The sequence below is a fragment of the Phyllobates terribilis genome, unplaced genomic scaffold, assembly GCF_046119375.1.
Source record: "Phyllobates terribilis strain yellow unplaced genomic scaffold, ASM4611937v1 Scaffold_13__5_contigs__length_258822181, whole genome shotgun sequence".
Lineage (NCBI taxonomy): Eukaryota > Metazoa > Chordata > Amphibia > Anura > Dendrobatidae > Phyllobates > Phyllobates terribilis.
In genome coordinates, this window is record NW_027362773.1 from 186,033,891 (window position 1) to 186,178,069 (window position 144,179).

The 144,179-nt window shown below is 46.3% G+C and overlaps 1 protein-coding gene across 1 annotated transcript; it reads left to right on the forward strand.

The window, feature by feature from the left end:
* The first annotated feature begins 44,957 nt into the window (after positions 1-44,957).
* LOC141174245 (5-hydroxytryptamine receptor 3A-like) lies at positions 44,958-88,306 on the forward strand. The gene is made up of 9 exons (XM_073659081.1): positions 44,958-45,003; positions 46,206-46,351; positions 47,776-47,820; positions 57,284-57,393; positions 59,213-59,385; positions 62,156-62,316; positions 64,029-64,236; positions 87,752-87,958; positions 88,035-88,306. Exons 1-9 carry the CDS (start codon positions 44,958-44,960, stop codon positions 88,304-88,306), a joined length of 1,368 nt encoding a protein of 455 aa, XP_073515182.1.
* Positions 88,307-144,179: the final 55,873 nt, after the last annotated feature.

Below are 144,179 nucleotides of genomic sequence, written 5' to 3' on the forward strand. Positions count from 1 at the left end.
TGCATGAGGACAGAATACCCTCCCAGAGCTGTTGCTTAGATGTGAACTGCCTCCCGCCATCATAGACACTCCTTTTAATGATGCTCCAAAGGTTCTGAATGGGGTAGAGGTCAGGGGAGCATGGGGGTCACACCATAAGTTTGTCCCCTTTTATGCCCATATCAGCCAGAGATGCAGATGTTTTATGTGCAGCATGAGATGGTGCATTATCATGCAGAAAAATGATCTTGCTGTGAAATACACGGTTCTTCTTTGTTATGCACACGCCCGGGCTGAGCGGCGTGTGCGTGTTATTGTAGTGATTCCACTGGACCATGAACCGGAGAGTGCCTGGAGGGGCGTGACTAAGTATCTGGCCGATCCGACCAAGATGGCACGACGGCATACGACGCCAGTGCACCAGGGAGAAACCGGGCAGAGGGACCAGGTGCTACTCCAGGTCAAACTCCGGACACGGGGGTTGACCCACACAGGGATTACTGGATCAGGCTGGTTAGGCTGGCGCACAGACTGGAGGGTATAGGCAGGCACGACTGGTATGCAGGCAGGCGGGTAAAGGCAAGCGCAGCTAGAGTGCAGACAGGGAGGCACTAGCAGGTAGGAACACAGGCGGGATAGGACCCAGTACACACTGGGACTCAGGAACAATACAGGTAGAGGGGTACAGGCAAGCACAGCTAGAGTGCAGACAGGGAGGCACTAGCAGGTAGGAACACAGGCGGGATAGGACCCAGTACACACTGGGACTCAGGAACAGGCAGGTTAGGCTGGCACAGACTGGTGGATATAAGCAAACACGGCAGGTATGCAGATGGGTGGATACAGGCGAGTATGCAGGCAGGGAGGTACTGGCCGAAAGGACGGGCTGGAGCACAGAAAGGTTAAGACCCAGTACAGACTGGGTCACAGAACCGCAGATGCGGTAGACAACCACAGCAGAGAGGGAACGCCCGAAGCAGTGGGCAAGAACAGAGCAGGACGGGGCTGCAGGAGCAGCGAGCACAAGCAGGGCAGAACAGGACTGCCGGAGCAGCGGGCAGAAGCAGGGCAGGACAGGACTGCCGGAGCAGCGGGCAGAAGCAGGGCAGGACAGGACTGCCGGAGCAGCGGGCAGAAGCAGGGCAGGACAGGACTGCCGGAGCAGCGGGCAGAAGCAGGGCAGGACAGGACTGCCGGAGCAGCGGGCAGAAGCAGGGCAGGACAGGACTGCCGGAGCAGCGGGCAGAAGCAGGGCAGGACAGGACTGCCGGAGCAGTGGGCAGAAGCAGGGCAGGCTAGAACCGCCGGAGCGGTAAGCAAAGGAGTCAGAGCAGACTAGAACCGCCGGAGCGGTGAGCAAAGGAGTCAGAGCAGGCTAGAACCACCGGAGCGGTGAGCAAAGGAGTCAGAGCAGGCTAGGCTGAGTAGGGGGGACAGGGCTCTGTTCACACGGAACAGACAGGAAGGGAAAGGCAGAGCCAGACACCCACAGGGTACTAGCAGAGAAGTAGCGAGTGGACCACAAACTCACAAACAGGAGTACAGAGACAACAAGCAGGAGTTAGGTACGAGTTCAGACTCTGCAGAAAAAGGAAGGGAACGGACATAGAGGCAAAACAGGTAAAGGATAGGAGAGAGTTCAGACTGGAACTGAGTATACGGAGGAGACCGACACTGCAGCGGAATACAGGAGCGGGTCTGGGAATACAGCCCCCAGAGAGGCAGGACGAACAGGCAAGGTGCGTGTTCAGACAGGACAGACAAGATACAGGAGCAGGTCTAGGTAATCGGCCCCTAGAAGGCAGGAGGAACAGGCTAGGAGCGTGTTCAGACAGGTCAGACAAGATACAGGAACGGGTCTAGGTAATCGGCCCCTAGAAGGCAGGAGGAACAGGCTAGGAGCGTGTTCAGACAGGCCTGGAAATACAGCCTCCAGGATAGGCAGACAAGAGAACACAGAACGGGACCTGGCACCTTCAGAGTGAAAGCACACACTGAATGAAACACTATGCTCAGGCAGGGATAGATGGGAGCAGCTGAGCTATATACCAGGTGACAGACAGCAATAGGCTGAGGACGCACAAGGGGTGTGACCCACAGCAGGTACAAAAAGCAGGAAGTGATCGGGCGCCGCCCTTAAGCAGCAGAAACAGACACAAACAGACAGCATGGAGGGAAGCCAGAGAGACATTCTGGACAGGAGATCAAGTGCGTGCTCTTGCACAGTGGGAGATGGACCACTATGCAAGGACGCCGCCAGGTATGTTACAGTACCCCCCCCCTTACGCCCCCTCTTCTTCAGGCCTGCCAGAATCTTCCGCAGGGAATTCGAGGGCCAATTCTTCACTTCGAAGAGATCACTTCCCCTGTCCACCGGAAAAACTGGTCTCCTCTGGGTAGCTAGGATGCTACCTCCCATCCAGCCACCCTTAGCAACAGACGAAACGGGTGGAGTACCAGGAACAGCACACAAGGAAGTCTCTCTCCACATATTTTCAGGTGGCACCCCAGAGGGTACAGGAGACAACTGGAAGTCCTCCACCGGGTTAGAAGAGTGCAGAGGCTCAGAGAAAACATCTGCTTCAGAGTACACTATGTCGGACTCACTGGACGAAGCAGGCGAGGTATCGGGTACCGAGTATAGGAAAGTCTCTGTCCATTCTCCACCAGGTGGCACCCCGAAGGGTTCTGGAGACAACTGGCGGTCCTCCGCCTGGTCAGAGGGGTGTAGAGACTCACGGGTAACCTCTGCTTGAGAGTACACTAGGTTGGACTCACTGGACGAAGCGAGCGAGGTATCAGGTACAGAGTATAGGAGAGTCTCTGTCCTTTCGCTACCAGGTAGCACCCCGAAGGGTTCAGGAGACAACTGGAGGTCCTCCGCCTGGTCGGAGGGGTGTAGAGACTCGGGGGTAACTACCACTTTGGGGTACCCATTGTCAGGCTCACAGGACGAAGCGGACAAAGTATCGAGTACCGGGTGTAGAGAATTCTCTCTCCATTTGTCATCGAGTGGTATCCCGGAGGATTCAGGAGGCAACAGGGGGTCCTCCGCCAGGTAGTAGAGGTGCACAGACTGAGGTAACCACAGCTTTGGAGCATCCTTGGACATGCACACCGGTTAAAGTGGGTGAAGCATCTGATGCCGGGTGCAGGAAGTTCTCCTGTGTGGAGTCTGGATGGGCAGAAGTCTCTTCGGGCAGGAGAACTGGTGCACTACCCACGCACATTACCCGTTGGGGCTTCTCCGGGATACAGGGAGATGAAGCTTCAGTAGGGACTTCAAGGTTGGGGTCAGGAGGTCTCAGGGAGGACAGACCCTGGCGTGACGGCTTGCCTCTACGTCTAGCACGTCTGGACTGCCTCTTGAGGTTGGGAGAAGAATTCCGGAAAGCGTAGTCACCCTGTGAGGATTCTGGGTGGGCAGTAGTCTCATTGGGCTGGAGGACTATTGCGCTACCCACACACATTACCCATTGGGGCTGCTCCGGGATATTGGGAAGTGAAGCTTCAGCAGGAGCCTCCGGGTTAGGATCATCGAAGACCATTAGAAAGGCCACCAGGAAGGCCATTAGGTCCAGGAGGATCGGATCCTGTGTTTCATATAGGGGGTTGATCCATTCCAAGGCATCACCCGCCAGGTAAGACATAATGAATGCCACCTTAACCCGATCGGTGGGAAAACATAGAGGGTAGAACTTGAAGTGTAGCATGCATTGCTCCACAAATGCACGACTTTGTCTAGGATCCCCATAATAACGTAGCGGATCCGCGGGAACGAGAGCAGATAGATCTATCTGGACGGGTGCGTAATTCGCCTGGAACTCAGCTAAAGGAAAAAAAAATATATATTTATTTATTTATTTTAATGCATGTATTCGCTGGAAAACTTCTCAGAGAGCGAAGGCCGTGGGGCTCAACGGGAACCATGGCCTGAGCATGCTGTTATGCACACGCCCGGGCTGAGCGGCGTGTGCGTGTTATTGTAGTGATTCCACTGGACCATGAACCGGAGAGTGCCTGGAGGGGCGTGACTAAGTATCTGGCCGATCCGACCAAGATGGCACGACGGCATACGACGCCAGTGCACCAGGGAGAAACCGGGCAGAGGGACCAGGTGCTACTCCAGGTCAAACTCCGGACACGGGGGTTGACCCACACAGGGATTACTGGATCAGGCTGGTTAGGCTGGCGCACAGACTGGAGGGTATAGGCAGGCACGACTGGTATGCAGGCAGGCGGGTAAAGGCAAGCGCAGCTAGAGTGCAGACAGGGAGGCACTAGCAGGTAGGAACACAGGCGGGATAGGACCCAGTACACACTGGGACTCAGGAACAATACAGGTAGAGGGGTACAGGCAAGCACAGCTAGAGTGCAGACAGGGAGGCACTAGCAGGTAGGAACACAGGCGGGATAGGACCCAGTACACACTGGGACTCAGGAACAGGCAGGTTAGGCTGGCACAGACTGGTGGATATAAGCAAACACGGCAGGTATGCAGATGGGTGGATACAGGCGAGTATGCAGGCAGGGAGGTACTGGCCGAAAGGACGGGCTGGAGCACAGAAAGGTTAAGACCCAGTACAGACTGGGTCACAGAACCGCAGATGCGGTAGACAACCACAGCAGAGAGGGAACGCCCGAAGCAGTGGGCAAGAACATAGCAGGACGGGGCTGCAGGAGCAGCGAGCACAAGCAGGGCAGAACAGGACTGCCGGAGCAGCGGGCAGAAGCAGGGCAGGACAGGACTGCCGGAGCAGCGGGCAGAAGCAGGGCAGGACAGGACTGCCGGAGCAGCGGGCAGAAGCAGGGCAGGACAGGACTGCCGGAGCAGCGGGCAGAAGCAGGGCAGGACAGGACTGCCGGAGCAGCGGGCAGAAGCAGGGCAGGACAGGACTGCCGGAGCAGCGGGCAGAAGCAGGGCAGGACAGGACTGCCGGAGCAGTGGGCAGAAGCAGGGCAGGCTAGAACCGCCGGAGCGGTAAGCAAAGGAGTCAGAGCAGACTAGAACCGCCGGAGCGGTGAGCAAAGGAGTCAGAGCAGGCTAGAACCACCGGAGCGGTGAGCAAAGGAGTCAGAGCAGGCTAGGCTGAGTAGGGGGGACAGGGCTCTGTTCACACGGAACAGACAGGAAGGGAAAGGCAGAGCCAGACACCCACAGGGTACTAGCAGAGAAGTAGCGAGTGGACCACAAACTCACAAACAGGAGTACAGAGACAACAAGCAGGAGTTAGGTACGAGTTCAGACTCTGCAGAAAAAGGAAGGGAACGGACATAGAGGCAAAACAGGTAAAGGATAGGAGAGAGTTCAGACTGGAACTGAGTATACGGAGGAGACCGACACTGCAGCGGAATACAGGAGCGGGTCTGGGAATACAGCCCCCAGAGAGGCAGGACGAACAGGCAAGGTGCGTGTTCAGACAGGACAGACAAGATACAGGAGCAGGTCTAGGTAATCGGCCCCTAGAAGGCAGGAGGAACAGGCTAGGAGCGTGTTCAGACAGGTCAGACAAGATACAGGAACGGGTCTAGGTAATCGGCCCCTAGAAGGCAGGAGGAACAGGCTAGGAGCGTGTTCAGACAGGCCTGGAAATACAGCCTCCAGGATAGGCAGACAAGAGAACACAGAACGGGACCTGGCACCTTCAGAGTGAAAGCACACACTGAATGAAACACTATGCTCAGGCAGGGATAGATGGGAGCAGCTGAGCTATATACCAGGTGACAGACAGCAATAGGCTGAGGACGCACAAGGGGTGTGACCCACAGCAGGTACAAAAAGCAGGAAGTGATCGGGCGCCGCCCTTAAGCAGCAGAAACAGACACAAACAGACAGCATGGAGGGAAGCCAGAGAGACATTCTGGACAGGAGATCAAGTGCGTGCTCTTGCACAGTGGGAGATGGACCACTATGCAAGGACGCCGCCAGGTATGTTACATTCTTCTTGAACCATGGCAGGAAGTGCTGTTTGAGAAAATCCACATACATTATGGAGTTCATCTTTAGCGCCTTCAGGGATCCTAAAGGGGCCGACAATCTCTCTCCCCATGATTCCAGCCCAAAACATTACTCCACCTCCTCCTTGTTGGCGCTGTAGCCGTGTTTGCGTGGGGTGTCCATCAACCAGCCATCCTCCACTCCATCCATCTGGACCATCGAGCGCTGCACGGCACTCATCCGTGAACAAAACAGTTTTGAAATCAGTCTTCATGTAATGTTTGGCCCACTGGAGCCGTTTCTGCTTGTGTGAAGTGGATAGAGGAGGTCGACAGGATGGCGTATGCACAGCTGCAAACCTCTGAAGGACCCTGCATCTTGTTGTTCGGGGGACGTTGGAGGCACAAGCAGCTTCAAAAACTTGTCTGCTGCTATGACAAGGCTTTTTTGCCGCTGCTCTTTCAACCTGACGTAATTGCCTGTAGGAAAGAGTCCTCAATTTGCCCTTATCAGCACGCACACGTGTGTACTGTGAATCAGCTACATACTTCTTGATTGCCAAGACACTTCATCCTGATCATCGCACAATGTTGATTGTAGTCATGCCTTGACCTAAACACTCCACAATTTGTTGCTTCTCAGCAGCCGACACATCCTTTTTCTTTCCCATTTTGGCAGAAAATGTAGGCTGCTTAATAATGTGAGAGAGCCTTCTTAAGTAGTCTTGCCTTTCATTGGATACACCTGCCAAACTAATTAGCACAGGTGTCTGCAATTGCTTACAGTGATATAAAGAGCCCTGACACACATCACCATCAATGAGTTTAACTGACAAACAAACAAATTCTTCCCTTATCACTCCTAAACACTTTTTGCATAATAATTTGGAACGCAGTGTACATGTGCTTTTCCACAAAACACCAGTGGTTCACGTAGTGAATCTTACAGTTCTAACTTGCCAACCGTGGTCTGTATGGAATTGTTCAATAAAGGGCCCAAAATTAAGATAACATAGATGGGAGAGGTCTCTATGAATAGGAATTCCTAAGTATTTGATACCCTGTGAGGGCCAGGCAAAGGGAAAGTTGGACTGGATGGAATCCTATATGGATTTGGGGAGGGAGACATCGAGGGCCTCAGACTTCGCTGCATTGATTTTAAAATTTTACCATGTAACAAAGTGATCTATTTCAGCCATAACAGCAGGGATGGATATATGTGATTGAGTGATATATACTAGGACATCATCAGCAAATAGAGAGCACTTGTACTCGGTGCCTCCCACCTCAATCCACCTAATATTGGGGTTATGGCGAATTGATGAGAGCAGGTGCTCCGTCACTAGGATGTATAAGAGAGGGGACAGAGGACATCCCTGCCTTGTCCCATTGGTGATTGTGAAAGGTGATGAAAATGTTCTGACGCACCCCCTGGGCCTTGGGACACCCGGAGCCGGACCCTTTTTGGTGGATGCTGGTGGTTGTAGTCTTCGTGGCGGCGACCCGGTTCCGTGGCTCAGGGCGGTCAAACCAGTGGCGGAACTATTTATGTGGTTTTGATGTTTAAATGTCTGACTACGCCACCCGTGGATTGCGGTCAGAGTGAACCGCCGCTACAGGGCAGACCGCTGAGGCTGGTGTTGTGGGTGCAGCAGAGCGTAGCATAACTCCCCACGGGAGGAGTATAGCCTCAGGGCAGTGTATGCGGAGGATGGGGGTGATGGTGCAGGGCAGCAGCAGTAACGACACGGAGTCAGTGATGCAGTCCAGGGCCTTTACTCACAGTTCTTATTATCCAGACCACGTCTGCAGGTAACGGCTGCCCACGTCGTACTGTGCTCACCAGGTGAGGGGCTCAGACAACTCCCAGATAACTTTGGAGCACTTCACAGGACCCCCTTTGTGTGTCCTTTGTCTGGCCTTTCTTACCAACACTTCTGTCCGGCTGCCTCGGGCCTCCTCTTGGTAAACTTGGCGCCAGTTTCCCTGACCCTATGTGGTGCCTTCCTAGCGGGTGTAGCGAGGGGCTGCGCCACATAAAATGTCAGAGCCTCCGGTTTCTAGCTGAGGGTCGTTTCCTGCCTCCACTAGTTCGGGGACCGGTCTCCCCCTTTGGCCTGACCCCTCCACGCAGGTGGATTCGGGCGTGCGGTGGCGACTCGCCCGTCCGCACCCCTGGGATCCCTTCATTCCTCGATCCTGGAGCCTTCTCCGCTCCTCTTCCTTCCTTCTCCCTCTTCCAGGCCTGGGCCTCTGTTACTAGGCCCGCCTCCGGAGCAGAGCTCATGCAGAGCCCCTGCTCCCTGCCACTTCTGCTCAGACTTCTCTGCACTGAACTAAGATGGTGCCCACCTTTTATACTCCCTTCTCAATGCACCCAGGAACTGCTTCCTCCCTGCTCCTGCACTACAGAGTTCCCCTTCCTCAGTGTTCCCTCCCCCCACTCCAGCCAGGGACAGGGACTGTCGTGCCCATCTCAGGGGCATATTGGTCGCCCTGCCCCACGGCAATGTGGTGTAATGCATGCAGGTGTCGGGTCCTGATCCACACTCCATCCTTACCTGAGAGTGAGATATCACACCTCTGGGTGAGGTGCAATACGTCTGTAGCAACCGAGCCCTCAGGGTGCTACAGTTCCATTTATCTTCAGCCTAGGTGACGTATTGCGATACAGGGCCGTGATTTTGGCTATAAAAGGGTCCCCTAGACCCCTACCCCAAGCTTTTTAAGAGAATCATATATGGCGTGCCAGGAGACTCTATGGAATGCTTTCTCAGCATCCAACGAGAGTATCTAATTACAAATTTTTAACTGCATCTAGCCCAGGAAATACTTTGTGCCTAGTAGCAGTGTCTGCTAGTCAGCGGATTATCCCGGCTGTTAAGCAAGCTACACCACCTGTAGTTTAGACACTTAATTTTTTCAAAGGAAATGCTTCGGGACCATGGGATACTTAGTGAAGAGCATCAGGAGGCACCCCAAGGCATAGGGGCTGGGACTGGCAGTAGGATGCCTTGCGGTGGACAGCCGAGCTCGATCCTTATAAAAGCTTTTTAACTGCAGCAGCTTTAGTGGAAGCTACTGGAGCTGGAATTACCGCGGCTGCTGGCATGAGACTTGCCCTCCAATAGATCCTTGTAAATGGATTTAAAGTGTATTCATTCAAATTAGAGAGACAATTTAAATTAAAAAGCTTAGAGCTGCCTCCACCACAGGGGGGCTCGCTCGACCCACCAGCGGACAGGCACCAGTATTGGGAGAGGGGGGCTGGCTGTCAGGGTTCACCGCGGCTCTGGCACAAACCCGGCGACACGGAGGTGGCACGGGCAGGAGCGGACTGGCCGTGTCGGCTTCTCACTTTTTGGATTTTAGAAGGGCATGACATGCCTATATCTGTGTCTCCCCCTCCTTTTACTCCTCCACCTCTTTTCTTTTCGCATGACTATATGTACTTGTCACTTTTCCATGTGTTAGTTATGTCTTCTGAGCAGTTTGTCAGCTTTTGGACACCTTTGAAGGTGTTTTCTATGTGTTTCTATGTGTTTTTGTTTGCCTGCCATTGGTTTTAACGGTGTTCGAAGGTGTTCGACGAACAGTTCGATGAACAGTTCGGCGAACACACGGGTGTTCGACGAACCGAACCGAACTCGAACACTACGGGGGTGGCTCAACACTACTAGGAACCACTCAGAGACGGTGCGGTGTCATTCAGGGTCTTTACTGGTGGCAAAGGTAGACCCTCCCGGGAGTACTGGCTAGCGATCGGGGCCTGGTCAGTCTGTGAGCAGATAGGATCTCCCCTGGCCAGGCAGAGTTGTAGGCCTCCCCAACTATTGTACTCTTCCTGGCTACCTTGCTAGAAGCGGGTAGAAGTAGCCCACGTCCCTGAGTGTACCGTGTGGTGCTCACCCGTATGGCCGGTGACTCGGGGCCTTCTGGTAGCCTCCGCTCCACGCCGGCGGTGCTGGTCCCTTGCGTGTGACCGTGCCTTCGGGTTTCTTGGCCAGAGGACCTGAAATCACCTGCCGGTCGGTTTCTGCTGCTGGGTATGGATCAGTCCCCACTGCCTCGGACTCCGTGTCCGTGAGATCTCTTCAGTCAGGACGAGCTCTATAGCTTCCAGTCTCTGACCCCTTTTATCACTGCTCCCACATAGCTCCTGATCTTGCTCTCCCTGTATCTGCTCCACTCCAGACCAGACTGTGTCTCTGTCTGGGACTCCTCTTCTTCTCCTCTAACCCCGCCTCAGCCCCAGTTTATATAGGGGAAGTTCTTCCCCTCCCAGGACTGGGCAGGAAGTGTTGCATGCTTAGGGTTCCTGACCAGGAGACCTCCCACCTGCTCTCAGACGTAATATTGCTATTACTGTGGTAACCAGACCCCTGGGGTGCCACATATGCGTCACTCAGGATTCTCTCCTGTGTGAACTGAGACTTACTGAATCTCTGCCAGCATGTTACAGTGCCTACAAGTAGTATTCAACCCCCTGCAGATTTAGCTGGTTTGATAAGATGCAAATAAGTTAGAGCCTTCAAACTGCAAACGAGAGTAGGTTTTATGAACAGAAGCATAAATCTTACAAACCAAAAAGTTATGTTGCTCAGTTGAATTTTATTAAATTTTAAACATAAAAATGTGGGTCAATTATTATACAACCCCTATGTTTAATATTTTGTGGAATAACCCTTGTTTGCAATTACAGCTAATAATCGTCTTTTATAAGACCTGATCAGGCCGGCACAGGTCTGTGGAGTTATCTTGGCCCACTCCTCCATGCAGATCTTCTCCAAGTTATCTAGGTTCTTTGGGTGTCTCATGTGGACTTTATTCTTGAGCTCCTTCCACAAGTTTTCAATTGGGTTAAGGTCAGGAGACTGACTAGGCCACTCCAACACCTTGACTTTTTCCCTCTTGAACCAGGCCTTGGTTTTCTTGGCTGTGTGCTTTGGGTCATTGTCTTGTTGGAAGATGAAATTACGACCCATCTTAAGATCCTTGATGGAGGAGCGGAGGTTCTTGGCCAAAATCTCCAGGTAGGCCATGCTATCCATCTTCCCATGGATGCGGACCAGATGGCCAGGCCCCTTGGCAGAGAAACAGCCCCACAGCATGATGCTGCCACCACCATGCTTGACTGTAGGGATGGTATTCTTGGGGTCGTATGCAGTGCCATCCAGTCTCCAAACGTCACGTGTGTGGTTGGCACCAAAGATCTCGATCTTGGTCTCATCAGACCATAGAACCTTGAACCAGTCTGTCTCAGAGTCCTCCAAGTGATCATGAGCAAACTGTAGACGATCCTTGACATGACGCTTTGAAAGTAAAAGAACCTTACGGGCTCGTCTGGAACGGAGACCATTGCGGTGGAGTACGTTACTTATGGTATTGACTGAAACCAATGTCCCCACTGCCATGAGATCTTCCCGGAGCTCCTTCCTTGTTGTCCTTGAGTTAGCCTTGACTCTTCGGACAAGCCTGGCCTCGGCACGGGAGGACACTTTCAAAGGCTGTCCTGGCCGTGGAAGGCTAACAGTAGTTCCATAAGCCTTCCACTTACGGATGATGCTCCCAACAGTTGAGACAGGTAGGCCCAACTCCTTGGAAAGGGTTTTGTACCCCTTGCCAGCCTTGTGACCCTCCACGATCTTGTCTCTGATGGCCTTGGAATGCTCCTTTGTCTTTCCCATGTTGACCATGTCTGAGTGCTGTTCACAAGTTTGGGGAGGGTCTTAAATAGTCAGAAAAGGCTGGCAAAAGAGATCTTTAATCCACACATGTGAAGCTCATTATTCTTGGTGCCTGAACTACTTCTTAATACTTTTGGGGGACCAAACAGAATTCTTGTGGTTTGAGGGGTTGAATAATAAATGACACTCTGAATTAACTTTTATCGTTTTTAAAAAAAAAAAAAAAAAAAAAAAATTTGCTGCAGTGCATTTCCCACTTCCAGGCTGATCTACAGTACAAATGTCACAATGCCAAGTTAATTCCGCATGTGTCAACCAGCTAAATCTGCAGGGGGTTGAATACTACTTGTAGGCACTGTATATGCTGTGGGTTACCTCTTTTAAAGGGTGTGGTTTTATGGGAATGACGTAGAGATGGGAGGGAAGTCATTCCCCATACCTCCACCTCAGGGTGTGGCTGAGCAAGCTTTAAATGTTCAGTCCTGTTTTCTTTTCTTTGTGTTGTGTTTGGAGAGGCAAGGTCTCCAGACTGGACAGCCATAGCTCAGGACAGAGCTGAAGGGTGGACATAACCTGTGTGGGCGAACGGCACATACACATATGGACCGTGCTATTGTTTATCTTTTGTTATGTTGTTTTGCTAGCAAGGCTGTGTTTATCTTTGCTGGAGTTGTAGAGCTTTTGTCACGGGTGTGTCAGAGGTGACAGACAGTCGCCCGGCAGTGGGTTGCAGGAGATCTCTATGTTTGGCATTGCAGACAGCTTCTTAGATAAGAGGCTGTCTTTAGGACCGAGTGGCTACCTCTCTCTTGCTAATTAGCTCTCTGGCCTGGGTATATATATACCTGGTGTGTCTGAGAGGGAGTCGCCGGCTATATTCATTTCTACTTGTGAGGCTTATCAGGAGCAGCACGTCATCCTTTCTGGAGCTTGAGGCCGTGTGTATATTTGAAATCATCTAAAGCTAAGCAATTTCCCCCTGTTTTGTCTTCCCTTGTTGTCTATAGTGTTTAGTGGAGGTTGACTAATTCTCATCTCCTTCCATCCCTAGCCGTATCCTTACGCCAGGGAAAGTAGGGCGAGGCACGCATGCGGTGATTGCTGAAGAGGCAATATAGGTACGGTAGTTAAGACATGGTGACTTTAGACCAGATTAGGAGGTCTCCACTTCCCCCTTTCCCTTTTCCCTTTGTGTTGCACTAACTCCTGGAGTGACATTATAGCCGGCCAAGCACGTTTTGAAAAGAAAAAAAAAAAAACTGTCATTTTTTTCCCCCTGTTTTGTCTTATACTGTATGGAGCAATATGTGGGGCCATTATAATGTATGGAGCAATATATGGGGTCCAGTATATACTGTATGGAGCACTATATGGGGCCATTATACTGTATGGAGCAATATGTTGGGCCCATTATATTCTCTAAGGAGCTATTATACTGTATGGAGCAATATATTTGGCCCATTATATACTATATGGAGCCATTATACTATATGAAGCAATATATGGGGCCATTATACTGTATTGAGCAATTTATGGTTCCCAGTATATACAGTATGGAGCAAAATATGTGGCCCATTATATACTATATGGGGCCATTATACTGTATGGAGCAATATATGGGGCCTATTATATGCTATACTAGATGGTGGCCCGATTCTAACGTATCGGGTATTCTAGAATATGTATGCGGCTGACCGGGAGCAATCAGCAGAGTGTTGTTTAAATTTGGCGCCAATATCGCTGATTGGTCGCGGCCGGCGGTCGCGACCAATCAGCAGAGCGGTCTTTAAATTTGGCGCCAATATCGGTGATTGGTCGCGGCCAGCGGCCGCGACCAATCAGCGAATCGTATTAGTGAGGATCGGGGAGCGGCGCTGCGGGAGATGACCGGCTGCTCACAGCAGAAGTATTCTGACTGGCGGCGCTGCTCCCCGATCCTCCCTTCTCACTTGCCGCTGAGAAGCAGGTCAGGGTACTTCTGCAGCGAGCAGCTGGGAGATGACCGGCTAGCGCTGGTCATCTCCCGGCTGCATCGCCGATGACCTCTGTGCAGAGCGAGGTTTAAATTTGGCGGCAATAATGCTGATTGGTCGCGGCCGGCGACCGCGACCAATCAGCCAAGCGGTGTTCAAATTTGGTGGCAATATCGCTGATTGGTCGCGGCCATTGGCAGGGAAAAATCAACGACCGTGTTCGTGAGGACCAGAAAGCATGTTTAAATTTGGCGCCAAAATCGCTGATTAGTCGCGGCTGGCGACCAATCAGCAAAGCAGTGTTTAAATTTGGTGCCAATATCGCTGATTGGTCGCGGCCGGCGGCTGCGACCAATCAGCGAACCGTGTTAGTGAGGACCGGACAGCGTGTTTAAATTTGGCTCCTAAGCCGCTGATTGGTCGTGGCCAGCGGCCGCGACCGATTAGCACAGCGGTGTTTAAATTTGGCGACAAGATCGCTGATTGGTGAGGACCGGGGAGCGGCGCTGCGTGTGCGGGTACTTCCGGTGCGAGTAGCCGGGAGATGACCGGCTGCTCGCAGCAGAAGTAACATAGTAACATAGTTTTTAAGGTTGAAGGAAGACTAAGTCCATCTAGCTCAACCCATAGCCTAACTTGTTGATCCAGAGGAAGGCAAAAAAAAACTCATGTGGCAAACACTAAGCTCCACATTGGGGAAAAAAATTCCTTCCCGACTCCATACGACAATCAGACTAGTTCCCTGGATCAACGCCCTATCAAGGAATCTAGTATTTATAACCTGTAATATTATACTTTTCAAGAAAGGCATCCATGCCCTTCTTAAATTTTAACAGTGAATCACTCATTACAACATCATGGGGCAGAGAGTTCCATAGTCTCACTGCTCTTATAGTAAAGAATCCCCGTCTGTGATTATGATTAAACCTTCTTTCCTCCAGACGTAGAAGATGCCCCCTTGTCCCCGTCTCAGGCCTCAGAATAAAAAGATCAGTAGAAAGGTCTTTGTACTGTCCCCTCATATACTTGTACATAGTAATAAGATCACCCCTAAGCCTTCTTTTTTCCACAGTAAATAACCCCAAGTGTAATAACCTGTCTTGGTATTGCAGACCCCCCAGTCCTCTAATAACCTTGGTCGCTCTTCTCTGCACCCGCTCTAGTTCAGCTATGTCTTTCTTATACACCGGAGACCAGAACTGTACACAGTATTCTAAGTGTGGTTGCACTAATGACTTGTATAGAGGTAAAATTATGTTCTCCTCTTGAGCATCTATGCCTCTTTTAATTCATCCCATTATTTTATTTGCCTTTGCAGCAGCTGCCTGACACTGGCCACTAAACGTGAGTTTGTCGTCCATCAATACACCCAGGTCTTTTTCAGTTACAGTTTTGCCCAGTGTTTTACAATTAAGCATATAATTATACATTTTATTTCCTCTGCCCAAGTGCATTACCTTACATTTATCCCCATTAAAGCTCATTTGCCATTTATCAGCCCAAGCTTCTAGTTTACATAGATCCTCCTGTAATATAAAATTGTCCTCCTCTGTATTGATTACCCTGCAGAGTTTAGTGTCATCTGCAAATATTGAAATATTACTCTGCGGGCCGCTGATCTTCCGACGGTAGCCGCATGGAGGTCAGCGGCGCCGCCGGTCTGGGTCTTTCTGCTGCGAGCACCCGGCTGCATCGCCGCTGACCTCCGTGCGGCAGATGAGCCGCTAACGGCGGCCGGACCAATCAGCGACGCGGGATTTCCTGGACAGAAGGACAGACAGACAGGATAAGACGATTATATATATTAGATATGTAGCCATTATACTGTATGTAGCAATATATGGGGCCCAGTATGTACTGTATGGAGCAATATATGGGGCCCAGTATATATAGTATGGAGCAAAAAAATGGCCATTATACTGTGCAGCAATATATGGGGCCCAGTATATACTGTATGGAGCGATATATTGGGTCTGTTATATACAATATGGGGCCATTATACTTTATGAAGCAATATATGTGGCTAATTATATACTATATGGGGCCATTATACTGTATGAAGCAATATATGGGGCCCATTATATACTACATGGAGCCATTATACTGTATGAAGCAATATATTGGGCCCATTATACTGTATGGAGCACTATATGGGGTCATTATACTGTATTGAGCAATTAATGGTGCCCAGTATAAACAGTATTGAGCCAAATATGTGGCCCATTATACACTATATGGGGCCATTATACTGTATGGAGCAATATATGGGGCCTATTATATGCTATATAGTGCCATTATACTGTATGGAGCAATATATGGGGCCCAGTATATACTGTATGGAGCAATATATTGGGCCCATTATATACTGTATGTGGCCATTATACTGTATGGAGCAATATATGGGGTCCAATATATACTGTATGGAGCAATATATGGGGCCCATTATTTACTCTATGGAGCAATATATGGGGCCTATTATATACTATATGGGGCCATTATACTGTATGGAACAATTTATGGGGCCCAGTATATACTGTATTGAGCAATATATGGGGCCCATTATACTGTATGGAGAACTATATGGGGCCTATTGTATACTATATGCAGTCATTATACTGTATGGAGCAATATATGGGGCCATTATACTGTATGGAGCAATATATGTGGCCTATTATATACTGTATGAGGCAATTATACTGTATGGAAAAATTTATGGGGCCCAGTATATACTGTAAGGAGCAATATATGGGGCCCAGTATATACTGTATGGCGTAATATATGGGGCCTATTATATAATATATGGAGCCATTATGCTGTATGGAGCAATATATGGGGCCCATTATATATTATATAGGGCCATTATACTGCATTTAGCAATTTATGGAGCCCATTATATACTATATGGGGCCATTATACTGTGCAGTAATATATGGAGCCCAGTATATACTGTATGGAGCAATATATGGGGCCCATTATATACTATATGTGGCCATTATACTGTATGGAGTAACATATGGGGCCTATTATATACTATATCTGGCCATTATACCGTTTGGAGCAATATATGTGGTCAACTATATACTGTATGGAGCAATATATTGGGCCCATTATATACTATATGTGTCCATTATACTGTCTGGAGCAATATATGGGCCCAGTATATACTGTATGGAGCAATATATGGGGCCCAGTATATACAGTATGAAGCAAAAAAATGTGGCCCTTTATATATTATAAGGGGCCATTATACTGTGAAGCAATATATGGGCCTCAGTATATACTGTATGGAGCAATATATGGGGCCCATTATATACTGTTTGGAGCAATATATGAGGCCTATTATATACTATATTGGGCCATTATTCTGTATGAAGCAATATATGAGGCCTATTATATACTATATGGGGCCATTAGACTGTATGAAGCAATATATGAGGCCCATTATATACTATATGGGGCCATTATGCTGTGGATCAATAAATGGGGCCCAGTATATACTGTATGGAACAATATATGGGGCCCATTATATAATATATGGGGCCATTATACTGTATGGAGCAATATATGGGGCCCAGTATATACTATATGCAGCCATTATACTGTATGGAGCAATATATGGGGCCCATTATATACTATACGGGTCAATTATACTGTATGGGTCATTTTATGGGGCCCAGTATATACTGTATGGAGCAATATATGGGGCCTGATATACTGTATGGAGCACTATATGGGGACTATGATATACTATATGTGATCATTATACGGTATGAATCACTGTATGGGACCATTATATTGTTTGGAGCAATATATGGGGCCCATTATATATTATATATGGGGCCATTATACTGTATGGAGCAATTTTTGGAGCCCATTTTAAACTATATGGGGCCACTATACTGTGCAGCAATATATGGGGCCCAGCATATACTGTATGGAGAAATATATGGGGCACATCATACACTATATGTGACCACTATACTGTATGGATCAATTTATGGGGCCCAGTATATACTGTATGGAGCTATATATTGGGCCTGTTATATAATATATGTGGCCATTATACCGTATGGAGCAATATATGGGGCCTATTATATACTATATGTGACCATTATACTGTGCAGCAATATATGGGGCCCATTATATACTATATGTGGCCATTACACTGTATGGAGCAATATATGGGGCCTATTATATACTATATGTGGCCATTATACTGTATGGAGCAATATATGGGGCCCAGTATATACTGTATGGAGCAATATATTATTGGGCCTGTTATATAATATATGTGGCCATTATACTGTATGGAGCAATATATGGGACCCAGTATATACTGTATGGAGCAATATATGAGGCCTATAATATACTATATGGGGCCATTATACTGTATGGAGCAACATATGGGACCTATCATAAACTATATGGAGCCATTATACTGTATGGAGCAATATATGGGCCCATTATATACTGTATGTAGCAATATATGAGGCCTATAATATACTATATGGAGCCATTATACTGTATGGACCAATATATGGGCCCATTATATACTGTATGTAGAAATATATGGGGCCTATTATACTGTATGGAGCAATATATGTGGCTAATTATATACTATATGGGGCCATTATACTGTATGGAGCAATATATGGGACCCATTATATAATATATGGGGCCCAGTATATACTGTATGGAGCCATTATACTGTATGGAGCAATATATGGGGCCCATTATATACTATATGGAGAAATTATACTGTATGGAACAATTTATGGGGCCCAGTATATACAGTATGGACCAATACATGGAGCCCATTATATACTATATGAGGCAATTATACTGTATGGAACAATTTATGGGGCCCAGTATATACTGTATGAAGCAATACATGGGGCCTATGTTATACTATATGGGGCCATTATACTGTATGGAGCAATATATGGGGCCCAGTATATACTGTATGGAGCAATATATGGGGCCTATTATATACTATTTGGGGCCATAATACTATATGGAGCAATATATGGGGCCCATTATATACTGTATGGAGCAATATATGGGGCCTATTATATACTATATGGGGCTATTATGCTGTAAGGAGCAATATATGGGGCCCATTATATACTATATGGAGCCACTATGCTGTATGGAGCAATAAATGGGGCCCATTATATACTGTATGGAGCAATATATGGGGTCCATTATATACTTTATGGAGCAATATATGGTGCCATTATACTGTATGGAGCAATATATGTGGCCATTATACTGTATGGAACAATATATGGGGCTCATTATATACTATATGGGGCCATTATACTTTATGGAGCAATGTATGGGGTCCAGTATATACTGTATGGAGCAATATATGGGGCCCAGTATATACTGTATGGAGCAATATATGGGGCCTATCATATACTATATGGGGCCATTATACTGTTTGGAGCAACATATGGGACCTATCATAAACTATATGGAGCCATTATACTGTATGGAGCAATATATGGGCCCATTATATACTGTATGTAGCAATATATGGGGCCTATTATATACAATATGGGGCCATTATACTGTATGGAGCAATATATGTGGCTAATTATATACTATATGGGGCCATTATACTGTATGGACCAATATATAGGCCCATTATATACTGTATGTAGAAATATATGGGGCCTATTATATACAATATGGGGCCATTATACTGTATGGAGCAATACATGGGACCAATTATATACTATATGGGGCCATTATACTGTATGGAGCAATATATGGGGCTCAGTATATACTGTATGGAGCAATATATGGGGCCTATTATATACTATTTGGGGCCATAATATTTTATGGAGCAATATAAGGGGCCCATTATATACTGTATGGAGCAATATATGGGGCCCATTATGTACTGTATGGAGCAATATATGGGACCCAATATATAATATATGGGGCCCAGTATATACTGTATGGAGCCATTATACTGTATGGAGCAATATATGGGGCCCATTAAATACTATATGGAGAAATTATACTGTATGGAACAATTTATGGGGCCCAGTATATACAGTATGAAGCAATACATGGGGCCCATGTTATACTATATGGGGCCATTATACTGTGTGGAGCAATACATGGGACCAATTATATACTATATGGGGCCATTATACTGTATGGAGCAATATATGGGGCCCAGTATATACTGTATGGAGCAATAAATGGGGCCTATTATATACTATTTGGGGCCATAATATTTTATGGAGCAATATAAGGGGCCCATTATATACTGTATGGAGCAATATATGGGGCCTATTATATACTATATGGGGCTATTATACTGTAAGGAGCGATATATGGGGCCCATTATATACTATATGGGGCCATTATGCTGTATGGAGCAATAAACGAGGCCCATTATATACCATATGGAGCAATATATGGGGCCCATTATATACTGTATGGAGCAATATATGGTGCAATTATACTGTATGGAGCAATATATGTGTCCATTATACTGTATGGAACAATATATGGGGCTCATTATACTGCATGGAGCTAAAAATTTGGCCCTTTATATATAATAAGGGGCCATTAAACTGTGCAGCAATATATGGGGCCCAGTATATACTGTATGGAGCAATATATGGGGCCCAATATATACTGTATGGAGCAATATATGGGGTCATTATACTGCATGGAGCTAAAAATTTGGCCCTTTATATATAATAAGGGGCCATTATACTGTGGAGCAATGTATGGGGCTCAGTATAAACTGTATGGAGCAATATATGGGGCCTATTATATAGTATATGGGGCCATTATACTGTATGGAGCAATACATGGGGCCCATTATATACTATATGGGACCATTATACTGTGCAGCAATATATGGGGCCCATTATATACTATATGTGACCATTATACTGTATGGAGCAATATATTGGGCGCACTATATACAGTATGGAGCAATTAATGGGGCCTATTATATACTATATGAGGCCATTATACTGTATGGAGCAATATATGGGGCCTATTATATACTATATGAGGCCATTATACTGTATGGAGCAATATATGGGGCCTATTATATACTATATGAGGTCATTATACTGTATGGAGCAATATATGGGGCCTATTATATACTATATGGGACCATTATGCTGTATGGAGCAATCTATGGGGCCCATTATATACTATATGTGACCATTATACTGTATGGAGCAATATATTGGGCCCATTATATATAGTATGGAGCAATTTATGGGGCCTATTATCTACTATATAATTGTCTTATCCCGTCTGTCTGTCTGTCTGTCTATCTGTCTGTCTGTCCTGGAAATCCCGCGTCGCTCATTGGTCCGGCAGCGGCCAATCAGCGCCGTGGGATTTCTGAAAAAAGATGGCGGCCGTTAGCGGCTCATTTGGCGGACGGAGGTCAGCGGCGATGCAGCGGGGAGATGAGCGGCGCTAGCAGCACAACTACCCCGACCGGCGCCGCTGACCTCCATGCGGCTAACGTCGGAAGATCAGCGGCTTGGCCCGCTGATCTCCCGACAGCAAGTGTGAACGGAGGACCGGGGAGTGGCGCCGCCGGTCAGGATGCTTCTGCTGCGAGCAGCCGCTCATCTCCCGGCTTCTCGCAGCAGAAGGAGCCGCACAGGCAGCGACGCTCCCCGCTAATAAGGAGCTGCACAAGCAGCGCCGCTCCCGGGCCCACACTAATACGACGCTGATTGGTCGCGGTTGCCGGCCGCGACCAATCAGCGAGATGGGCGGCAAATTTAAACACCGCTCTGCTGATTGGTCGCGGTGGCCGGCCGACCGCGACCAATCAGCGAGATGGGCGGCAAATTTAAACACCGCTCTGCTGATTGGTCGCGATGGCCACCGCGACCAATGAGCGAGATGGGCGGCAAATTTAAATGCAGCTCTGCTGATTCGTCGCGGTGGCCGGCCGACCGCGACCAATCAGCGAGATGGGCGGCAAATGTAAACGCCGCTAGGCTGATTGGTCGCGATGGCCGGCCGTGACCAATCAGCGAGATGGGCGGCAAATTTAAACGCCGCTCTGCTGATTGGTCGCGGTGGCCGGCTGCGACCAATCAGTGAGATGGGCGGCAAATTTAATCGCCGCTGTGCTGATTGGTCGCGGTGGCCGGCCGCGACTAATCAGCGAGATGGGCGGCAAATGTAAACGCCACTGTGCTGATTGGTTGCGGTGGCCGGCCGCGATCAATCAGCGAGATGGGCGGCAAATTTAAACGCCGCTCTGCTGATTGGTCGCGGTGGCCGGCTACCGCAACCAATCAGCGAGATGGGCGGCAAATTTAAACGCCGCTCTGCTGATTGGTCGCGGCCGGCTACCGCGACCAATCAGCGAGATGGGCGGCAAATTTAAACGCCGCTCTGCTGATTGGTCGCAGCCGGCCACCGCGACCAATCAGCGAGATGGCCGGCAAATTTAAACGCCGCTCTGCTGATTGGTCGCGGCCGGCTACCGCGACCAATCAGCGAGATGGGCGGCAAATTTAAACGCCGCTCTGCTGATTGGTCACAGCTGGCCACCGCGACCAATCAGCGAGATGGCCGGTAAATTTAAACGCTGCTCTGCTGATTGGTCGCGGCGGCCGACCGCGACCAATGATCGAGATGGGCGGCAAATTTAAACGCCGCTCTGCTGATTAATCGCGGCCGGACACCGCGACCAATCAGCGAGATGGGCGGCAAATTTAAACGCCGCTCTGCTGATTGGTCGCGGTTGCCGGCCGCGATCAATCAGCGAAATAGGCTGCAAATTTAAACGCCGCTCTGCTCATTGGTCGCGGTGGCCGGCCGCGACCAATCAGCGAGATGGGCGGTAAATCTAAACGCCGCTCTGCTGATTGGTCGCGGCCGCCGGCCGACCGCGACCAATTAGCGAGATTGGCGCCTAATGTAAACACCGCTGTGCTGATTGGTCGCGGCCGCCAGCCGCGACCAATCAGCGATTTTGGTGCCAATTTGAAACACCGCTCTGCTGATTGGTCGCGGTCGCAGGCCGCGACCAATAAGCAGTATTGGCGCCAAATTTAAACCCCGCTCTGCTGATTAGTCGCGATCTCCGGCCGCGACCAATCAGCAATATTGGCGCCAAATTTAAACACCGCTCTGCTGATTAGTCGCGGTCGCCGGCCGCGACCAATCAGCATTATTGGCGCCAAATTTAAACCTCGCTCTGCTGATTAGTCGCAACCACCGGCCGTGACCAATCAGCGATATTGGCGCCAAATTTAAACACCGCTTCGCTGATTGGTCGTGGTGGCCGGCCGCGACCAATCAGCGATATTGGCGCCATATTTAAACACCGCTCTGCTCATTGGTCACGGTTACCGGTCACGAATAACCAGCATTATTGACGCCAAATTTAAACACCGCTCTGCTGATTAGTCGCGGCCGTGGCCAATCACCATTATTGGCGCCAAATTTAAATAATGATCTGCTGATTGGTCGCGACCGCCGGCCGCAACTAATCAGCATTATTGCCGCCAAATTTAAACCCCGCTCTGCTGATTGGTCGCGTTTGCTGGCCGCGACCAATCAGCATTATTGGCGCCAAATTTAAACCCCGCTCTGCTGATTAGTCGCGACCGCCGGCCGTGACCAATCTGCGATATAGGCGCCAAATTTTAACACCGCTTTGCTAATTGGTCGCGGTTGCCGGCCTCGACCAATCAGCAATTTTGGCGCCAAATTTAAATACCGCTCTGCTGATTGCGCCCGGTCGGCCGCATACCTATTCTAGAATACCCGATGCGTTAGAATCGGGCCAACATCTAGTATACTATATGAGGCCATTATACTGTATGGAGCAATATATGGGGCCTATTATATGCTATATGGGGCCATTATACTGTATGGAGCAATATATGGGACCCAGTATATACTGTATGGAGCAATATATGGGGCCCATAGGCGGATTATAATGAGAGCAATTTGGGCTACCGCCCGGGGCCTGGCCGTTAACGAGGGCCCATTGTCCAAAGAGTAATTGCCCCCATTATAATCCGCACAGCGGCCACCGCAGCCGCAGCAGGTTTAAATAAAGCTGGGTCCGTCCTGCTGAATGACGTCTGGCAGGACGTACCCAGCATACAGAGCGCGGGCGCGTCTGTTTAAGTCACACCTACCATCTCTCTGCCGGAGAGGAGCATCTAATGGCGTTGCTCTTGAAGACAGGAGAAGCTGTGCCTGCCTGCGTCGTCTCTCAGTCCTCTGCACATCACCGTCTGCTACCTGTGCGCACACGGAGTGGAAAGTATCTATGTGGCAGACTGGGAGTGTGCTCTGTATGTAAAGGCAGGGAACTGGGGCCCATTGTAATTACTAAAACTTGTGGGGGGATGGGAGTGTGATTGAACTACATGGAGCAGATGCCCCTCACAATGTCCTCTCCACTTTGGGAATTAGCTTGTATCATGTATTTATATAGCACATGAAGAGATCACAGTTAAATAGATGTAATGTTGTTTTCAGTCTCAGTGTGACCTCAGGCTTCTCCTCTTAGCCTGGATCACCCCTTTCATTTGAGATGGGTAAGGCTATGTGCCCACGATGCAGAAATGCTCTGGATTTTTCCTGAGCGTTTCTGCATCTCCCTGGCAGAAAAAACGCATGCGGATTGTACATGCGGATTGTACATGCGGATTGTACATGCGTTTTTCCTGCCAGGGACATGCGGATGTGAAGCGTTCTTCACATGAATTTCCGCATGCGGGTTGACAAGCGCTTTCCAAGCGATTTTAGCATCACTTGGAAAGTGCTTGTCAACTTGGTCACACTATATAAATCCATGCACACGGCATGGATTTATATAGTGTGACCCGAGAGAATGTCAAAAAATAAAAAAATAAACCTATACTTACCCTCCGATGGCCTCTGCAGTCTTGCTGCGCTCCTGTGCTGGCTGCCGGCAGATCGCGGTACGCTGTACTGAAGGGCTTGCCGTCACATGACTGTGACGTCACCGCAGGTCCTTCAGTCCTGCACGATCTGTAGGCAAGCACAGGGAAGGGGTCCGGGGGCTGTCGGAAGTTGAATATAATCTTTATTTTTTATTTTATTCTTTTTTTACAGCTTTTTTACGGTACCTGGGTGTGGATGAGACTCTCCTCTCCTCTACACCCGGGTACCATCCGCACATTAGAACGCGCACAGATGCAGTCTGACGCGTTCTAATGCAAGTCAATGGCGGCGAAAACGCTGCGCTTCCGCAAAATAATTGGCAGTGCTGCGTTTTTTTCCGCAATGATAATCCGCAGCGGAAATTTCCGCAGCATGTGCACAGCACATGCGGATTATCATCGGGGAACATGGCAGGCCTTCTACCATGCGTTTTTTAAGTGTTTCTGCAGCGTTTTTGCCGCTGCGGAAACGCTTAAAAAACGCATCGTGGGCACACAGCCTTATAGAGGAATTTCTGCTGGCTGCCCAGTAAAATATTACATTTAATTAACTGGGATCTGTTTATGTGGTTTATAAATATATGATGCAAGCAAAATGCCAAAGTGGAGGGCACAGTGTGCAGGGGCTATTGCCCCATGTAGTTCAATCACACTCCCATCACCCACATTTTATCCATAACAATAATGGCCAATTGCCTTTAGATACAGAGCACTGCTGCAAATTCTGCTTCTGTGTATTTATACCATTGTCACTATTTCACATGGAAATATGCAGTTAATAGTGTTCTGAAGCGATGTGACCAGTGCACTGAGAGTCCCGCTGCCAGCAGTAATTATACTTTATTCCTCTCAGTTGCCTCAGGCTTTCCGTCATAGATGTGCATCCAGCATGGCTTTATGGCTGTAACAACATCCTAGCGCTCAGCATTAGGCAGGATTCACACGGTACCGGAAATATCCGTGTGTCTGTGTGCCACATCAGGATCACACGGACCGGTGCCTGGGAATCCGTGTACAGTTAGCGCTGTTCCCAAGCGCAGGGTGCTGAACACTGCTCTCGCAATGTCCCTGTGTAAAAATAAGAATAAAATAATAAAATCCTTATACTCACCTGTCCGGAGATGTCCCCCCCTGTAATGGGTCTGCATGTGTCAGTGTCTCCAGTACATGTGGAAACTGTCACCACATGTACTGTAAACACGGACGTGTGAAAGAGGCCTTAGATCCAGCTTTCAATCAGTGCAGGGATGCAGCCGCTGCTCACTATGCACAGAGCAGTGACTGAGGCCATGCCGGCCTCACCCCTATGACTGGAAAGTTAGGGTCACACAAGCATATAAAAAAAATCGGTCCCATTCTTATGAATAAAATTGGTACGATTTTTTTCTCACTTGTGATATATAGGAGGCTGTGTGCGGGCTCATACTGTATATGGGGGTTTATACTGTTGGGGGTTATGTGCGGACTCATACTTTATATTGGAGGCTATGTGGGGGCTCATTATGTATATGAGAAGCTATGTGCAGGCACATTCTCTATATAGGGAGCTATGTGCGAGCTTTTTCTGCATATCGGGAGCTATGTGTGGGCTCATACTGTATAAAGGAGACTATATGGGGGCTCACTCTGTATGTAGGGAGCTATGTGGGGGCTCACTCTGTATGTAGGGAGCTATGTGCGGGCTTATTCTGTATATAGATAGCTATGTGCAAGCTCATACTGTATATAGGAGGCTATATGGGAGCTCATACTGTATATATGGAGCTACGTGGAGCTTATACTGTATATAGGTAGTCATGCAAGTGCTCATACTGTAGGTAGCTATGTGGGGGCTCATAGTGTATATATGTGTGTGTATATATATATATATATATATATATATGCATGTGGGGCTCATACTGTATCTAGGGAGCTATGTGCGGGCTCATACTGTATGTAGGGGGCTGTGTCCTCATTGCAGTACAGCTTATGGTCTCCTTTTCTTGTCCTGATTGAAGGAATAACCTGATGAATCCCTGAATGACCAAAAGAGGGGGGAAACGCGTTGGAAGAAAATGCAAATAAGCTAAGAACACAAGTGTTCAGGCTATATACATACGAGTATATAGGATATTCAATGTCCATAGAAACGTGATTGAGGTATATGGAAGTTTTGGGGTTTTAATGGGGCCATTTATGATCTGAAGGGTTATTCTTTGTTTGACAAGGACATCATATACACTTCTTCTTGGACTTTGTTAGGGTTTTTTTCTGATCAGATAGTTGAATAATATTTCTGATACATACCCCTCAGCCCACTAGTATCTATCCTGTATACATTTGTATATGTTCATTACATATTATCTGATCACCTACTGAGGATGACTGGTCAGTTAGAGTAGTGGTAGGGCTACATACGGGCAGTCGGCGAGGAGCAGGGGCGCCATACTGTTTCAAGTTAGGGTGGCAACCTCCGCTGTCAGGAAGGGAATTGTGAAGGCCAAAACGAATCCCTATCTCCCCTCATTTCTGCTCTTATTTTATATCACTGTTTTTCTGTGCAAAGTGTTTGTGACGCGCCCCCTGGGCCATGTTGTTAGGGATACCCGGAGCCGGATCAGATGGGGGTTGTAGTCTCCGAGTGGCTGTGACCCGGTCCGTGCCCAGGGTGTCAAGCTCAGTGTGTGGCAGTCCTACAGATGTTATTAGTTCTTTTTGTCGACTACGCCACCCGTTGATTTGCGGTCAAAAGGCCGCCGCTGCAGCAGGGTCCGCTGAGGCTGTTGGTATGTGTGCAGCTTTGGTAGTATAACCCCCAACGGGAGGGGTATAGCCTCAGGGGGTCAGCCGTGGAGGATGGTGGTTGTGAAGGTGCAGCAAAGAGACTCAGAGGCATAAAATGCAGTTCCAGGGTTTTACTTACTGGTGTTGCTCGGGTCACTGTGTACAGCAGTGACCACCCGAGCCGTGCTGCGTCCACCAGGTCCTGGACTCGGTCAACTCCCAGGCAACTCCGGAGTGTGGTCCTGAGCTCCTTTCTGACTCTCCCTTCTTCTGGCCGTTCCCACCAGGGATCCACCTAAGTCCGGCTCCCTCGGGCCTCTTGTTGGTCAAGCCTCCTCTGGGCTCCCTGACCCTATTCTTGGTCTGCCTTCCGGGTGGATTTAGTGGGTGGTCGTGGCAGATCCTGCCCACGACCTCCGGTTCCTGGCTAAGGTGTGCTGTAGCCTCTGCCAGCTTGGGATCCGGTACCCTTTTGCCGACCCTTCACCCTATTAGCTCTCTTATGGGCTCTTGGGGTCCCCTCTTCCTGCGCCTCTGGGTCCCTCTTCCTTCTCCTCTGCTCTGCTTCTCAGGCTCTCAGACAGACTGACTGACCGACGTCTCACAGACTGACCCTGATCTAAGATGGTGCCCACCTTAAATACTCCCTCTATGTGTGAGCTCAGGTGACCAGCACCCAATGAGCTCCTAGCTTTACCCAGGCTGCTCCCCCTATCTGCCCCTACACTACTGGGATGTTCCACCCCCCTCCCACTCCAGCCAGGAACAGACACTGTCGTACCTGCACATTTCTCTAGTGGGAGTACCATCGGTCTGCTCCCCGGAAATGGGATGTGTGTAGTGCATGCAGCTAACTGAGCTCAGTTCCACACTCCATCCTTACCCGGGAGTGGAATATCACACCTCTGGCTGAGGTGCAATACCCCTGTAGCAGCCGAATCCTCATGGTGCTACATTTGCATTTATGTATGGGGTTTTTAAACTAAATAGAGATTTTTTTTTTTATTTTTTTTGTTATGGTTTACATGTATAAGAGCCCCCATAGGTTGATCACTCTGTTCTATTTTATGTAGCGCTATGTACAGTGCTGTACATAAAGGAAAAAAATTGTCGTTTTCCATCTACAGATGTGAACTAGAGCACCTGTGTGTTACTCACATGACCCATCACATGAGCTATCAAAGGAGATTATGTGACATGATGGGGGGCCCATGCCTTCCAAACTGCCCGGGGCCCTGGCTACTCTTAATCCACCCCTGATAGGAGCCTGGGAGTGGCTAACACTGGACAGCTGAGAGTCTAATTGAAGGTAAGCTTCCAGGAGCTCACAACTGAGCAGATTAACCCTTGCACTTCTAAAACAAGCTTGCACCGTTTAAAATGAAGGCAAAAGGCTTCTAATGAGTGCAGGAATGGAAAGAATCAGATGTTGGCTCCTCTCTGTCACGGTAAACCCGTGACAAAGGGTTAATGTAAACTTGCCTAAGATAATGTACTCTAATGTTAAATAAGATCTGTTTCTAACTGTTCAGGGCTATTTCTGGTAAAATGAAGGTAGATTCAATTTGGGGATTATTGACTTAATCTTATTGTTTCTATAAATGTATTAAACAAAAAAAAAGGTTATGACAACATTTAGCAATTGCTAAGGGGTCCTTGGAAAGAGAGGGTACAGGTTGGTCCAAGCCCCTTTTCTACTGTGTGGCAAGAACATGTGCAGGACTCTCCTTCCTCGAGGAACTATATTATTAGCAAATGAAGAGAGGGGTTATTCGCTCGACAGTCCTGAAAGAGGATATGAAAAGAGGGACAAACACTGTGTTCTGTACTGGGTGGCAAAATTTAAAAAAACACTTATGAGGGGCCAATTTTTATCTCTGCTATGGGACCCCTTTTCTTCTGTGTAGAAGACTGTTGTTACACTTAAATAAACTCATAATTTAAGATTGTTTGTAAAATATTATGCTTGTTCTATATTATTTAGGATAGAAGGTGAAGATAAGTCTCCTGTCGTGCCATTCTATTCCCTTAACTACAATGGAGAAATTAAAGTCTCATTTCCACTGAGAATTGTTAGTTCCTGTAACCTAAATGTCTACAAGTTTCCGTTTGACACCCAAAGGTGTGCTCTGACATTTGGTCCATATATGCACTCAGGTATGTGTAGATAGAACTGAAGTATATACATATATGCATTGTAGAGGGAGAGATGACGAGGAATTGCCTAAATGATGGATCAAAAAATGTCCATAGTGTACAAAAATAGGTAAACTTTATTATTAAAATAATGACAGGTTAATGTGGGATAAGAACACCAACAATACTTGCCATGTGCCATGTATATGGCTACTATCTGCAGCGCCTAAATTACATGAAGTAGTATCTGTCTTATCTGTCTTAATATACAAATGTACATTTGATAGGGAACCTCAAAAATGGGTATAGTTCAAAAAAGAAACAATGTGCTTCTACTCAATACTGAGCAAAGGGTCTGAATACTTATGACCATGTGATATTTCAGTTTTTCTTTTTTAATAAATTTGCAAAAATTTCTACATTTCTGTTTTCTTTCAGTCAAGATGGGTTGCAGAGTGTACTTTAATGAGAAAAAAAAAAGAACTTTTTATAATTTACCAAATGGCTGCAATTAAACAGAGTGAAAAATTTAAAGGGGTCTGAATACTTTCCGTACCCACTGTATCCTGTAGCAGTACGAACGTGATATACTATGCGACTTGTGACCGCCGCAGGATTAATGTATTAATGATTAATTAAGAGACAAAATGTGGAAACAAGTGAGGGCCATTGGTGCAGCCGTGACGGTGATGGATATTTCAGATCTAAAAACCATCTCCTGTCACTTTAGAATCCACCACTATTGAAACTCCAAATCTTTTATGATACAAGGCATTGATGTGGTCCATAGTGGTAACAGGGGTGGTAATTAGTGTTGAGCCACCCCCGTAGTGTTCGAGTTCGGTTCGGTTCGTCGAACACCCGTGTGTTCGCCGAACTGTTCGTCGAACTGTTCGTCGAACACCTTCGAACACCGTTAAAACCAATGGCAGGCAAACAAAAACACATAGAAACACATAGAAAACACCTTCAAAGGTGTCCAAAAGCTGACAAACTGCTCAGAAGACACAACTAACACATGGAAAAGTGACAAGTACATATAGTCATGAGAAAAGAAAAGAGGTGGAGGAGTAAAAGGAGGGGGAGACACAGATATAGGCATGTCATGCCCTTTTAAAATCCAAAAAGTGAGAAGCCGACACGTTCAGTCCGCTCCTGCCCGTGCCACCTCCGTGTCGCCGGGTTTGTGCCAGAGCCGCGGTGAACCCTGACGGCCAGCCCCCCTCTCCCAATACTGGTGCCTGTCCGCTGGTGGGTCGAGCGAGCCCCCCTGTAGTGGAGGCAGCTCTAAGCTTTTTAATTTAAATTGTCGCTCTAATTTGAATGAATACACTTTAAATCCATTTACAAGGATCTATTGGAGGGCAAGTCTCATGCCAGCAGCCGCGTAATTCCAGCTCCAGTAGCGTCCACTAAAGCTGCTGCAGTTAAAAAGCTTTTATAAGGATCGAGCTCGGCTGTCCACCGCAAGGCATCCTACTGCCAGTCCCAGTCCCTATGCCTTGGGGTGCCTCCTGATGCTCTTCACTGAGTATCCTGTGGTCCCGAAGCATTTCCTTTGAAAAAATTAAGTGTCCAAACTACAGGTGGTGTAGCTTGCTTAACAGCCGGGATAATCCGCTGACTAGCAGACACTGCTACTAGGCACAAAATATTTCCTGGGCTAGATGCAGTTAAAAATTTGTAATTAGATACTCTCGTTGGATGCTGAGAAAGCATTCCATAGAGTCTCCTGGCACGCCATATATGATTCTCTTAAAAAGCTTGGGGTAGGGGTCTAGGGGACCCTTTTATAGCCAAAATCACGGCCCTGTATCGCAATACGTCACCTAGGCTGAAGATAAATGGAACTGTAGCACCCTGAGGGCTCGGTTGCTACAGAGGTATTGCACCTCACCCAGAGGTGTGATATCTCACTCTCAGGTAAGGATGGAGTGTGGATCAGGACCCGACACCTGCATGCATTACACCACATTGCCGTGGGGCAGGGCGACCAATATGCCCCTGAGATGGGCACGACAGTCCCTGTCCCTGGCTGGAGTGGGGGGAGGGAACACTGAGGAAGGGGAACCCTGTAGTGCAGGAGCAGGGAGGAAGCAGTTCCTGGGTGCATTGAGAAGGGAGTATAAAAGGTGGGCACCATCTTAGTTCAGTGCAGAGAAGTCTGAGCAGAAGCGGCAGGGAGCAGGGGCTCTGCATGAGCTCTGCTCCGGAGGCGGGCCTAGTAACAGAGGCCCAGGCCTGGAAGAGGGAGAAGGAAGGAAGAGGAGCGGAGAAGGCTCCAGGAACGAGGAACGAAGGGATCCCAGGGGTGCGGACGGGCGAGTCGCCACCGCACGCCCGAATCCACCTGCATGGAGGGGTCAGGCCAAAGGGGGAGACCGGTCCCCGAAACTAGTGGAGGCAGGAAACGACCCTCAGCTAGAAACCGGAGGCTGTGACATTTTATGTGGCGCAGCCCCTCGCTACACCCGCTAGGAGGGCAGCACATAGGGTCAGGGAAACTGGCGCCAAGTTTACCAAGAGGAGGCCCGAGGCAGCCGGACAGAAGGGTTGGTAAGAAAGGCCAGACAAAGGACACACAAAGGGGGTCCTGTGAAGCGCTCCAAAGTTATCTGGGAGTTGTCTGAGCCCCTCACCTGGTGAGCACAGTACGACGTGGGCAGCCGTTACCTGCAGACGTGGTCTGGATAATAAGAACTGTGAGTAAAGGCCCTGGACTGCATCACTGACTCCATGTCGTTACTGCTGCTGCCCTGCACCATCACCCCCATCCTCCGCATACACTGCCCTGAGGCTATACTCCTCCCGTGGGGAGTTATACTACGCTCTGCTGCACCCACAACACCAGCCTCAGCGGTCTGCCCTGCAGCGGCGATTCACTCTGACCGCAATCCACGGGTGGCGTAGTCGGACATTTAAACATCAAAACCACATAAATAGTTCCGCCACTGGTTTGACCACCCTGAGCCACGGAACCAGGTCGCCGCCACGAAGACTACAACCACCAGCATCCACCAAAAAGGGTCCGGCTCCGGGTGTACCAAGGCCCAGGGGGTGCATCAGAACATTTTCATCACCTTTCACAATCACCAATGGGGCAAGGCAGGGATGTCCTCTGTCCCCTCTCTTATACATCCTAGTGACGGAGCACCTGCTCTCATCAATTCGCCATAACCCCAATATTAGGTGGATTGAGGTGGGAGGCACCGAGTACAAGTGCTCTCTATTTGCTGATGATGTACTAGTATATATCACTCAATCACATATATCCATCCATGCTGTTATGGCTGAAATAGATCACTTTGTTACATGGTCAAATTTTAAAATCAATGCAGCGAAGTCTGAGGCCCTCGATGTCTCCCTCCCCAAATCCATATAGGATTCCATCCAGTCCAACTTTCCCTTTGCCTGGCCCTCACAGGGTATCAAATACTTAGCAATTCCTATTCATAGAGACCTCTCCCATCTATGTTATCTTAATTTTGGGCCCTTTATTGAACAACTCCATACAGACCACGGTTGGCAAGTTAGAACTGTAAGATTCACTACGTGAATCACTGGTGTTTTGTGGAAAAGCACATGTACACTGTGTTCCAAATTATTATGCAAAAAGTGTTTAGGAGTGATAAGGGAAGAATTTGTTTGTTTGTCAGTTAAACTCATTGATGGTGATGATTGTCAGGGCTCTTTATATCACTGTAAGCAATTGCAGACACCTGTGCTAATTAGTTTGGCAGGTGTGTCCAATGAAAGGCAAGACTACTTAAGAAGGCTGTCTCACATTATTAAGCAGCCTACATTTTCTGCCAAAATGGGAAAGAAAAAGGATGTGTCGGCTGCTGAGAAGCAACAAATTGTGGAGTGTTTAGGTCAAGGCATGACTACAATCAACATTGTGCGATGATCAGGATGAAGTGTCTTGGCAATCAAGAAGTATGTAGCTGATTCACAGTACACACGTGTGCGTGCTGATAAGGGCAAATTGAGGACTCTTTCCTACAGGCAATTACGTCAGGTTAAAAGAGCAGCGGCAAAAAAGCCTTGTCATAGCAGCAGACAAGTTTTTGAAGCTGCTGGTGCCTCCAACGTCCCCCGAACAACAAGATGCAGGGTCCTTCAGAGGTTTGCAGCTGTGCATATGCCATCCTGTCGACCTCCTCTATCCACTTCACACAAGCAGAAACGGCTCCAGTGGGCCAAACATTACATGAAGACTGATTTCAAAACTGTTTTGTTCACGGATGAGTGCCGTGCAGCGCTCGATGGTCCAGATGGATGGAGTGGAGGATGGCTGGTTGATGGACACCCCACGCAAACACGGCTACAGCGCCAACAAGGAGGAGGTGGAGTAATGTTTTGGGCTGGAATCATGGGGAGAGAGATTGTCGGCCCCTTTAGGATCCCTGAAGGCGCTAAAGATGAACTCCATAATGTATGTGGATTTTCTCAAACAGCACTTCCTGCCATGGTTCAAGAAGAAGAACCATGTATTTCACAGCAAGATCATTTTTTTGCATGATAATGCACCATCTCATGCTGCACATAAAACATCTGCATCTCTGGCTGATATGGGCATAAAAGGGGACAAACTTATGGTGTGACCCCCATGCTCCCCTGACCTCTACCCCATTCAGAACCTCTGGAGCATCATCAAAAGGAGTGTCTATGATGGCGGGAGGCAGTTCACATCTAAGCAACAGCTCTGGGAGGGTATTCTGTCCTCATGCAAAACAATTGAAGCAGAAACCATCCAAAACCTGACAAATTCAATGGACGAGAGAGTTCAGAAGCTCCTTTCGAACAAGGGGTCCTATGTGAAAATGTAACATCACCTAGAATAAAGTTTTGAGTTGAAAACTGTTTGATTTCAGTTTCTAACAACCTGCTAATGTTTATAATTTCAAAAATGACCATTTTTTTGGTCTTTATTAAAATGAAAAGGTTGATCGAAAAGTTTGGGGGATCTAAGAGTGTGGCAACCCAGTAGTCATGATTACTTCGAATTCTGACAATATGAGGGTCATGCTGCAGGTAGTGCAGCAAGAAGGCACTTATGTGTCTTGCGCATCTCGGAGCCCCAAAATTATTTTCCGGGCTAGATGCAGCTAAAAATTATTATTAATTTTAAATCTGGCGGAGCTTAGTATAGATGGGCTAATAGGATCAGTGCTGCACACTGCTACAAAGCCCAAATTATTTTCCAGTCAAGATACAGATAAACATGATTAGTAATTTGAAAGCTTAAAACGGTTGGTAGGGTGATTTTAACCAATCATCAAGCTTTTACTCTCCCCAGGATGACACAGGGGTAGAAAAGTCGTTTCGGATCCATGTTTTTTCATCTTTATGAACGTGAGTCTGTCTACATTATCAGTGGAGAGCCGCGTGCGCTTATCTGTCAGCACACCACCAGCAGCGCTGAACACACGTTCAGACAGAACGCTGGCTGCGGGGCATGACAAGATCTCCAAGGCGTAATTGGCTAGCTCCGGCCATTTATCCAGATTGGAAGCCCAAAAAGAGCAAGGGTCCAGTGACACAGTCATGACTTCAATGTTTACTTGGAGATACTCCTGTACCATCGTCTCTAGGCGTTGACTATGTGTCAGACTTCTTGTCTCCTGTGGCCTTGCAAAGGATGGGCTAAAAAAGTGGTGAAATGATTCCGCAAAATTGATGTTACCAGCAGATACTGTGGTTCTGTTACGGTTTGAGTGCTGAACACTTGACGGTCCCACGGTTGGCAAGTTGGAACTGTGAGATTCACTACGTGCACCACTGGTGTTTTGTGGAAAAGCACATGTAAGATTCTGCAACAGTCTCTGCTGATACTCCTGCATGCGTGCATCCCTTTCTATGGCAGGAATAATTTCTGCAAATTTACTTTTGTACCGGGGATCTAACAGTGTGGCAACCCAGTAGTCAGGATTATTTCTAATTCTCACAATTCGAGGGTCATGTTGCAGGTAGTGCAGCAAGAAGGCACTCATGTGTGTTGCGCATCCAGGAGCACCAAGTCCCTGTTGTGTTGGTGGCGAGGTAACAATCATGCTTCCTTCCTCTGTCCTCTCCCCCCAACCTCGCACAACAGAAATGTGATCAAGGTCTCCCTCATCTGATGAGTCTGCCATCAGTTCGTCCTCCACTTCTTCCTGGGCTCCTGCACCTTCCTCACTAGTTTGGCTGCTACCATGCGCCCTGGTAAAACCATCTCCCCCACCCTCACATGCCTGCCGCCTTGGTGCTGCCCACCGTCTGGACCTTGCAGATGTTAGCCCTTCCGCATACAACTCCTCCTCCTCTACTTCCTCCACCTCCTCTTGTGCCACCACCTGACTCCGAATTCTGTTTAACATGTGCTCCAGCATGTAAATCACCGGAATAGTCATGCTGATGATGGCATCGTCAGCACTAAACATCTTCGTCGCCATTTCAAAACTGTGCAGAAGGGTGCATAGGTTCCTGATCTGAGACCACTCCTCCAGCGTGATTTGCCCCACCTCCGGATCTCGTTGGCCCAGGCTATACGTCAGAACGTATTGCACAAGGGCTTGTCGGTGCTGCCACAGTCGCTGCAACATGTGCAGAGTTGAATTCCACCAGGTAGGCACATCGCATTTTAGCCGGTGAAGTGGCAGGCCCAACGACTTCTGTAGAGATGTAAGTCGCTGAGCTGCGGGATGCGAACGGTGGAAGTGAGCACACAGCGACCGTGCCCTCTGCAGAAGGCCATCTAGTCTGGGATAGTGGGCTAAAAATTGCTGGACAACCAGGTTCAACACGTGAGCCATACAAGGCACTTGTGTGACATTGCCCCGGCGAAGGGCCGCACCCAGGTTTGCAGCATTGTCGCACACGGCCTTCCCTGGTTTCAGGTCCAGTGAAGACAACCATTCATGAAATTGGTTCTCCAGAGCTGACCACAACTCCTCAGCTGTGTGACTCACATTTCCCAGACATTTCAAAGTAAAAACCGCCTGATGACGTTGAGCCCTACTGCCAGCATAGTAAGGAGGTGTGCAGGATCCCTTCTGCGCAGTTAGAAAGCTTGTGGCATGACCAGACAGGCTTTGGGTGCAGGTGGAAGACCGAGAGGAGGTTGAGGAGGCAGAAGCAGTGGAGGAACTTTGACATAAAGAGGATTGACGCACAACTCGTGGGGACGGCAAGACTTGGACAGCAGCCCCTTGTCCTGCTGTCACCATAGTTACCCAGTGCCCAGTCAGCGACATGTAACGCCCCTGTCCATGCCTACTCGTCCAAGTGTCTGTGGTGAAATGCACCCTGTCACACACAGAGTTTCTCAAAGAAGCGGTGATGTTGTGTGCGACATGCTGGTGGAGCGCAGGCACACCTTTCTTTGAGAAGTAGTGCCGACTGGGCATCTGGTACTGAGGCACTGCGACGGACATAAGGTCTCGAAAATCCTCTGTGTCCACCAGGCGGAAAGGCAGCATTTCTGTAGCCAAGAGCTTGCAGATGGTGAAATTCAACCTCTTAGCTTTCTCATGGCTAGGAGGAAATGGTCTTTTACTTGTCCACATCTGAGGGACCGAGAGCTGGCTATTGTGCTTAGACGGGGTTGATAAGGGTGTCCCCGGCAAACTGCCGGTCTGTGAGGAAGATGCAGGCGGACATGTTAGGTTGCCTTGATCCAAAGGTGGTGCTATCGATGTCGGACAGCGCTCAACACCAGCTGGTGTTACCACCTCCAAAGAAAATGATGACCTGCCAATCACGCTGGCTGTTGCGGGTAAAGAGGTGGCAGGTCTGCGCCCCAAAACAGGTGTGACTGCTGTCCCCCAGTCACAGAGAATGAAGAGGCCGCGGATGCACAAGATATGGCAGACGGCGGTTGGCCCGGCCGGCTAGGCCGCATTGTAGCACACTGAGCTTCCCACTGCAACTTATGCTTCATGTCCATGTGCCGGTTCATGCATGAAGTACTCAAACTATGTATTTTTTGGCCTCTACTTAGCTTTTGCTGACAAATGTTACAGATAACACGAGTTGGGTCATCTTTATCGATCTGAAAAAATGCCCAGGCTATGCAAGGCTTAGCACCCATTCGACCTGAATAGCCACCAAGACTTGTGGTGAGAGGCAGAGTTGTGTTTGAGGATGCAGTTGTTGACGTGCTTCCAGTACTATGTCTCTGTCCAGGAAGGCGCAACCTGACCTCGTCGTCACTAGCATCTTCCTCCACCTCCTCTGCTGACCTCATCTCTTGGCTGACTGTGGGTTGACAGTATGTGGGATCTCCAACCTCATCATCATCACCCTGTGCGTTATCACACCCGTCGTCCTCAGAGCCAACCTGTTCCTGCCCTGACAAAAAACTAAAGTTGTCGCTCCAATCAGGTATTTGAGTCTCATCATCGTCTTCCTCATTGTCTCCACCAACAGGAGTTACAGTTTGGGAATGAGGGTCTACATTATGGTCAGAACCTTCTGCGTCTGGTCCTGGATCCGATTCATAAAGATTCTGGGCATCAGTGCAGATCATTTCCTCGTCTGGATTCACAGAAGCGCTGGAGTCGACCTCTGATTCCCAGGCTATAGTATGAGTAAACAGCTCTGCAGACTCAACCATCTGTTCTACCTCATACTCAGACGGGCAGTTGGAGATTTGGGAGCTGTGAGGAAGCAAGTGCGATTGGGGTGACACCTTTGAGGACTGGAGTATTTGTGATGTTGAAGTTGAAGTGGAGGAGAGCCCACTTAAAGGAGCACTTGATATCCGTTGAAGCACCTGCTGTTTTTGTGCCTCATCTGGAATTTGTAGCGATTGGCGTGGCCGTAAGAAAGGGATCTTATCACATTGTCCGCTAAAAGAAGTAGACATTTTAGTTTGGCTGGAAGATGGTCTTTCTTCTGCAGATGTTACTGTTGCTTTAACACCTACCCCACGGACACAACCTTTTTTCCCCTTCCCAACACGCCTATTCCCCTTTCCACCAGCAGCAGGCCTTTTTCCACTCATTTTGGTGGTTAACTAATTCACAACTCTGGAGTTGTTTGCACAAAAAAACAATGGATGGAAACCGAGCAGAGCTGAGTGGCCAAACTGTGGTATTAGGCCAAAACTATTGGCTGGGTTAGATGCAGAAAAAAATTATATTCAATTTGCAACCTGATGGAGGTCAGTATAGATGGACTAATAGAGAAAGTCCCACACACAGCTAGAAGCCCAAATATTTTTTCAGAGGTAGATGCAGAAAAAAAATATATTCAGTTTGCAACCTGATGGAGGTCAGTATAGATGGACTAATAGAGAAAGTCCCACACACTGCTAGAAGGCCAAATATTTTTTCAGAGCTAGATGCACACAAAAAATTATTTTTAATTTGCAACCTGATGGAGGTCAGTATAGATGGACTAATAGAGAAAGTCCCACACACTGCTAGAAGGCCAAATATTTTTTCAGAGCTGGATGCAGATAAAAATTATTTTTAATTTGCAACCTGATGGAGGTCAGTATAGATGGACTAATAGAGAAAGTCCCACACACTGCTAGAAGGCCAAATATTTTTTCAGAGCTAGATGCAGAAAAAAATTATATTCAGTTTGCAACCTGATGGAGGTCAGTATAGATGGACTAATACAACAAGTCCCACACACAGCTAGAAGCCCAAATATTTTATCAGAGGTAGATGCAGATAAAAATTATTTTTAATTTGCAACCTGATGGAGGTCAGTATAGATGGACTAATAGAGAAAGTCCCACACACTGCTAGACGGCCAAATATTTTTTCAGAGCTAGATGCAGACAAAAAATTATTTTCAGTTTGCAACCTGATGGAGGTCAGTATAGATGGACTAATAGAACAAGTCCCACACACAGCTAGAAGCCCAAATATTTTTTCAGAGGTAGATGCAGAAAAAAGTTATATTCAGTTTGCAACCTGATGGAGGTCTGTATAGATGGATTAATAGAACAAGTCCCACACACAGCTAGAAGCCCACTATTTTTTCAGAGGTAGATGCAGAAAAAAAATATATTCAGTTTGCAACCTGATGGAGGTCAGTATAGATGGACTAATAGAGAAAGTCCCACACACTGCTAGAAGGCCAAATATTTTTTCAGAGCTAGATGCAGACAAAAAATTATTTTTAATTTGCAACCTGATGGAGGTCAGTATAGATGGACTAATAGAGAAAGTCCCACACACTGTTAGAAGGCCAAATATTTTTCAGAGCTGGATGCAGATAAAAATTATTTTCAGTTTGCAACCTGATGGAGGTCTGTATATATGGATTAATAGAACAAGTCCCACACACCGCTAGAAGCCCAATATTTTTTCAGAGGTAGATGCAGAAAAAAAATATATTCAGTTTGCAACCTGATGGAGGTCAGTATAGATGGACTAATAGAGAAAGTCCCACACACTGCTAGAAGGCCAAATATTTTTTCAGAGCTAGATGCAGACAAAAAATTATTTTTAATTTGCAACCTGATGGAGGTCAGTATAGATGGACTAATAGAGAAAGTCCCACACACTGCTAGAAGGCCAAATACTTTTTCAGAGCTGGATGCAGATAAAAATTATTTTTAATTTGCAACCTGATGGAGGTCAGTATAGATGGACTAATAGAGAAAGTCCCACACACTGCTAGAAGGCCAAATAATTTTTCAGAGCTGGATGCAGATAAAAATTCTTTTTAATTTGCAACCTGATGGAGGTCAGTATAGATGTACTAATAGAGAAAGTCCCACACACTGCTAGAAGGCCAAATATTTTTTCAGAGCTAGATGCAGACAAAAAATTATTTTCAGTTTGCAACCTGATGGAGGTCAGTATAGATGGACTAATAGAACAAGTCCCACACACAGCTAGAAGCCCAAATATTTTTTCAGAGGTAGATGCAGAAAAAAATTATATTCAGTTTGCAACCTGATGGAGGTCTGTATAGATGGATTAATAGAACAAGTCCCACACACAGCTAGAAGCCCAATATTTTTTCAGAGGTAGATGCAGAAAAAAAATATATTCAGTTTGCAACCTGATGGAGGTCAGTATAGATGGACTAATAGAGAAAGTCCCACACACTGCTAGAAGGCCAAATATTTTTTCAGAGCTAGATGCAGACAAAAAATTATTTTTAATTTGCAACCTGATGGAGGTCAGTATAGATGGACTAATAGAGAAAGTCCCACACACTGCTAGAAGGCCAAATAATTTTTCAGAGCTGGATGCAGATAAAAATTATTTTTAATTTGCAACCTGATGGAGGTCAGTATAGATGGACTAATAGAGAAAGTCCCACACACTGTTTGAAGGCCAAATATTTTTTCAGAGCTGGATGCAGATAAAAATTATTTTTAATTTGCAACCTGATGGAGGTCAGTATAGATGGACTAATAGAGAAAGTCCCACACGCTGCTAGAAGGCCAAATATTTTTTCAGAGCTAGATGCAGACAAAAAATTATTTTCAGTTTGCAACCTGATGGAGGTCAGTATAGATGGACTAATAGAACAAGTCCCACACACAGCTAGAAGCCCAAATATTTTTTCAGAGGTAGATGCAGAAAAAAATTATATTCAGTTTGCAACCTCATGGAGGTCTGTATAGATGGATTAATAGAACAAGTCCCACGCACAGCTAGAAGCCCAATATTTTTTCACAGGTAGATGCAGAAAAAAATATATTCAGTTTGCAACCTGATGGAGGTCAGTATAGATGGACTAATAGAACAAGTCCCACACACTGCTAGAAGCCCAAATATTTTTTCAGAGGTAGATGCAGAAAAAAATTATATTCAGTTTGCAATCTGATGGAGGTCTGTATAGATGGATTAATAGAACAAGTCCCACACACAGCTAGAAGCCCAATATTTTTTCAGAGGTAGATGCAGAAAAAAAATATATTCAGTTTGCAACCTGATGGAGGTCAGTATAGATGGACTAATAGAGAAAGTCCCACACACTGCTAGAAGGCCAAATATTTTTTCAGAGCTAGATGCAGAAAAAAATTATATTCAGTTTGCAACCTGATGGAGGTCAGTATAGATGGACTAATAGAGAAAGTCCCACACACTGCTAGAAGGCCAAATATTTTTTCAGAGCTAGATGCAGACAAAAAATTATTTTTAATTTGCAACCTGATGGAGGTCAGTATAGATGGACTAATAGAGAAAGTCCCACACACTGCTAGAAGGCCAAATATTTTTTCAGAGCTGGATGCAGATAAAAATTATTTTTAATTTGCAACCTGATGGAGGTCAGTATAGATGGACTAATAGAGAAAGTCCCACACACTGCTTGAAGGCCAAATATTTTTTCAGAGCTAGATGCAGATAAAAATTATTTTTAATTTGCAACCTGATGGAGGTCAGTATAGATGGACTAATAGAGAAAGTCCCACACGCTGCTAGAAGGCCAAATATTTTTTCAGAGCTAGATGCAGACAAAAAATTATTTTCAGTTTGCAACCTGATGGAGGTCAGTATAGATGGACTAATAGAACAAGTCCCACACACAGCTAGAAGCCCAAATATTTTTTCAGAGGTAGATGCAGAAAAAAATTATATTCAGTTTGCAACCTCATGGAGGTCTGTATAGATGGATTAATAGAACAAGTCCCACACACAGCTAGAAGCCCAATATTTTTTCAGAGTTAGATGCAGAAAAAAAATATATTCAGTTTGCAACCTGATGGAGGTCAGTATAGATGGACTAATAGAACAAGTCCCACACACTGCTAGAAGCCCAAATATTTTTTCAGAGGTAGATGCAGAAAAAAATTATATTCAGTTTGCAACCTGATGGAGGTCTGTATAGATGGATTAATAGAACAAGTCCCACACACAGCTAGAAGCCCAATATTTTTTCAGAGGTAGATGCAGAAAAAATATATATTCAGTTTGCAACCTGATGGAGGTCAGTATAGATGGACTAATAGAGAAAGTCCCACACACTGCTAGAAGGCCAAATATTTTTTCAGAGCTAGATGCAGAAAAAAATTATATTCAGTTTGCAACCTGATGGAGGTCAGTATAGATGGACTAATAGAACAAGTCCCACACACTGCTAGAAGGCCAAATATTTTTTCAGAGCTAGATGCAGAAAAAAATTATATTCAATTTGCAACCTGATGGAGGTCAGTATAGATGGACTAATAGAATGATGCTATGCCCAAAAGATTTTACTTCACTAGGTGTAGTAAAAAAATTGGTATTCTATACACAGGTGGTATATCTTGCAACACAGATAGGCTACTCCACTGACTAACACACTCTGCAATAGGCCAAAAAGGATTAGCTTTGCTAGATTCAGCCAAATGCTGGGAAAAAAACTTGCACAGCACTGGCACAGACCTGCCTGGCAAAAACTGATAGGAACTGATGTAACCTAGTCCTGAAAAGGACTGCAATTACAATTAGTCTTTACTCCCACAATCTATCTATTTAAGAGCACAGACCTGCCTGATAAAAGTCGTAGGAAATGCTGTAACCTAGTCCTTAAAAGGACTGCAATCACAACTATTCCCTACTCCCAAGCTATCTGTAGATTTGTGCGAAAATTGGCTTGAAATTAACAAGTTATAGCGCACACAGCAACAGCGGTGCCGTCTAACACGCAGCTGCAGCAGTGAGAAAATGGTGGCGACGGGGAAAATGGCTTGGTCTTATAGGGCAAGGACATGTGACATACACTGCCAATGACACATGCCCTTGCTTGTGTGAAAAAAGCACTTCGCTCCGTGTGTGCGCTGCTGATAGGCTGACAGATTGCACCTCCCCACTGTAAATGCGGGAAAGAGAAAAAAAAATGGATATCTTCATTATTCCTGCAGAGATCCATCCCCTGCCCCTCCCCCCACCCCGCTGTACACTCAAACTGCGTATTAACATTAATTTTCATCATTACTGAGAAAAAATCCAGTTATGATTTTGGTGCACGAACAGTTATCGAACATAACCTCGAACAGCCGAATTTTTCTCAAATCGTTCGTGTTCGCCGAACGGCTCGAACACCGCCCAAAACAGCTCGAATTTGAGATTGGCGAACAGTTCGAGTCGAACACCGCTCATCTCTAGTGGTAATGTTAAGAAACCCCTTGCCCAATGAGAAAATAGGTGGATTGTGACATTAGGTAGAATGACTCCTGGTTGACTAAATGAAACACTTGGTTTTGCATCTTGTCTGTAGACTTGTTTGCCAATTTTTGTACTTTTCCTTTTTAACTTTTGTTATTCATTCCATTATTTCTGTCTCCTGCAGCCCAATAATATATGACCAATCTTATGTTTCTTCTGGAGTCTTTATGAATCCATCTATGTGATTTAATGGATGAAGCACCAATGATCAAGTGGCATAATCAGGGTTGGACTGGCCCACCATAGAATCAGAAAATCCTCCGGTGGGCCTTGGCTTCTCTTTCAGGAGAGTTCATAGTGCAAACCTTGCAGCTGCTATGGGGCTCTTGAGTGGGGGAGAAAGGTGGGCCCTCAGAATCAAATCCTATGGTGGGTCCAATATTCTTCAGTCTGACACTGGGCATAATATCAGACAATCACAGCAATATGGACTCTTATACGTTTTAACCCATTATAATATAATTATATGCTTATGAAATTATTCTGATGCTATCCTTTTTTCATGTCTATTACTTTTGGTGCTCTTTTCTATCTTCCATGTAAATGGTTTGACCACAATTTATGTCATATATATATATATATATGTATCCCTGATTGGATTGGTGTGCACGTGCGCATTTCTCTGCTCCTCCTGGTGTCTCTCGGCTCCGGCATGTCGCCTGCGCATGTCCGGGAGCTATAATGATGCATCCCCACTCACAGGCATGCTCATTGATGACTTGCGTATGCATGCAGCGTAGTGCGTGTGCCCCAAGCAACCTGATCCTATTGGGCGCCTGTGAGTCACATGACCGCTACCATGAATGCAAAAAGTTCCTGGAGGATACCTTGTATGCACTGGCTTTCCTTGAGAAAGCACGTTATTTAACAAGCGAAACGCGCGTTGGGACCTCTCTCTGTTCTTGTGGTAATACTTAAGGCTTACATTTGAATTTATGGGTAAGAAATGAATGTGTTCTTGTATTTTAGGTATTGACAGTTATTAATAGATGTTATTGGGAATTTGGACCACTGTGTCTTTCATGAGAGACTCTATACATAACCATACTAGTGAGTGCATGTTTATATACTGTATCATGTTTGCATATACTAACATAATTAAATTATTTGTGCTACCTGTCTGTTCGTATTTTTCTATGCAACTTTTCTATTGTTCACTTAGTTGCATTTTTGAATAAATTTACCTTTTAAACTTTTAAATTCCAGTTCTCCTCTGGTTCTGTTATTAAAAATTAACAAGCTTTATGTCACTATATTAACTAGTATCTTTCTACATTTTTTTTCTCCAATGAGTCTGATAAGCTCCAAGAAAAACTCTATTTCAAACAAGTTTATCAACTTTCTACAACCTCTCTGAGTCTCTCAAAGAAAAATAACTCCTCCCTATATATAGAAGAATGTCTCAGTGACAGTGGACCATGTATTTCTTTCCGTCTCGCAATGTCTCCACACAGCTTGACCCTCCTGCTAACATGCACCTTGTTTGGTAGGTTTGTCTCCCTTTATTATATAAAATTATTTCAGTTTTGTAAGATTTGTATCAAGATAACAAATGTAGTTTTATTATCCCTGACGTCAGAGCATGGTCATTAGTGTCCTCATTGTAGCTATTGGCTTGAATTTCTAGTCTGAACAGTTGCTTTCTTTTTAGAATAAAGAAAAATACAATTTTGTGTGTTAGGTTGTAGGTTTTCAAATTAAATTGTGGCTGTCTAGGTATAGGAAAGGGGCTCAACACAGATGATCCCTACATGTGCTATTACTTGTGGCATATCCATAATACTAATAATATTGGCATTATTAATATATCACAAGTAACAGGATATGTAGTGATCATCTGTGTTCATAAATAATCTTAAAAAACTGTTTTCCGAGACTATATCTTAAGGGAGGATTTTTTTACATGTTGCCTGTCTTCATAGGCAGCTGTAGGTACATAACATGTGAATAGGTACAGAGTGGGGAAATTTATCAACACTGCATGCAATATGAGTCTTTAAAAATGGTGTAGATCCCCATTTACTTTCTTATGCCAAAATCGGCAAAAAATGCGATACATTTTTCCAAACTGCTGAGATTTGTAAAAATAAAAATAAACACCTAATTATTTTTGGCACAAATATTTTTTTGTAGTAGTCTCCATTAACTGGCTGTGTGCACATGGTATCTTTTAGACACTGATGCAGGTGGCGATTTATCCCAGGCAAAGCCACTTCAGGAAAAAACCAGTGCCTTTTTTCCTGAAGTGGCTCTGCCGGTGGTTTTGCAATCATTTTCACCACCCGAAGAATGAATATGTTACTTCTTTTAACATTTTAACATCTCCACAATTTTTGAACTTGAAGCAGTTAAAAGAGGTGACAAAATACTGAATATGTGCACAGCAATGTTATTTTCACATTGCTGTGCATTATGACTATTTTTCGGCACCATTGTTTTGGTGCTTTTTAAGGCATATTCGGGACATAATCTGCCTGAAAAAGACACTGGTTGCACATAGCCATTCAAAGGTTTCTCCAGTTTAGAAAATCCATTTTATGTATCCTGTGAGAGAACTCTGAGTAAATTAAGGAGGTTCCCTGTTCTTGACGAGGGTAGAGAGCGATTACAAAGAATTTGTCTCACTCTAAAGGATTAGTCCTGTCCTGCACTGATTTCTCTATTAATTATGCTTTCTCTATTTCCTAGGTGTAAATTTCTGCCAGAAGAACTGTAGTTTTGGTGATTTGATTCAAAATCTGTCCTTCCCAAATCCAAATTTTCGACCAGTAAAAAACTGGACAACTGTAACAGAATTATCTATTGGAATGACCCTGTACACTGTCGTTCAATTGGTAACTTCATGTTTGCAATTTTTTTTCTGAAATATGATAACATTTTAAAGGAGATAAGGGCTTATCATTTTCTTTGTGTAATCCTCTAAGGCTACGTGAACACAAAGTATTTTTTGAGGTGTTCAAAAACAATGGAGAGCTTTCTAATAGAAACCACTTCTGGTAACACTCTTTCATTGGGGGGTTTCCTTAGCTGATTTTGCAGAGTTTTTGAACCGTTTTGTAAAAGTTTTTTTTCTGAAGCTTTTTTCTTTTTGAGGGGGGTGGGGGTTTCCAGCCATTTGATTGGAAAGTGCATAGTTTGGCATGGATTCCATCAAGAGCCACTTCAAAGAAGTGATGTGCACTCTCGCTGCTGGGTTTTTTTGCTACATTTTCGGAGCTTAACTTCTTCAACTTTCCAATCAAAACTCATGGTTTTTGGAGAATTTCTGCTCCAAAAACTCAGCAAATAAACAAATCCTTATTCTTAACAGGCTGTATAAAAATAAAAAATACTCAAAAGACTGAACATGTGATTAGCAAAGCAGTTTTACAAGAGAAATGAATAGGAAGAGTCTTTCAAGCATTTCTGTAGCGATTTTTTTAGGCATTTTTTTAATTGGATCCTATAAAAAAAAATACTTGTGCGCATACCCTTGCTATCACAAAGTCCTGGCAAATTTTCAGAATTAGTAGAGTGAGGATACTAGCTAACAAACCTATTTTTATTATAAAATAGAACTATGTTACTTTTCTATTGTTCAAATAGAAATAAAAACATTTGGGGAAAAAATCTGAAAAATATTTTTAAAAGGGCTCAAACTGGTATTTAAAGAGAAATAAATAATACTCCCAAAATCCTATTCTGAAGCAAACCTGATCCCAACTGGTCTCAACTTTCTAGTCCATAGCCAAAACGCCTTTTTCAACCAGTTGATATCCACAATTGGGACCTGTCATAACCAATAATTTGTGGGAATCAGTAAATGATGGAAGGGGAATCGGTGCAGAATCGGTGAGGGAAACTATCACTTCTTATATATTTTTTTATACCAGTCTAAACATTTTTAATAATAATCTACAATTTTCCAAAAGTCTACACCAGTAACACAGAGCATTACAATATAGGGAAGCAGTAATATGCAAGTATATTCCAGAAAGACTGGTATCCATGAATACTTCCTTCTCGCCTAAGCCAACGTAGAAAGCTGAAAAGCAAAAATCCTGCAACATTTCAGTTATTAACCCAATGTAAAAGATGAAAATAGCGATATCTGTAAATCACATGACACTTTTGCATCACTGTTATACCAAGATATTGTCGCTGTTATTTTTTTAAATTACCCAATTATGTCTTTGCATATGTCCATCTGTTTATATTCAATTGTATATTAATAAATAAAAAAGTAATAATTTCAATTAAACATTGATTCTGTTTCTAGGACACAAGTTTGCAGTCTTTAACTACGTTGCTATGGTTCAACATGGTAAGAGATGCAGATTTCTAAATATAAGACTTTATGTTTATAACTTTCTGAAAAAGATTTTCAAAGTTTTAATTCTTATGCCCTTAATCCAGAGAGTTATGTCACACAAAATAGTTAATAAATAACATTTACCACATGTCTACTTAACATCAACACAATTTTTTTTGTTGGGTTAGAAGGGTTAAAAATTGATTATCAATTTCTCATTTTTCCAACAAAATTGACAAAACCATTTTATAGGGACCACACCACATTTGAAGTGACTTTGAGGGACCTATATGACAGAAAATACCCAAAAGTGACACCATTCTAAAACTGCACCCCTCAAACTGCTCAAAACCACATCCAAGAAGTTTATTAACCCTTTAGGTGCTTCACAGGAATTAAAGCATTATAGAAGGAAAAAATCAACAGTTTAATTTTCCCACAAAAATGTTACTTTAGACCAAAATTTAGCATTTTTACAAGGGTAACAGAAGAAAATGAACCATACAATTTGTTGTGCAATTTCTTCTGAGTATGCCAATACTCTATATGTGGTGGAAAACTACTGTTAAGTGCATGGCAGGGCTTGTAAGGGAAGGAGCGAAATTTGAATTTTGGATCACAAAATTGTCTGGAATAGATAACAGACACCATGTCACGTTTGCAGAGCCCCTAGTGCACCTAAACAGTAGAAAGCCCCCAAAAGTGACTCCATTTTGGAAACTAGACACCTCAAGAAATTTATCTAAATGTGTGGTGGGATCCTTGAACCCACAGGTGCTTCACAGAAGTTTATAACGTAGAGACGTGAAAATAAAAAATCATATTTTTCCCAAAAAGTGTTGTTTTAGCCACAAATTTTGCATTTTCACAAGGGTAACAGGAAAATTGCACCATACAATTTGTAGTGCAAATACTGCTGAGTATGCTGATACCGCATATGTGAGGGAAAACTACTGTTTAGGCATACGGCAGGGCTCGGAAGGGAAGGAGCGCTAATCGATTTTTGGAGCGCAAAACTGGCTGGAATCATTAGCAGATGCCATGTCGCGTTTGGAGAACCCCTGATGTGCCTAAACAGTGGAAACCCTCCACAAGTGACCCCATTTTGGAAATTAGACCTCTCAAGGAATTTATCTAAATGTGTGGTGAGCACTTTTAACCCAAAGGTGCATCACAGAATTTTATAACATTGAACCATGGTGCAGTGAGCATGTTGACACGACATGTGACACACAGAATTTTATATCATTGGACAGTGAAGAAAGAATAATTACATTTTTACCACTAAAATGTTGTTTTAGCTTCAAATTTTTAATATTTATAAGAGCTAATAGGAAAAAGTGGGCCTCACAGTTTGTTATGCAATTTCTCCTGAGTGCGCTAATATTCTACATGTAATAGGGAACTACTTTTCAGGCAAAATGGAAAGCTCAGATGGGAAGGAGCGCCATATTATAGTGCAGATTTTACTGTTATGGTTTGCGGGTGCCATGACCCACTGGAAGAGCCCTTGAGGTGCCAGAACAGCAGAACCCCCCCATAAGTGACATCATTTTACAAGTTAAACCTCTCAATAAATTTATCTAAGGGTGCAGTGATCAAATTGACACCAAGGGTGTGTCACAGAATTATATACAATTAGGCAGTGAAGAAAACATAATTACATTTTTACCAAAAAAAAATTGTTTTAGCCTCAGATTTTACATTTTCACATAGGAAAATGATTAAACACAGCACCAAAATGTGTCATACAATTTCTGTTGAACGTGGCAATACCCTATATGTGGTTGTACAGTAATACTTAGCTACATGGCGAGACTCGGGAGGGACAGAGCGCTATTTGCCTCCTGGAGCACAGATTTTCCTAGAATGGTTGGCGGAATCCATATACAGAGCCCCTACATGCTAGAAGAGCAAAATATCTCCATGAAGTGACCCCATTTTGAAAATTATACCCCTTTGGAAATGTATCTACAGGTGTAGTGATGATTTTACTCCTTGAGTGTTTTCCAGAAACAAGCAGCAGTGGATGTTGCTGAGTGAAATTGCAAATCTACTATTGTAGTGCCCATACATTGTAGTGCCCAGTACATTGTAGCGTCTAGTATATTATGCCCAGCCCGTGCTTTTGGAGACATGCACCCATAAATTAGACGGGCTCTCATCGCTACAGAAATGCCAAACATGTGGACGCTAAATGTGGTTTAGTCACGCTGTAGGGCTCAGAAGGGAGGGGGGCATTTGGATTTGGGAGTGCAGCATTTGCTGAATTTCTTTTGCAAGGAGCCATTTCGCTTTTTCAGAGCCTTTGTACTACCAGTAACTATATTTCTATTGATATATGACGGACCTGAGTGGGGTCTTGCTTTTTTGTGGATTGATTTAATACTTGGGAACATTTTACATAACATTTTGGATCACTTTTATCATGAGCTCTACGCTGAGCACCTACATCAGAGTTTTCATCTAAATCTCCGAGTGACGTGATTCAGATGAAACCCCCGATGAATCCAATCATTATAATGAGGCAGCAGGGTTACTCTGGACTCCGTCTTACCTCTGTTCAGCGTTGTCCTTCTTTTCAGAGCTGCACAAAACTGTGGTCGACTGCATTTTTATGCACAGTGTCTCCATCTGCCTTATTATAGGAAATTGTCCGTCGAGAGGTCCGTCTGAATCACGTATTTCAGAGAATTATGCGAAAATCCCAGTGTAAGCACTCAGTGTAAAGCACAGGATAAATGTTAGTCAATTCTTACTGCGACCTTAGGAAGGCAGAATGAATAAATCAACAGCATGTGAAGAATTGGATTTTTTTATTTTGTACATTATTCCTCGTGCGGTATCAGTTATTAGATGATTTTATTCTTTGGGTCGGTGTGATTACAGTGCTACCAGATTTATATTTTTTTTATATATTTGTCTGCTGCCACACACTAAAAGACACTTTTTTTTTTTTTTGCAAAAAAAGTTTTTGCATCGCCATATTTGAGAGCTATAATTTTTCCATATTTCTGCCGACACAGTCATGTGCTTTTTTTCCTCTCCTTCTAAGACCCATAACTTTATTTTCTATTTTTTCACAGTCATATGAGGGCTTATTTTCTGTGGGATGAGTTGGAATTTTGATTGACTGGGAAAAAATATTCCAAGTGGAATGAAATAGGAAAAAAAAATGTTTTTCGGGGGTTTTCTTTTTAAGGCACTCATTGTGCTTGAAAAATTATCTGTAATTATGATTTTCCAGGGAAGTTTAATTACAGTAATACCAAATGCATTTTTTTTTTAAAATGAAGCGGTGAAAAACAAAAAAAATTGTGAAAAAAAAAATGTTTTGTTTGTGTCACTATTTTCGGAGTCCTGTAACATTTTTATTTTCCCGCTGATGGACCAGTGTGATGGCTTGTTTTTTATGTGAGGAGCTGCAGTTTTATTGATACCAATTTGAGGTATTTATGACGCACAAATGTCCAAGGGTGCCCAAATTTTGCAGTTGCCCATTTTCTTTTTTGTAATTTTTTTTTTTTTTTTTTTAAGCCAATTATTTTTATTTAGGTTTCAAAAATTTTTACAGCAAACAGTTATCAATATACATATAACAATTCACATAACGTGTAATAATACAGTCAAAACCCTCTCCCCCCTCCCCCCTCCCGCCAATACTCCTTATGCCGGGCATACCTGGGAACATTGACAATCATATTACCGCCATCCATGCGGACCATATTTTCCCAAAAGTTCTCTCTCCATGCCTCCGCCTATAAATGCTTTCCTCTAAATGCATTACCGTACGTGTCTGAGCAATAAATTCCCTCCTAGTGGGGGGTTCCGAATCTGTCCATTTCCGTGCTATTAGTTTGCATGCCACATATAGCAATCGTGCTATCGCCACTTTGTAATGTTCTGAGACAGGTATTCCATCCACCTCCCCCAAAACACACAGCACCGGGTTTCTGTTGATTGTACATGTATAAGCCCTCTCAATTTTGCTGACAACGAACAACCAATAAGCCACCAACCGTGGGCATGACCATAGCATGTGTAGCAGTCCGGCCTGGTCCGTGCCACATCTAGGGCAATTGGAATCTCCCCTCAAGCCCGCCTTGTACAGGCGCAGCGGTGTTTTGTATGTCCTATGTATTATGTATAATTGGGAAATCCGTGCCTGCTCGCTTAAAGAGATCTTCGGGACATATTCTAGAATCGCCTCCCATTGTTCTGTTGTGAGGGTACCCACCTCCCTTTCCCATTTACTCTTTGCAATGAGGTGATTCCCCCCCAGATAGGAGTGCAGTAGGTCATGATATAAGCTCGATATGACTCCCCTCGTCCCTCCCTTCATACACACAAAGTCTAGTACAATGTCACCCTGAACCGTCATGTCTCCCAATCCACACTGTGCCCTCCAAGCATGTCGAAGCCTATAGTATTGAAATCCCCATACCAAAGGCAAATCAAATTCTTCTCTCAATTTCTCAAAGGTCTTCAGGTCCGTTCCACTCTGCAGCTGGCACACATATCTCACTCCTTGCGCCTTCCAATTGCCCATTTGACACAGCTTATTAAGTTCCGGCAGATGTTCATTGCCCAACACCGGTGAATACTTAGTCAGCCCGTCCACCCCCCTGATCTTTTTAATAGTGTCCCATACCTTCTGAGTCAAGCCTAAGGTAGGATATATTGCTCCCAATTTCTTAAAGGTACCATCCTCTAACGCCTGGACCAGTGGGCGTCTCCCCGACACATGTACCAGCACCCAGCAAGCTGCCCCTCCACAATCGGGCTCTCTCCATCCCCTGACATGCTGGCCTTGTACTGCCAAGAAATAGACCCAGGGATTGGGAGCGGCCAATCCTCCCTCCTCCTTCCCATTTTGCAGCGTTCCCAATTTAATCCTTGCCTGCCTCTTGCCCCATATCAAGGATCTGAAGATAGAATCAATACCCTGAAACTGTTTTTTTGGTAGCCATATCGGTGAGTTGTGCAAAACGTACATTAGTTGTGGCATAAGGACCATCTTAATCAGGTTAGTTCTACCCGTCATCGTCAAAGCCAATTGGCACCATGCGCCTATTTTCTTTTTAAATTTCTCTAGCAGAGGAACTAAATTCAGATCCGTGAATCGTGTCAATGGAAGCGCCACCCATATCCCAAGGTATTTAAATTGTGAAACCAGCTGGAGCTGCTTCCCCCTCTCATCTATCTCCTCCGCTTTTATTGGTCTATCTACAGCCATGACATAAGACTTGTGCCAGTTTATCTCCAGTCCCGAAATGCTCCCAAATTGTTTAATTACATCCATCGTGCACCCCAATGTCTCTCCTGCATTTTCCAGAAATAACAGGATGTCATCGGCATACAGTGATATTTTTTCTTCCAGCCTCCCAAATTTAAATCCGACCACTCCTCTCTCAGCTCTTATTTTGGCCGCCAGGGGCTCCACAGCCACCGCAAACAATAGCAGGGACAGCGGGCACCCCTGCCTTGTGCCCCTATGTAAGTCAAACATCCCGGACCGTTCACCATTCACCTTAACTACCGCCCTTGGGGATGAGTACAATAACTTCACCCAGGCCATGAATGCGGGGCCAAATCCCATTATTTCCATGATTTTCCATAAATATTCCCATTCCACGCTATCAAATGCTTTCCTAGCGTCCAACGACATCACTATTCTCCCGCCACCATTATCAGCAGGCAGCTGCATATTAAGAAATAATCTTCTCAAGTTAACAGCCGTGGAGCGGTTGGGCATAAAGCCCGACTGGTCCTCGTGAATAACAGTATGCGCAACCCCGGTGAGCCGGGTGGCCAGGATCTTAGCGAGTATTTTGACATCCGTTGTCAACAACGATATGGGCCTATACGACTCCGCATCCATGGGGTCTTTCCCCTCCTTTGGCAGAACCACTATCACCGCTTCCTCCATTGATCTCGGTAACGCCCCCTTCTCCAAAGCCTCATCAAACACAGATTTCAATTTTGGGGCTAGCAGTTCCACCAGCTCCCTGTACACCTCCCCAGGTAGAACATCAGCACCCGGTGATTTGTTATTGGGCATAGACAGAATTGCACATTCCACCTCCTCCACACTCACAGGTTCATCCAACCTTAACCTATCTTCCTCAGACAATTTAGACAGTGAGATGCCCTCCAAGAATTCCTCTACGGCCCCCTCTGTGTCCCGTACTCTTGAATTGTACAGTGCCATGTAATATTCCTTAAAGACCTCCAATATGTCCTTTGTGTCTGTCAGAGTCGTCCCCGCTTGGTCTCTCAACCTGTACACCCTGGAAGACTCCCTCTGTGCCGCAGATATCACCGCCAACAAGCGACCCACTCTCTCTCCTTCCTCAAAGAATTGGGCTTGCTGAAATGCCCTTTTCCTCTCGGCTTGCATCATGTGCAGTTTATTAACTGCCTCCTGTGCCAATTTTAGTCTATTGTGAGCTACACTCGTTGGCGCCAAAATCATGTATGCCTCTGCCCTTGTCAAGTCATCCTTTATTTGTTGATCTGCCAATTTAGTTTTGGTCTTACACCGTGAGATCTCACTTATAAAGAGTCCCCTCGTAAATGCCTTCATAGCCTCCCACACCACTGTAGCCTCAGCACTCCCTTCATTAACTTGGAAGAAGTGCTCTAGTTCTTTGGTTATGCCACCCATATCCACCACTTTAAGCCACGTCGGGTGAAGACGCCAACCTCCCCTCTGACCCTGAGCAGATCCCACTAGAAGCGTGACAACCATAGGACTATGATCCGATAGAGTCCTCTGTAGGTATTCCACCTCCCCCACCATCCCATCCATAGCAGTATCCCCAAAAGCGAGGTCTATCCTTGACAGTGTTCCGTGTGTAGCCGAGTGACACGAGAAGGTCCTCTTACCCTAATTTCGTACTCTCCACAGATCCACCAGCCCCAGCTCCCCCACGTAGGTGCCAAATGCAGTCATTCCGTCCCGTCCAGCTTCCATACCTGCCGGACGTACTTTATCCCAGTGATCATTCATGGTGTTGTTAACATCTCCCATAATCAACATCGGAGCCTCCCCCCATCTGGCCGTCAAGTCCATTACTGCTTGAAGTTCCTTTTTAGAATAAGGTGGAGGGATATATAAAGCCACTAAAATCATTTTGTGTCCATACAATCTGCACGCAATCCATACATACTGCCCTTCACTGTCTACTTGCACTGCCAGCTCTTCATAATGAGCGTTTTTGTGTATTAGGACTGACACCCCCCTGGAGTACGAGGAATAAGTAGAATGATATGTCTTTAACATCCACCCTCTCGATAGCCAGTGCCTAGTATCCCTAGTGAGATGGGTCTCCTGTAAGCACGCAATCATAGGATCACAAGATCTGATGTGATTCAGAACTGCTGCCCTCTTAATCCTGTCAGATATACCACGTACATTCCAACTTAAAATCCGAACCGTACGGTTACTCATTGTGCATTAGAAAAAACAATCCACCATCATCAAGTAACATCTTTCCATTTTGTTCCCCAGCATACCAGGTCAAACAGCATAAGCAACCCCATTTTCCCGCAAATCCAACCCATCCACCTCCCCCCCTCCCTCCCCCTCCCCCCACCCCCTCTCCCCACCCTTCTCTTGTCACTCTCTTCCCAACGTGAGAGTGGGAGCTCAAAGAACCTGAGCAACATCGTAGTATACCGCATATCAACATGCGCCGTGTCCTCCTCCAGCATTGGCAGTCTCTCCACCACATAATCAATAGTATGCATAGTCCCGAACCATTAATCAAACAAATTAACTATAAAACTATAAAACGTAGATCCCAGCGGGGGTTTCTCCCCCTCCTCTGCGGTTTCGCAGAGCAATGTATAACCACAACCCTGTCCAGTAGTCAGGATAGCAGGGTCGTGTATTCACCGTGCCGAGTCCTCAGCTTCTCTCAATTTGCTCCGGTTCCGCTCCAACCACGAAGCGGCCTCTACCGGTGACGGGAAAAAATTGACCTTTCCAAAGGCTTCCACTCTTAATTTAGCAGGATAAATTGTAGAGTATTTCACATTCAAAGAGCGGAGCTGTTTCTTCACTTCACCATACCGTAGCCACAGCTTTTGCACCTCAGCCGAGTAATCCGGGTATATTTCAATGCGTTTGCCCTCCAGGGTGAGATCTGTCAATTTTCTGGCCTTACGTAAAATAGTGTCCCGGTCTCTGCAGTTCAGGATTCTGGCTAACATCGTATGAGGGCCCTCTCCAGGCACTGGGGGTCTCATGGGCACACGATGGGCACGCTCCACAGCAAACACCCTCGACAGGATATTAGACCCAAACTTTCCCAGCAGCCAGGTTTCAACAAAGGTCGTGGGGTCAGCACCCTCAGCTCTTTCAGGGATGCCCACAATACGCAAATTGTTCCTGCGTGACCGGTTTTCCAGGTCATCGTTTTTATTAGCCACTACCGTGATCCTCTGAGTGTGCTGTTGTTGCGTCTTTTGCACTGAGGTTAAATGATCTTCTGTTACGCCAACTCTGCCCTCCACCTCAGTCAATCTGGCTGTAACTTTCTGCATAGAAGCCTCAATGCCTCCCATGTCAGCTTTCAGACCATTCACCTGCTTTGTCAGAGCAGTTAAAGCAGTCTTGCAGTATAAGACAGCCTGGAATACATCTCGCAGAGTCGGCTCTGCCTCATCTGAACTTTCAGCTGCCAGCACAGTGTCACCATCCCCCTCCTCCTGCTGTACATTATGTAGCACAGGCATCTCCTCACCATCTTCCTCCTCATCTCCATGCTTCTCACTGCCTTCACTTCCTTCTTCATCTGCCTCCATGCCCCTCGCATACCTGTGCAGCCGTGCTGAAGCCTCCAGCCTCCGTGCATAGGCTGTGTTCCTCCTTCCCGCCTCTTCCTCTGTCTCGGTGCCATCTTGGGCTGAGGCACTGCTGCAGGCCCCGGCATCCTTCTGCCTTTTGCGGCCCATGTTGGTCTCTCTGAGTCTGGCAGAAGCTCGCCTCTGACTCCCGGGACCCTCAGACAGCAGTTCCTGATAAGGGATTTGGCTGATTCGGGCTCTGTGCAGGATAATTGAAGCTAATGGTGGTGGAGAGGCACTGCCACCCAACCTCTCACATCAAGAGCTAGGCCACGCCCCCCTTTTTTGTAATTTTTAAAATGTAAAAGTTGAAAATATTTTTTTTTCCTAAAAAATGAAAACGTGTCAACTTTATCCCTTTTAGAGATCATTTCATCTTCAACTTGCTTAACTGTTCACAATAACAGTTTTTGTTCTTTTTTTAACATGGCATATAACTAAAAAAAACTCAAAGTAAAATTAGTTGGTTCACATCTGTGACTAAAATTGCAAAATGAGTACCCCTTTGCATTTTGCAGACCACTGTGTTCTGTAAATATTTATTTATGTCCGTTAATATTAATGAAAGAAAAAACACGGGCTTGAATGTACAATGTAACCTAAAACTCATTTTGTGCTGCAGAAATGGATAAATGAATTCATAGAATGGGATCCAAGCCAGTTTTGTTCCATTAAGAAAATGTTATTGTCAAATGACACATTTTGGAAGCCAGACCTGTATATCTATGAAAGGTAGGCCTAAAATATGCAGTGTTTTTATAAAGCAAAAGTTGTCACTAAAACAATGTCTAGCTAAAGTATTCATCTGTACAAGTAAATCAGATTAAAATGAATCGCCCCGAAGCACAAGTATGTTCCTCATCATAGAGACAGCCAGACACAGAGACAGATAGTGGCGGGCCTGTGGGCAGGTCTTTTCTTGGGGATTTGGCCTAGAGCACCTGGATAAGACCCTGCCTACAGTCCGGCACCGGAGCACGGGCATATTATTAACTCAAAACTGCAAACACTGATTACACAAGAACCACAAGATGGATTTCTTCACCTCAGGTATCATATTAATCAGTGCAGCAGCCCCAACATGACACTGCTTATAGTTTACTTAGCAAAATCCTGCTGACAGGTTCGCTTTAAGGGAGGTAAGGGAATCGACCAACCAGAACTGCTCAATGTAACCTATAAATTAATCATATCTATGATCCATCAACAAACAGAATCTGATCAAGAATTGCAATTTTTAGAGATCTGTATCTGGCTTAGCCTTTATCCTCTTTTGTGAATAAATTGAAGAACATTGGAATAGAGCACCAGGAGCTCAACTTGACCCCAAAAAAGGGTTTCACGACTCTGTTGTTGGGTATCCCGGGACAGGGGCTCCTACCCTGTCCCTAATGCTAGGGGTTCCCTAGCTGGCCCTGTTCCCCGGATTACTTGTGAAGGTGAAGACGCTAGGGCCACATACCTTGTCTGAGGTCCTCAATCCGCCCTCAGTCTGTTCCCTTCCCCCCAGGGGAAGAGAGGAGTAGTAGTGTATGGCAGTACACAAACCAGACTAACAAGGTAATACAAACAGGGCTAAAGGAAAATATCAATCATACAAATATATGCACACAAACAACAGAGGTAAACACAAGGAAGTAGAGAATGGGAAACAAACCAAAATAGGAGAACAATAGGATTAACACGTAACCTAAACTACACAACAGTCTAAGGTGAAATCCACCAAACGCCTTCTCAAATAACCACTCTCCACCACACTCCTAGAAGCATGCAGCATAAGCTAGCTCTGGCAATGATAACCTGTCAAAGCCCAGTATATATAGGAGCGGGAAGTGGCTAACACTGGACAGCTGAGAGCCTAAATTAAGGTAAGCTTCCAGGAGCTCACAACTAAGCAGATTAACCCCTGCACTGCTAAAAGAAGCTTGTACCATTTAATATGAAGGTGAAAGGCTTCTAATGAGTGCAGGAGTGGGAGGAATCAGACCCTGTGATCTTCTGTCTCCTCTCTGTCGCGCTAAACCCGTGACAAAAGGTTCATGTAAACTTGCCTAAGATAATATACTGTAACGTCAAATAAGATCCTTTTGTAACTGATCAGGGCTGTTTCTGGTAAAATGAAGGTAGATTCAATTTGGGGATAATTGACTCAATCCTATTGTTTCCATAAATGTTTTAAACAAAAAAAAAGTAATGACAACTTTTAGCAATTGCTAAGGGTTCCTTGGAAAGAGAGGGTACAGGTGGGTCCAAACCTCTTTTCTACTGCGTGGCAAGAAAATGCTCAAGACTCTCCTTCCTCGAGGAACTATATTATTAGCAAATGAAGAGAGGAGTAATTCGCTCGACAGTCCTGAAGAAAGAGGACATGAAAAGAGGAACAAACACTGTGTTCTGTACTGGGTGGAAAAACTTAAACACTTATGAGGGGCCAATTGTTACCTCTGCTATGGGACCCCTTTTCTTCTATGTACAAGACTGTTGTTACACTTAAATAAACTCATAATTTAAGATTGTTTGTAAAATATTATGTTTGTTCTATATTATTTAGGATAGAAGGTGAAGATAAGTCACCTGTCGTGCCATTCTATTCCCTTAACTACATTGGAGAAATTAAAGTCTCGTTTCCACTGAGAATTGTTAGTTCCTGTAACCTAAATGTCTACAAGTTTCCGTTTGACACCCAAAGGTGTACTCTGACATTTGGTCCATATATTCACTCAGGTACGTGTAGATAGAACTGAAGTATATACATATATGCATTGTAGCAAAGTCAGGTAGAACTGAGTTAAATCCTAGTACTGCAGGTCTTAATAAGATGCACCTGGCTAGCAGGACCTCGGTTCACTAGGTGTATCTGTGGCACCCCAGGGGGGTCTGGTTGCCACAGTGGTAGTATTACCATGTCTGAGAGTAAAACGGGAGTTTCCTGGTCAGGGAACACACTACATGCAACACCTCCTGCCCCAGGCCAGAAAGGGGAGGATCCTGCCCTATATAACTGGATCTGGAGGCGGGGTTAGCTCAGACAGGGCTGTAGTCGAGTTGAGGACACAGGAGTAAGAAGCCAGAGACTGGAGCTGAAATAGCTCGTCCTGGACAGCATACAGAGGACCGGACACTGGAGTCCGAGGCTGTGGGACCATTCAGGCCCAGCAGCACATACCGCAGAGCAGGGGATTGCAGGTCTCCTGGCCCAACAGAAGTCCAGAGGCTCAGCCACATGAAAGGACCAGTACCGCCACAGAGGAGCGAGAAATACACGGGATCCGAGTCGCCAGCCATACGGGTGAGCACAGCACGTCACACTCAGGGACGTGGGCTACAACACGACTATAAGCGGGATAGCCAAAGAGTACAGTCAGAATGGCAGGCCTACAACTCCACCTGGCCAGGGGAATTCTAGGATTGCTCCCAGACTGACCAGGCCCTCATCCCTAGCAAGTACTCCTGTTGGGGCCTATATAATTACCACCAGTAAAGACACTAGGGCTGCACTGCAGAGACTCCGTGTTATTATTACTGATCCAGGCACTATCACCACCATCATCCATACACGCTGCCCTGAAGCTCCACTCTTCCTGTGGGGAGTTACATCACCTTGCTGCCCATACCATCAGCTTCAGTGGACTGCTCCGCAGTGGCGGTTCCCAATAACCGCAACCCACATAAACTACCCTGGTTTGACCGCCCTGGGTCACGGACCGGGTCACCGCCACGGTGACTACAACCCCCAGCATCTACAAGGCCCGGCTCTCGGTATCCCCACGGCCCAGGGGACGCGTCATATCAATCTGTTGAAAGAAGCAGAGTTGAGTGTGCTGCTGGAGAGTGTCCAGCCAAAATGTGAGCTGTAGCTCGGAGAGAGACATGCCAGAGTCTCTATCTGAATGGAGGTTGCATGGATCAGCTAGGAAAGTAGAGCAGTCTGTGTGCTGGAGCTGCAGAGGAACGTGTGGAAGCTGCAGGCTGTTCAGCGTGAACTGTGCATGGAGCTGAACACTTCTGTTTGGTGCTGGATTCTGCTGGAGCTCAGGCTGAATGGGATACTGAGACATGGTAGGATTGTACCTCCTCTGTATAAGTATTGCTCTGGGAGAAAGGACTGCAATCTGTTCGGGTGAGCCTGCACTGACATATGTGTCTGCTAAATGATCTGTTTATTTTCTATTACGCCTTTGTGCCCAGAAGAGGCTGTTTTTGGTTTTAAATCCCCTGGATTTTTATGAAAGCAATAAAACTGCACATGCTTGGACCAAACCGCATTGCCTGTGTGAACACTACCTAATGCCTACCTGAGAGTGTGAATAGCTACAAAATATATATTATATATACAGTGGCATGTAAAAGTTTGGGCACCCCTGGTCAAAATTACTGTTATTGTGAACAGTTAAGCAAGTTGAAGATGAAATGATCTCTAAAAGAGCTAAAGTTAAAGATGACACATTTCCTTTGTATTTTAGGCAAGAAAAAATATTTTCATCTTTTATATTTTAAAAATTACAAAAAGGAAAATGGGCCGATGCAAAAGTCTGTCCCCAGTCTTACTGCTGCGCAGGCGTACTTCGCTCTTCCCTGTCTAGATAAGTGCAAAGTACTATATTGTGCATGCGCCTGCTTTACTTCCAGGTCATTTGTGCTTTTTGGCCTCTCCCGGTACATGCACATTATAACATTCTGCTCTGCGCTCGGCAGGCCAAGCCAAGTACGTCTGCACAGGAGCGCGATTGGTGATACTGTGTGGATGACGAAGGATGAGTCATCCACATGAAACAGGGAAGGACAGCGATTGCGACGAGAGAGGAGGCATCGAAGCAAGACTAGTAACGCCCATCGGGTTGGACCCCGTCTTATGGGGGGGAAATAAAGGGTATTTTTAGGGGTTATACAAGGGGTGAAACTTATATACAGCTTGCTAGACTGATGTAAAAGTGTCAGTAAAGGTGTTGGACAAAGTTTATATTGGGAAAACCCAGTGACAGATTCCTTTTAAACACTGATATACAACTTCCTAAAATATTGAAGTAAGCCAGCGCAAATACTTTTGCTTTAGGTTAGTATCTGTAAGCCAAACTGGGGAGTAAAGCTTACTAGGAGAAAAAACATCTTACAAAAATTTGTGGTGGTAGCATAAGGATTTTTAAGCCCCACCCTGGAACGCTCCACACCGAAGCAGGACTTTCTGGGGTCATCCTAGATATGTAAACCCTGCTCTTTTCAGAACTATGCCATCCAAAATTTGACAGGATTGTATTAAAAACATCAAAAACAGTTCTGGAAAGTTAAGGACTGTTAATAGCAATGGAAAACTAAAATGGAAACATTTGTTTTTCTTTGTTTTGGACAAACTTTTGTTTCTTTGTTTGCAAATATTGATCCAAAATATTGTGATGTGAATGTGGCCTAACTTGTGTCGTACAGATTTTGATTGATACGATTTTTCTCTGTTGGCAATGAAAGCTAGTATTTTGACAACCTTATTTCTACTTTACAGTTCAAGATATCATCATGGTTGCGAATGCAAATTCCTCGGAGGTGTTCAAAGCTTCACATAAACTCTTTGTTAGCAAAGGTGACTGGGACCTGAAAAATATCCTAGTGACACCTAAAACCGTGGTCAGTGGGAATGTCAATTACAGTGCAATTTGCTATGAGGTAAGAGACAGAGCAACTGCATCATTTTAATGGGTGACCTTGCATTTTTGTTTTTTATTCTTTGCTGCTGGGGTTAATGGGAAAACGAGAAGGAAAGTTCAGGGCACAACCAGAGCATTGGCACTGACTTTGGAGGTGAGTCAGCTGCCTATTTTGCATATTACTTTTTTTTACTCTTTTATATTTAAAGAATAGTTTTTAGGGGAAGGCTAAATATTTGTTAAATAAAAACAATATTGATTCTGCAATAAACTATCCATTAAAGTTGATAGGGACCACTCTCCAGCAGAAAGAACACCTACTGTAGGTTTAATAGGCTACAAACCCATGTCTGCTGACAATCAATACGTGTAGACATAAGACGGCACTACAGGTGTGGAAGTGGTCATGCTTGAGGAAAGGATCCTGAAGTATTTTTAGCGGAAACCTCAACACGGGCACAATAAGAGTGATTAGTCTTGCTTGCAAAATTAACAAATTAATCACTTATGGCTCCACTCCCATGCTCTGAAAGCAGTGCATACCCAGTGTCACGGGTGTGTCAGATGTGCAGCTGGCTGCAAAAGTTCACTTCGTTTGGCATTACAGACGCCTCCTTAAATCTGTCTTACTTTAGGACCCAGCGGCTACCTCCCTATTCACATGTTCCCTTGTGGAGGCTTGGAGCTATTGCAGTCGGCTTACTTCCTCTCTGGTGCTTCGGAGGACATTTGGTGTAATTTCTCTGAAGTCTGTTCAGCCTAAGTTTCTCCCCCCCTGTGTTGGTCTCCCTTGTTGTCTTTAGTTTATAGTTAGGACTCACCAGTGCTCACCCACCCTTTCCTATCCAGGGCCTAGCTCTAGGGATTTACAGGGCTTAGGTTTCCTGTTCGGCGATTGGTGAAGAACCAATTTATGGTTGGTAGGGGAGACAAGGTGATATTAGATCAGCCTAGGGGTCTCCACTCTCCCTTTCCCTAGTGTCTGGGCTCCCTTCCCCTCATCCCTTTGTGTTGCACTTAATCTTTCTTACACTGTGCGTGACAGCCAGCCATACGTATACAGATGTCCCTCATAACATCCAACGTTTCGACCCATAGGTGGTCTTTATCTATTCTTTACCTTTGGTGTCAGATCAAATAAAATTAGTTAATTTTGCAAGCAAGACTAATCACTCTTATTTGTGTTGGTGCTAAGGTTTCCTCTATCTATAATTACTGACAGGCAATAGTACCTATTATTCTAAGGCTACATTCAGACATACTGTACGTGTCTATGGAATAGAGTATTTCTTTTCTCATGTGCGTCCATACTGCCTCAATGTTGCATCCGGGTTACATCCATTTTTTTCTCATCTGTTTTAAAACCTGAAGAAGGTAAAGTATCTGAACTTTCATCAATCCATTAGATCAGGGAAAAACAGATGAAACATGGATATCTAAAGGTATGTCTTCCATTTTTCATCTGTGATTTACTGATCCAATAGACTTTGATGACCGACTCTAATCCGCAAAATAGATGAGAATAGGGCATGAGTTTCACAGGTCAGATACACAATTTTAAAATTGATGGGTATATGGATCAATGAATTTCTATGTGTCCATGTGCTGTCGGAGAAAAAAATGGGCAACACTTGGATTGCGTCACATGAATATGTATATGTACTTTTATTGCAAGCAAAAAAGTTGGGGTCATATTTCTCCTGTATTAATTTACCTTTTTCCTTTTTGTAGATAACTCTACAACGAATGCCTATATTTTACATCATCACACTTATTGTCCCAGCATGCGTCTTAGTTATTTTGGATATTGTCAGTATGTTCATACCAATGGAGTCTGGGGAAAGACTTGGCTTCAAAATAACCATTGTGTTGGGCTTCTCTGTGCTACTTTTAATTCTAAACACCATGCTCCCAACCTCTGAAGTGCCTCCAGTTTTAGGTATGTTGTCCTCTAACTACCTACTTGACAACCTAGGGGGGTCAATTGGGCGTTGAGATGGCAGAGTCCCTTGTCTTACCCACCCTCATCATAGAGCATGTTGGGCTACCCAAACTCTGCGGGCCCTGGTATCTGCCAAGGTTTACATTTGGGGTGCTTACTAGTGATGGGAGAGCACTAAAATGCTCGGGTGCTCAATGCTCGGGTCGAGCACATTGGAATACTCGGGTGCTCGACCCGAGCAACAAGCCCAATGTAAGTCTATGGGAAACTCGAGCATTTTTCAGGCGGCTCCCCCCGACGGTCTACAGAGGGCATAAAAATTGCCCAAATCGATCGGAACAGTGCTCAAATGACACGTGAACAGCATGGGGAAGACTACTGGAAGCATTTCTGACTCCCAGGTCACTTCTGTCAACAACATTGTCAGAGGTATTACGCCACTTTTACGGACTCACAATAAAACATACAAAAACGAAACCAAAATGGATTTTCCTGGGAAATATGTTAAGGAACATCCTTTCCAGGGTAATGACTTGTATATAAAGCAAAATAAATAACCAAAAACAAAAAAAACAAAAATGATCCTCCACACCTTGGGCTTTTGCATTGCTTTCAACCGTGACAAATGCATTCACCAGGAATTGTCATTTTAACATTTTACAACCTTATCTGGCCATGTGGTGTGTGAGATATCATCAGACACATTGTGTTTCATTTATGAAGGAGGGACTCTGAGAGTCACAAAGCCTATTTTTATAGGGCCATCAGGCGGCCTTTACTATTCTTAAAGGGCCAGCAGTCGGCCCTCACTATTCTTAGAGAGCCATCAGCCGGCTATGTTTTATTGTTCCCATTACTAAAGAGTGGGTCACCTATACTGTTATTGCGTATGCAGTGAGTGCCAGGGCTGCCCAAAATTTGGAAGCACCCCAATACCCCTTTGAAGAGACTTAGAGGAGGGCCTCCTGAAAACAATATTCCCATTATTAGGAAGTAGGTCTCCCATTGTGTTTGCCTATGCAGTGAATGCAAGGGTTGCCAAAAATTTGGAGGCACTCCAATGCCCCTTGGAAGAGACGTGGAGGTCAGAGGGCCTCCTGAAAGCAATGTTCCCATTATTAGGAAGTGGGTCTCCCATTGTGTTTGCCTATGCAGTGAATGCAAGGGTTACCAAAAATTTGGAGGTACTCCAATGCCCCTTGGAAGAGATGTGGAGGTCAGAGGGCCTCCTGAGAACAATGTTCCCATTATTAGTAAGTGGGTCTCTCATTATGTTTGCCTATGCAGTGAATGCAAGGGTTGCCAAAAATTTGGAGGCACTCCAATGCACCTTAGAAGATACGTGGAGGTCAGAGGGCCTCCTGAAAACAATGTTCCCATTATTAGGAAGTGGGTCTCCCATTATGTTTGCCTATGCAGTGAATGCAAGGGTTGCCAAAAATTTGGAGGCACTCCAATGCCCCTTGGAAGAGACGTAGAGGAGGGCCTCCTGAAAAAAAATGTTCCTATTATTAGGAAGTGCGTCTCCCATTGTGTTTGCTTATGCAGTGAATGCAAGGGCTGCCAAAAATTGGGAGGCATTTTATCAGCAGGACATTGTATCAGTGCTTATCATGCTGAAGCAAACACTTTTCTCCTGATGAACCTTTGACTGAATGGGGAAACGCGTTGAGAAAATATAGAGAGAATTAAACATCTCTGATCTGACTAAAACACTTGGAAGCCTTTACCTGATGGGGAAGCAGAGATCCACGTCATTAAGATAAGTTGTTTCCTCATCTATTGTTTTTTGGAATTAAATCATGTCATGAACTAATGAATAGTGATTTAAATACCGGGGAGGTCTATATATGTCTTATTTTTTAATAAGGCTTGGCTTATTGTTTGCCTATGCAGTGAATGCAAGGGTTGCCAAACATTTGGAGGCACTCCAATGCCCCTTGGAAGAGACGTGGAGGAGGGCCTCATAAAAAAATGTTCCCATTAGAAAGGAGCGGGTCTCCTATACTTGTAATGCCCATGCACTAAGTGTATGGGCTGACAAACATTTACCTCTGGGGGTATACATGAACATACTGTATAAAAAAAAATTTTTACGGGCATCATAAACACCCTTTAAAAAAATTATGTGGGTGCTGCATCATGGACCACAGTCACCCTGGCAATATGGTGGTGGAGGATGAGGATGAGGAGAAGGAGGAGGACAGAGAACAAATATCTAAAATCAGGAAGCGTATACCCATGTGTGGGTGTGAAGAGGTGCATGGGAATACACCTCCCAAGAAAAGACACTGGATTTGAGTTTATGTTACACTGCTATCTTTCGGTGGTGTTGATTATTTTGGCCCAATCCAGCCCTTGTTCATTTTTATAAGAGTCAGTCTGTCAGCATTTTCAGTTGACAGGCGGATGCGCTTATCAGTTATAATTCCACCAGCGGCACCAACAACCCGCTCTGATAAAACGCTGGCGACAGGGCAGGCCAGGACCTCCAAGGCATAGAGAGCCAGTTCATTCCACGCATCCAGCTTGGATACCCAATAATTATAAGGCACAGAGGAATCACGGAGGACTTTGGTATGGTCGGCAAAGTACTCCCTCAGCATCTTCCCAAACTTTGCACTCCTTGTGAGAGTACCCCGTGCCTCAGTGCTTTTGCGATGGGAAGGGCTGAGAAAATTCTCCCAGAACTTTGACAGTGTTCCCCTGCCTCTGCTGGATTGAAGTGGTGTCTCTCTCGCCTGTACTCATTGGTCGTCCAACGAACTGTGACCTCTGCCGCCAGCGTTTTCAGATGGGAATTTTTTTAATAGTTCCGCAACAAGGTACTGCCCCATTTTTGTAGACCTGTCCGCCTCAGGAATAAGAGATATAAAGTTCTCCTTGTAGCGTGGGTCTAGAAGTGTCACCAACCAGTAATGACTGTCACCCAAAATTTTGAGAATGCAAGGGTCATGGGAAAGGCAGCATAACATAAACTCAGCCATGCGTGCCAGACTGCTAACAAGCAAGACTTCCGTGTCCTCACCAAGAGGATGACTGACCATGCTCTCCTCCTCCTCTTTCTCTCTGTCCTCTGGCCATCCACGCTGAACAGACGGTATGACAGTTGTGCAGGTAGTACCATCTATAGCGCATGAAACTAGCTCCTGTTCTTCCTCCTCCTCCTCTTCCTCATTGTCACCCAATCCATGTTGGGATGAGATGAGGCTGGGCTGTGTGTAATCACCCTGTATGGTTCCTTGCTCCATCTCATCGTGCTCCGCCTGCAATGCATCCTCTTTGATTGTGAGCAGAGAGCATTTCAGAAGACAGAGAAGTGGGATGGTGATGCTAATTATGGCATCATCGCCGCTCACCATCTTGGTGGAGTCCTCAAAGTTTTGGAGGATGGTACATATGTCTGACATCCATGTCCACTCCTGAGGTCTTATGTGTGGAGTCTGAACTGAATACAGATGGCCTTGTTGATGCTGGTACTCAACAACTGCTCTCTTCTGCTCACAAATCCTTCCTAACATCTGCAGTGTAGAGTTCCAATGCGTGGGGACATCACACACCAGTCTGTGAGCCGGAAGCTGCAAACGCTGCTGAAATACGGCAAGGGCGGTGGAAGCTGTAGCTGACTTTGTAAAATGGGCACACAGGCGGCATACTTTAACAAGCAGATCTGGCAGCTCCGGGTAGGATTTGAGAAGCCGCTGAACCACGAGGTTAAGCACATGGGCCAGGCATGGTACGTGTGTGAGCTTGCCTCGCCTCAGAGCCGCCACCAGGTTCTGGCCATTGTCACACACGACCAAGCCTGGCTATAGGTTCAGCGTTGTGAGCCACAGATCTGCCTGCTCTTTCAGAGCTGTCCACAACTCTTCAGCATTGTGCGGTTTGTCACCTAAGCATATTAGCTTCAGCACAGCCTGTTGCCGCTTGGCCGAGGCAGTACTGCAGTGCTTCCAGCTTGTGAATGCTGTGGTCATTTCGGAGATGGAGGCTGAAGAGGAGGAGGAGGCTGAGGAGGATGAGGTGCAGGAGCTGTAGACTGTAGGGGCAACCCTGATTGACCTAGGGCCCGCAATCCTTGGCGTCGGGAGGATGTGTTCCGTCCCAAGGTCCGACTGAGCCCCGGTTTCCACTATGTTAATGCAGTGTACCATCAGCGAGATGTACCGTCCCTGCCCACAATCACTTGTCCACGTGTCTGTGGTTAGGTGGACTTTCCCGGTAACTGCGTTGTTGAGGGCACGGCTAATGTTTTGGGACACGTGCTTGTGTAATGAGGGGACGGCACACCGGGAGAAATAGTGGTGGCTGGGGACCAAGTACTGAGGGAAGGCCGCCGCCATCAGGTTGTGGAATGCTTTCTTCTCCACAAGCCTAAAAGGCAACACTTTGAGCGCAAGCAGTCGTGAAATGTGGGAATTTAATAGTGTGGCCTGTGGGGCTTTGGCTGCCTATTTGTGCTTGCGTTCCAAGGAATGGGGTATGGACAACTGAACGCTGCGCTGGGACAAGGACGTGGATGTGCTTCCTGATGCTGCTACTTGAGAGTGTGCAACGACAGGTGCAGGGCAGGAGGCATCTTCGCATGCACCATGGACAGAGGATTGGCTTGCATGCACGCACAACAGCGGAAGAAGCAATGGTGCCACCCGCAGACACTGTTCCTCGACCCTGTGGTTCGGCCCACAAAGTTGGGTGCTTTAAAAAACAACCAGACTCGGGAAGACCTAACAGTTATACTGGCAACTTCCTTCGTGTTGGTGTTACGGGGAACAGTTGCCTGCCTTCTGTCTGCGGCCACCACACTGCTTCTTCCTGCCTGTTGGGGTGCTCTGCCTCCCTCCCTCTGTGTGCTGCTGTCCTCGCTCTGCATGTACTCCTGCCAGGTTGGGTCAGTTACTATATCATCCACCGCCTCTTCTTCTACTTCCGCACCCTGGTCCTCCTCCTGACTTTCTGGCAATTGTGTCTCATCATTGTCAACCTCTTGACACTTTCCCACCGTCGCCTTTGTGTGACCATGGCTGCTCAAATATTTGGGCATCGCTACATGCGATCTCCTCTTGCCCCGCTTCAAGTGGACCGGGCGAGAGGCCCGAATCTATAAATGGAAAAGTGAACAGCTCTTCAGAGTGTCCAAGTGTGGGATCAGTTGTCTCTAGGCACTCGGGATGGTGGGAGGAAGGAGGATCAGGGTGAGGAATATGCAGTTCGGACTCACGGCTACTGAGACTTGACCGTGTGGAAGACAGGGTGGTGATGGTGGCTAAGTAACTGGAAGCATTATCCGCTATCCAACCAACAACCTATTGACACTGCTCTGGGTTCAATAGTGGTGTGCTGCAGTCCCCTAGGAATTGGGACAGGAAGGTCGGGCGAGAAGATGTGGGTGTTTATTGTGGCACAATTTCAGCTTGACCACGGCCTCAGCCTCGGCATGCATCATCACCATCACCATCACGTCCAGTTCCCCGTTCCTTGCCACGCGCCTTGCCCATTTTAAATAGAGGACAATATCTTCCATGCTCACTACAAATGGCTGAAGTTGGAGAGAAGTTATATGTAATCCGTGTGATGGAGAAACCACAGTTTTAAATGCCTGATCTGTAGGTAAATATTTTGAACAGCAAACTAGTGTCGAAAACTTTGCTGACACACTGAAAAAAAAATTAGAATGGAGGCCAGAAATGGCAGAATTTTCAGAAAACGTATATGTGATCCGTGTGATGTACAAACAACAGTTTTATATACCTGGCCTGTAGGTAACTATTTTGAAAAGCAAGCCGGTGCCAAAAACTTTGCTGACACACTGAAAAAAAATTTAAATGGAGGCCAAAAATGGCAGTATTTTCAGCGCAATTATATGTGATCCATGTGACGGAGAAACCACAGTTTTAAATGCCTGGCCTGTAGATAACTATCTTGAACAGCAAACTGGTGTCGAAAACTTCGCTGACACACTGAAAAAAAATTTGAATGGAGGCCAAAAATGGCAGTATTTTCAGCACAATTATATGTGATCGGTGTGACGGAGAAACCACAGTTTTAAATACCTGGCCTGTAGATAACTATTTTGAACAGCAAACCGGTGTCAAAAACTTTGCTGACACACTGAAAATTTTTTTTAATGGAGGCCAAGAATTGCAGTATTTTCAGCGCAATTATATGTGATCCGTGTGACGGACAAACCACAGTTTTAAATAGCTGGATTTTTAGCGCTATAATATGGAAAGGACCTGGCTGTATTCTGCAGTGCCAACAAGCAAATGGCACAGAAAAACAGTGTTCTCTGGATTGCTTTTTAAGCAAATAATGAGGATTAAGATCCCCCAAAAATTATTCCTGGCCCCTGAGTGCTGGGCCTTTGTCTAGAAATATCTAACAGCAGCAGAAGGCAGATTTGGAATGGAGCCTCTTGTGCTATATGCACTGCAGTCTGCTATATACACTGCCTACCTGCCTATGTACACTGCCTGCCTGATATCTCTGCAGATGGATTAGTCCTCAGAAGGACTGTTTGTTGAGATGGATATGTGTAATGTACTTGTTTTCTCCCTACACTACCTAATACACAACCAAATCTCCTCCTAGCTCAGCAGCACCTCGCCCTACACTGCCTGACTGCGGAGTAGACTGACGAGCACAGCGGCGCCAGGTCTGATATAGACCTGATGACGCTGTGCGGCCAGCCAATCACTGTAATGCCACAACCAACATGGCTGCGGCATTACAGTGAGTGGCAGGCAATCCCTGCATGTTGATTGGCGCTCTAAAGAGCGCCAAACATGCAGGGAGGGGACCCGAGCATCCGCCCGAGCATCTCGCAAATACTCTGCGAGCTCCGAGCATCTCGAGTACTGAGATGCTCGGGCGAGTACCGAGTACTTGCGAGTATACTCACTCATCACTAGTGCTTACACAATTTTTTATGAATAATTCATTTTTATTGCAGCCAGATCTTACTTCTCCTAGGAATCATGTAAGATAACATTACTGGAAGGAGATGTGACCATCCTCATGGTTAGCAATGGAGTGTACTGCCACATTGGTGCACTCGCCTCGAAAAGCCAAAATTTACATTAGGTAAAATTTGTCCCAATCTGCCAATTTAGATGGACAACTGACCAACTATCTGATGTGTTTGGGAATCTGCTGTCTGTCCCCTATAGAAATTGTTTGGGTCGTGAAGGATTACGCTTGTTGATTTTCAACACCCGATCCTTTTGTTCTCCTAGGAGATAACCCACTGCCAGAGTAGTTTGGCAGCAGCTTACTCCTCTCTTCCTATTGAGAACACATCTGAGCTTTCATGTGTATGGGAAGACGGGGGAGATAGCTTGTTCAGTCGATAGTTATCTAAGGATAATTGGCTACTTTAGAGCGCAGTTAGACGGCCGTATAACATGGAAGACAATTGTATCAAAAAATCAAAGTGCACGGACTGGCCAGCGGCTCTCCTGATCCAAGTGTGACAACTGCATAAAAATACATGCTGTCATGCTCGGGTCAGGAGAGCGGCCGCCCAGTCCGAGCATTGCAATGCAATCGTCGTCCGTGTTATACAGCCATCTGACTGCGCCCTTAGGCTGAGGATTGACCTTATAAAAATTTTGCCTTGTTGTCCAAACCATCCTCTCAAAATTCAGTTTGCAATTACTAAACTGTGCCGTAAAACAAATAGTAGGCTGGTAGTTGTGGGCAAGATGCCCAAATATTCTTTAAGACAATTTTAAAACATTAAATCAAGAACAATCAATTATCAATTAAAGACATAAAGGGGGAATTTATTATTTGTTTTGTGCCTATTTCTTAGTACTTTTATTTTTTAGACACATTCATAAAAGTCGTGCACTAGATTGAATGCATTTTGGGCCAAGTCCATCATATTAATTTTGAGATCCTGAAAAAAAGGCGGGTACCCAGAATTCTCCTTGTTTTAACCATATTTATGACTTCTTTTCAAATGTTACAACAAAAACTCATCCCAGTAGAAGTGTGGTGTAAAAAAAGTGGAGTCAAATTTCTAGAAATAAGTGATAAACTTGAGAAACAAAGAGTTTTTTTTGTAGGCATAAAAAATTCAAATTTTATTACAACATTTAAAAGTACATATAGAAAGTACGATATAAAGTGACAGTGTATAGATGGTAGCAAAAAGATCACTGAAAAAGACAGCAAGTTGTAAGAATCTCCATGGTCCCAAAATTCAAAAGGCAGAATGATGCATACAATAGAACAGGTAATAAGATTATTTAATAATATAGGTCATATGCGTATATATTGCTGCATATCAAACATATCCATAGATACACTCCAAAATAGAAGGGTAATGGCTGCCAGAGAAAGGGATTCCCAGATGGAAAAACTCTTATATATTGTTTAAGTCATCTTACCCAGTAGGAGGCCGGACATAGATCAGTGAGAATAGACGCGCAGTGGCAAGCCCCGACGCGCGTTTCGCAGCCCAGAGTGGCCGATTCCTCAAGGGGAATGAACAAGAGAAGGAGAACGGAGCCCTTATCTGCCATGGTGTCGGTCACGTGTGGCCACACATGACTGATCACCTGACTCACAAGTAGGTGTGGTCTGGTGCCTGTAAGCGGCACATGCGTCGCCACCCCCCGCCCCAGGACGCGAGCCCAAGCCGTCAGGAGCCAGTGCGCAAGCGCGGGCACGCGGCCAGGACTAGGGCCAGGCGCCCACGCACGTGTAGCACCCTGAGGATTCGGCTGCTACAGGGGTATTGCACCTCGACCCAGAGGTGTGGTATTCCACTCCCGGGTAAGGATGGAGTGTGGAACTGAGCTTAGTAGGCTGCATGCACTACATACATCCCATTTCCGGGGGACAGAACAACGGTACTCCCACCAGTATATGTGCAGGTACGACAGCGTCTGTCCCTGGCTGGAGTGGGAGGGGGGGTGGAACATCCCAGTAGTGTAGGGGCAGATAGGGGGTGTAGTCTGGGTAAAGCTAGGAGCCCATTGGGTGCTGGTCACCTGGGCTCACACATAGAGGGAGTACATAAGGTGGGCACCATCTTAGATCAGGGTGAGTTCAGCCTGAGGAGAAGCAGAGCAGAGGAGCTCAGCCAGGAGGGCTGACAGGGAGCTGTGGCTCCGGCTGGGCCCAGCTCCAGAGCCAAGCCTGCAGTGAAGCAGAGGAGAGAGGAGTCAGAAGGACCCAGAGAAAGAGTCAGAAGGAACCCCAAGATCCCAGAATAAGGACAGAAGGGTGAAGGGTTGGCGGACACGGGTACCGGAACCCAAGCTGGCAGAGGCAGAAGTAAACCTTAGCCAGGAACCGGAGGTCGTGGTCAGGATCTGCCGCGACCCTCACCAAATCCACTAGAAAGGCACACCAAGTATAGGGTCAGGGAGCCCAGAGGAGGCTTGACCACCAAGAGACCCGAGGGAGCCGGCCAAAAGTGGATCCCTGGTGGGAACGGCCAGAGGAAGGGAGAGTCAGAAAGGAGCTCAGGACCACGCTCCGGAATTGCCTGGGGGTTGGCCGAGTCCAGGACCTGGTGGACGCAGCACGGCTCGGGTGGTCACTCAAGGCCAGAGTGACTAAAGCAACATCAGTGAGTAAAAACCCTGAAACTGCATCTCCTGACTCTGCCTCTCCTTCCTGCATCATCACAACCCCCACCATCTACACCTGCTGCCCTGAGGCCATACCCCTCCCGTTGGGGGTTATACCATCACTGCTGCACATATACCACCGGCCTCAGAGGACTGCTCTGCAGCGGTGGCTTCAAAGCCGCACTCAACGGGTGGCGTAGTCGACAAATTAACATCTACTGCCATAGACTGCCACTTAGTTTGACACCCTGGGCACGGACCGGGTCACCGCCACAAGGACTACTACCCCCATACAGATCCGGCTCCGGGTATCCCCTTGAACATGGCCCAGGGGGCGCGTCACACGCACCAGCCCCACAGAGACAGCTGAGCGCGCGACCAACAGCGGAGAGAGCGGAGCACACGCACAGCATCCAGTAACTGTGAGTGTGGTCAGAAAGATAGAATACACACAAATTTCATACAATGGGTGCAAGCTGCATACAGAAATGTACAATGTTTCAAAGTAAGCAATTTGGATTAGAGAAAAAGCACTATTAAATCACTTTATCAATGATTGGTCCACCAGTTTGATGCAGCATGCAAGGTGATCAATTCAGAACAGTGATGTTTTCATATTGCATCTTAAGGGCTGCATCTATCAGCATCTAATCACTTCACAGGCAGTTCCGATCAGGCATAGATATACATCATTCAGCACAGAGGGCCCATTGCTCCAGACATGAAATAGAAACTAAAAGCAAAATATAAAATTAAAAATAGGAAAATTCCATATATACAATAAAAACAAATAGTGCCATTGCGCAACAGAAAATATTTTGAAGCACAAGAGAGGGAATAGGAGAAAAACGAGAGGGGGAATGGATCCAAAAAGAGACTGGATTAAATAAGGGCTCAATTAGGTTTACAAGAATGAGGAGAAGGACAAAGACTCATTTAAACCATAAGGGGATAGAGTGCCCAGCATAGTGATCCACTTGGCCTCGGCTTGTGCCAGGGCTTTTCTCACATTGCCCCCCCGGGCACCCATATGGACCACATCGATCCCACGAATCTTGAGACACCCAGGGTCGCAATTATGGGCCACCCTGAAGTGTCTCGGAATTGTCTTTAATTCAGTAACATCAGCCACTGTCCTGGCCGCGCCAATGTCCCGCACGTGCTCCCGTATACGTACCCGGAGCTCCCTGGAGGTCAGTCCAATGTATATCAGAGAGCAATCACAAGTTGCGTAATAAATTACGTTACTCGTACCGCACGAGATGTGATGTCTAGAGATGAGCGTTGTTCTACTCGAACTGTTCGCCAATCTCAAATTCGAGCTGTTTTGGGCGGTGTTCGAGCCGTTCGGCGAACACGAACAATTTGAGAAAAATTCGGCTGTTCGAGGTTATGCTCGATAACTGTTCGTGCACCAAAATCATAACTGGATTTTTTCTCAGTAATGATGAAAATTAATGTTAATATGCAGTTTGAGTGTACAGCGGGGTGGGGGGAGGGGCAGGGGATGGATCTCTGCAGGAACAATGAAGATCTCCATTTTTTTTTCTCTTTCCCGCATTTACAGTGGGGAGGTGCAATCTGTCAGCCTATCAGCAGCGCACACACGGAGCGAAGTGCTTTTTTTCACACAAGCAAGGACATGTGTCATTGGCAGTGTATGTCACATGTCCTTGCCCTATAAGACCAAGCCATTTTCCCCGTCGCCACCATTTTCTCACTGCTGCAGCTGCGTGTTAGACGGCACCGCTGTTGCTGTGTGCGCTATACCTTGTTAATTTCAAGCCAATTTTCGCACAAATATACAGATAGCTTGGGAGTAGGGAATAGTTGTGATTGCAGTCCTTTTAAGGACTAGGTTACAGCATTTCCTACGACTTTTATCAGGCAGGTCTGTGCTCTTAAATAGATAGGTTGTGGGAGTAAAGACTAATTGTAATTGGAGTCCTTTTCAGGACTAGGTTACATCAGTTCCTATCAGTTTTTGCCAGGCAGGTCTGTGCCAGTGCTGTGCAAGTTTTTTTCACAGCATTTGGCTGAATCTAGCAAAGCTAATCCTTTTTGGCCTATTGCAGAGTGTGTTAGTCAGTGGAGTAGCCTATCTGTGTTGCAAGATATACCACCTGTGTATAGAATACCAATTTTTTTACTGCACCTAGTGAAGTAAAATCTTTTGGGCATAGCATCATTCTATTAGTCCATCTATACTGACCTCCATCAGGTTGCAAACTGAATCTAATTTTTTTCTGCATCTAGCTCTGAAAAAATATTTGGCCTTCTAGCAGTGTGTGGGACTTGTTCTATTAGTCCACCTATACTGACCTCCATCAGGTTGCAAACTGAATATATTTTTTTCTGCATCTACCTCTGAAAAAATATTGGGCTTCTAGCTGTGTGTGGGACTTGTTGTATTAGTCCATCTATACTGACCTCCATCAGGTTGCAAACTGAATATATTTTTTTCTGCATCTACCTCTGAAAAAATATTGGGCTTCTAGCTGTGTGTGGGTTTTGTTCTATTAATCCATCTATACAGACCTCCATCAGGTTGCAAACTGAATATATTTTTTTCTGCATCTACCTCTGAAAAAATATTGGGCTTCTAGCTGTGTGTGGGTCTTGTTCTATTAATCCATCTATACTGACCTCCATCAGGTTGCAAACTGAATATAATTTTTTTCTGCATCTAGCTCTGAAAAAATATTTGGCCTTCTAGTAGTGTGTCGGACTTTCTCTATTAGTCCATCTATACTGACCTCCATCAGGTTGCAAATTAAAAATAATTTTTATCTGCATCTACAGTACCTCTGAAAAAATATTTGGGCTTCTAGCTGTGTGTGGGACTTGTTGTATTAGTCCATCTATACTGACCTCCATCAGGTTGCAAACTGAATATATTTTTTTCTGCATCTACCTCTGAAAAAATATTGGGCTTCTAGCTGTGTGTGGGTCTTGTTCTATTAATCCATCTATACAGACCTCCATCAGGTTGCAAACTGAATATAATTTTTTTCTGCATCTAGCTCTGAAAAAATATTTGGCCTTCTAGCAGTGTGTGGGACTTGTTCTATTAGTCCACCTATACTGACCTCCATCAGGTTGCAAATTCAAAATAATTTTTTGTATGCATCTAGCTCTGAAAAAATATTTGGCCTTCTAGCAGTGTGTGGGACTTTCTCTGTTAGTCCATCTATACTGACCTCCATCAGGTTGCAAACTGAATCTAATTTTTTTCTGCATCTAGCTCTGAAAAAATATTTGGCCTTCTAGCAGTGTGTCGGACTTTCTCTATTAGTCCATCTATACTGACCTCCATCAGGTTGCAAATTAAAAATAATTTTTATCTGCATCTACAGTACCTCTGAAAAAATATTTGGGCTTCTAGCTGTGTGTGGGACTTGTTGTATTAGTCCATCTATACTGACCTCCATCAGGTTGCAAACTGAATATATTTTTTTCTGCATCTACCTCTGAAAAAATATTGGGCTTCTAGCTGTGTGTGGGTCTTGTTCTATTAATCCATCTATACAGACCTCCATCAGGTTGCAAACTGAATATAATTTTTTTCTGCATCTAGCTCTGAAAAAATATTTGGCCTTCTAGCAGTGTGTGGGACTTGTTCTATTAGTCCACCTATACTGACCTCCATCAGGTTGCAAATTCAAAATAATTTTTTGTATGCATCTAGCTCTGAAAAAATATTTGGCCTTCTAGCAGTGTGTGGGACTTTCTCTGTTAGTCCATCTATACTGACCTCCATCAGGTTGCAAACTGAATCTAATTTTTTTCTGCATCTAGCTCTGAAAAAATATTTGGCCTTCTAGCAGTGTGTCGGACTTTCTCTATTAGTCCATCTATACTGACCTCCATCAGGTTGCAAATTAAAAATAATTTTTATCTGCATCTACAGTACCTCTGAAAAAATATTTGGGCTTCTAGCTGTGTGTGGGACTTGTTGTATTAGTCCATCTATACTGACCTCCATCAGGTTGCAAACTGAATATATTTTTTTCTGCATCTACCTCTGAAAAAATATTGGGCTTCTAGCTGTGTGTGGGTCTTGTTCTATTAATCCATCTATACACACCTCCATCAGGTTGCAAACTGAATATAATTTTTTTCTGCATCTACCTCTGAAAAAATATTGGGCTTCTAGCTGTGTGTGGGACTTGTTGTATTAGTCAATCTATACTGACCTCCATCAGGTTGCAAACTGAATATATTTTTTTCTGCATCTACCTCTGAAAAAATATTGGGCTTCTAGCTGTGTGTGGGACTTGTTCTATTAATCCATCTATACAGACCTCCATCAGGTTGCAAACTGAATATATTTTTTTCTGCATCTACCTCTGAAAAAATATTGGGCTTCTAGCTGTGTGTGGGACTTGTTGTATTAGTCCATCTATACTGACCTTCATCAGGTTGCAAACTGAATATATTTTTTTCTGCATCTACCTCTGAAAAAATATTGGGCTTCTAGCTGTGTGTGAGACTTGTTGTATTAGTCCATCTATACTGACCTCCATCAGGTTGCAAATTGAATATAATTTTTTTCTGCATCTAACCCAGCCAATAGTTTTGGCCTAATACCACAGTTTGGCCACTCAGCTCTGCTCGGTTACCATCCATTGTTTTTTTGTGCAAATAACTCCAGAGTTGTGAATTAGTTAACCACCAAAATGAGTGGAAAAAGGCCTGCTGCTGGTGGAAAGGGGAATAGGCGTGTTGGGAAGGGGAAAAAAGGTTGTGTCCATGGGGTAGGTGTTAAAGCAACAGTAACATCTGCAGAAGAAAGACCATCTTCCAGCCAAACTAAAATGTCTACTTCTTTTAGCGGACAATGTGATAAGATCCCTTTCTTACGGCCACGCCAATCGCTACAAATTCCAGATGAGGCACAAAAACAGCAGGTGCTTCAACGGATATCAAGTGCTCCTTTAAGTGGGCTCTCCTCCACATCAACTTCAACATCACAAATACTCCAGTCCTCAAAGGTGTCACCCAAATCGCACTTGCTTCCTCACAGCTCCCAAATCTCCAGCTGCCCGTCTGAGTATGAGGTAGAACAGATGGTTGAGTCTGCAGAGCTGTTTACTCATACTATAGCCTGGGAATCAGAGGTCGACTCCAGCGCTTCTGTGAATCCAGACGAGGAAATGATCTGCACTGATGCCCAGAATCTTTATGAGTCGGATCCAGGACCAGACGCAGAAGGTTCTGACCATAATGTAGACCCTCATTCCCAAACTGTAACTCCTGTTGGTGGAGACAATGAGGAAGACGATGATAAGACTCAAGTACCTGATTGGAGCGACAACTTTAGTTTTTTGTCAGGGCAGGAACAGGTTGGCTCTGAGGACGACGGGTGTGATAACACACAGGGTGATGATGATGAGGTTGGAGATCCCACTTACTGTCAACCCACAGTCAGCCAAGAGATGAGGTCAGTAGAGGAGGTGGAGGAAGATGCTAGTGACGACGAGGTCAGGTTGCGCCTTCCTGGACAGAGACGTAGTACTGGAAGCACGTCAACAACTGCATCCTCAAACACAACTCTGCCTCTCACCACAAGTCGTGGTGGCTCTTCAGGTCGCATGGGTGCTAAGCCTTGCATAGCCTGGGCATTTTTTCAGATCGATAAAGATGACCCAACTCGTGTTATCTGTAACATTTGTCAGCAAAAGCTAAGTAGAGGCCAAAAAATACATAGTTTGAGTACTTCATGCATGAACCGGCACATGGACATGAAGCATAAGTTGCAGTGGGAAGCTCAGTGTGCTACAATGCGGCCTAGCCGGCCGGGCCAACCACCGTCTGCCATATCTTGTGCATCCGCGGCCTCTTCATCCTCTGTGACTGGGGGGACAGCAGTCACACCTGTTTTGGGGCGCAGACCTGCCACCTCTTTACCCGCAACAGCCAGCGTGATTGGCAGGTCATCATTTTCTTTGGAGGTGGTAACACCAGCTGGTGTTGAGCGCTGTCCGACATCGATAGCACCACCTTTGGATCAAGGCAACCTAACATGTCCGCCTGCATCTTCCTCACAGACCGGCAGTTTGCCGGGGACACCCTTATCAACCCCGTCTAAGCACAATAGCCAGCCCTCGGTCCCTCAGATGTGGACAAGTAAAAGACCATTTCCTCCTAGCCATGAGAAAGCTAAGAGGTTGAATTTCACCATCTGCAAGCTCTTGGCTACAGAAATGCTGCCTTTCCGCCTGGTGGACACAGAGGATTTTCGAGACCTTATGTCCGTCGCAGTGCCCCAGTACCAGATGCCCAGTCAGCACTACTTCTCAAAGAAAGGTGTGCCTGCGCTCCACCAGCATGTCGCACACAACATCACCGCTTCTTTGAGAAACTCTGTGTGTGACAGGGTGCATTTCACCACAGACACTTGGACGAGTAGGCATGGACAGGGGCGTTACATGTCGCTGACTGGGCACTGGGTAACTATGGTGACAGCAGGACAAGGGGCTGCTGTCCAAGTCTTGCCGTCCCCACGAGTTGTGCGTCAATCCTCTTTATGTCAAAGTTCCTCCACTGCTTCTGCCTCCTCAACCTCCTCTCGGTCTTCCACCTGCACCCAAAGCCTGTCTGGTCATGCCACAAGCTTTCTAACTGCGCAGAAGGGATCCTGCACACCTCCTTACTATGCTGGCAGTAGGGCTCAATGTCATCAGGCGGTTTTTACTTTGAAATGTCTGGGAAATGTGAGTCACACAGCTGAGGAGTTGTGGTCAGCTCTGGAGAACCAATTTCATGAATGGCTGTCTCCACTGGACCTGAAACCAGGGAAGGCCGTGTGCGACAATGCTGCAAACCTGGGTGCGGCCCTTCGCCGGGGCAATGTCACACACGTGCCTTGTATGGCTCACGTGTTGAACCTGCTTGTCCAGCAATTTTTAGCCCACTATCCCAGACTAGATGGCCTTCTGCAGAGGGCACGGTCGCTGTGTGCTCACTTCCGCCGTTCGCATCCCGCAGCTCAGCGACTTACATCTCTACAGAAGTCGTTGGGCCTGCCACTTCACCGGCTAAAATGCGATGTGCCTACCCGGTGGAATTCAACTCTGCACATGTTGCAGCGACTGTGGCAGCACCGACAAGCCCTGGTGCAATACGTTCTGACGTATAGCCTGGGCCAACGAGATCCAGAGGTGGGGCAAATCACGCTGGAGGAGTGGTCTCAGATCAGGGACCTATGCACCCTTCTGCACAGTTTTGAAATGGCGACGAAGATGTTTAGTGCTGATGATGCCATTATCAGCATGACTATTCCGGTGATTTACATGCTGGAGCACATGTTAAACAGAATTCGGAGTCAGGTGGTGGCACAAGAGGAGGTGGAGGAAGTAGAGGAGGAGGAGTTGTATGCGGAAGGGCTAACATCTGCAAGGTCCAGACGGTCGGCAGCACCAAGGCGGCAGGCATGTGAGGGTGGGGGAGATGGTTTTACCAGGGCGCATGGTAGCAGCCAAACTAGTGAGGAAGGTGCAGGAGCCCAGGAAGAAGTGGAGGACGAACTGATGGAAGACTCATCAGATGAGGGAGACCTTGATCACATTTCTGTTGTGCGAGGTTGGGGGGAGAGGACAGAGGAAGGAAGCATGATTGTTACCTCGCCACCAACACAACAGGGACTTGGTGCTCCTGGATGCGCAACACACATGAGTGCCTTCTTGCTGCACTACCTGCAACATGACCCTCGAATTGTGAGAATTAGAAATAATCCTGACTACTGGGTTGCCACACTGTTAGATCCCCGGTACAAAAGTAAATTTGCCGAAATTATTCCTGCCATAGAAAGGGATGCACGCATGCAGGAGTATCAGCAGAGACTGTTGCAGAATCTTACATGTGCTTTTCCACAAAACACCAGTGGTGCACGTAGTGAATCTCACAGTTCCAACTTGCCAACCGTGGGACCGTCAAGTGTTCAGCACTCAAACCGTAACAGAACCACAGTATCTGCTGGTAACATCAATTTTGCGGAATCATTTCACCACTTTTTTAGCCCATCCTTTGCAAGGCCACAGGAGACAAGAAGTCTGACACATAGTCAACGCCTAGAGACGATGGTACAGGAGTATCTCCAAGTAAACATTGAATCCATGACTGTGTCACTGGACCCTTGCTCTTTTTGGGCTTCCAATCTGGATAAATGGCCGGAGCTAGCCACTTACGCCTTGGAGATCTTGTCATGCCCCGCAGCCAGCGTTCTGTCTGAACGTGTGTTCAGCGCTGCTGGTGGTGTGCTGACAGATAAGCGCACGCGGCTCTCCACTGATAATGTAGACAGACTCAGGTTCATAAAGATGAACAAATCATGGATCCGAAATGACTTTTCTACTCCTGTGTCATCCTGGGGAGAGTAAAAGCTTGATGATTGGTTAAAATCACCCTACCAACCGTTTTAAGCTTTCAAATTACTAATCATGTTTATCTGCATCTTGACTGGAAAATAATTTGGGCTTTGTAGCAGTGTGCAGCACTGATCCTATTAGGACATCTATACTAAGCTCCACCAGATTTAAAATTAATAATAATTTTTAGCTGCATCTAGCCCGGAAAATAATTTTGGGGCTCCGAGATGCACAAGACACATAAGTGCCTTCTTGCTGCACTACCTGCAACATGACCCTCATATTGTCAGAATTCGAAGTAATCATGACTACTGGGTTGCCACACTCTTAGATCCCCCAAACTTTTCGATTAACCTTTTCATTTTAATAAAGACCAAAAAAATGGTCATTTTTGAAATTATAAGCATTAGCAGGTTGTTAGAAACTGAAATCAAACAGTTTTCAACTCAAAACTTTATTCTAGGTGATGTTACATTTTCACATAGGACCCCTTGTTCGAAAGGAGCTTCTGAACTCTCTCGTCCATTGAATATGTCAGGTTTTGGATGGTTTCTGCTTCAATTGTTTTGCATGAGGACAGAATACCCTCCCAGAGCTGTTGCTTAGATGTGAACTGCCTCCCGCCATCATAGACACTCCTTTTAATGATGCTCCAAAGGTTCTGAATGGGGTAGAGGTCAGGGGAGCATGGGGGTCACACCATAAGTTTGTCCCCTTTTATGCCCATATCAGCCAGAGATGCAGATGTTTTATGTGCAGCATGAGATGGTGCATTATCATGCAGAAAAATGATCTTGCTGTGAAATACACGGTTCTTCTTCTTGAACCATGGCAGGAAGTGCTGTTTGAGAAAATCCACATACATTATGGAGTTCATCTTTAGCGCCTTCAGGGATCCTAAAGGGGCCGACAATCTCTCTCCCCATGATTCCAACCCAAAACATTACTCCACCTCCTCCTTGTTGGCGCTGTAGCCGTGTTTGCGTGGGGTGTCCATCAACCAGCCATCCTCCACTCCATCCATCTGGACCATCGAGCGCTGCACGGCACTCATCCGTGAACAAAACAGTTTTGAAATCAGTCTTCATGTAATGTTTGGCCCACTGGAGCCGTTTCTGCTTGTGTGAAGTGGATAGAGGAGGTCGACAGGATGGCGTATGCACAGCTGCAAACCTCTGAAGGACCCTGCATCTTGTTGTTCGGGGGACGTTGGAGGCACAAGCAGCTTCAAAAACTTGTCTGCTGCTATGACAAGGCTTTTTTGCCGCTGCTCTTTCAACCTGACGTAATTGCCTGTAGGAAAGAGTCCTCAATTTGCCCTTATCAGCACGCACACATGTGTACTGTGAATCAGCTACATACTTCTTGATTGCCAAGACACTTCATCCTGATCATCGCACAATGTTGATTGTAGTCATGCCTTGACCTAAACACTCCACAATTTGTTGCTTCTCAGCACCCGACACATCCTTTTTCTTTCCCATTTTGGCAGAAAATGTAGGCTGCTTAATAATGTGAGAGAGCCTTCTTAAGTAGTCTTGCCTTTCATTGGACACACCTGCCAAACTAATTAGCACAGGTGTCTGCAATTGCTTACAGTGATATAAAGAGCCCTGACACACATCACCATCAATGAGTTTAACTGACAAACAAACAAATTCTTCCCTTATCACTCCTAAACACTTTTTGCATAATAATTTGGAACGCAGTGTACATGTGCTTTTCCACAAAACACCAGTGGTTCACGTAGTGAATCTTACAGTTCTAACTTGCCAACCGTGGTCTGTATGGAATTGTTCAATAAAGGGCCCAAAATTAAGATAACATAGATGGGAGAGGTCTCTATGAATAGGAATTCCTAAGTATTTGATACCCTGTGAGGGCCAGGCAAAGGGAAAGTTGGACTGGATGGAATCCTATATGGATTTGGGGAGGGAGACATCGAGGGCCTCAGACTTCGCTGCATTGATTTTAAAATTTTACCATGTAACAAAGTGATCTATTTCAGCCATAACAGCAGGGATGGATATATGTGATTGAGTGATATATGCTAGGACATCATCAGCAAATAGAGAGCACTTGTACTCGGTGCCTCCCACCTCAATCCACCTAATATTGGGGTTATGGCGAATTGATGAGAGCAGGTGCTCCGTCACTAGGATGTATAAGAGAGGGGACAGAGGACATCCCTGCCTTGTCCCATTGGTGATTGTGAAAGGTGATGAAAATGTTCTGACGCACCCCCTGGGCCTTGGGACACCCGGAGCCGGACCCTTTTTGGTGGATGCTGGTGGTTGTAGTCTTCGTGGCGGCGACCCGGTTCCGTGGCTCAGGGCGGTCAAACCAGTGGCGGAACTATTTATGTGGTTTTGATGTTTAAATGTCCGACTACGCCACCCGTGGATTGCGGTCAGAGTGAACCGCCGCTACAGGGCAGACTGCTGAGGCTGGTGTTGTGGGTGCAGCAGAGCGTAGCATAACTCCCCACGGGAGGAGTATAGCCTCAGGGCAGTGTATGCGGAGGATGGGGGTGATGGTGCAGGGCAGCAGCAGTAACGACACGGAGTCAGTGATGCAGTCCAGGGCCTTTACTCACAGTTCTTATTATCCAGACCACGTCTGCAGGTAACGGCTGCCCACGTCGTACTGTGCTCACCAGGTGAGGGGCTCAGACAACTCCCAGATAACTTTGGAGCACTTCACAGGACCCCCTTTGTGTGTCCTTTGTCTGGCCTTTCTTACCAACACTTCTGTCCGGCTGCCTCGGGCCTCCTCTTGGTAAACTTGGCGCCAGTTTCCCTGACCCTATGTGGTGCCTTCCTAGCGGGTGTAGCGAGGGGCTGCGCCACATAAAATGTCAGAGCCTCCGGTTTCTAGCTGAGGGTCGTTTCCTGCCTCCACTAGTTCGGGGACCGGTCTCCCCCTTTGGCCTGACCCCTCCACGCAGGTGGATTCGGGCGTGGGGTGGCGACTCGCCCGTCCGCACCCCTGGGATCCCTTCATTCCTCGTTCCTGGAGCCTTCTCCGCTCCTCTTCCTTCCTTCTCCCTCTTCCAGGCCTGGGCCTCTGTTACTAGGCCCGCCTCCGGAGCAGAGCTCATGCAGAGCCCCTGCTCCCTGCCACTTCTGCTCAGACTTCTCTGCACTGAACTAAGATGGTGCCCACCTTTTATACTCCCTTCTCAATGCACCCAGGAACTGCTTCCTCCCTGCTCCTGCACTACAGGGTTCCCCTTCCTCAGTGTTCCCTCCCCCCACTCCAGCCAGGGACAGGGACTGTCGTGCCCATCTCAGGGGCATATTGGTCGCCCTGCCCCACGGCAATGTGGTGTAATGCATGCAGGTGTCGGGTCCTGATCCACACTCCATCCTTACCTGAGAGTGAGATATCACACCTCTGGGTGAGGTGCAATACGTCCGTAGCAACCGAGCCCTCAGGGTGCTACAGTTCCATTTATCTTCAGCCTAGGTGACGTATTGCGATACAGGGCCGTGATTTTGGCTATAAAAGGGTCCCCTAGACCCCTACCCCAAGCTTTTTAAGAGAATCATATATGGCGTGCCAGGAGACTCTATGGAATGCTTTCTCAGCATCCAACGAGAGTATCTAATTACAAATTTTTAGCTGCATCTAGCCCAGGAAATACTTTGTGCCTAGTAGCAGTGTCTGCTAGTCAGCGGATTATCCCGGCTGTTAAGCAAGCTACACCACCTGTAGTTTAGACACTTAATTTTTTCAAAGGAAATGCTTCGGGACCATGGGATACTTAGTGAAGAGCATCAGGAGGCACCCCAAGGCATAGGGGCTGGGACTGGCAGTAGGATGCCTTGCGGTGGACAGCCGAGCTCGATCCTTATAAAAGCTTTTTAACTGCAGCAGCTTTAGTGGACGCTACTGGAGCTGGAATTACCGCGGCTGCTGGCATGAGACTTGCCCTCCAATAGATCCTTGTAAATGGATTTAAAGTGTATTCATTCAAATTAGAGAGACAATTTAAATTAAAAAGCTTAGAGCTGCCTCCACCACAGGGGGGCTCGCTCGACCCACCAGCGGACAGGCACCAGTATTGGGAGAGGGGGGCTGGCCGTCAGGGTTCACCGCGGCTCTGGCACAAACCCGGCGACACGGAGGTGGCACGGGCAGGAGTGGACTGGCCGTGTCGGCTTCTCACTTTTTGGATTTTAGAAGGGCATGACATGCCTATATCTGTGTCTCCCCCTCCTTTTACTCCTCCACCTCTTTTATTTTCGCATGACTATATGTACTTGTCACTTTTCCATGTGTTAGTTATGTCTTCTGAGCAGTTTGTCAGCTTTTGGACACCTTTGAAGGTGTTTTCTATGTGTTTCTATGTGTTTTTGTTTGCCTGCCATTGGTTTTAACGGTGTTCGAAGGTGTTCGACGAACAGTTCGGCGAACACACGGGTGTTCGACGAACCGAACCGAACTCGAACACTACGGGGGTGGCTCAACACTAGTGATGTCTGATATTAAATTGTCTTGTACCATCCGAGGACGCAAAGGTGGTGCAGCGCAGGACATTGGCGCAGGCACGACAATGGCCACAGGGAAACATGCCCAAAACAGGGCCACGGGAGCCAAAGGGATTAGGTTTTGTAGCAACATAATGGCTGGACACTAAAATATCCTTGAGGTTATTGGATCGTCTGGGGGTCATTAGGGGATAATCCCCAAGAATTGGTCCCAGGGAGGCATCGGTCGTCAAGATATTCCAGTGCTTCATCATAATACTCCTCATATTATCCCACTCGTGATTATACGTAGATATATATCGTATCTTCTTCTGCCCGTCACCATTATTTTTATGTTCTTTATTTGGATATAGTAAATGGTTCCTTGGGGTACGTCTTGCTCGTTCATACCCTGCACTTTGTACTCACACATAATTATTTCTTGTTCAAAGATAATATCTATTTACAGAAGCGCGGCACAGCGATGGGGGCGGCCTATTTTGGAGTGTATCTATGGATATGTTTGATATGCAGCAATATATACGCATATGACCTATATTATTAAATAGTCTTATTACCTGTTCTATTGTATGCATCATTCTGCCTTTTGAATTTTGGGACCATGGAGATTCTTACAACTTGCTGTCTTTTTCAGTGATCTTTTTGCTACCATCTATACACTGTCACTTTATATCGTACTTTCTATATGTACTTTTAAATGTTGTAATAAAATTTGAATTTTTTATGCCTACAAAAAAAACTCTTTGTTTCTCAAGTTTATCATATGTAATATGAGTTGGCATGTTTTGGCGCTCTGGGTTGGTCTCTCCTTTCCCCAGATGCGCCAACTTAGTTATAAATGGGTTAAATTGTTGATATTCTAGAAATAAGTGTAATATCTTTAGATGCACCAACATTTATCAAACATCATGGAACACTTTCATAAATTTGGAGTAAATAATGGCAACACAGCCACAAGAAAAACTTGTGATAATTTGTCTGTGTACGGATGAGGAAATACTTGAAAAAACTAAAGAAGAACATTTATCTGCATTTTCTATAAACCTATTTTTTTACTCTCGGACAGGTGTCTTCTGCTGTGTGTGCATGGCGGTCATGATGATCAGTATACTCGGGTGCATTGCTGTCTCCTACATGTTAATGCTATCTGAATCTCAACCAACCGTCCCTTTGTGGGTAAAATCCTGGATCTTGAGATACCTGGCACGTGTCCTCTGCTTTAGAAGTCAGTCCTTTATGAAATATGGGATCATCCCTCCAAAAGTAGAAACACGTAAGTATTAGTAGATGTATTTGGGGGACCAGGAGGCACGATAGAATACTTATGGAATCCAACCATTTCTTCCTAGATGTTAATAACAGGGCACTAGAAGAACAAGTGCTGGAAACTAAAAGAAAGTCTGAAAGAAACAAGGAGGATAGTATGGAGGTGAAGATGTTGAAGATGCTTCTGCTACAAGTCAAGAAGATCCACAAGAACATTGTAAATTCTGATGCCATGAGTGAGGTCAAGACAGAATGGCATGCCGCAGCCATCGTAGTCGACCGACTCGTCTTTATAATATACTTCTGTATTGTAGTCATTTTATTTGTTTCTGTGGTCATAATCTGGTACACATAGGTAGACTATGGTACCAGAAACAGGATTTTTTGGTGTATGTAATGTGTTGAAAAACTTTTAATTTTTTTCTTAGATAGGATGGAAAAAAATAAATTCCTCCATTTTTTTTGTTTTTATTTTTTCCTTAATACCGTTCACCATGCTGTATAAGTGATATGATTACGGTGATACATGTAATTTTTTAAGTATTGCTATTTTTGCACAATAAAAAAAAAAAAGGTTAAAATGTTTTGCGCCACCTTTCTATATTTTTTCAGCTGTTTGTCATTGTTTTTACATAGTTCACTAAAGAATTTTAATAACATAATATATTTTTTCTTTCGCATAATGAATTCTCACTAAGGAAATTGAACCCTGGTTAAGCTCAATAACACACTATAATACTTCTATATATACAGTGGGTACAGAAAGTATTCAGACCCCTTTAAATTTTTCACTCTTTGTTTCATTGCAGCCATTTGGTAGATTCTAAAAAGTTCTTTTTTTTCTCATTAAAGTACACTCTGCACCCCATCTTGACTGAAAAAAAACAGAAATGTAGAAATTTTTGCAAATTTGTTAAAAAAGAAAAACTGAAATATCACATGGTCATAAGTATTCAGACCCTTTGCTCAGTATTGAGTAGAAGCCCCCTTTTGAGCTAGTACAGCCATGAGTCTTCTTGGGAATTATGCAACAAGTTTCTCACACCTGGATTTGGGGATGCTCTGCCATTCTTCCTTGCAGATCCTCTCCAGTTCCATCAGGTTGGATTGTGAACGTTGGTGGACAGCCATTTTCAGGTCTCTCCAGAGATGCTCAATTGCGTTTAGGTCAGGGCTCTGGCTGGGCCAGTCAAGAATGGTCACAGAGTTATTCTGAAGCCACTCCTTTGTTATTTTAGCTCTGTACTTAGGGTCATTGTCTTGTTGGAAGGTGAACCTTCGCCAAGTCTGAGGTCCAGAGCACTCTGGAAGAGGTTTTCATCCAGGATATCTCTGTACTTGGCCGTATTCATGTTTCCTTCAATTGCAACCAGTCCTCCTGTCCCTGCAGCTGAAAAACACCCCCATAGCATGATGCTGCCACCACCATGTTTCACTGTTGGGATTGTATTGGGCAGGTGATAAGCAGTGCCTGGTTTTCTCCACACATACCGCTTAGAATTATCACCAAAAAGTTCTATCTTCGTCTCATCAGACCAGAGAATCTCATTTCTCATAGTCTGGGAGTCCTTCGTGTGTTTTTGAGCAAACTCTATGTGGGCTTTCATATGTCTTGCACTGAGGAGAGGCTTCCATCGGGCCACTCTGCCATAAAGGCCTGACTGGTGGAGGGCTGCAGTGATAGCTGACTTTGTGGAAATTTCTCCCATTTACCTACTGCAACTCTGGAGCTCAGACACAGTGATCTTGGTGTTCTTCTTTACCTCTCTCACCAAGGCTCCTCTCCCACGATTGCTAAGTTTAGCTGGACGGCCAGGTCTAGGAAGACTTCTGGTGGTCCCAAACTTCTTCCATTTAAGAATTATGGAGGCCACTGTGCTCTTAGAAACCTTGAATAATGCAGAAATTCTTTTGTAACTTTGGCCAGATCTGTGCCTTGCCACAATTCTGTCTCTGAGTTCCTTGGGAAGATCCTTTGAGCTCATGATTCTCATTTGGTCTGACATGCACTGTGAGCTGTGAGGTCTTATATAGACAGGTGTGTGCCTTTCCAAATCAAGTCTTATCAGTTTAATTAAACACAGCTGGAATCCAATGAAGGAGTAGAACCATCTCAAGGAGGATCACAAGGGAATGGCAGCATGTGACTTAAATATGAGTGTCTGAGCAAAGGGTCTGAATACTTATGACCATATGACATTTCAGTTTTTCTTTTTTAATAAATTTGCAAAAATTTCTACATTTCTGGATTTTTTTTCAGTCAAGATGGGGTGCAGAGTGTACTTTAACCCCTTAATAACATCTGACGTACTAATACGCGTCTGTGCCCTGGGACTTAAGAGCCAGACCCGTATTAGTACGTCATCGCGATCGCGCGCGCACACAGGCTGTGCGGGCGCGATCGCCGCCGGGTGTCAGCTGATTGTCACAGCTGACACCCGGTACTATGTGCAGGGAGCGGTCACGCACCGCTCCCAGCACATTAACCCCCGCGATGCTGCGATCGAAGTCGATCGAAGTCGATCGCGGCATTGCGGGGGCAAGGGGAGGTGATCGGCGATACTCACCTCCTCTTCCGGCTTCCAGCGCAGTCTGCAAAGGCTTCCCGGGTGTTGCCATGACGACCCGATGTCGTCATGACAACATCCGGGTCACCAGAGAGCAGGAAGATTGCTTGGACATGCGCAGTGCATCTCCAAGCAATCTTCACACTGTGCACTTCTGACAGCCTTCATGGCATAGGGATGGTGCTCCATTCCTGTGCCATGCAGGCGATCAGAAAAAAAAAAGTGAAAGTCCCAGAGTGGGACAAAGTAATAAAGTGTATAAACTGTGTGAAAGTGGAAAAAAAAAAAAAAAAAAAATGTGCAAAAATATTATAAAAAAATAAAAAAAATAATACACCAAAAATAAAAATATAATGTACCCATCAATAAATATTATTATAAAAAAAATAAAAAAAAAACAATAAAAGTACACATATTTGGTATCGCCGCGTCCGGAACAACCTGACCTATAAAACTGTCCCACTAGTTAACCCCTTCAGTGAACACGGTAAAAAAAAAAAAAAAAAAAACAAGCAAAAAACAATGCTTTATCACCATACCGCCAAACAAAAAGTGGAATAACACGCGATCAAAAAGACGCATATAAATAAAAATGATACCGCTGAAAACATCATCTCGTCCCGCAAAAAACAAGCCGCGATATAGCTCCATCAGCCGAAAAATAAAAAAGTTATAGCTCTCAGAATAAAGCGATACTAAAAAATATTTTTTTCTATAAAATAGCTTTTATTGTGTATAAGCGCCAAAACATAGAAAAATGATACAAATGTGGTACCGCTGTAAACGTACTGACCCGAAGAGTAAAGCTGCCTCATCAATTTTACCACACGCGGAACAGAATAAAAAAAAAAAAAAAAACAATTCCTGAATTGTTGGTTTTTGTTTATTCTGCCTCCCAAAAATCGGAATAGAAAGCGATCAAAAAATGTCACGTGCCTGAAAATGGCACCAATAACAACGTCAAGTCATCCCGCAAAAAACGAGCCGTCACATGACTGTCTGCCAAAATCTGGAAAAATTATAGCTCTCAAAATATGGCGATGCAAAAACTAGATTTTACAAAAAATGCGTCTTTTAGTGTGTGACAGCTGTCAGTCATAAAAACCCCATATGATTCTGGCATTGCTGTAATCACACCGACCCGAAGAATAAAGTCGTCTAATCACTTATACCGCACAAGGAACGGCGTCAAAAATAAACTCTTGAGTTAGGATTGGGCTAGGGTTAGGGCTGGGTTTGGGGCTAGGGTTGTGCTGGGGCTAGGGTTGTGCTGGGGCTAGGGTTGTCCTGGGGCTAGGGTTGTCCTGGGGCTAGGGTTGTCCTGGGGCTAGGGTTGTCCTGGGGCTAGGGTTGTGCTAGGGTTAGGGCTGGGGTTGGGATTTTTTTCAAAAGTAAGAAAAAAAGATGACGATATGGCGACTAGTGTTGAGAGCAAGTGCTCGCTACTTGAGTTTGCATCGGGTGCTCTGGTATGCATTTAGTATCGTGGGTATTTGAGTGACATGCTCGAGTCTCTGCCCCATATGCTTCGCGGCCAAAAAACTTTACGGGGATTGCCTGCCATGCACGAGCGATCCCCGCATGTTTTTTTTTGGGTGTCTAATAACCGTGAAACATGCGGAGCAGGGACTCGAGCATGTCACTCGAGCACACGCTGTACATGGTGCATACCTGAGTACCCGATGCAAACTCAAGTAGCGAGCACTTGCGCTCAAGAATAATGAAAACTTATTCAATATGATGACCTAACGTAAACAAATAATGTGCCGTACCTCTGGGTTCAAAATGTTCACTATACACCTTAATAAAATCTTTGAGGGGTATAGTTTCCAAAATGGGGACACTTGTGGTGGAGCTCCACTGTTTAGGCACATCACGGGCTCTCCAAACGCGACATGGTGTCCGCTAACAAATTGAATGGAAAATCGGCTCAAATTGTTAGCGGACGCCATGTTGCGTTTGGAGAGCCCCTGTGTGTCCAAACATTGGAGCTCCCCCACAACTGACCCCATTTTGGAAACTAGACCCCCCAAGGCACCTATCTAGATGCATAGTGAGCACTTAGAACCCCCAGGTGCTTCACAAATTGATTCGTAAAAATGAAAAAGTGAAAATAAAACACTTTTTCATTTTTATGAATCAATTTGTGAAGCACCTGGGGTTCCAAGTGCTCACTATGAATCTAGATAGGTGCCTTGGGGGGTCTAGTTTCCAAAATGGGGTCACTTGTGGGGGAGCTCCAATGTTTGGGCACACAGGGACTCTCTAAATGCAACATGGTATCCGCTAACAAATTGAATGGAAAATCGGCTCAAATTGTTAGCGGACACCACATTGCGTTTGGAGAGCCCCTCTGTGCCCAAACTTTGGAGCTCCCCCACAAGTGACCCCATTTTGGAAACTAGACCCCCCAAGGCACCTTTCTAGATGCATAGTGAGCACTTGGAACCCCCAGGTGCTTCACAAATTGATTCGTAAAAATGAAAAAGTGAAAAAAAAAACACTTTTTCATTTTTATGAATCAATTTGTGAAGCACCTGGGGTTCCAAGTGCTCACTATGAATCTAGATAGGTGCCTTGGGGGGTCTAGTTTCCAAAATGGGGTCACTTGTGGGGGAGCTCCAATGTTTGGGCACACAGGGACTCTCTAAATGCAACATGGTATCCGCTAACAAATTGAATGGAAAATCGGCTCAAATTGTTAGCGGACACCACATTGCGTTTGGAGAGCCCCTCTGTGCCCAAACTTTGGAGCTCCCCCACAAGTGACCCCATTTTGGAAACTAGACCCCCCAAGGCACCTTTCTAGATGCATAGTGAGCACTTGGAACCCCCAGGTGCTTCACAAATTGATTCGTAAAAATGAAAAAGTGAAAAAAAAAACACTTTTTCATTTTTATGAATCAATTTGTGAAGCACCTGGGGTTCCAAGTGCTCACTATGAATCTAGATAGGTGCCTTGGGGGGTCTAGTTTCCAAAATGGGGTCACTTGTGGGGGAGCTCCAATGTTTGGGCACACAGGGACTCTCCAAATGCAACATGATATCCGCTAACAAATTGTCGGCTCAAATTGTTAGCGGATATCATGTTGCATTTGGAGAGTCCCTGTGTGCCCAAACATTGGAGCTCCTCCACAAGTGACCCCATTTTTGAAACTAGACCCCCCAAGGCACCTATCTAGATGCATAGTGAGCACTTGGAACCCCTAGGTGCTTCACAAATTAATTCGTAAAAATGAAAAAGTGTTTTTTTTTTCACTTTTTCATTATTACGAATCAATTTGTGAAGCACCTGGGGGTTCCAAGTGCTCACTATGCATCTAGAAAGGTGCCTTGGGGGGTCTAGTTTCCAAAATGGGGTCACTTGTGGGGGAGCTCCAAAGTTTGGGCACAGAGGGGCTCTCCAAACGCAATGTGGCGTCCGCTAACAATTTGAGCCGATTTTCCATTCAATTTGTTAGCGGATACCATGTTGCATTTAGAGAGTCCCTGTGTGTCCAAACATTGGAGCTCTCCCACAAGTGACCCCATTTTGGAAACTAGACCCCCCAAGGCACCTATCTAGATGCATAGTGAGCAGTTGGAACCCCCAGGTGCTTCACAAATTGATTCATAAAAATGAAAAAGTGTTTTTTTTTTCACTTTTTCATTGTTATGAATCAATTTGTGAAGCACTTGGGGGTTCCAAGTGCTCACTATGCATCTAGATAGGTGCCTTGGGGGGTCTAGTTTCCAAAATGGGGTCACTTGTGGGGGAGCTCCAATGTTTGGGCACACAGCAGCTCTCCAAACGCAACATGGTGTCGCTAACAATTTGAGCCAATTTTGCGTTAAATTTGTTAGCGGACACCATGTTGCATTTAGAGAGCCGCTGTGTGCCCAAATATTGGAGCTCCCCCACAAGTGACCCCATTTTGGAAACTAGACCACCCAAGGCACCTATCTAGATGCATAGTGAGCACTTGGAACCCTCAGGTGCTTCACAAATTGATTCATACAAATGAAAAAGTGTTTTTTTTTTCACTTTTTCATTGTTACGAATCAATTTGTGAAGCACCTGGGGGTTCCAAGTGCTCACTATGCATCTAGATAGGTGCCTTGGGGGGTCTAGTTTCCAAAATGGGGTCACTTGTGGGGGAGCTCCAATGTTTGGGCACACAGGGACTCTCTAAATGCAACATGGTGTCCTCTAACAAATTTAACGGAAAATCGGCTCAAATTGTTAGCGACACCATGTTGCGTTTGGAGAGCCGCTGTGTGCCCAAACATTGGAGCTCCCCCACAAGTGACCCCATTTTGGAAACTAGACCCCCCAAGGCACCTATCTAGATGCATTGTGAGCACTTGGAACCCTCAGGTGCTTCACAAATTGATTCATAAAAATGAAAAAGTGTTTTTTTTTTTCACTTTTTCATTGTTACGAATCAATTTGTGAAGCACCTGGGGGTTCCAAGTGCTCACTATGCATCTAGAAAGGTGCCTTGGGGGGTCTAGTTTCCAAAATGGGGTCACTTGTGGGGGAGCTCCAAAGTTTGGGCACACATGGGCTCTCCAAACACAACATGGCGTCCGCTAATTATTCAAGCAAATTTTACAATCAAAAAGTCAAATAGCGCTCCTTCCCTTCCGAGCCCTGCCGTGCGCCCAAACAGTATTTTTTCCCCAAATATTGGGTATCTGCGTGCCCAGGGGAAATTGCACAACAAATTTTGGGGTCCATTTTTTCTTGTTACCCCTGTGAAAATAAAAAAAATTGGGTCTAAATTAACATTTTTGTGAAAAAAGTTAAATGTTCATTTTTTTCTTCCACATTCAAAAAATTCCTGTGAAGCACCTGAAGGGTTAATAAAGTTCTTGAATGTGGTTTTGAGCACCTTGAGGGGTGCAGTTTTTAGAATGGTGTCACTTTTGGGTATTTTCTGTCATAAAGACCTCTCAAAGTCACTTCAAATGTGATGTGGTCCCTAAAAAAATGGTTTTGTAAATTTTGTTGGAAAAATGAGAAATCGCTGGTCAACTTTTAACCCTTATAGCTCCCTAACAAAAAAAAATTTTGGTTCCAAAATTGTGCTGATGTAAAGTAGACATGTGGGAAATGTTATTTATTAACTCTTTTGTGTGACATATCGCTCTGATTTCAGGGCTTAAAAATTCAAATTTTGAAAATTGCAAAATTTTCAAAATTTTCGCCAAATTTCCGTTTTTTTCACAAATAAACGCAAGTGATATCGAAGAAATTTTTCCACAATTATGAAGTACAATATGTCACGAAAAAACAATCTCAGAATCAGGGGGATCCGTTGAAGCGTTCGAGAGTAATTACCTCATAAAGTGACAGTGGTCAGAATTGTAAAAATTGGCCCGGTCATTAACGTGCAAACCACCCGCGGGGCTTAAGGGGTTAATGAGAGAAAAAATAAACTGTCTAGAATTTACCAAATGGCTGCAATGAAACAAAGAGTGAAAAATTTAAAGGGGTCTGAATACTTTCCGTACTCACTGTACTTCACTCTTTTGTCTAGGAAAAAAAACACAGCAAATGACAACATAAACCATTGCCATATAAAATAAGTGGAGTTTTGAACTACAGATTGGTTATCAAATCAACTGAAACAAAAACATTTACTTTTTCGTTAGCCCTGTTTAGGACTTTTAGGACCTATCCATAACTAAAATTGTCTAGTCATTAAGAAACAAAACATTCTGATCATTAAAGGGTTAATTATGTTTTATGAGGGACTTGCACCAAGTGCAAGTCCGCATTATTTATGGTACGTGCACATGTATCAGATTTGATGCAGTTTTTCCGCTTTTCTACAGCATTTCATTGGCAAAATGTACATGTTACACGAGGATTCTTTTGGTGATTTTTCTCGTAAGCAGTGCAAGGGGTAAAAATACGCAATCAAAATTTGTTGAAAGAATTAACATGCTGCGGATTTTAGAATCTGCATTGCCAGTCAATTGCATTGCATGTAAAATGTGCAAAGAATCTGCAACAATTCCAAACTTAACAAAATCTAAAGAAAGCACAGAAAATACAAATGGCTTATTTACCTTCACTGTACGCTACAAAAAAAAGTTTTCGACATTCAAGAAAAAATGAGGTAGAACAATATAAATTCAAAAACAATTTTTTAGGGTCCCATGCCCAATTTTGGGATTGTCTGTACTAGCTGATATGTCTATACAATTTATTTTAGGCCATTTTGAATATATACTGTATTTGAGATCATTTTTTGGAATGTGAAGAATTTTTCTTAGGCCCCCTTCACCTGTACGTGTTTCCAATACGTGTAGCATCTGTTATTTTCATTGATACCAGACGTACCCATTATAACCTATGGTGATCTTCACATGTCCGTGTTTCCAATTAAAGTATCTATTCCAGCACGATGCTTGCCAACTCCTGCACAGATGTATTGCGGCACACCCAGATGTCTATGGAACCATACTGAGCTTAAAGGGGTTGTCCGGTCTAAAATGAAAAGTCTGAAGTCACTACAGACTTTTGAATCCCCCCCAGAACACTCAGTGTGCGCTGCGGGATTCGGCAGTGTCTGAGCCGGGAACAGCGGTGATGTACATTGATGAGAAAAAGGGTGACAATGTTTTGAACTTTTGACTTTCAGGCCCCATATCTCACCATCCACTACTGCTTCGAACGTAAGTCTACCATCATTTTATAGACAATCATCTTGACTATCTTATACATAAATTTGAATTGCAACTATTTTGCATATCATTAGTTATGCAGTTATTCTTGTCATGTCACTGCATTGTTACTGGTGGTGGAAAAACTTTTTTTTCCTGTATACTACAAATTACAACCTTTTCTCACATTCCCCAGTGGCTCAATATGTTATTAGGTTGATTCCCAAGCAAAAGGTCACTGGTTCGAATCGAGGAGCAGCCATGAAGAAGATTTCCCAAGAAAAGAGAAACCGCTTCATCCAGCTCGTCGATAAAGGTCTCTTGGCCAAGAAAATTGCCAAACTGCATCATGTGAGCGCCATGACAGTTGAAAGAATACAAAATGAAGTCCATCCATCCATTCAAAAGCCAAGAGGTGGACGTCCAGGCAAAATATAGGAGTCAACAAGTCGGCCCATCACAAGGTCTATCAGTTATGGCACAACAATCACAGCAGTGGAGGTGGCTCATATGCTTCATAATAGTGAGATCACAAATGTCCATGCAAGCACCGTGTTGCACGGTAAACAAGTCTGGAATGGTGGCCTGAAAAAAGGTGAAGAAGCGTTGGCTCGAGTTTGCAAAAAAGTATGAAAAGTGGACAGTAGAAATTTGGAAACAGGTGAGTTGGAGTGATGAGACAAAAGTCACTAGACTAGGCTCTGATGGGTGCAAATGAGTCTGGAAGAAACAAGGAAAAAATGGGCTAACGGATTGGGAAATTGAAGGAACTGTCAAGTTCAGTGGAGGAAGCCTAATGATATGGGATTGTTTCACAGCCAAAGGAGTTGGATACTTAACCAGAATCGATGGTGGTCTCAATTCTAAGCTATATGTGAGTATCCTATAAGACAAATTACTTCATACACTCAAGTTCTATGGGTATGAAAAGGAAAACATAGTGTTCCAGCAGGACAGCGATCTGAAGCATACGTCAAGATTGGCGAAGAAATGGTTCAATGACAATGAAGTAGAGGTGCTGGGTTGGCCCCCACAGTCCCCAGACCTCAACCCAATCGAACACTTGTGGGTTGAGTTGAAGAAAAATCTGTATACAGATTTTATACAGAGTGACTGCAGACTTATCAATTTAAACTGGACAACCCCTTTAAGTATGGCTTTCATTTCAGAGGCATTTTCTGGTAGATTCATAAAGACAAATTAGTTTAGATGCTTAACCCCTTTACCCCCGAAGGCTGTTTGCTCTTTAATGATCAGGCCAATTTTACAATTCTGACTTTATGAAGTAATTACTCTGGAACGCTTCAACGGATCCCATTGATTCTGAGAATGTTTTTTCGTGACATATTGTACTTCATGGTAGTGGTAAAATGTATTTGATATGACTGCCATTTATTTGTGAAAAAATCCTAAATTTGGTAAAAATTTAGAACATTTTGCAATTTTCAAATTTTGAATTTTCATGCCCTTAAATCAGAGAGATATGTCACACAAAATAGTTAATAAATAAATAACATTTCTCACATGTCTACTTTACATCAGCACAATTTTGGAACCAAAATTTTTTTGTTAGGAAGATATAAGGGTTAAAAGTTGACCAGCGATCTCTAATAAGGAGCGCCATTTGACTTTTTGAATCTAAAATTTGCTTGAATAATTAGCGGACGCCATGTCACGTTTGGAGAGCCCCTGATGTGCCTAAACAGTGGAAACCCCCCATAAGTGACACCATTTTGCAAACTAGACCCCTCAGGGAACTTATCTAGATGAAAGGTGAGCACCTTGAATCGCCAAGTGCTTCACAAAAGTTTATGATGTGGAGCCGTGAAAATAAAAAAATCCCATTTTTCCCACAAAAAATATTATTAGCCCCAAATTTTTTATTTTCAAAGGGGTAACAGGAGAAAATGAACCTAAAAATGTTTTGAACAATTTCTCCTGAGCATGCAGATACCCCATATGTGGGGGAAAACTATTGTTTGGCTGCACGGCAGGGCTCAGAAAAGAAGGAGTGACATTTTAGAACGTAGACTTTGATGGAATTCTCTGCGGGTGTCATATCGCATTTGGAGAGCCCCTGATGTGCCTAAACAGTGGAAAACCACCCAAGGTGGTGAGAACCTTGAACCCACAGGTGATTCACAGAATTTTACAATGTGGATCTGTAAAAATGAAAAATACGTTTTTCGCACATAAATGTTGTTTTAGCCCCAAATTTTTTCATTTTCACAAGAATAGTATAGAATGCAGGAGCATTCCTATACTATGCAAACTGTCAGTTCTGCACTGACACACAAAGTTGCCAGATCATGCACTGCGCATGATCTGGCAACTTTCTTAGCTCCGGTGACCCGGATTTCGAAATGACAACATCGGGTCACCATGGCAACGATCGGGACCCTGCAGTGACGTTGCGGGGTCTCTGATCCAAAGGCAGAGGGACTTTCTTTTCTCTGCCTGCACGCTAAATGCTGTGATCGCAGCATTTAGCGTGTTAAAGTGCCGGAAGCGGTGTGGGCACTGCTCCTGGCACTGAGTGGCACAGTCTCTGTGCGCGCAAAATTGCCTAGATGTATCCATATGTCCCTGGTCAGTAAGCACCAGGCCACAGGGACATATGGATAAGTCTCATGTCAGAAAAGAGTTAAGGTCTAAAGTATAGTTTCTCCTGTCTATGTTGTTGCTGGATTTTTGCAGTATTTCCTCTTAATTTTCCCAAAGTGAAATATGTCAACAAAGTGACATATTTGCCTATTTTTCACACCACCCATGCTTTATTCTTTCTATGACATGAGCAACCAGGTGAAAAGGCTTAAAGGAAGCTAAACAAAACCATGGAAATCTACGTTTTAAGCAAACAGTAGTCATGCTTTTTTAGTATTTGCATTTTGTATGCATTATCAGTCCTTCCTTGAGGAGCCAAAAGCTACCAACTATAAAGTAGTATAGAGAAGGGTAGTGGGTAATAAGATAAAAAAATAATCTTTATTAATATATAATAAAAGAGCAAAAGGCTGAAAAAGGACAATAACAAAAAGGACAAATGTCAACTGTAAGGGGTCTGGGAGGCGGAACCTCTGAGCTACTATACAAGGGGGCAGTCCTTGTAAGGGAGCGGGTGGCGACCAGGGAAGACGGGCAGGAGGTCACAGCAGGTGACCGGGACAGTCTCTGAGTGAACGGGCTGGAGGTCACGGCAAGTGACCGGGGCAGTCTCTGGATGAACGGGCTGATGGTCACGGCAAGTGACCGGGGCAGTCTCTGAATGAACGGGCAGATGGTCACGGCAAGTGACTGGGGCAGTCTCTGGATGAACGGGCAGATGGTCACGGCAAGTGACCGGGGCAGTCTCTAGGTAAAGGGTTGGTACGACCTGTGGCGGCTGATGATAGGCGTGAGCTCCCAGGTGAGCAGGAGAGAGTCTCTGGATGAACGGGTGGTCACAGCATGTGACGGCGGAGCCTCCAGGAAGACCAACAGACAGGCGGCAGATGAGCGCTCCCAGGTGAGCGGGCAGAAGTCTCTGGACAGGCGGGTGGTCACAGCACGTGACGGCAGAGCCTCCAGGTAGGCTAGCAGACAGGCAGCAGATGAGCGCTCCCAGGTGAGCGAGCAGGAGTCACTGGAAAGGCAGGTGGTCACAGCACGTGACGGCGGAGCCTCCAGGTAGACTAGCAGGCAGGTAGCAGGTGTGTGCTCCCAGGTGAGCGGGCAAGCTGGTCCATAGACAGACTGACAGGAGTTGGAAGGCAGACCGTCGGACCTCGGGCAAGCAGGCAGGTGGCTGATGTGCGCTCCCAGGTGAGCGGGCAGACTGGTCCTTAGACAGACTGACAGGAGTAGTAAGGCAGACCGTCGGACCTCAGACTAGCAGGCAGGTAGCGGATAATCAGGCAGGAATCTGGCAGGTAACTGGCAGGTAACTGGCAACGGGACCTGAGGGCTGAAGCAGAGTAGTAAACAGTGCAACAACATTGCTCGGGCACCTCCATTTTGGAGGAGGTGCCTTATATATGGTGAAGTCCTCCGGCCATTGGCCGGGGACTCCTTAGGACGGCGCGCGCGGCCCCTTTAAGAGGGAGGGAGAGCGCGCACGCCCTAAGCACAGTGGACGGGAAGGAGCGCGCGCTGCCAGCAGAGCGGGAGGAGGACGCCGGGCACGGAGCAGGCAGGTGAGGGGAACAGCGTCCCTGCCTAGCAGAGGGCAGGGACGCCGGCGCTACAGTACCCCCCCCTTTAGGCCCCCCCTTTTTTATGCCAGACAGAAATTTAGCTAGGATAAGAGGGGCATGGATGTTCTCCCGGGGCTCCCACGTTCTCTCCTCAGGACCAAACCCCCTCCAATCTACTAGAAAAAAGGTCTTTCCTCTTACCCTTTTGGTGGCAAGAATGTTCTCTACCTCAAACTCGTCCTCAGCAGAAACCGGAGCAGGAGGCGTACCTTTAGACTTGGAAAAAGAGTTAAGTACCACAGGTTTGAGGAGAGATACATGGAAGGAGTTAGGGATCCGTAAGTTGGCCGGGAGTTTTAATTTATAGGCCACCGGGTTGATCTGACTGATGACCTCCAGAGGACCGATGAACCGAGGCCCTAACTTGTAAGAAGGTATCTTGAGTCGGACATATTTAGACGAGAGCCAGACTTTATCTCCAGGACGAAATTGTGGAGGATCCAGGCGTTTTTTGTCAGCGTGTCTTTTCATCCGTTCGGACGACTGGAGGAGTGCGGATCGGGTACTCTCCCAAATGGAGGAAAATTTGCTAACGAGAGATTCCGCAGCCGGGTTGTCCACAGAGGTGGAGACAGGAAAAGGAATCCGAGGATGCTGACCGAAGACTACAAAAAACGGGGATTTGGAGGAGGATTCGCTCTCGTGATTGTTATAGGAGAACTCGGCCCATGGTAGGAGATCCACCCAGTCAGAATGATGGGCATTAACGAAGTGCCGGAGGTAACTGGTCAGGTTATGATTGATCCGCTCCACTTGACCATTGGACTGTGGGTGGTAAGCGGAAGAGAAGTCCAGGGTGACGTCTAGCAGTTTACAAGTGGCTCTCCAGAAACGTGAGGTGAACTGTACCCCACGATCCGACACGATGTGGAGGGGCAGGCCATGAAGACGGAAGATGTGGCGGATAAAGTCTTTAGCCAGCTCGGGTGCAGACGGAAGACCAGGCAGGGGAATAAAGTGAGCCATCTTGGAAAAGCGGTCAGCGACCACCCAAATGACCGTACAACCGGCAGAGACGGGGAGATCAGTTATGAAGTCCATAGCAATATGCTGCCAGGGGGCAGCAGGCACAGGAAGCGGAAGAAGGCGTCCAGCTGGCAGGTGTCTCGGGACTTTGTTGCGGGCGCAGGACACACAGGCAGAAACAAAGTCTATTACGTCCTTGTGCAGGGTAGGCCACCAGTAGTGCCGGGCAATAAGCTGGAGGGTCTTTTTCTGACCGGCGTGGCCAGCTAGTTTAGACGAGTGACCCCAGTGTAGGATCTTCTCCCGATCAGGTACTGATACGAACGTCTTACCGGGAGGGAGACGATTTAGGCTCACGGGAGCCACCTGCATTACTCTGGCGGGATCGATGATATGTTTAGGTTCTTCCTCGAGATCGGACACCAGAAAGGATCGGGACAAGGCATCTGCTTTGACGTTTTTGTCAGCCGGGCGAAAATGAAGAACAAAATCAAAGCGAGCAAAAAACAAGGACCACCGGGCTTGGCGCGGGTTAAGTCTCTGGGCATGCTGGAGGTAAGCCAAGTTCTTGTGGTCAGTGTAAATTATTACCGGGTGAAGAGCCCCCTCGAGTAGGTAACGCCACTCCTCCAATGCCAGTTTGATGGCCAATAACTCTCGGTGTCCTATGGAATAGTTGCGCTCAGAAGAGGAGAAGAGTTTGGAGAAGAAGCCACAAGTTACCATTCTCCCGGAAGATGATTTTTGAGTAAGTACCGCTCCGGCTCCAGAGGAGGAGGCGTCAACTTCCAGGAAGAACTGCTTGTTGCCGTCCGGGCGATGCAGCACCGGGGCGGAAGAGAAGGCCTGTTTTAGGGAAAGAAAGGCCTCCTCTGCTTCGGGCGGCCACTCTTTGGGATTAGTACCCTTACGGGTGAGCGCGGAAATTGGGGCAGTCCGGGAAGAGAAGTGTGGTATGAAGAGGCGGTAGTAGTTGGCGAAGCCCAGGAATCGCTGAATGGCCTTCAACCCCTCCGGTCGAGGCCATTTCTCGATGGCAGACAGTTTCTCTGGATCCATTCGTAGGCCGGTCTGAGAAATAATGTAGCCCAAAAACGGAAGCGAGGTCTGCTCAAAGAGGCACTTCTCGTATTTAGCGAAGAGGTGATTCTGCCTGAGCCTGAGCAGGACCTGACGAACGTCCCTCCGGTGAGTCTGGAGATCCGGAGAGAAGACCAAGATGTCGTCCAGGTACACCACTACGCAGGAGTAGAGAAGGTCCCGGAAGATGTCATTGACCAACTCTTGAAAGACGGCAGGAGCGTTACAGAGACCAAAGGGCATTACCAGATATTCATAGTGGCCGTCCCGGGTGTTGAATGCCGTCTTCCATTCATCCCCCTGACGGATACGAACCAGGTTGTACGCCCCACGGAGGTCCAGTTTGGTGAAGATTCTAGCCCCCCTCAGACGATCAAATAACTCCGGAATGAGCGGAAGGGGGTACTTATTCTTCACCGTGATCTGGTTAAGGCCTCTATAGTCTATACAGGGACGGAGAGAGCCGTCCTTCTTTTTGACGAAAAAAAAGCCTGCTCCCGCCGGGAAGGTAGATTTCCGGATGAATCCCCTGGCCAGATTCTCCTCAATATATTCGGACATCGACCGGGTCTCAGCAGCGGATAAAGGATAAATACGCCCACGGGGAGGAGTAGTACCAGGTAACAGGTCGATAGGGCAGTCGTATGGTCTATGAGGAGGTAGTGTCTCTGCTTCCTTTTTATTAAAGACATCAGCATAAGACCAATAAGGAATCGGAAGTCCAGGTAGATTAGCTGGGGTAGGAGAAGGACGGACGGGATGGACGGGAACCAGACAGGTCTTATGGCAGTCCTGTCCCCAGCGAAGGACTTCTCCGGTCTGCCAGTCAAGCACGGGTGCATGTCTCTGGAGCCAAGGTAGGCCTAGCAAGAGGGCGTGAGAGAGTCCAGGCAGAACATGAAAGGAGATACTCTCAGAATGCAGCATTCCCACCTGCAGAGTAATGGATTCGGTGATGAGTTGGATGGGGCGTGGTAAGAGGCCCCCATCCACGGCAGCAACAGACAAGGGTACAGCCAGAGGTTTGGTGGGGATGCGGTATTTCTCTACCAGGGACTGTGAAATAAGATTCCCGGCTGCTCCAGAGTCAAGTTGGGCTAGTTCGAAATAACGGTTCTCCCCGCAGACGATTGAGACTGACAGCAGCAGAGATGGAGAGGATTTATTCTTGTCTAGGTTGACCTCTCTGAGCGAACCTAGACACAGGCGTTTCCCGACCTCTCCGGGCAGGCACGGATCCGGTGCTCCTTACTGCCACAGTAGAAGCAGCTCCCCTCGACACGGCGTAAGTCCTGACGGGTTTTGACCATCTTGGTCTGGTCGACCTGCATAGACTCGGGAGAGTGTACCTGGGTAGAGACGGAGGGAGTGACGGGTTTCTGAAAAGTAGGAGCTAGACATGGTAACCTCCTCTCACGGGTGACCTCTTTGGCACGCTCCTGGAACCGTAGGTCAATCCGGGTGGCAAGAGTTATTAGGTCATCGAGAGTGGTAGGAATGTCCCGACCGGCAAGTTCATCTTTAATACGGCCGGACAGACCCTCCCAGAAGACGGATACCAGAGCGTCGTTATCCCAGGCCAGCTCCGAGGCAAGGGTACGGAACCGTATGGCATATTGGCCCACGGTGAGACTTCCCTGACGGAGGCGTAGCAGTGATGATGCGGATGAGGTCTTCCGTCCGGGTTCGTCGAAGACTTTCCGGAAAGCCGTGAGAAAAGCAGGCAAGTTGGACACCAGGGGGTCTCCTCTCTCCCATAGAGGATTTAGCCAGGCCAGGGCCTCCCCGGTGAGATGGGACATGATGAATGCAATTTTGGCCCGGTCGGAGTTAAACTGGTGGGACAATAGTTCAAAGTGCAGGGTGCACTGATTTATGAAGCCCCGAGCCTGGGCGGAGTCGCCTCCGAAGCGAGGAGGTGCAGAAAGCCGGGGTCCGGGGTAGGATACCATGGTATTAGTGAGCAGCGGAGCTGCCGGATTGCGAGACATGGCACTGGCGGAGGTTGCTGGTGGAGCAGTCAGAGTGTCCAGGCGAGTATTGACATTCCGCAGGTGACCCAGGATGGACTCCTGTTGGGGCCTTTGACGGGACAGTTCATGACACAGGTCCGAGAACGAGGGAGCTTGGGTGCCACCGGGTTCCATGGCCCGAGCAAACTGTAACGGGTCTGGGAGGCGGAACCTCTGAGCTACTATACAAGGGGGCAGTCCTTGTAAGGGAGCGGGTGGCGACCAGGGAAGACGGGCAGGAGGTCACAGCAGGTGACCGGGACAGTCTCTGAGTGAACGGGCTGGAGGTCACGGCAAGTGACCGGGGCAGTCTCTGGATGAACGGGCTGATGGTCACGGCAAGTGACCGGGGCAGTCTCTGAATGAACGGGCAGATGGTCACGGCAAGTGACCGGGGCAGTCTCTGGATGAACGGGCAGATGGTCACGGCAAGTGACCGGGGCAGTCTCTAGGTAAAGGGTTGGTACGACCTGTGGCGGCTGATGATAGGCGTGAGCTCCCAGGTGAGCAGGCGAGAGTCTCTGGATGAACGGGTGGTCACAGCATGTGACGGCGGAGCCTCCAGGAAGACCAACAGACAGGCGGCAGATGAGCGCTCCCAGGTGAGTGGGCAGAAGTCTCTGAACAGGCGGGTGGTCACAGCACGTGACGGCAGAGCCTCCAGGAAGGCTAGCAGACAGGCAGCAGATGAGCGCTCCCAGGTGAGCGAGCAGGAGTCACTGGACAGGCAGGTGGTCACAGCACGTGACGGCGGAGCCTCCAGGTAGACTAGCAGGCAGGTAGCAGGTGTGTGCTCCCAGGTGAGCGGGCAAGCTGGTCCATAGACAGACTGACAGGAGTTGGAAGGCAGACCGTCGGACCTCGGGCAAGCAGGCAGGTGGCTGATGTGCGCTCCCAGGTGAGCGGGCAGACTGGTCCTTAGACAGACTGACAGGAGTAGTAAGGCAGACCGTCGGACCTCAGACTAGCAGGCAGGTAGCGGATAATCAGGCAGGAATCTGGCAGGTAACTGGCAGGTAACTGGCAGGTAACTGGCAACGGGACCTGAGGGCTGAAGCAGAGTAGTAAACAGTGCAACAACATTGCTCGGGCACCTCCATTTTGGAGGAGGTGCCTTATATATGGTGAAGTCCTCCGGCCATTGGTCGGGGACTCCTTAGGACGGCGCTCGCGGCCCCTTTAAGAGGGAGGGAGAGCGCGCGCGCCCTAAGCACAGTGGACGGGAAGGAGCGCGCGCTGCCAGCAGAGCGGGAGGAGGACGCCGGGCACGGAGCAGGCAGGTGAGGGGAACAGCGTCCCTGCCTAGCAGAGGGCAGGGACGCCGGCGCTACATCAACACATACAAAACCAGTTGCAAAAGATGTTGGTTGTTCACAGTCAGCTGTGTCTAAAATCTGGACCAAATACAAACAACATGGGAGGTTGTTAAAGGCAAACATACTGGTAGACCAAGGAAGACATCAAAGCGTCAAGACCGGAAACTTAAAGCAATATGTCTGACGCACCCCCTGGGCCATATTCTTTAGGGGAATACCCGGAGCCGGATCAGATGGGGGTTGTAGTCTTCCGAGTGGCTGTGACCCGGTCCGTGCCCAGGGTGTCAAACTCAGTTGTATGTGGCAGTCCTACAGATGTTATTAAGTTCTTAATGTCGACTACGCCACCCGTTGTATTGCGGTCACTATGGCCGCCGCTGCAGCAGGGTCCGCTGAGGCTGATGGTATTGGTGCAGCTGTTGGTGGTATAACCCCCAACGGGTGGGGTATAGCCTCAGGGGGTCAGGTGCAGAGGATGGGGGTTGTGGTGGTGCAGCATAGATGGTAATGAAGACAGAGTCGGGTTGTGCAGTTTAGGGTATTTACTCACTGCTGATGTTCCGGTCACTCCAGCTTCAAGTGACCACCCGAGCCGTGCTGCGTCCACCAGGTCCTGGATCCAGCAAACCCCCAAACAAGTCCGGAGCGTGGCCCTGAGCTCTCCTTCTGTCCTTTCCTCTGGCCGTCCCCACTAGTGATCCACCTAGGTCCAGCTCCCTCGGGCCTTCTGTTGGGAGACCCTTGGCCTTGGGTTCCCTGACCCTCCACGTGGTATGCCTTCGGGGTGGATGTGGTGGGTGGCCGTGGCAGACGCTGCCCACGGCCTCCGGTCTCTGGCTAGGGTGTGCTTTTGCCCCCACCAGCTTGGGATCCGGTACCCAATTGCCGACTCTTCACCCGGGGATTGAATTTGGGTTCTTAGAGTCCTTTCTTTTTACCCCCTCTGGGTCTCTCTTTCTTCTCCTCTCTCACTCTGGCTCAGGCCGCTCTGCTCTCCTTACTGACTCTGACAGACTGACTGACCCTGATCTTTGATGGTGCCCACCTTATATACTCCCTCTATGTGTGAGCTCAGGTGACCAGCACCCAATGAGCTCCTATCTTTACCCAGGCTGCTCCCCCTCTCTGCCCCTACACTACTTGGGATGTTCCACCCCCCTCCCACTCCAGCCAGGAACAGACTCGGTCGTACCTGCACATTTCTAAGTGGGAGTACCGTTGGTCTGTTCCCCGGAAATGGGATGTGTGTAGTGCATGCAGCCTACCGAGCTCAGTTCCACTCTCCATCCTTATCCGGGAGTGGAATATCACACCTCTGGGTTGAGGTGCAATACCCCTGTAGCAGCCGAATCCTCAGGGTGCTACATTCCCCCCTGGTAAACCACAGCACGTCCTCGGGCTGTAAGAACAAAACACCAAAACATACAATTTTTTTTGCATAAACATATAAAACATCATACAAAACATTATATATAATATATATCAATAAAACTTTTCATATAAAACATCTTCTTGCAGACTTTTCCTCGCTTCTTGCTCCTCCTCCGGTCACTGTGCAACGCGTGACCGGGTAAAGTGCGACAGTCTTTTCTTGAAAAATGGTTTTTCTATAAAACCGGTAGGGGGCGCTTTAGGACGCGCAACTATATACAAGGAAAGGTGGCCGCTCTCAGTCCTCGGCCAGGTATTAGGGAGGAATGACCGCTCTCAGTCCTCGGTCAGTGGGATTTAGGGGTTAAACGGGTAAACAGTTCAATTTGCTGGTCCCAACGGGGACTATAATAGCAGCAACAGTTACAGTTCACTGTGCCCCGACGGGCAACTATATACAGATTCTACTCCGCTGTACTCAACGACGGCGTCCTCCTGCTCTTTCTTTGTGGTTACCTTTAACTCTAGTTTCAGACCCGTCCGGGTCCTCTTGTTCTTCCTCCTCACACCGCAGCTCTTCTTCCGTCAGGCGATGCACATGGAGGGCGTAGGGTCCTTTGGCACACTTGTGCCGGGTGAAGGTGACTTCGTCCCCGATGTAAAGGTCACGACCTCTGTGTCCCTCCGGTAGGTGGGACTCAACGTCTCTCCTGGTCACGAAGACTTCGCCTGGGGTGCGGTGATCCCTGATGAAACCCCACCCATGCTGCAGATTAAATTTTATTACAGTCCCGATGGTACGGGGACCATGCGCTGCACGGGGGTTTCTCCTGGTCCGGCTCTTCTGCTCCGCGCTCCTTATTTGGGCTTGCTGTTCCCGGACCCGCCTCTCTCTCCGCTCCCTCTCGAAGACCTCGAGTTGTTGGCGGCAGCACTCAGCACGCTCCGCTGCAGCTGCCCGAGTCTCCTGAGTGAACCCCATGAGATCTTCTCCGGTGGGGTCCCACTCAAACTGCGCTTCTGCTAGCGGGGGCGAGATCCTCTTGACGGGCTTTGGAGCCGGGATCAGGGGTTCATCCAGGGGTCTCTCTCTCCGGAGTGGGGGATGGTGAAACTCCGGTGGCCATATAAATGGCTGCCCATCCGGGCACGTATGCTGGGCGTACAGGTCCTCTCCCAGATGCGGCACTCTTCGTCTTATGGGCGCGGTGGTGTTAGCGCCCGGGTTGTCCGGGCCTTGCGGCCAGGCCTGGGGTATCTGGAAGGTGAAGGGCACCGTAAGGACGGCGGCACCCTGGGCTACCTGGCCCTGCGACCAGGCCGGGGGCTCCGCGGAGGTAGGGGGCGCTGTTGGTATTGCGGCGCCCGGGGGTACTAGGCCTTGCGACCAGGCTGGTGGTACTTCCTGCTTGGTCACGCTCGGGGTCGAGGCGTGTGACGTCACAGGGGTCGCGGCTCCCATTTGAGGCCTAGTCTGCGGCGGTGACGTTGCAGCGACGGGCACGGCAGGATAGACTTCGGGCTCTGCGACGGGGAGCTGGGGCAGGTACGCGGTTTCCCGGTTTGGGGTATAGACGTCCCCTTTACCTGCCTCCACTCGTTCGGCTCCCTTCTCGGCGCCGTCTCCGGCCTTCAGTCCTCCCGCGCCATCCTCAGAGGCGGTCTGTCTCCTCGTCTTGGGTGGCGTGCTCCGCTGACAGGTCTCGGTCTGCTGGGCCATCTCACGGCTCCACTCCGCCAACGTCTCTCGCTGCACCCGGGCCATCCTCCTTGCGAGGCCCTCCAGAGCGGTCTGTGCACACTCCCGGTCTCGGGGGAGCTGTGCTAGGACCTCCACTAGGCCTAGTGGGGTCGTTGTTTCCAGCAGGCTCCTGACCAACGGGTCGGTGCTGCTCTGCTCTCCCTCCTCCGTTTCTAGCAGGCTCCTGGCCAACGGGCCGGTGCTGCTCTGCTTTCTCGCCATCTCCGGGTAAGCTCCTCCGATACTCTTCTCCAGGCTTCTTGCCTCCGGGTGCGCTCGCTCCAGACTCCTCCAAGCGACACCCATCTTTGCTCTTTCTTTTCGTCTCCTCCCACTTCGAGGGCGGTCCCGGGGCCACTTGGTGATTGTCAGCTCCAGGGGCAGTTCTTTCACGCTGACAGACACCTCTAGCGTCACAGTCTCTGTTGGTGGGGGCGGTTTCCACTTTTGGCGCCATTTTCGGTCCTGGCCCACGATGGGAGGCGGCCTCTCACCACCCTCTGGCACGCCCATAATGGCGTCCGCTCTTCCAAGGCGGGAAACCTTTGGAAATGGCGGGAACCGCTTCCCAGTGGCGGGAACCTCTGCAGATGGCGGGAAAACGCTGTTAATGGCGGACAACCGGCGGGAATCGACCTGTGATGGAGTCCGATGGCGGGGACCCTCCGGAACCGGCGGGAGACTTCTTTTTGAGGTAATCTTGCACTTTTCTTCAGGCACGCAGTACCCGGGTGTTGCGGGCACGTAATCCTGCCGACTACGCCAAAGTTGACGCACCCCCTGGGCCATATTCTTTAGGGGAATACCCGGAGCCGGATCAGATGGGGGTTGTAGTCTTCCGAGTGGCTGTGACCCGGTCCGTGCCCAGGGTGTCAAACTCAGTTGTATGTGGCAGTCCTACAGATGTTATTAAGTTCTTAATGTCGACTACGCCACCCGTTGTATTGCGGTCACTATGGCCGCCGCTGCAGCAGGGTCCGCTGAGGCTGATGGTATTGGTGCAGCTGTTGGTGGTATAACCCCCAACGGGTGGGGTATAGCCTCAGGGGGTCAGGTGCAGAGGATGGGGGTTGTGGTGGTGCAGCATAGATGGTAATGAAGACAGAGTCGGGTTGTGCAGTTTAGGGTATTTACTCACTGCTGATGTTCCGGTCACTCCAGCTTCAAGTGACCACCCGAGCCGTGCTGCGTCCACCAGGTCCTGGATCCAGCAAACCCCCAAACAAGTCCGGAGCGTGGCCCTGAGCTCTCCTTCTGTCCTTTCCTCTGGCCGTCCCCACTAGTGATCCACCTAGGTCCAGCTCCCTCGGGCCTTCTGTTGGGAGACCCTTGGCCTTGGGTTCCCTGACCCTCCACGTGGTATGCCTTCGGGGTGGATGTGGTGGGTGGCCGTGGCAGACGCTGCCCACGGCCTCCGGTCTCTGGCTAGGGTGTGCTTTTGCCCCCACCAGCTTGGGATCCGGTACCCAATTGCCGACTCTTCACCCGGGGATTGAATTTGGGTTCTTAGAGTCCTTTCTTTTTACCCCCTCTGGGTCTCTCTTTCTTCTCCTCTCTCACTCTGGCTCAGGCCGCTCTGCTCTCCTTACTGACTCTGACAGACTGACTGACCCTGATCTTTGATGGTGCCCACCTTATATACTCCCTCTATGTGTGAGCTCAGGTGACCAGCACCCAATGAGCTCCTATCTTTACCCAGGCTGCTCCCCCTCTCTGCCCCTACACTACTTGGGATGTTCCACCCCCCTCCCACTCCAGCCAGGAACAGACTCGGTCGTACCTGCACATTTCTAAGTGGGAGTACCGTTGGTCTGTTCCCCGGAAATGGGATGTGTGTAGTGCATGCAGCCTACCGAGCTCAGTTCCACTCTCCATCCTTATCCGGGAGTGGAATATCACACCTCTGGGTTGAGGTGCAATACCCCTGTAGCAGCCGAATCCTCAGGGTGCTACATGTCTCCAAAACAGGAAATGCACAACAAAACAAATGAGGAACGAATGGGAGGAAACTGGAGTCAATGTCTGTGACCAAACTGTAAGAAACTGCCTAAAGGAAATGGGATTTACATACAGAAAAGCTAAACAAAAGCTATCATTAACACCTAAACAGAAAAAAACAAGGTTACAATGGGCTAAGGTAAAGCAATCGTGGACTGTGGATAACTGGATGAAAGTGATATTCAGTGATGAATCGCGAATCTGCATTGGGCAAGGTGATGATGCTGGAACTTTTGTTTGGTGCCGTTCCAATGAGATTTATAAAGATGACTGCATGAAGAGAACATGCCAATTTCCACAGTCATTGATGATATGGGGCTGCATGTCAGGTAAAGGCACTGGGGAGATGGCTGTCATTACATCTTCAATAAATGCCCAAGTTTACATTGATATTTTGGACAGTTTTCTTATCCCATCAATTGAAAGGATGTTTGGGAATGATGACATCATTTTTCAAGATGATAATGCATCCTGCCATAGAGCAAAAACTGTGAAAACATTCCTTGAAAGAAGACACATAAGGTCAATGTCATGGCCTGCAAATAGTCTGGATCTCAATCCAATTGAAAATATTTGGTGGAAGTTGAAGAAAATGGCCCATGACAAGGCTCCAACCTGCAAAGCTGATCTGGCAACAGCAATCAGAGAAAGTTGGAGCCAGATTGATGAAGAGTACTGTTTGTCACTCATTAAGTCCATGCTTCAGAGACTTCAAGCTGTTATTAAAGCCAGAGGTGGTGCAACAAAATACTAGTGATGTATTGGAGTGTTCTTTTGTGTGTTTGTTTATCATGATTCCATAATTTTTTCCTCAGAATTGAGTGATTCCATCATTTTTTCCCTCTGCTTGGTCTGAAAAAAATTACCCTTACTGAGTACCACATTTTTTATCTTGATTTCTTTTAGTGTTTCTTAAAGCCTTAAAATTGTCATTTGAAATGACTTTAGTTTTGTGCCATTTCTGTGATCTGCTTTTTTTCAACAACATTAAACGACTGAATGAACATCCTCCGAGCCCGGTGATTCCATAATTTTTGCCAGAGGTTGTATACATAGACATGTACATATATACAGAGGGGAAAATAAGTATTTGATACACTGACGATTTTGCAAATTTTCCCACCTACAAAGAACCGAGAGGTTTGTAATTTTTATCGTAGGTACACTTCAACTTTGAGAGACAGAATCTAAAAATAAAAAACAGAAAAATCACGTATGATTTTTACATAATTAAATTGCATTCTATTGTGTGAAATAAGTATTTGGTCACCTACCAACCAGCAAGAATTCAGGCTCTCACAGACCTGTTCGTTTTTCTTTAAGAAGCCCTCCTACTCTGCACTCATTACCTGTTTTAATTGCACCTGTTTGAACTCATTACCTGTATAAAAGACACCTGTCCACACACTCAATCAATCACACTCCAACCTCTCCATCATTGCCAAGACCAAAGAGCTGTCTAAGGACACCGGGGACAAAACTGTAGACCTGCACAAGGCTGGGATGGGCTACAGGACAATAGGCAAGCAGCTTGGTGAGAAGGCAACAACTACTGGCACAATTATCAGAAATTCTACTCAGGCAGATATAAATTTATTACTCTCTGTTCTGATATACTGAGATCTATTCAAGACTTTAGTGTTATTTTTATATTTACACAAATAAAGCCAAAGTAGTCTATCTATAATAGGACATCTTAACTTATTTAATAAAAGTTACCTTTTTATTTTCTGCTAGTTTTTATGGCCTTTACTAAGGGATGTGACTGATGGATTCCATTCTTCAGCCATTGCTCAATAAAAAATACAAGTGGACATATATGGATCCATTTCACACACCATAAGTTAAAGAAATGACTGGAAAAAAATCTTTAGCGATTGTATAATGTCAGAGACATGCTACAGTGCTTATCAATGCACATATTTTGAGATAAAGCCAAACATTTCCTTGTAGTTATAACAATATTACATTGCACAAAAATATCTACACGTTGCAAATACACTATTTAAAGAAACAAAAAATACACGCAAAAAAACAGCAATTCTTCCCTTAATCTTCCCTCCTTTCATTAAACCCTATTGTTCCTCATATAGCAGCCGAAACTAGGAAATATATAAAAAAAAATCTTCGAGTTGTGTTTCTCAAGAACTGTGAGACAACTAGTGAATATTAGGTCCTGCCCATCAGCAGTCTACGATGCAAAAATAAAAGAGTTCAGACGGAAAAAGACGCTATACTTGTTTTTCTACAAAACTGCTTGTTTCAGGAACAAGGAAAGAATTTTCCGGATTGACAATGGTGACTAACACTGGACGGAAGTTTATCTGCTCTTTTGTTGGTTACTGTAGAGTTTCTGTAAATAATGGAATTTTTCGAAAAATTGTTTTATGCAAATTCATAGTAACGTGGATAGAAATTGCTAAAAACTAAAATGTGCCCTTAGATTTCAAGAATCGGGAAAAAAGTCATAAAATCAGGGCAGTAGATAGATGAGAGATATATAGATGTAGAAAATCTTCCATCTGGAATTCTCTAGGAAAGGCACGGACTGGCCCACAGGAGAACAGATGAATTCCCCAGTGGGCCCCACAGCACTTAATATGAGCAGTTCTTGACACAATACACTTGATTCTCTATATATAGACAAAGACAGCATCTCATCATTCATTTATCAAACTACCCAGTTTGTTTTCATATAGAAGCAGAGATAAATTTAAGAATGCTGCTATTGTAATATTTGCATGTGACTGAACAGTGGACTCCTAGAGTCAATGTTACTGTTGGGCCATTGGCACCCTAGTCCGAAGCTTCTTGGTCAAGTCTATTGAAGCACCTCCAATAATTCTTGTATAGCTGAACTAGACAGACATCCACTTCTGCTGGCTGCACTGAAAAGAGTGCTAGAATTGTGGTCCCACACAGAGAATAGCCACATCTCACATATGGAGCCTGGAACAAGTAAGAATGGTAGAAGGATATTAAATGGAATCTGTTATCATATTTTCCCAATGTAAAGTACAACCTCTATATTTAAGGCCTCTTTTCTTTTTTCTTTTACAGAATTCTAGTAAGCTGTATGAGTCCTCAGTCCTCTTTCCACAGTACAAAAAATAAGTTTTATTATACCCCCGTATGGTGCTGTCCAGTCTGATGGGCATCATTGGTCTTCCTTTGGTGACTCCTCTCTCGTTGCAAGAGCTGTCCTCCTGCCCAGCTTGATGTTTATGACACGTCCTACATCATCCAGATAGTGACCCGCAATCACGCTCCTGCTTAGGCGTACAGTACAGACCAAAAGTTTGGACACACCTTCTCATTTAAAGATTTTTCTGTTTTTTTTTAATGACTTTGAAAATTGTACATTCACACTGAAGGCATCAAAACTATGAATTAACACATGTGGAATTATATACTTAACAAAAAAGTGTGAAACAACTGAAAATATGTCTTATATTCTAGGTTCTTCAAAGTAGCCACCTTTTGCTTTGATGACTGCTTTGCACACTCTTGGCATTCTCTTGATGAGCTTCAAGAGGTAGTCACCGGAAATGGTTTTCACTTCACAGGTGTGCCCTGTCAGGTTTAATAAGTGGGATTTCTTGCCTTATAAATGGGGTTGGGACCATCAGTTGTGTTGTGCAGAAATCAGGTGGATACACAGCTGATAGTCCTACTGAATATACTGTTAGAATTTGTATTATGGCAAGAAAAAAGCAGCTAAGTAAAGAAAAACGAGTGCCCATCATTACTTTAAGAAATGAAGGTCAGTCAGTCCGAAAAATTGGGCAAACTTTGAAAGTGTCCCCAAGTGCAGTTGCAAAAACAATCAAGCGCTACAAAGAAACTGGCTCACATGAGGACCGCCCCAGGAAAGGAAGACCAAGAGTCACCTCTGCTTCTGAGGATAAGTTTATCCGAGTCACCAGCCTCAGAAATCGCAGGTTAACAGCAGCTCAGATTACAGACCAGGTCAATGCCACACAGAGTTCTAGCAGCAGACACATCTCTACAACAACTGTTAAGAGGAGACTTTGTGCAGCAGGCCTTCATGGTAAAATAGCTGCTAGGAAACCACTGCTAAGGACAGGCAACAAGCAGAAGAGACTTGTTTGGGCTAAAGAACACAAGGAATGGACATTAGACTGGTGGAAATCTGTGCTATGGTCTGATGAGTCCAAATTTGAGATCTTTGGTTCCAACCACCGTGTCTTTGTGCGACGCAGAAAAGGTGAACGGATGGACTCTACATGCCTGGTTCCCACCATGAAGCATGGAGGAAGAGGTGTGATGATGTGGGGGTGCTTTTCTGGTGACACTGTTGGGGATTTATTCAAAATTGAAGGCATACTGAACCAGCATGGCTACCACAGCATCTTACAGCGGCATGCTATTCCATCCGGTTTGCGTTTAGTTGGACCATCATTTATTTTTCAACAGGACAATGACCCCAAACACACCTCCAGGCTGTGTAAGGGTATTTGACAAAGAAGGAGAGTGATGGGGTGCTATGCCAGATGACCTGGCCTCCACAGTCACCAGACCTGAACCCAATCGAGATGGTTTGGGGTGAGCTGGACCGCAGAGTGAAGGCAAAAGGGCCAACAAGTGCTAAGCATCTCTGGGAACTCCTTCAAGATGGTTGGAAGACCATTTCCGGTGACTACCTCTTGAAGCTCATCAAGAGAATGCCAAGAGTGTGCAAAGCAGTCAACAAAGCAAAAGGCGGCTACTTTGAAGAACCTAGAATATAAGACATATTTTCAGTTGTTTCACACTTTTTTGTTAAGTATATAATTCCACATCTGTTAATCCATAGTTTTGATGCCTTCAGTGTGAATGTACAATTTTCATAGTCAAGAAAATACAGAAAAATCTTTAAATGAGAAGGTGTGTCCAAACTTTTGGTCTGTACTGTACTTCGCTCTGTCCTGCTGAGCAAAGTACAGTAATGTGCAAGTTCCGGTAGAGGTCAAAGAATGTAGATGACCCAGAAGTAAAGCCGGCACATGTGCATTATATATTACATGCAACGTAGTTATTAGGGATGAGCGGACCTGTGGATGTTCGGGTCCGTGGGGTTCGGTTCAAGTACCAGAACAGTACCTGATCCCGAACCCCATTAATCTGAATAGGGGGCCCAAACATCCAACGGTTCACATGCTGTCCTCTGTGTGATGGCGTGGGAAACACCAGCTCTGACCGGTGGTAACCTTACTGAAGTCACCGCCGATCACAGCCGCTGGGTATTGCGGTTCCCACACTGTCACACAGAGGACTGTGTGTGAGCCACTGGCTTTGACCAGCGGTGACAAGGTTACCACCGGTCAGGTTCCGGCTGATGACTACTACTGTTATCAGCATCGGATGCTCTCGCTGCTATCAGCGAGAGCAGGAGACGCTGATGAGAGTACTCACCAGCCAGCCCCTGTGCAAAGTGGTACCTTTACTGCTATACACAATCGCCGGAGATAAAGAAGAAGATGAACGTGGATTACTTTGTGGATCATTTGATTAATAAATTGGTGAACAAGGGCTACTGTGGGGGAGTCTACATTCAAATGAATTTTTTTTTCTGTGTGTGTTTATTTATTTTTATTACTGGGTTAGTAATGGGGTTGTTTGACTGACACCTCTGTATTACTAACCCCAAAAACAATTACCCAGATTTCCACCACACCAGGGCAATCGGGAAGAGCGGAGGCTAAGCGACAGAATTGGAGCATTAAATATGATGTGCCACTTCTGGGGCAGCTGCTGGATAATATTTTTAGGTTGGGAATGGCCCAATAGCCATGGGCATTTCCAGTCTATTAATATCAGTCCACAGTTGTCTGCTTTCCCTTAGCTGGTTATTAAAAATAGGGGGTATCCCACTCTTTTTTTTTTCATTTATTTATTACTAATAAATAAATGGAAAATACTAATAAATAAATGAAAAAAACGACCCCCAATTTTTAATAACCAGCCAAGGGAAAGCAGACAGCTGTGAGCTAGTCTTATTATTCTAAGAAGGAGCCAATATCCAAGGACCTTCCCAACGTATTAATATCAGCCCCCAGCTCCTTGCTTTGCCTTTGCTGGTTATTAAAAATGGGGGGACTCTAAAAATAGGTTGGAAAGGTCAATGGATACTGGCCCCTTCTCAGAATAATAAGACTAGCTCACAGCTGTCTGCTTTCCCTTGGCTGGCTGTTAAAAATAGGGGGCTCACAAGTAATTTTTTTCATTTATTCATGCATTAGTATTTTTCATGAATTTATTTATTAGTAATAAATAATTAATTAGTAATAAATAATTTTAAAAAAAGTGTGGGGTCTCCTCTAATTTTTAATACCAGCCAAGGTAAAGCAGACAGCTGGGGGCTGGTATTCTCAGGCTGGGAAGGCCATGGATATTTGGCCCTCCTCAGCCTAAAAATAGCAGCCTGCAGCCGACTCATAAAAGGCGCGTCCATTATATGGAGCAACTCTGGAGCTTTGCCTGGCTTTGGCAAGTGGGATAATATTTTGGAGTTGATGTCAGCTGTGTAATATCCACTGTCATCAAGCCCAGCGGTTAGTGAGGGGCAGCGTCTATCAGACACCCCCCGTTATTAGCCTGGTAAGTGATTAGTTAAAAAACACAGACACACAGGAAAAAGATACTTTAATTGATTAACCCCTTAATAACATCTGACGTACTAATACGCGTCTGTGCCCTGGGACTTAAGAGCTAGACCCGTATTAGTACGTCATCGCGATCGCGCGCGCACACAGGCTGTGCGGGCGCGATCGCCGCCGGGTGTCAGCTGATTGTCACAGCTGACACCCGGTACTATGTGCAGGGAGCGGTCCTGCACCGTTCCCAGCACATTAACCCCCGCGATGCTGCGATCGAAGTCGATCGCGGCATTGCGGGGGCAAGGGGAGGTGATCGCCGATACTCACCTCCTCTTCCGGCTTCCAGCGCAGTCTGCAAAGGCTTCCCGGGTGTTGCCATGACAACCCGATGTCGTCATGACAACATCCGGGTCACCAGAGAGCAGGAAGATTGCTTGGACATGCGCAGTGCATCTCCAAGCAATCTTCACACTGTGCACTTCTGACAGCCTTCATGGCATAGGGATGGTGCTCCATTCCTGTGCCATGCAGGCGATCAGAAAAAAAAAAGTGAAAGTCCCAGAGTAGGACAAAGTAATAAAGTGTATAAACTGTGTGAAAGTGGAAAAAAAAAAAAAATGTGCAAAAATATTATAAAAAAATAAAAAAAATAATACACCAAAAATAAAAATATAATGTACCCATCAATAAATATTATTATAAAAAAAAAAAAAAATAAAATAAAAGTACGCATATTTGGTATCGCCGCGTCCGGAACAACCTGACCTATAAAACTGTCCCACTAGTTAACCCCTTCAGTGAACACGGTAAAAAAAAAAAAAAAAAAAACGAAGCAAAAAGCAATGCTTTATCACCATACCGCCAAACAAAAAGTGGAATAACACGCGATCAAAAAGACGCATATAAATAAAAATGATACCGCTGAAAACGTCATCTCGTCCCGCAAAAAACAAGCTGCCATACAGCTCCATCAGCCGAAAAATATAAAAGTTATAGCTCTCAGAATAAAGCGATACTAAAAAATATTTTTTTCTATAAAATAGCTTTTATTGTGTATAAGCGCCAAAACATAGAAAAATGATACAAATGTGGTACCGCTGTAAACGTACTGACCCGAAGAATAAAGCTACCTCATCAATTTTACCACACGCGGAACAGAATAAAAAAAAAAAAAAAAAAACAATTCCTGAATTGTTGGTTTTTGTTTATTCTGCCTCCCAAAAATCGGAATAGAAAGCGATCAAAAAATGTCACGTGCCTGAAAATGGCACCAATAACAACGTCAAGTCATCCCGCAAAAAACGAGCTATCACATGACTGTCTGCCAAAATCTGGAAAAATTATAGCTCTCAAAATATGGCGATGCAAAAACTAGATTTTACAAAAAATGCGTCTTTTTGTGTGTGACAGCTGTCAGTCATAAAAACCTCATATGATTCTGGCATTGCTGTAATCACACCGACCCGAAGAATAAAGTCGTCTAATCACTTATACCGCACAAGGAACGGCGTCAAAAATAAACTCTTGTGTTAGGATTGGGCTAGGGTTAGGGCTGGGTTTGGGGCTAGGGTTGTGCTGGGGCTAGGGTTGTGCTCGAGCTAGGGTTGTGCTGGGGCTAGGGTTGTGCTGGGGCTAGGGTTGTGCTAGGGTTAGGGCTGGGGTTGTGATTTTTTTCAAAAGTAAGAAAAAAAGATGACGATATGGCGACTAGTGTTGAGAGCAAGTGCTCGCTACTTGAGTTTGCATCGGGTGCTCTGGTATGCATTGAGTATCGTGGGTATTTGAGTGACATGCTCGAGTCTCTGCCCCATATGCTTCGCGGCCAAAAAACTTTACGGGAATTGCCTGCCATGCACGAGCGATCCCCGCATGTTTTTTTTTGGGTGTCTAATAACCGTGAAACATGCGGAGCAGGGACTCGAGCATGTCACTCGAGCACACGCTGTACATGGTGCATACCTGAGTACCCGATGCAAACTCAAGTAGCGAGCACTTGCGCTCAAGAATAATGACAACTTATTCAATATGATGACCTAATGTAAACAAATTCTGTGCCGTACCTCTGGGTTCAAAATGTTCACTATACACCTTAATAAAATCCTTGAGGGGTATAGTTTGGACACTTGTGGGGGAGCTCCACTGTTTAGGCACATCACGGGCTCTCCAAACGCGACATGGTGTCTGCTAACAAATTGAATGGAAAATCGGCTCAAATTGTTAGCGGACGCCATGTTGCGTTTGGAGAGCCCCTGTGTGCCCAAACATTGGAGCTCCCCCACAAGTGACCCCATTTTGGAAACTAGACCCCCCAAGGCACCTATCTAGATGCATAGTGAGCACTTGGAATCCCCAGGTGCTTCACAAATTGATTCGTAAAAATGAAAAAGTGAAAAAAAAAAACACTTTTTCATTTTTATGAATCAATTTGTGAAGCACCTGGGGTTCCAAGTGCTCACTATGAATCTAGATAGGTGCCTTGGGGGGTCTAGTTTCCAAAATGGGGTCACTTGTGGGGGAGCTCCAATGTTTGGGCACGCAGGGACTCTCTAAATGCAACATGGTATCCGCTAACAAATTGAATGGAAAATCGGCTCAAATTGTTAGCGGACGCCATGTTGCGTTTGGAGAGCCCCTCTGTGCCCAAACTTTGGAGCTCCCCCACAAGTGACCCCATTTTGGAAACTAGACCCCCCAAGGCACCTTTCTAGATGCATAGTGAGCACTTTGAACCCCCAGGTGCTTCACAAATTGATTCGTAATAATGAAAAAGTGAAAAAAAAAACACTTTTTCATTTTTATGAATCAATTTGTGAAGCACCTGGGGTTACAAGTGCTCACTATGAATCTAGATAGGTGCCTTGGGGGGTCTAGTTTCCAAAATTGGGTCACTTGTGGGGGAGCTTCAATGTTTGGGCACACAGGGACTCTCCAAATGCAACATGATATCCGCTAACAAATTGTCGGCTCAAATTGTTAGCGGATATCATGTTGCATTTGGAGAGTCCCTGTGTGCCCAAACATTGGAGCTCCCCCACAAGTGACCCCATTTTGGAAACTAGACCCCCCAAGGCACCTATCTAGATGAATAGTGAGCACTTGGAACCCCAGGTGCTTCACAAATTGATTCATAAAAATGAAAAAGTGTTGTTTTTTTTCACTTTTTCATTATTACGAATCAATTTGTGAAGCACCTGGGGGTTCCAAGTGCTCACTATGCATCTAGAAAGGTGCCTTGGGGGGTCTAGTTTCCAAAATGGGGTCACTTGTGGGGGAGCTCCAAAGTTTGGGCACAGAGGGGCTCTCCAAACGCAATGTGGTGTCCGCTAACAATTTGAGCCGATTTTCCATTCAATTTGTTAGCGGATACCATGTTGCATTTAGAGAGTCCCTGTGTGCCCAAACATTGGAGCTCCCCCACAAGTGACCCCATTTTGGAAACTAGACCCCCCAAGGCACCTATCTAGATGAATAGTGAGCACTTGGAACCCCTAGGTGCCTCACAAATTGATTCATAAAAATGAAAAAGTGTTTTTTTTTTCACTTTTTCATTATTACGAGTCAATTTGTGAAGCACCTGGGGGTTCCAAGTGCTCACTATGCATCTAGAAAGGTGCCTTGGGGGGTCTAGTTTCCAAAATGGGGTCAATTGTGGGGGAGCTCCAAAGTTTGGGCACAGAGGGGCTTTCCAAACGCAATGTGGTGTCCGCTAACAATTTGAGCCGATTTTCCATTCAATTTGTTAGCGGATACCATGTTTCATTTAGAGAGTCCCTGTGTGCCCAAACATTGGAGCTCCCCCACAAGTGACCCCATTTTGAAAACTAGACCCCCCAAGGCACCTATCTAGATGCATAGTGAGCAGTTGGAACCCCCCAGGTGCTTCACAAATTGATTCGTAACAATAAAAAAGTGTTTTTTTTTTCACTTTTTCATTTTTACGAATCAATTTGTGAAGCACCTGGGGGTTGCAACTGCTCACTATGCATCTAGATAGGTGCCTTTGGGGGTCTAGTTTATAAAATGGGGTCACTTGTGGGGGAGCTTCAATTCTTGGGCACACAGGGGCTCTCTAAATGCAACATGGTGTCCGCTAATTATTCAAGCAAATTTTACAATCAAAAAGTCAAATGGCGCTCCTTCCCTTCCGAGCCCTACAGTGCGCCCAAACAGTGTTTTTTCCCCAAATATTGGGTATCTGCGTGCCCAGGGGAAATTGCACAACAAATTTTGCGGTCCATTTTTTCTTGTTACCCCTGTGAAAATAAAAAAAATTGGGTCTAAAGTAACATTTTTGTGAAAAAAGTTAAATGTTCATTTTTTTCTTCCACATTCAAAAAATTCCTATGAAGCACCTGAAGGGTTAATAAAGTTCTTGAATGTGGTTTTGAGCACCTTGAGGGGTGCAGTTTTTAGAATGGTGTCACTTTTGGGTATTTTCTGTCATAAAGACCTCTCAAAGTGACTTCAAATGTGATGTGGTCCCTAAAAAAATGGTTTTGTAAATTTTGTTGGAAAAATGAGAAATCGCTGGTCAACTTTTAACCCTTATAGCTCCCTAACAAAAAAAAATTTTGGTTCCAAAATTGTGCTGATGTAAAGTAGACATGTGGGAAATGTTATTTATTAACTCTTTTGTGTGACATATCGCTCTGATTTCAGGGCTTAAAAATTCAAATTTTGAAAATTGCAAAATTTTCAAAATTTTTGCCAAATTTCCATTTTTTTCACAAATAAACGCAAGTGATATCGAAGAAATTTTTCCACAATCATGAAGTACAATATGTCACGAAAAAACAATCTCAGAATCAGGGGGATCCGTTGAAGCGTTCCAGAGTAATTACCTCATAAAGTGACAGTGGTCAGAATTGTAAAAATTGGCCCGGTCATTAACGTGCAAACCACCTGCGGGGCTTAAGGGGTTAAAGACAGCCCAAACTCCCTAGTTTACCCATTTATTAATTAAAAATAATTACAGGAAGTACCGACGGTAATCCAATAGTGAAATGTCCCCCGACGCCCATCGAATCCTATGGAGTCTCGTTGTGAGAAAGTTCTCAGAACGAGACTTCATAGTTCACTCCCGTTCAGCGGCAGGCACAGAAATTCTCACGCTCCTGCATGCCACTGACCGTGTGTAACCCTATTGAGCCTCGCTCTGAGAACGTTCTGAGAATGAGGCTCAATAGGGTTTCAACAAGCTTTGTTGGGGCTGCCGAACCCAAACAGTAACACGGACTTCCATGAGAAGTCTATGTTCGGGTCTGTGCACGGACACTAGGTGTCCGATACGGACCCTGAAATTTACCATTCAGGTTCCCCATCACTAGTAGTTATGCCTCTTAATTGCCTCATCCAAAAGTTTTAATAATAGCCCTTTGAGGCACCCCTCACAAGAAATACATTTCTTCAGAGGGGAAGAAGTTACCAACTCTAGTGCCATCTACTGGAAGTAGCAATTTTAAAAAATAATTCAATATTGACCCTTTAGAGGCCTTTGTCAAATGACAGTATAAGAAGCTGAACCAGAATCTTCAGACAAGTGTTTCAGAGTATTTGCCCCTCATCAGAGCAAAGCGAAAGAGCAGCCTCTGAAAGGAGTCTAAGGGGATAAAGTTTATCTTTGTGAAGAGTGTCAAGCTGCCATATGAAGACATATAGACATGTAATGCTTCCCAGCCAAACCAGTTTACTTTCTTTGCACAGATTAGCAGCAAACATCCTGAAACATGGGAACAGCATGGGTAATACCCCTGGAAGCATTTCTGACCCCCAGGTCACTGCTGTCAACAATGTTGTCAGAGGTATTACACCACTTTTACGGACTCACAATAAAACATACAAAAACAAAACCAAAATGGATTTTCCTGGGAAATATGTTAAGGAACATCTTTTCCAGGGTAATGACTTGTATATAAGGCAAAATAAATATACAAAAACAAAAATGCTCCTCCACACCTTGGGCTATGTTCACACGTAGAGTTTTTGATGTGTTTTTACACTTTTGCATTGCTTTCAACCATGACATATGCATTCACCAGGAAATGTCATTTTAACATTTTACAACCTTATCTGGCCATCTGGTGAGTGAGATATCATCAGACACATCCTGTTTAATTTATGATGGAGGGAGTCTGAAAGTCACAAAGCCTATTTTTATAGGGCCATCAGGTGGCCTCCTGAAAGAAATGTTCCCATTATTAGGAAGTAGGTCTCCCATAGTATTTGCCTATGCAATGAAGCAACGACTGACAAAAATTTGGAGGAACTCCAATGCCCGTTGCAAGAGACGTAGAGGTCGGAGGGCCTCCTGAAAACAATGTTCCCATTATTAGGACGTGTGTCTCCCATACTGTTTGCCTATGCACAGGGCCGGCCCGAGAGATTACGGCGCCCTAGGCGAAACTATTTTGTTGCGCCCCTACTATTCTTGGCAGTAGATGAAAACTTGGGATATAAATTTAGGAGCAAAATAAACCACAACAGCAATGATTAATTAACTCTCTCCTAACTCTTTAATCTTCTGAGAAGTTGTATAGGACAAATATATACAAAGAGCTATCAACCTTTCTAAAATTTGATGCCAGTATTTTTCTTGCTCTTCAATTTTGCGTAAGTGTTCTTCGTCAATGGTCTTGTTCATCTTAAGTCTATTTTCGAGTTCCTTCCATTTTTTAAAGCTAATCATGTGATCTTTGCTTTTTTCGTGGCTGGCTAAAATAGCAGATATGTTTTTCCAGTCATTTACACCATCAGTACCTAAGGCTGAGCGTTTGATGATTCCTAGTTGAAGTGATGAGTCTGGAAACAACGTGCAGCAAAAACAAAAAACTGAATTTTTCTGAATAGAATACGTTAGCCAATTGCGTTCAAGACTTTCACCATTGACAAGACGACGTTTATAGTGAACACAAGAAAATTTTCTACGATTAGTGTCCAAAGGAAAATCGAAATCTTTAACTTGTGTGGGGCTGAGTTTTACTACATCTAGGCATAAGTCATCATTGATTACGATCCACATAGCGGGATCGTCCGAATAGTCTTTGCGTAGTATTTCTATAGATGTACCAGCCTCATTGTCAGTACTGGTACTTTGATCAGATCTACCACCAGATATTGATGGTTGTAGTTCACTATTTTCAGCATGAGAAACAAATTCTATTTCCACATTCGATACTTCCGAGGCAAAAGAAGCCTGTTGTTCCAACGTTTGGAATTCCGCGTCTTCATTTCTATTGCTTAGATATTTTAAAAATGACCCTTTGATTTTTGAAAGTGATTTCTCCTCCTCAGCTTTTCTTTTACGGTTCTGAAACCCCGAAAGTTTTTTCTTCTTATCAGCCATGACTCGTTACTAGTGTTGAGCCACCCCCGTAGTGTTCGAGTTCGGTTCGGTTCGTCGAACACCCGTGTGTTCGCCGAACTGTTCGTCGAACTGTTCGTCGAACACCTTCGAACACCATTAAAACCAATGGCAGGCAAACAAAAACACATAGAAACACATAGAAAACACCTTCAAAGGTGTCCAAAAGCTGACAAGCTTCTCAGAAGACATAACTAACACATGGAAAAGTGACAAGTACATATAGTCATGCGAAAAGAAAAGAGGTGGAGGAGTAAAAGGAGGGGGAGACACAGATATAGGCATGTCATGCCCTTCTAAAATCCAAAAAGTGAGAAGCTGACACGGCCAGTCCGTTCCTGCCCGTGTCACCTCCGTGTCGCCAGGTTTGTGCCAGAGCCGCGGTGGACCCTGACGGCCAGCCCCCCTCTCCCAATACTGGTGCCTGTCCGCTGGTGGGTCGAGCCCCCCCGCGGTGGGGGGGAGTAACATCTGCAGAAGAAAGACCATCTTCCAGCCAAACTAACATGTCGACTTCTTTTCGTGAACAATGTGATACGATCCCTTTGTTACGGACACGCCCATCGCTACAAATTCCAGATGAGGCACAAAAACAGCAGGTGCTTCAGCAGATATCAAGTGCTCCTTCAAGTGGGCTCTCCTCCACCTCAATTTCAACATCACAAATACTCCAGTCCTCAGAGGTGTCACCCCAATCGCACTTGCTTCCTGACAGCTCCCAAGTCTCCAGCTGCCCGTCTGAGTATGGGGTAACACAGATGGTTGAGTCTGCAGAGCTGTTTATGACGCGCCCCCTGGGCCAGTGCTGTTTAGGGGATACCCGGAGCCGGATCAGATGGGGGTTGTAGTCTCCGAGTGGCGGTGACCCGGTCCGTGCCCAGGGTGTCAAGCTCAGTGTGTGTCAGTCCTTATGATGTTACTAGATGTTCTTTTGTGTCGACTACGCCACCCGTTGATTTGCGGTCAATACGGCCGCCGCTGCAGCAGAGTCCACTGAGGCTGATGATGTGAGTGCAGCTTAGGTAGTATAACCCCCAACGGGAGGGGTATAGCCTCAGGGGGTCAGCCGTGGAGGATGGTGGTTGTGAAGGTGCAGCAAGGAGACTCAGAGGCATAAAATGCAGTTCCAGGGTTTTACTTACTGGTGTTGCTCGGGTCACTGTGTACATCAGTGACCACCCAAGCCGTGCTGCGTCCACCAGGTCCTGGACTCGGTCAACTCCCAGGCAACTCCGGAGTGTGGTCCTGAGCTCCTTTCTGTCTCTCCCTTCTTCTGGCCGTTCCCACCAGGGATCCACCTAAGTCCGGCTCCCTCGGGCCTCTTGTTGGTCAAGCCTCCTCTGGGCTCCCTGACCCTATTCTTGGTCTGCCTTCCGGGTGGATTTAGTGGGTGATCGTGGCAGATCCTGCCCACGACCTCCGGTTCCTGGCTAAGGTGTGCTGTAGCCTCTGCCAGCTTGGGATCCGGTACCCTGTTGCCGACCCTTCACCCTATTAGCTCTCTTATGGGCTCTTGGGGTCCCCTCTGCGCCTCTGGGTCTCTCTCTCTTCTCCTCTGCTCTGCTTCTCAGGCTCTCAGACAGACTGTCTGACTGACTGACTGACTGTGGCTGACTGACTGACGTCTCACAGACTGACCCTGATCTAAGATGGTTCCCACCTTATATACTCCCTCTATGTGTGAGCTCAGGTGACCAGCACCCAATGAGCTCCTAGCTTTACCCAGGCTGCTCCCCCTATCTGCCCCTACACTACTGGGATGTTCCACCCCCCTCCCACTCCAGCCAGGAACAGACACTGTCGTACCTGCACATTTCTCTAGTGGGAGTACCATCGGTCTGTTCCCCGGAAATGGGATGTGTGTAGTGCATGCAGCCTACTAGCTCAGTTCCACACTCCATCCTTACCCGGGAGTGGAATATCACACCTCTGGGTTGAGGTGCAATACCCCTGTAGCAGCCGAATCCTCAGGGTGCTACATTTACTCATACTATAGCCTGGGAAACGGAGGTCTGCTCCAGAGCTTCTGTTAATCCAGATGAGGAAATGATCTGCACTGATGCCCAGAATCTTTATAAGCTGGATCCAGGACCAGATGAAGAAGGTTCTGAGCATAATGTAGACCCTCGTTCCCAAATTGTAACTCCTGTTGGTGGAGACAATGATGAAGACGATGATGAGACTCAAATACCTGATTGGAGCTGACTCGCCCCCTGGGCCTGTGCTGCTGCTGCTGTGCAGGGGGAATACCCGGAGCCGGATCGCTGGGGGTTGTAGTTCTCCGTGGCGGTGACCCGGTCCGTGCCCAGGGTGGTCAAACCAGTGGCAGTCTATTTGTATTGTAATAAGTGTCCGACTACGCCACCCGTGGATTGCGGTCAGTGGGGACCGCCGCTGCGCTGCCGACCGCTGAGGCTGATGTTGGTTGCGCAGCTGAGTATGGGATAACTCCCCACGGGAGGAGTATTGCCTCAGGGCAGCTAATGTGGATGATGGTGGTAGTGATGGTGTGAGTGTCCCAGTACTGATGGTGCTGGTGCGGCGATGAAACACAGAGACTTGTAATTGCAGTTTCCAAAGCTTTACTCACGGTTGTTATTCAGGTCAATGCTGCAGGCGATGACTGCCCAAGCCGTGCTGCTTCCACCAGGTGAGGGACTCGGTCAACTCCCAGGCAATTCCAGAGTGTGGCTCAGAGCTCCCCTCTCTTCCTTTCTACTGGCCGTCCCCACCAGGGACCCACCTTTGTCCAGCTTCCTGGGGCCTTCTGTTGGCGAAACCTCTCTCTGGTTTCCCTGACCCTATACGGTATGCCTTTCTGGTGGATGTAGTGAGGGGTCGCACCAAGATGTGGTCACAACCTCCGGTTTTGGCTGAGGATTAGTCGCCTCCACCAATTCGGGTTCCGGTACCCTGCTCTGCCAACCCTTCACCCAGTATCTCCTCTGGGCATATGGGGTTCCTTCTGTCTTCGTGTCTCTGGGCCTTTCTCTGTGTTCTTTGCTTCCTTTCTCCTCTGTTCCAGTTCCTTTCTTACTTTCCTTTCTGTTCCTCCTCCTCTCTCTCTCTGCTGCTTCTGGCCTCCACTCCAGGCCTGCCTCTGGAGCTGGGCCCAGACTGAGCCACAGCTCCCTGTCAGCCCTCTCTGGCTGAGCTCCTCTCCTCTTCTCCTCCTGCCTGAACTGAACACTGATCTAAGATGGTGCCCACCTTATATACCTCCCTCTATGTGTGAGCCCAGGTGACTAGCAACCAATGGGCTCCTATCTATGCCCAGAAACCCACCCCTATCTGCTCCTACACCACTGGGTGTACTTTCCCCTCCCCACTCCAGCCAGGAACAGAAGCTGTCGTGCCTGCACTCTGTCTAGTGGGAGCACCGTTGGTCTGTTCCTCGGAAATGGGGTGTGTGTGGTGCATGCAGCCTACCGAGCCCTGGTCCACACTCCATCCTTACCCGGGAGTGGAATATCACACCTCTTTTTCGAGGTGCAATACCCCTGTAGCAGCCGAGTCCTCGGGGTGCTACAGAGCGACAACTTGACTTTTCGGTCAGGGCAGGAAGAGGTTGGTTTTGAGGACGACGGGTGTGATAACACACAGGGTGATGATGACAAGGTTGGAGATCCCACTTACTGTCAACCCACAGTCAGCCAGTCGATGAGGTCACCCGGACCTTTGCCTGGCCTTGGGGATGTCGCGGTGGTCGGCTCCCTGGCCCGTACCCTGGGGTCACTCTTTAAAAGGGTGGATAATTGTTAATTTTATAAGAGTTCGTGACGCCACCTGTGGTATCTGCTGAGAAGCACCAGCGCTGCAGCAGTCCACTGAGGCCCGTGATAAGACAGCTCGATGATATAGCTCCCCACAGGTGGAGCTAGGTTTCAGGGCAGCGTATGCAGGGGGAATGCAGGACAGGCGAGACCCAGCTGGGTCAGAGCAAGAACGGGAACGGACATGTTAGTCATTTCAGTATCTTTTACAGGAGGAAATTCAGGCACATCCCGGAGCACTGTAGGGTGAAGGGTGCATATCAGGATCCTCCCCAATGAGTGGGTGTAGGGCCTCCTGTTTCTTGCCTCTGCGTAGTAAGTTTCTGACCTGCCTGGAGCTAGGCCTAACTTTGTCTCTGTCCTGCGCTGGCTGACCTTGTGGTAGGGCCTTCTCTTGGAGTTCACGCTCCCAGTATGCGGGGCCTAAGCGTCTCCTGGCTCTGTTACGTATCAGCACCTTAGCGATCCTGGGACTTGTAGTTCTCCAGGGATTCTGGTTATGCCTTACTGGGTCATAGAGATCCCGGTAAGCTCGGATCCGGTGTCCGGTAAATGCTTCGGGGTGAGCTGGTTAAGCTCCTCTGCCCATTATGTACTAACTCGCCACTCGCCTTCGGCCTACTCGGGCCCTCACTAGGCTATACACACTAACGGCAGCTTGCCACACTTCACCGATCTTATGGCGCCGGCACACCTTAAGCTCTATCTGGGCTCCCTGAATCTAGCTAGCAGGAGCCTCGTGCTCCACTGCTGAACTATTAACTGAGTTCTCTAGACTAGACTGAGCTCCACTGCAGACTGACCTCTCTTAGGCTTCTCTACTGCAGGAACTCTTCAGAGGAACTGAACTGCCTAGCTCCAACTTCCCTATTTATATCCCTAGCGGGCTCCCTCTGCTGGTCTGAGGTGGAAGGTGGAGATGTGTGAATGTTTATGGGGGCCTCTTGTGGAGGATTCCATCAATACACTCTTCTAGGATCTGTGATACCAAGCGCAGCGTGGCGTCACAGATGCTATTGACGACGAGGTTAGGTTGCGCCTTCCTGGACAGAGACGGAGTACTGGAAGCACGTCAACAACTGCATCCTCAACCACAACTCTGCCTCTGACCACAAGTCGTAGTGGCTCTTCAGGTCGCATGGGCTCTAAGCCTTGCATAGCCTGGGCATTTATTCAGATCAATAAGGATGACCCAACTCGTGTTATCTGTAATATTTGTCACCAAAAGCTAAGTAGAGGCCAAAAAATCCATAGTTTGAGTACTTCATGCATGTACCGTCACATGGATATGAAGCATAAGTTGCAGTGGGAAGCTCACTGTGCTACAATGCGGCCTAGCAGGCTGGGCCAACCACCGTCTGCCCCATCTTGTGCATCCGCGGCCTCTTCATCCTCTGTGACTGGGGGGACAGCAGTCACACATGTTTTTGGACGCAGACCTGCCACCTCTTTACCTGCAACAGCCAGTGTGATTGGCAGGTCGTCAGTTCATTGGGAAGTGGAAACACCTGCTGGTGTTGAGCGCTCTCTGACATCGAGAGCACCACCTTTGGATCAAGGCAACCTAACATGTCCGCCTGCATCTTCCTCACAGACCGGCAGTTTGCCGGGGACACCGTACTCAACCCCGTCAAAACACAACAGCCAGCCCTCGGTCCCTCAGATGTGGACAAGTAAAAGACCATTTCCTCCTAGCCATGAGAAAGCTAAGAGGTTGAATTTCACCATCTGCAAGCTGTTGGCTACAGAAATGCTGCCTTTCCGCCTGGAGGACACAGTGGATTTTTGAGACCTTATGTCCGTCGCAGTGCCCCAGTACCAGATGCCCAGTCGGCACTACTTCTCAAAGAAAGGTGTGCCTGCGCTCCACCAGCATGTCGCACACAACATCACCGCTTCTTTGAGAAACTCTGTGTGTGACAGGGTGCATTTCACCACAGACACTTGGACGAGTAGGTGTTATGTTCTGCTACCAGAGCTAAGGAAAGAGAGGAGATCTGTCCCTACGATAGAACTCAGCTTTATCCCTACGATGTAACAGGGGACCTGATCCTGCGATCAGACCTGCTAAAGTCATAAGCTAGTCTGTACGGAGACCTATAGATGTGGGGAAGGAATCCCTACAAGCACTAAGGACTGGGAGGAAAATGGGACACCTCCTAACAGAAATAGTAGCAGACAGACGAACAAACAAAATATATAGAACATAGAGGTCCGTAGACCAAGCAAACTAACAGAGTTAGATACAGAGCACAGGCTAGCTAGAAAGTAGTTATACAATGAAGTCCAGCAAAGCCAGAAGGGCGGAGCAGGATTAAATAGGCCAACAAGGTCATGTGACCAGCAAAGGAAAAAAAAACTAAGAGCAAGGTTCTAACAGTACCCCCCCTTCTAAGAGGATCCTCCGGATCCCCTAGGACCAGGCTTATCAGGAAATCTCCTGTGAAACGCTCTGATAAGTCTGGACGCGGAAACATCATCCGACCTCACCCAAGAGTTATCCTCGGGTCCGAAACCTTTCCAGGCCACAAGATACTGCAAACTACCTCTATACCGTCTAGAGTTAAGGATGCGAGAAATTTCATATTCCCCGTCCTCCACCACCGGAGGAACAGAGGCAGAGGCGTCACAATCCGATACAACCGCTTTTTTCAACAGAGAGACATGAAATACCGGATTAATTCTCCAGGAGGTAGGAACCTCCAACCTAACAGCAGATCGGTTGACAACCTGAAGCACCTTAAAGGGCCCTACAAACTTGGGACCCAATTTCTTAGAAGGAATCCTCAACCGCAGATTCCTAGAGGACAACCAAACCATGTCACCAACAGCGAACAAAACCTCCTGTCGTTTCCTATCAAAGTAGTCTTTAGATTTTCTGTTGGCCTCCTGAAGATTACCACGCACATCCGTCCAAACTCTCTCTAAATCACCGGAAAAATTCTCCTCCTCAGGCACGGCAGATCCCAACTTGGAGAACGACCCAAACGACGGATGTCTCCCAGAACAACAAAAAAAAGGCGAACAACCAGCAGAAGAAGATGTATGGTTGTTAAGAGCAAATTCAGCAAGTGGCAGAAACTCAGACCACCCCTCTTGATTGTCTGCCACAAAACAACGCAAGAACTGCTCAACATCCTGGTTTTTCCTTTCTGTCTGGCCATTAGATTCAGGATGATATCCGGACGAGAACGACAAATGAACTCCCAACCTGTCACAAAAGGCACGCCAAAAACGAGCCACGAACTGAGGACCCCTATCAGAAACAATGTCAGTAGGAACGCCATGAAGTCTGACAATTTCCTTGACAAAGGCCTTAGCGAGAGTTTTAGCGCAGGGCAGTTTGACGAAGGGAACCAAGTGACACATCTTGCTAAAACGGTCCACGACCACCCAGATGACAGTAAAACCCTCAGAGGGGGGAAGGTCAGTTATAAAGTCCATAGCCAAATGTGTCCAAGGAGCACTGGGGACCTCCAAAGGACAAAGCAACCCCGCAGCAGGAGTATGTGAGGACTTAGATCTAGCACATATAGTACATTGACGCACCCACTTAATGGCTTCCTTCTGCCATCCAGGCCACCAAAAACTGCGACCCACCAGTCTCTTGGTCTCAGAGATTCCGGGATGACCTGCCAACCGAGATTCGTGACACTCAACAAACAAATCTCTCCTAAAGGTCCCAGGCACAAACAACCTCCCATGAGGAGTGTTAGATGGGGCATTCTCCTGTGCTTTAAGAATCTCATCTTCCAAAACGGAGTCCAAAGCAGCTATCACAACACCTTCTTGTAAAATGTTCTCCTCTTTCTCAGCACCGATTATGGGAGAAAAACTGCGAGAAAAGGCATCCGCCTTAACATTCTTAGTACCAGGGATGTAAGTAACGGAGAAATTAAACCGCGAGAAAAACAGTGCCCACCTAGCCTGACGGGCATTCAGGCGCTTGGCAGCATCAAGATATATCAGATTTTTATGATCCGTAAGAACCTGAACGGGAAATTCCGCACCTTCCAAGAAGTGGCGCCAGTGTTCAAATGCGAGTTTAATAGCCAATAATTCCCGATTACCAATATCATAATTCAGTTCAGTCTCCGAAAATTTTTTTGAAAAAAAGGCACAGGGATGTAATCCATCCCCGTTATCCTGAGACAATACTGCGCCAACCCCCACAGAGGAAGCATCAACCTCAACCAAAAACGGCTTAGTCACATCAGGCTGCATAAGGATGGGAGCAGAGGTGAACCTCTCCTTGAGATACACAAAAGCTTCAATGGCCTCAGAAGACCACTGAACCGCATCAGCACCTTTCCTGGTGAGATCGGTCAGAGGTTTGACAATACTAGAAAAATTTTTTATGAATTTTCTGTAATAATTGGCGAAACCTAAAAACCTCTGTATCGATTTCAAACCAATAGGCCTAGGCCATTCCTGTACAGCTTGAACTTTAACCGGGTCCATCTCAAAACCTTCGCTGGAGATAATGTAACCCAAAAAACTAATTCTCTGTACAGCGAATAGTGTTGAGCCACCCCCGTAGTGTTCGAGTTCGGCTCGGTTCGTCGAACACCCGTGTGTTCGCCGAACAGTTCGTCGAACACCTTCGAACACCGTTAAAACCAATGGCAGGCAAACAAAAACACATAGAAACACATAGAAAACACCTTCAAAGGTGTCCAAAAGCTGACAAACTGCTCAGAAGACACAACTAACACATGGAAAAGTGACAAGTACATATAGTCATGCGAAAAGAAAAGAGGTGGAGGAGTAAAAGGAGGGGGAGACACAGATATAGGCATGTCATGCCCTTCTAAAATCCAAAAAGTGAGAAGCCGAGACGGCCAGTCCGCTCCTGCCCGTGCCACCTCCGTGTCGCCGGGTTTGTGCCAGAGCCGCGGTGAACCCTGACGGCCAGCCCCCCTCTCCCAATACTGGTGCCTGTCCGCTGGTGGGTCGAGAGAGCCCCCCTGTGGTGGAGGCAGCTCTAAGCTTTTTAATTTAAATTGTCCCTCTAATTTGAATGAATACACTTTAAATCCATTTACAAGGATCTATTGGAGGGCAAGTCTCATGCCAGCAGCCGCGTAATTCCAGCTCCAGTAGCGTCCACTAAAGCTGCTGCAGTTAAAAAGCTTTTATAAGGATCGAGCTCGGCTGTCCACCGCAAGGCATCCTAGTGCCAGTCCCAGCCCCTATGCCTTGGGGTGCCTCCTGATGCTCTTCACTAAGTATCCCGTGGTCCCGAAGCATTTCCTTTGAAAAAATTAAGTGTCCAAACTACAGGTGGTGTAGCTTGCTTAACAGCCGGGATAATCCGCTGACTAGCAGACACTGCTACTAGGCACAAAGTATTTCCTGGGCTAGATGCAGTTAAAAATTTGTAAGTAGATACTCTCGTTGGATGCTGAGAAAGCATTCCATAGAGTCTCCTGGCACGCCATATATGATTCTCTTAAAAAGCTTGGGGTAGGGGTCTAGGGGACCCTTTTATAGCCAAAATCACGGCCCTGTATCACAATACGTCACCTAGGCTGAAGATAAATGGAACTGTAGCACCGAGGGCTCGGTTGCTACAGACGTATTGCACCTCACCCAGAGGTGTGATATCTCACTCTCAGATAAGGATGGAGTGTGGATCAGGACCTGACACCTGCATGCATTACACCACATTGCCGTGGGGCAGGGCGACCAATATGCCCCTGAGATGGGCACGACAGTCCCTGTCCCTGGCTGGAGTGGGGGGAGGGAACACTGAGGAAGTGGAACCCTGCAGTGCAGGAGCAGGGAGGAAGCAGTTCCTGGGTGCATTGAGAAGGGAGTATAAAAGGTGGGCACCATCTTAGTTCAGTGCAGAGAAGTCTGAGCAGAAGTGGCAGGGAGCAGGGGCTCTGCATGAGCTCTGCTCCGGAGGCGGGCCTAGTAACAGAGGCCCAGGCCTGCAAGAGGGAGAAGGAAGGAAGAGGAGCGGAGAAGGCTCCAGGAACGAGGAATGAAGGGATCCCAGGGGTGCGGACGGGCGAGTCGCCACCGCACGCCCGAATCCACCTGCGTGGAGGGGTCAGGCCAAAGGGGGAGACCGGTCCCCGAACTAGTGGAGGCAGGAAACGACCCTCAGCTAGAAACCGGAGGCTCTGACATTTTATGTGGCGCAGCCCCTTGCTCCACCCGCTAGGAAGGCACCACATAGGGTCAGGGAAACTGGCGCCAAGTTTACCAAGAGGAGGCCCGAGGCAGCCGGACAGAAGTGTTGGTAAGAAAGGCCAGACAAAGGACACACAAAGGGGGTCCTGTGAAGCGCTCCAAAGTTATCTGGGAGTTGTCTGAGCCCCTCACCTGGTGAGCACAGTACGACGTGGGCAGCCGTTACCTGCAGACGTGGTCTGGATAATAAGAACTGTGAGTAAAGGCCCTGAACTGCATCACTGACTCCGTGTCGTTACTGCTGCTGCCCTGCACCATCACCCCCATCCTCCGCATACACTGCCCTGAGGCTATACTCCTCCCGTGGGGAGTTATGCTACGCTCTGCTGCACCCACAACACCAGCCTTAGCGGTCTGCCCTGTAGCGGCGGTTCACTCTGACCGCAATCCACGGGTGGCGTAGTCGGACATTTAAACATCAAAACCACATAAATAGTTCCGCCACTGGTTTGACCGCCCTGAGCGACGGAACCGGATCGCCGCCACGAAGACTACAACCACCAGCATCCACCAAAAAGGGTCCGGCTCCGGGTGTCCCAAGGCCCAGGGGGTGCGTCAGAACATTTTCATCACCTTTCACAATCACCAATGGGACAAGGCAGGGATGTCCTCTGTCCCCTCTCTTATACATCCTAGTGACGGAGCACCTGCTCTCATCAATTCGCCATAACCCCAATATTAGGTGGATTGAGGTGGGAGGCACCGAGTACAAGTGCTCTCTATTTGCTGATGATGTCCTAGTATATATCACTCAATCACATATATCCATCCCTGCTGAAATAGATCACTTTGTTACATGGTAAAATTTTAAAATCAATGCAGCGAAGTCTGAGGCCCTCGATGTCTCCCTCCCTAAATCCATATAGGATTCCATCCAGTCCAACTTTTCCTTTGCCTGGCCCTCACAGGGTATCAAATACTTAGGAATTCCTATTCATAGAGACCTCTCCCATCTATGTTATTTTAATTTTGGGCCCTTTATTGAACAATTCCATACAGACCACGGTTGGCAAGTTAGAACTGTAAGATTCACTACGTGAACCACTGGTGTTTTGTGGAAAAGCACATGTATACCGCGTTCCAAATTATTATGCAAAAAGTGTTTAGGAGTGATAAGGGAAGAATTTGTTTGTTTGTCAGTTAAACTCATTGATGGTGATGTGTGTCAGGGCTCTTTATATCACTGTAAGCAATTCCAGACACCTGTGCTAATTAGTTTGGCAGGTGTGTCCAATAAAGGCAAGACTACTTAAGAAGGCTCTCTCACATTATTAAGCAGCCTACATTTTCTGCCAAAATGGGAAAGAAAAAGGATGTGTCGGCTGCTGAGAAGCAACAAATTGTGGAGTGTTTAGGTCAAGGCATGACTACAATCAACATTGTGCGATGATCAGGATGAAGTGTCTTGGCAATCAAGAAGTATGTAGCTGATTCACAGTACACATGTGTGCGTGCTGATAAGGGCAAATTGAGGACTCTTTCCTACAGGCAATTACGTCAGGTTGAAAGAGCAGCGGCAAAAAAGCCTTGTCATAGCAGCAGACAAGTTTTTGAAGCTGCTTGTGCCTCCAACGTCCCCCGAACAACAAGATGCAGGGTCCTTCAGAGGTTTGCAGCTGTGCATACGCCATCCTGTCGACCTCCTCTATCCACTTCACACAAGCAGAAACGGCTCCAGTGGGCCAAACATTACATGAAGACTGATTTCAAAACTGTTTTGTTCACGGATGAGTGCCGTGCAGCGCTCGATGGTCCAGATGAATGGAGTGGAGGATGGCTGGTTGATGGACACCCCACGCAAACACGGCTACAGCGCCAACAAGGAGGAGGTGGAGTAATGTTTTGGGCTGGAATCATGGGGAGAGAGATTGTCGGCCCCTTTAGGATCCCTGAAGGTGCTAAAGATGAACTCCATAATGTATGTGGATTTTCTCAAACAGCACTTCCTGCCATGGTTCAAGAAGAAGAACCGTGTAATTCACAGCAAGATCATTTTTCTGCATGATAATGCACCATCTCATGCTGCACATAAAACATCTGCATCTCTGGCTGATATGGGCATAAAAGGGGACAAACTTATGGTGTGACCCCCATGCTCCCCTGACCTCTACCCCATTCAGAACCTTTGGAGCATCATTAAAAGGAGTGTCTATGATGGCGGGAGGCAGTTCACATCTAAGCAACAGCTCTGGGAGGGTATTCTGTCCTCATGCAAAACAATTGAAGCAGAAACCATCCAAAACCTGACAAATTCAATGGACGAGAGAGTTCAGAAGCTCCTTTCGAACAAGGGGTCCTATGTGAAAATGTAACATCACCTAGAATAAAGTTTTGAGTTGAAAACTGTTTGATTTCAGTTTCTAACAACCTGCTAATGCTTATAATTTCAAAAATGACCATTTTTTTGGTCTTTATTAAAATGAAAAGGTTGATCGAAAAGTTTGGGGGATCTAAGAGTGTGGCAACCCAGTAGTCATGATTACTTCGAATTCTGACAATATGAGGGTCATGCTGCAGGTAGTGCAGCAAGAAGGCACTTATGTGTCTTGCGCATCTCGGAGCCCCAAAATTATTTTCCGGGCTAGATGCAGCTAAAAATTATTTTTAATTTTAAATCTGGTGAAGCTTATTATAGATGGCCTAATAGGATCAGTGCTGCACACTGCTACAAAGCCCAAATTATTTTCCAGTCAAGATACAGATAAACATGATTAGTAATTTGAAAGCTTAAAACGGTTGGTAGGGTGATTTTAACCAATCATCAAGCTTTTACTCTCCCCTGGATGACACAGGGGTAGAAAAGTCGTTTCGGATCCATGATTTGTTCATCTTTATGAACGTGAGTCTGTCTACATTATCAGTGGAGAGCCGCGTGCGCTTATCTGTCAGCACACCACCAGCAGCGCTGAACACACGTTCAGACAGAACGCTGGCTGCGGGGCATGACAAGATCTCCAAGGCGTAAGTGGCTAGCTCCGGCCATTTATCCAGATTGGAAGCCCAAAAAGAGCAAGGGTCCAGTGACACAGTCGTGGCTTCAATGTTTACTTGGAGATACTCCTGTACCATCGTCTCTAGGCGTTGACTATGTATCAGACTTCTTGTCTCCTGTGGCCTTGCAAAGGATGGGCTAAAAAAGTGGTGAAATGATTCCGCAAAATTGATGTTACCAGCAGATACTGTGGTTCTGTTACGGTTTGAGTGTTGAACACTTGACGGTCCCACGGTTGGCAAGTTGGAACTGTGAGATTCACTACGTGCACCACTGGTATTTTGTGGAAAAGCACATGTAAGATTCTGCAACAGTCTCTGCTGATACTCCTGCATGCGTGCATCCCTTTCTATGGCAGGAATAATTTCTGCAAATTTACTTTTGTACCGGGGATCTAACAGTGTGGCAACCCAGTAGTCAGGATTATTTCTAATTCTCACAATTCGAGGGTCATGTTGCAGGTAGTGCAGCAAGAAGGCACTCATGTGTGTTGCGCATCCAGGAGCACCAAGTCCCTGTTGTGTTGGTGGCGAGGTAACAATCATGCTTCCTTCCTCTGTCCTCTCCCCCCAACCTCGCACAACAGAAATGTGATCAAGGTCTCCCTCATCTGATGAGTCTTCCATCAGTTCGTCCTCCACTTCTTCCTGGGCTCCTGCACCTTCCTCACTAGTTTGGCTGCTACCATGCGCCCTGGTTAAACCATCTCCCCCACCCTCACATGCCTGCCGCCTTGGTGCTGCCGACCGTCTGGACCTTGCAGATGTTAGCCCTTCCGCATACAACTCCTCCTCCTCTACTTCCTCCACCTCCTCTTGTGCCACCACCTGACTCCGAATTCTGTTTAACATGTGCTCCAGCATGTAAATCACCGGAATAGTCATGCTGATAATGGCATCGTCAGCACTAAACATCTTCGTCGCCATTTCAAAACTGTGCAGAAGGGTGCATAGGTCCCTGATCTGAGACCACTCCTCCAGCGTGATTTGCCCCACCTCTGAATCTCGTTGGCCCAGGCTATACGTCAGAACGTATTGCACCAGGGCTTGTCGGTGCTGCCACAGTCGCTGCAACATGTGCAGAGTTGAATTCCACCGGGTAGGCACATCGCATTTTAGCCGGTGAAGTGGCAGGCCCAACGACTTCTGTAGAGATGTAAGTCGCTGAGCTGCGGGATGCGAACGGCGGAAGTGAGCACACAGCGACCGTGCCCTCTGCAGAAGGCCATCTAGTCTGGGATAGTGGGCTAAAAATTGCTGGACAACCAGGTTCAACACGTGAGCCATACAAGGCACGTGTGTGACATTGCCCCGGCGAAGGGCCGCACCCAGGTTTGCAGCATTGTCGCACACGGCCTTCCCTGGTTTCAGGTCCAGTGGAGACAACCATTCATGAAATTGGTTCTCCAGAGCTGACCACAACTCCTCAGCTGTGTGACTCACATTTCCCAGACATTTCAATGTAAAAACCGCCTGATGACGTTGAGCCCTACTGCCAGCATAGTAAGGAGGTGTGCAGGATCCCTTCTGCGCAGTTAGAAAGCTTGTGGCATGACCAGACAGGCTTTGGGTGCAGGTGGAAGACCGAGAGGAGGTTGAGGAGGCAGAAGCAGTGGAGGAAAAATGACATAAAGAGGATTGACGCACAACTCGTGGGGACGGCAAGACTTGGACAGCAGCCCCTTGTCCTGCTGTCACCATAGTTACCCAGTGCCCAGTCAGCGACATGTAACGCCCCTGTCCATGCCTACTCGTCCAAGTGTCTGTGGTGAAATGCACCCTGTCACACACAGAGTTTCTCAAAGAAGCGGTGATGTTGTGTGCGACATGCTGGTGGAGCGCAGGCACACCTTTCTTTGAGAAGTAGTGCCGACTGGGCATCTGGTACTGGGGCACTGCGACGGACATAAGGTCTCGAAAATCCTCTGTGTCCACCAGGCGGAAAGGCAGCATTTCTGTAGCCAAGAGCTTGCAGATGGTGAAATTCAACCTCTTAGCTTTCTCATGGCTAGGAGGAAATGGTCTTTTACTTGTCCACATCTGAGGGACCGAGGGCTGGCTATTGTGCTTAGACGGGGTTGATAAGGGTGTCCCCGGCAAACTGCCGGTCTGTGAGGAAGATGCAGGCGGACATGTTAGGTTGCCTTGATCCAAAGGTGGTGCTATCGATGTCGGACAGCGCTCAAGACCAGCTGGTGTTACCACCTCCAAAGAAAATGATGACCTGCCAATCACGCTGGCTGTTGCGGGTAAAGAGGTGGCAGGTCTGCGCCCCAAAACAGGTGTGACTGCTGTCCCCCCAGTCACAGAGGATGAAGAGGCCGCGGATGCACAAGATATGGCAGACGGTGGTTGGCCCGGCTGGCTAGGCCGCATTGTAGCACACTGAGCTTCCCACTGCAACTTATGCTTCATGTCCATGTGCCGGTTCATGCATGAAGTACTCAAACTATGTATTTTTTGGCCTCTACTTAGCTTTTGCTGACAAATGTTACAGATAACACGAGTTGGGTCATCTTTATCGATCTGAAAAAATGCCCAGGCTATGCAAGGCTTAGCACCCATGCGACCTGAAGAGCCACCACGACTTGTGGTGAGAGGCAGAGTTGTGTTTGAGGATGCAGTTGTTGACGTGCTTCCAGTACTACGTCTCTGTCCAGGAAGGCGCAACCTGACCTCGTCGTCACTAGCATCTTCCTCCATCTCCTCTGCTGACCTCATCTCTTGGCTGACTGTGGGTTGACAGTAAGTGGGATCTCCGACCTCATCATCATCACCCTGTGCGTTATCACACCCGTCGTCCTCAGAGCCAACCTGTTCCTGCCCTGACAAAAAACTAAAGTTGTCGCTCCAATCAGGTATTTGAGTCTTATCATCGTCTTCCTCATTGTCTCCACCAACAGGAGTTACAGTTTGGGAATGAGGGTCTACATTATGGTCAGAACCTTCTGCGTCTGGTCCTGGATCCGACTCATAAAGATTCTGGGCATCAGTGCAGATCATTTCCTCGTCTGGATTCACAGAAGCGCTGGAGTCGACCTCTGATTCCCAGGCTATAGTATGAGTAAACAGCTCTGCAGACTCAACCATCTGTTCTACCTCATACTCAGACGGGCAGCTGGAGATTTGGGAGCTGTGAGGAAGCAAGTGCGATTTGGGTGACACCTTTGAGGACTGGAGTATTTGTGATGTTGAAGTTGATGTGGAGGAGAGCCCACTTAAAGGAGCACTTGATATCCGTTGAAGCACCTGCTGTTTGTGTGCCTCATCTGGAATTTGTAGCGATTGGCGTGGCCGTAAGAAAGGGATCTTATCACATTGTCCGCTAAAAGAAGTAGACATTTTAGTTTGGCTGGAAGATGGTCTTTCTTCTGCACCTACCCCACGGACACAACCTTTTTTCCCCTTCCCAACACGCCTATTCCCCTTTCCACCAGCAGCAGGCCTTTTTCCACTCATTTTGGTGGTTAACTAATTCACAACTCTGGAGTTGTTTGCACAAAAAAACAATGGATGGTAACCGAGCAGAGCTGAGTGGCCAAACTGTGGTATTAGGCCAAAACTATTGGCTGGGTTAGATGCAGAAAAAAATTATTTTTAATTTGCAACCTGATGGAGGTCAGTATAGATGGACTAATAGACCAAGTCCCACACACCGCTAGAAGCCCAAATATTTTTTCAGAGCTAGATGCAGAAAAAAATTATATTCAATTTGCAACCTGCTGGACGTCAGTATAGAAGGACTAATAGAACAAGTCCCACACACTGCTAGAAGCCCAAATATTTTTTCAGAGCTAAATGAAGAAAAAAATTATTTTTAATTTGCAACCTGATGGAGGTCAGTATAGATGGACTAATAGACCAAGTCCCACACACTGCTAGAAGCCCAAATATTTTTTCAGAGCTAGATGCAGAAAAAAATTATTTTTAATTTGCAACCTGATGGAGGTCAGTATAGATGGACTAATAGAACAAGTCCCACACACTGCTAGAAGGCCAAATATTTTTTCAGAGCTAGATGCAGAAAAAAATTATTTTTAATTTGCAACCTGATGGAGGTCAGTATAGATGGACTAATAGAACAAGTCCCACACGCTGCTAGAAGCCCAAATATTTTTTCAGAGATAAATGAAGAAAAAAATTATTTTTAATTTGCAACCTGATGGAGGTCAGTATAGATGGACTAATAGACCAAGTCCCACACACTGCTAGAAGCCCAAATATTTTTTCAGAGCTAGATGCAGAAAAAAATTATTTTTAATTTGCAACCTGATGGAGGTCAGTATAGATGGACTAATAGACCAAGTCCCACACACTGCTAGAAGCCCAAATATTTTTTCAGAGCTAGATGCAGAAAAAAATTATTTTTAATTTGCAACCTGATGGAGGTCAGTATAGATGGACTAATAGAACAAGTCCCACACGCTGCTAGAAGCCCAAATATTTTTTCAGAGATAAATGAAGAAAAAAATTATTTTTAATTTGCAACCTGATGGAGGTCAGTATAGATGGACTAATAGACCAAGTCCCACACACTGCTAGAAGCCCAAATATTTTTTCAGAGCTAGATGCAGAAAAAAATTATTTTTAATTTGCAACCTGATGGAGGTCAGTATAGATGGACTAATAGACCAAGTCCCACACACCGCTAGAAGCCCAAATATTTTTTCAGAGCTAGATGCAGAAAAAAATTATATTCAATTTGCAACCTGCTGGACGTCAGTATAGAAGGACTAATAGAACAAGTCCCACACACTGCTAGAAGCCCAAATATTTTTTCAGAGCTAAATGAAGAAAAAAATTATTTTTAATTTGCAACCTGATGGAGGTCAGTATAGATGGACTAATAGACCAAGTCCCACACACTGCTAGAAGCCCAAATATTTTTTCAGAGCTAGATGCAGAAAAAAATTATTTTTAATTTGCAACCTGATGGAGGTCAGTATAGATGGACTAATAGACCAAGTCCCACACACTGCTAGAAGCCCAAATATTTTTTCAGAGCTAGATGCAGAAAAAAATTATTTTTAATTTGCAACCTGATGGAGGTCAGTATAGATGGACTAATAGAACAAGTCCCACACGCTGCTAGAAGCCCAAATATTTTTTCAGAGATAAATGAAGAAAAAAATTATTTTTAATTTGCAACCTGATGGAGGTCAGTATAGATGGACTAATAGACCAAGTCCCACACACTGCTAGAAGCCCAAATATTTTTTCAGAGCTAGATGCAGAAAAAAATTATTTTTAATTTGCAACCTGATGGAGGTCAGTATAGATGGACTAATAGACCAAGTCCCACACACTGCTAGAAGCCCAAATATTTTTTCAGAGCTAGATGCAGAAAAAAATTATTTTTAATTTGCA

Coding starts and splice junctions, on each gene's coding strand:
- LOC141174245 (XM_073659081.1), top strand. CDS start 44,958: ATGTCTCCACACAGCTTGACCCTCCTGCTAACATGCACCTTGTTTG. Junction 45,004..46,205: donor GCTAACATGCACCTTGTTTG/GTAGGTTTGTCT, acceptor TCTATTTCCTAG/GTGTAAATTTCTGCCAGAAG. Junction 57,394..59,212: donor GACCTGTATATCTATGAAAG/GTAGGCCTAAAA, acceptor TATATTATTTAG/GATAGAAGGTGAAGATAAGT.